This window comes from Mizuhopecten yessoensis, unplaced genomic scaffold (assembly GCF_002113885.1).
Source record: "Mizuhopecten yessoensis strain PY_sf001 unplaced genomic scaffold, ASM211388v2 scaffold10227, whole genome shotgun sequence".
NCBI classification, from domain to species: Eukaryota; Metazoa; Mollusca; class Bivalvia; order Pectinida; family Pectinidae; genus Mizuhopecten; species Mizuhopecten yessoensis.
The window spans coordinates 128,141-272,319 of record NW_018408441.1 but is presented as its reverse complement, the minus strand read 5'-3'; the positions used below and the strand labels follow the sequence as shown (position 1 = coordinate 272,319).

General features: G+C 35.9%; 6 protein-coding genes and 1 long non-coding RNA gene across 11 annotated transcripts; 4 read left to right on the top strand and 3 right to left on the bottom strand.

Annotated features, from left to right (window-relative positions):
• Positions 1-24,651: 24,651 nt before the first annotated feature.
• On the bottom strand, positions 24,652-41,016 carry LOC110459819 (probable ATP-dependent RNA helicase DDX28). 3 transcript variants are annotated; one of them, XM_021512270.1, is made up of 15 exons: positions 40,929-41,016; positions 40,562-40,651; positions 38,556-38,834; positions 37,961-38,077; positions 37,399-37,456; positions 35,533-35,678; positions 34,745-34,816; positions 34,213-34,294; positions 29,846-29,952; positions 29,284-29,415; positions 27,640-27,736; positions 27,119-27,270; positions 26,543-26,635; positions 25,276-25,428; positions 24,652-25,004 (listed from the first exon to the last, which is right to left on the bottom strand). In XM_021512270.1, the coding sequence occupies exons 2-15, from the start codon at positions 40,631-40,633 to the stop codon at positions 24,900-24,902; spliced, it is 1,665 nt and encodes a 554-aa protein (XP_021367945.1). In that variant the 5' UTR covers positions 40,634-40,651; positions 40,929-41,016; the 3' UTR covers positions 24,652-24,899. The 3 variants fall into 3 exon arrangements, with proteins under 3 accessions (XP_021367945.1, XP_021367944.1, XP_021367943.1); XM_021512269.1 differs by having other exon boundaries at positions 40,933-41,016; XM_021512268.1 differs by having other exon boundaries at positions 40,947-41,012.
• A 6-nt stretch (positions 41,017-41,022) lies between these two features.
• On the top strand, positions 41,023-51,734 carry LOC110459820 (BRCA1-A complex subunit BRE-like). The gene is made up of 11 exons (XM_021512271.1): positions 41,023-41,200; positions 42,627-42,703; positions 43,427-43,524; positions 43,744-43,935; positions 44,886-44,960; positions 45,402-45,502; positions 47,165-47,264; positions 47,668-47,738; positions 49,054-49,136; positions 50,117-50,267; positions 50,799-51,734. The coding sequence occupies exons 1-11, from the start codon at positions 41,079-41,081 to the stop codon at positions 50,860-50,862; spliced, it is 1,134 nt and encodes a 377-aa protein (XP_021367946.1). The 5' UTR covers positions 41,023-41,078; the 3' UTR covers positions 50,863-51,734.
• A 308-nt stretch (positions 51,735-52,042) lies between these two features.
• On the bottom strand, positions 52,043-63,870 carry LOC110459831 (GDP-D-glucose phosphorylase 1-like). Its single transcript, XM_021512284.1, has 11 exons — positions 63,771-63,870; positions 62,355-62,438; positions 62,050-62,166; positions 61,226-61,423; positions 60,482-60,568; positions 57,792-57,850; positions 56,781-56,883; positions 56,037-56,137; positions 55,733-55,878; positions 55,079-55,144; positions 52,043-54,807 (listed from the first exon to the last, which is right to left on the bottom strand). The coding sequence occupies exons 1-11, from the start codon at positions 63,789-63,791 to the stop codon at positions 54,671-54,673; spliced, it is 1,119 nt and encodes a 372-aa protein (XP_021367959.1). The 5' UTR covers positions 63,792-63,870; the 3' UTR covers positions 52,043-54,670.
• A 1,933-nt stretch (positions 63,871-65,803) lies between these two features.
• Positions 65,804-70,481, top strand: LOC110459838. The gene is made up of 2 exons (XM_021512295.1): positions 65,804-66,389; positions 70,099-70,481. Exons 1-2 carry the CDS (start codon positions 65,861-65,863, stop codon positions 70,380-70,382), a joined length of 813 nt encoding a protein of 270 aa, XP_021367970.1. The 5' UTR covers positions 65,804-65,860; the 3' UTR covers positions 70,383-70,481.
• Positions 70,482-76,391: 5,910 nt separating this feature from the next.
• Positions 76,392-90,725, bottom strand: LOC110459813 (AP-4 complex subunit mu-1-like). Its single transcript, XM_021512261.1, has 13 exons — positions 90,543-90,725; positions 87,435-87,520; positions 87,009-87,115; positions 86,473-86,569; positions 84,098-84,211; positions 83,516-83,587; positions 82,689-82,754; positions 82,181-82,301; positions 81,196-81,302; positions 79,833-79,924; positions 79,396-79,494; positions 77,277-77,400; positions 76,392-77,025 (listed from the first exon to the last, which is right to left on the bottom strand). The coding sequence occupies exons 1-13, from the start codon at positions 90,598-90,600 to the stop codon at positions 76,831-76,833; spliced, it is 1,338 nt and encodes a 445-aa protein (XP_021367936.1). The 5' UTR covers positions 90,601-90,725; the 3' UTR covers positions 76,392-76,830.
• Positions 90,726-90,750: 25 nt separating this feature from the next.
• On the top strand, positions 90,751-141,928 carry LOC110459812 (RAC-beta serine/threonine-protein kinase B-like). Of its 3 annotated transcripts, XR_002463933.1 has the most exons (12): positions 90,751-90,863; positions 99,992-100,079; positions 108,538-108,660; positions 110,108-110,316; positions 110,683-110,814; positions 111,634-111,699; positions 111,949-112,140; positions 112,987-113,115; positions 113,977-114,191; positions 114,821-114,908; positions 127,208-128,572; positions 128,640-129,182. XR_002463933.1 is itself a non-coding variant. In XM_021512260.1 (11 exons), exons 2-11 carry the CDS (start codon positions 100,022-100,024, stop codon positions 135,979-135,981), a joined length of 1,473 nt encoding a protein of 490 aa, XP_021367935.1. In that variant the 5' UTR covers positions 90,751-90,863; positions 99,992-100,021; the 3' UTR covers positions 135,982-141,928. The 3 variants fall into 3 exon arrangements, 2 of the variants coding, with proteins under 2 accessions (XP_021367935.1, XP_021367934.1); XM_021512260.1 differs by lacking the exons at positions 127,208-128,572; positions 128,640-129,182 and adding an exon at positions 135,721-141,928; XM_021512259.1 differs by having other exon boundaries at positions 127,208-129,182.
• On the top strand, positions 100,086-100,779 carry LOC110459814. Its single transcript, XR_002463934.1, has 3 exons — positions 100,086-100,252; positions 100,406-100,609; positions 100,715-100,779. It is a non-coding gene; the product is annotated as an uncharacterized LOC110459814 (long non-coding RNA).
• Positions 141,929-144,179: the final 2,251 nt, after the last annotated feature.

The window sequence follows — 144,179 nt, the reverse complement described above, 5'->3', positions numbered from 1 at the left end:
GTCATACACCAACACCGGCCTTGGGTAACTGATAATGTCATACACCAACAACGGCATGGGGTAACTGATACAATGTCCTACACCAACACCGGCCTGGAATACCTGATACAATGTCATACAACAAACACGGGCCTAGGGTAACTGATAAAATGTCATACAACAACACGGGCCTGGGGTAACTGATAAAATGTCATACAACAACACCGACCTGGGATAACTGATACAATAGTATACACCAACCTGAAATAACTGATACAAGGTCATACACCAACACCGGCCTGAAATAACTGATACAATGTTATACACCAACACCGCCCTGAAATAACTGATACAATGGCATACACCAACACCGGCCTGGGATACATGATACAATGTCATACAACAAACACGGCCCTGGGATAACTGATAAACAATGTCATACAGCAACACCGGTCTTAGGTAAATGATACAATGTCATACAATAACACCGGCCTTGGGTAACTGAGACAATGGCATACATCAACACCGGCCACGGGCATCTGATATTATGTCAAACACCAACACCGGCCTCATGACACTGACAAAATGTCATAAAACAACCCCGGCCTTTGGTAACTGACACTTTGTCATACACCAACTACTGCCTGGGGTAACTGACATGTTGTCAGGGGAACTGATAAAATGTCATACAACAACACCGGTCTTAGGTAAATGATATAATGTCCTACAACAACACGGGCCTTGGGAAACTGATACAATGTCGTACACCAACACCGGCCTGGGATACATGATACAATGTCATACAACAAACACGGCCCTGGGATAACTGATAAACAATGTCATACAACAACACCGGTCTTAGGTAATGATACAATGTCATACAACAACACCGACCGTGGGCAACTGATACAATGTCATACACCTGGGGTAACCGATACAATAGTATACACCAACACCGACCTGAACTAACTGATACAATGTCATACACTAACACCGGCCTTTTATACCTGATACAATGTCATACACCAACCCCGACCTGAAATAACTGATACACTGATACAATGTTATACACCAACACCGCCCTGAAATAACTGATACAATGGCATACACCAACACCGGCCTGGTATCACTGATATAATATCGTACAACAACACGGGCTTATGGTAAATGATACAATGTCATACAACAAACACGGCCCTGGGATAACTGATAAACAATGTCATCAATCAACACCGGACTTAGGTAAATGATACAATGTCAAACAACAACACGGGCTTATGGTGACTGATACAATGTCATACAACAACACGGGCTTATGGTAAATGATACAATGTCATACAATAACACCGGCCTTGGGTAACTGACACTTTGTCATACACCAACTACTGCCTGGGGTAACTGACATGTTGTCAGGGGAACTGATAAAATGTCATACAACAACACCGGTCTTAGGTAAATGATATAATGTCCTACAACAACACGGGCCTTGGGAAACTGATACAATGTCGTACACAAACAACGGCCTGGGATACCTGATAAACAATGTCATACAACAACACCGGTCTTAGGTAAATGATACAATGTCATACAACAACACCGGCCTTGGGTAACTGATACAATGTCATACATCAACACCGGCCACGGGGAACTGATATTATGTCAAACACCAACACCGGCCTGATGACACTGACAAAATGTCAAAAAACAACACCGGCCTTGGGTAACTGACACTTTGTCATACACCAACAAAGGTCTGGGATACCTGATACAATGTCATACAACAACACCGACCTGGGATAACTGATACAATAGTATACACCAACCTGAAATAACTGATACAATAGTATACACCAACACCGACCTGAAGTAACTGATACAATGTCATACACCAACACCGACCCGAAATAACTGATACAATGTCATACACCAACACCGACCTGAAATAACTGATACAATGTCATACACCAACACCGGCCTGGGATACCTGATACAATGTCATACAACAACACCGGCCTGGAATACCTGATACAATGTCATACACGAACACGGGCCTGGGGTAACTGATACAATGTCATACAACAACACCGGACTTAGGTAACTGACACTTTGTCATACACCAACTACTGCCTGGGGTAACTGACATGATGTCATACACCACCTATTGCCTGGGGTAACTGACATGATGTCATACACCAACACCGGCCTACCGGACTGGAGTAACTATTACAATGTCATTCACCAACACCTGTCTGGGGTTACTGACACATTGTCATACAAACATTCGACTATTTAAGACGATTTGTTATTGTCTAGAACGGACGTCAATTTATTAGATTCCTCGATATCTGGCGGACCGATTGAGTCAGGGAAACACTTGTCGATGAGCACGAAAAAATTACAAGTTCCGAAACCTATCGAGAGTCATCTATACTCCATCAACATTGTCTTTACCATGGTTTGTCATTTTACTCTTCATTTCCTTTTGGTTATATCACTGATTCGGAGAGGTGATATCGCTCATACGAAAGGTGATATCACCAATTCGAAACTAAATTAGTCATATCACCTATCTATATAAGTGTATCACGCATTCGTTTAGAATTGTTGGTATCGTCTCATATATACAAACGTCACTATAGATCAAAGAGGACAGTTTTTATAATGACCAAAATGTGGGGGTAAACCATCTGTCGGTGGGGTCAATGTAGAAACCAATGCTTTTGTTGCATCAGCGTTCACTGGAAGCGCAAACATATTTTGCTATTGATAAAATAGTGCTTTGCTTGTTAATAAAAACAAATGTTGCTTCATACAAATTTCAGAAGGCTGTCGTTTTTGAGGGCCTCTACCGTTATTTTGAGTTTCGATTGTTGATTACATTTTGTCAGTTTTATTTTTCTGATGTGTAACTACTGATACTCTTATCTTCATAGATTCGTGCGGCATAAATGGAACAAGTGGCGTACTCTTCCCAATTATAAAAATAGAGTGAAGTGAAAGCAAAATAGAGTGAAGTGAAAGTAAAAACTCACTTCAATATTAAACTCTATTGTAAAGTGAAAGCAACAATCACTAACTTCGATATTATACTCTGGTGCGTGGGGGATATACCAAAATACTGACTTCAGTATCAAACAGTGATATTAAAGTGCTACCAAACATTCATTAAATCATGCATTAAATTCTGATGTGAATGCTATATATCAGACGCTTGCGAAAAGGAATCATACGGCATTTTAAGTGTGATCGCTCCACCTATATGTATGCTTTATTGCCGAGACGCAATATTTCTTGGGGTGTCTGATAGCTTTAATCGCCCAACCAAACAAAGAAAGACAGTGATGATGTTTTAGTTTTTGGGAAAGCGTTTGAAATTGTATAATAAAAAGCGTAGCGATCTCGTTTTTATGTTGATGCGGTATTATGGAACGTAATTGATTACTAGATGACACGGGTGACAGGACCTGTAACTCTACATTACAGCACTTCACAGTAAGCTATCAATCAATGTATTCATAAGTAGGGGGAATGTGCAGACTTTATGAACAGGGAACTTGTCAACGACACGGAACAGTTTGTTTGGTTTGTTATCTATTTGGCGCAATGCTCAGTAAACGGTGTGCGGTGAACCACGTCGCCTGGGGATATAGTTCCGGTCGAATTCGCCTTTAATTGAAAACGATAGCGTGAAAAATAAGTGATTTTTCTATTCATCTAGAGATGCCACAAAACCTTTGTATGACAATATAGAAATCAAGAGACTGAATCTGCCCGACTTTCCCTGTGTGTCGATGTATCACCTCAATGTATGGCACACAAGCAACTCGCGGAGAACAGAGCAATGAAAACAGTTCAGCTCCATATTTTATTAGCCGCCGCAGGTGGTGAGATGGGTTAAAAAGCAAAACGTCCACCTCAAATGAAATATTTTATGCTATTGTAACTTTTTACAGATCTAGGATTCTTTTAATTTCTAGCTTTCAAATCGTGATTAATATTCCGACTATGAAGCAACCCGCATGTCGTAACAAGAGTTGACGATTATTATCAGCGATGTCGTAAAAACCAGCCCGCATCACAAACAATTACACACAATAAAATACCCTATGAAACAAAGAGCCATGCCTGATGTTGTTTGTAAGATGAATATATATGATATATCAGTTGTATAGCTTTGCCCGTGTAAATAGAAACACATTTCAAACTGACGTTTTGTTAATCTGAACTACCTCGCATTACTCATATCTGTAAAGGTTTCCTCTGCAGATGTCAGAATTTTCCGTTTTAAAACTGTTTATTTGTAATCAAATAGATTGACAATTATTAAAACCGTTTAAAAGAAAATTTGTCAATTTGTTTTGCGTTGAAAGGTAACTTGGGATATGCAATGCAGTAAATCACGTGTCAGTGTGACTGTTAAATTGTGTAATAAACGAGAAATAAATCTTTAATAATAATCGGATATATGACATCCATCAAATCTCGACGTGCATAAAGGTTGATTTCCCACTTGGACAATATAGAAACGTGAAAAGCATGCAGGACATTGCAGCTATTCCGCCGATATCATCGGTACATCTGTTGTCGCGATCACATACACAGATGTGCCTCCCCTAAATCAGAAGAGATGCTTTTTTGTGTTCATTTTTATTGCGAACAGAAAAAAGAACAAGAGGCACCCCTTTCATTAGACCGTCACTTTATTGGAAACAGATAGACAGGGCTATGACAATTAGGTACAGCCCGCCGGGACACTCGTCTCGGTGTTAAAACACCGGTACTACAACGCACTCTTCATAAATAATGTTCCGCTTAGGATTCAAAAGATTTTTTTCTAAGCACGATTGCTCATCAACGTTCGAATTTCTCTTTGAAATATCAAGTATGAATTTATTAAAATTTTACACCAACCAATATGCCAAATTTGCACTGAAATGAACGGTTGATTAGTCGTGGTACTTAGCGCTGATACGATCCGAGCATCCGCTGTCCCTAGTCTGAGGTACGCTTTGATCTTGCGAGCGTGACTCGGCCGTATTTAACGTAAGACTGGTGATTGATAATTTTAAATTACGTTACGTGAAAGTTTTAAACACCGACACGTTTGTAGTCGATACAGTGTTTCGCCAAAAAGAACCGCCAGGCTAAATGCGATTATTTACGGAACATTGAACTTGAACCCGAGTATCAAATATGACCAATAGACACTTGAAGTGTGGTTTAAAACTTATTAAATATGGCTAATTCTGCTATATCGTTAATTCGCCAGAACATAACAATACCTAGCTACTTTTAAGAAGGAGTGTATCATCAAAATAAAAACTCACTAAACGGAGGAAGTTTACATGAGACTTTAGACATTACCATATCTATTGTATCTATCTATATATCTTGTATCAATATTGATATCGTAAAATGCTATTCATATCGAACATATACATGTATATTTAAAAGTAGGTTATGATAAGGTAAATCTACCCGTTTCTTTAATACATAATAACTTACCAAATATACCTATATTTGAGTCAACAGAACCATTATAAAGATTTATAAATAATCGGATGTATATGTAGCACATTTATCTTTAGATCATACAATATTGAAATAACTCCATTGATATTTATTGCATTTGAAACCAGCGAAAGTCGGAACGTTTGCGTAACATTTCATCGAAAGACACGAACTAATCATTTCGNCCCCCAAAAAAAAAAAAAAAAAAAAAAGTGAATAATAAAAAGAAAACCCTATTCATTCTATTTATCGATATTTTAGTATTTCGATTTCGCAACGACAAACAACTTTTAAATTTATTTTTAAGGATATTTGTGTAATTCTATCCAAAACGTACCCACTGTTCAATACTACGGAAACTGTTGGGTTTTAACTAAGCTTCACAAAAACAAAACTACCACAAACTCTGTGCAATATCACCCAACTTACACCAGTTAAATAGTGATCGGATTATTTCCGGTTTTCCGACAATCGGATTATAATCGAAGTCCGTAACGTCACACAGCTTGACGTCAACAAACCATTGTTCTACGGGGTAAAACAGCGCGACTGTCGGACCGTGTGACGCCTACCGCCTTTATTAGTCTGACATGAAATCTAAGGTCTGACACAAACTGGAAAATGTTCTGCCAAAAACTTATCTCGATATTTGTAAATGTCCTATACTGTCAATCAGAGCTAAACAGATTGAAGACCAAATACCTATGACCTAATACTTCATTGCTCTCGGCAAATGCCAAGTTTGGCGGATTTCCTACGGACGTAATGAAGCTTCATTGGGTTTAAAGGAAAACCAAAGTATTCCCAATATCTTTTGTAACGCGTATATAGATTTCTAGTTGGAGACAGGCAAACCACTTGTGGTAAAGCTTAATATGTACATTGCCGCACGGTTAATGCGTGTCTGGCATACCTTAGCGCAAATTTCTATTGACAGTATTGAGATTTTATTTTGGACCGACAGTTCCTATGTTCTTCTCACTTCCGGAGGCAGAGATCGTTGGAGTCTGGCGTCAGATCAGAGACAAAGACAATCTAAATGGGACATTGTTACCTGTATCAATATGCAGGACCACAAGCCTTCAACGCGGATGAAATACCTGTATTAGTTCTACCTGTAAATAGCGGAATATCTGTCCAATCGATACCCGATACATTCCTAACAGTCACTAGACCTCTTGAAATGATACAGGTGTATCCGCCAACGGAAACGGTCACCTGAACCAATATAAATCACTAGCTGTAATTAATAGAAGCCATTAGTGACTTTATCAGGTGTAGGATTTTCCATAGACACCTATATGTATTGGACGCGTTCGACACGGTCGGCCCATTGTGGCGAGATAATCGAGTTGAAGAGTTGTGCTTGTGGGACCGACAGTTCCCAGTACGCAATTAGGACCATTTAACTGTAAACACAACCAGGACTGAAGAATTCTTATCGGCCAATACTTAATGGTTTGTTTAAATAAATGCACAAGAAAGTATAGCGCCCGTTTAACAATGGTATTCCTAGGAGACAATCAATAATGATACAATTTACGTACTCATTCCCAAGAGGTTCCAGTCAGGGTAATTTCGGTACAGATATCACGTAAATTCAGGCTATGTACCGTCAGGCAGTACCAGGTATTATCATGCAACTACCATCAGGTAACGGTGTCGTGTAAATAGAACATACTTTAACAGTACAGCGATGTAGATACCACACACTGACGTATAGCTCTATTGAAGGGAATATATAAAATACCCTGTTAGTACAACATCAGATACCCTGTTAGTACCATGTCATTACCCCGGTTAGTACCCTGTTAGTACAACGTCATATACCCTGTTAGTACCATGTCATTAACTCGGTTAGTACCCTGTTAGTACAACATCAGATACCCTGTTAGTACCATGTCATTACCCCGGTTAGTACCCTGTTAGTACAACGTCATATACCCTGTTAGTACCAAGTAAAGATACATGTTCCATAGAAATACCGTCAGATACCCAATCAGTACCACGTCAGATACCCTCTTAGTACCGTCAGAAACATGTACCATGTAAATACTGTAAGATGCTCTGTTGGTACCCGTCAGATAACTAGTTACAGTGTAGAGTACATCAGATACCCTGATAGTAGCCGGAAAGATACCCTATAATTTACCGTCAAATATCTTGTGTAAGTATAATGTCGGATACCTTATCAGTACCCGTCAGATATATAAATAATCTCAGATACCTTATCAGTACCCGTCAGATATATAAATAATCTCAAATACCTTGTTTGAACCCGTCAGATAGACTATTAATTTTGCAGCCGGACAGACCCAGTTCGTACCCATCGGGTACCACATGTATACCCCAGACACCCTGCTGGAATTAAGCAAGATACTCTTTAATCAGATATCTATTTTGTACTCAACAGATACACTGTCGGCACCGAATTAGATACATTATCAGTATCCGTCAGGTACCCTGTCAGTATCAAATCAGGTGCCTTATTAATTTCCGTCAGACACCCTGCCTGCACCACGTCAGATATCCTGATAGAACCCGTTAGATACCATGTCAGTTCCAGGTGAGACACCCTGTTAGTACCAGGTCAGAAACCCTGTTAGTACCAGGTCAGATACTCTGTTAGAACCAGGTCAGAAACCCTATTAGTACCAGGTCAGATACTATGTTAGAACCACGTCACATATTTTGTAAGTACAGGTGAGAAACCCGGTAATTACCGGGTCAGATACCCTGTCAGTACCACGTCAGATACTCTCTCAGTACCACGTCAGATACCCTGTCAGTACCACGTCAGATATTCTCTCAGTACCAGGCCAGATACCCTGTCAGTACCACGTCAGATACCCTGTTAGTACCACGTCAGATACCCTGCAAGTACCATGTCAGATACCCTGTCAGTACCACGTCAGATGACCTGTCAGTACCACGTCAGATACCCTGTCAGTACCAGGTCAGATACTCTCTCAGTACCAGGTCAGATACTCTCTCAGTACCACGTCAGATACCCTGTCAGTACTAGGTCAGATACCCTGTTAGTACCACGTCAGATACCCTGTCAGTACCACGTCAGATACCCTGTCAGTACCACGTCAGATACCCTGTCAGTACCAGGTCAGATACTCTCTCAGTACCACGTCAGATACCCTGTCATTACTAGGTCAGATACCCCGTTAGTACCAGGTCAGATACCCTGTTAGTACCACGTCAGATACCCTGTCAGTACCACGCTAGTTAATATAAGCATCATTTAGATACGTATACCCTGTTAGTAACCCCGCTCGACTATGCTGGCCGCTTGACACCTTATCTGACGCCCGTCTTGAGGTCGCGGGTTCCAACTACCGACAGATGCCGTTGTTTGAACAGTGGATGCTTCTAGTGACGCGAGTCGTATCCATTTTCCTCCTCAACTGGGATAACACCCCTTCATCTCCGAGGATCGATTGTCGATTCGCCAGGAAGCTCTAGTGAAATCATACAGTCAGATGTGGACATGTTTTATGACACATTATAATGTAAAGTGTCTGAAAAAATTCAAGCATCCTAATGCTTTCGGGAATCGAGAAATATCATTTTACTTCGTGTAAAAGTTTGTAAAGGAAATTGTTTTTATGCATACATCTAATAAAACAAGATATTGGAGCGCGTTTATTTTCTCGCTTTTCATGTTCTTTTGAACAATCATACTATAATGGAGAGGACTTTATGCCTTTCTTTCAGTTTTAAATTGCTCCCCCAAAAACATAATGTTGCAAGAAAAAAAAGATGTTTCCAAATCCATGGATTTTATGAAAAAAAATCGATTTTGCTAAAAAGATACAGATAAATAATAACACATTTCATGAAAACATATGTTGATATTTCTAGCATTATTATTTAGTACTTGAAAGAATTTACAAGTGTTAAAAGTTTTAACTTTGACTTGGGTTTTTTTGGATTTTTTTCCCCTAATATAAAATATATGCAAGATATAATTTTATTCAAAACCAAATGTGTTAAATATCGTTTGTAAATATTTTGTATTTTATCTATATGAAAATGTAACACTTTGTATTTTACTTCAACTTACAGAAAGTTACATTAATCTATAAATACAATGAATGTGTTGCATTTCTATATAAGGCAAATACAAAGTGTCAATTTGTAAATTAAGTATCGTGATAAAAGTAAGATACACAATGTTCCGTTGTTATACAAATAGAACAAATGTGTTGCAGTTTTATATAAAGAAAATACAAAGCGTCAATTTATTTATTCAGTAGTGGGATAAAAGTAACATACCCATTATTGCATTGTTATACAACAAAATTAAATAATGCACCTGCACTTAAACATTGTCCCCCAGCAATTTTTTTTAATAAATATGTATATACACATACATATATACATATCTTGACTGATTACTAATACCAATATTGACATGTTAAGTTTGCCAAGTCTCTTCTTCAGTAGTTTCCTTAGCTAACTATATAACACGTTACACTTAAGACTTGATTCGAAATCGGGTATTGGACATCTAAATGTATTTTTCAGAAGACCAAGGACTTGAACTTGGTTTCTTGGGGCCAGTCAGTCAGGTGGCCTAGCCAATAAAAAGCGTATCAAAACACGTGGATCTAGCGACACATGGCCGTTTTTTTCTAATTTTGCACCAAAAAACATTTCGTTTGGCACTTTCTCAAATTATCTACTCTTCACAAAAAAAAGGAAGAATTCTTTATCATTTGAAATTTGCATATATATCTTTAAATTATACTTTTTCTTAAAATGTTCTTGTTGGCTCATTTTCATATCTTGCTGCAATAGATATGTATCAGGCACAATCGGAGGTCTTATCGCCGAGGCACTTGTCGGCCATTGTGATTCGAACAATCGCACTGCCCCGATCATCAGACATACGACCGTACATCTGATGGGAGATGACATTCTGTAAATGGATAGTTTAATGGTTTAGATTGTATCCATACCTTTTAAAAAGGGACAACAAACATTTTTTGACCGACCGCCAAGAAGTGGCGCGTGAGAGACAGGTAGCACGCGACGATTACTCTCAGGTGAAGGATCACATTAGCTGGCTGATTTATGAGTGTTTTAATAATATCATAGAATTATCACGAATAAAGTTGCACCCGCGGCAATTAAATCGTAACTCTACAAGTTAATACAACAATGCAATAACGAATCGACATAAGAATACCTTCCGTGTGTCGTACACTTGGCCATGCCACGAGGCGATGAAAGGAAACTTCGTACCTGGTAATGTTTTGGACGATTAATATACATTAAGATATATCTGATATAACTTCATGGCTGACGGACCATGAAATTCGCCACAAATCAAAGTTGCTAATGCGACAGACTTTTCTATAGTGAAGAACTTGTTGTACTCAAGCTCAAGTAACACACGTTTCACGAACCGAACGGGATATATTTGAATATCTAACACGGTTAAACTTGTCAATGTTTAAAATATCAAGTTCTGTGCATTATAACATTATACACGCGGAGACCAACACGAATAATATAATATTTGCTGTCATGACAAATCCGTCTTCATTACAGAGGGCGAAAAGGGCGAAAGTTATACTGCAGCGAAAAATGTCCCGGTGTAAAGTATAGGGATAGTAGATGTATTTGTAAACGTTGTGATTTTTGTTATAGTATCTTATTGTACATAGGGGACGTCTTGAACACCATAGAATTACTTCGGCAAAAACAACCAATGCACCACCAGCATTACAAAAACAAAAACAGACACATGTAAACCTCCGAATTGTCAAGAGGATACATGTCCCCTGTATACCCCTTGTCAGGGCCCCATGTCATTTATACATACAACTATACAGTTGTTGTCCCATCATGGGACCCAAGTCACTCATACATACAATTATATAGTTGTTGTTCGACTGTGGGTCCCATGTCAATCATACATACAATTATATAGTTGTTGGCCCTCTGTTGGCCCACGTCACTCCTACACACAATTATATAGTTGTTGTCCCACTGTGGGCCCCAAGTCACTCATACATACAATGTGTGTTGTCTCTCTGTGGGCCCCATGACACTTATACATACAATTATATAGTTGTTGCTCATTGTGGGACCCAAGTCACTCATACATACAATTTGTGTTGTCTCACTGTGAGGTCCTATGATACTTATACATACAATTATATAGTTGTTGCTCATTGTGGGACCCATGTCACTCATACATACAATTATATAGTTGTTGTCCCACTGTTGGCCCCACGTCACTCCTACACACAATTATATAGTTGTTGTCCCACTATAGGCCATAGTCACTTATACATAAAATTATATCATTGTTGTTTCACTGCGGGTCCCATGACACTCATACATACAATTATATAGTTGTTGTCCCACTGTGGGCCCCATGTCACTCCTGCATACGATTATATAGTTGTTGTCCCATTATGGGCCCAAAGTCACTCATACATACAAGTATATAGTTTTTGTCCCACTGTGGGCCCAATGTCACTCATACATACAATTATAAAGTTGTTGTTCCAACGTGGGTTCCACGTCGCCCATACATACAATTATATAGTTGTTGTCCCACTGTGGGCCCCATGTCACTAATGCATACGATTATATAGTTGTTGTCCCATTATGGGCCCAAAGTCACTCATACATACAAGTATATAGTTGTTGTCCCACTTTTGGCCCCACGTCACTCCTACATATAATTATACAGTTGTTGTCCCACGATAGGCCCATGACACTCATACATACAATAACATAATAGTTGTCCCACTATGGGCCCCAAGTCACTCATACATACAATTTATGTTGTCTCATTGTGGGCCCCAAGTCCCTCAAACATACAATTATATAGCTGTTGTCCCACTGTGGGCCTCATGTCAATCATGCATACAATTATATAGTTGTTGTCTCTCTGTGGGCCCCATGTCACTCATACATACAATTTGTGTTGTCTCACTGTGAGGTCCCATGACACTTATACATACAATTATATAGTTGTTGCTCATTGTGGGCCCCATGTCACTCATACATACAATTATATAGTTGTTGTCCCACTGTGGGCCCCATGTCACTCATACATACAATTATATAGTTGTTGCTCATTGTGGGCCCCATGTCACTCATACATACAAGTATATAGTTGTTGTCCCACTGTTGGCCCAACGTCACTCATGCATACGATTATATAGTTGTTGTCCCATTATGGGCCCAAAGTCACTCATACATACAAGTATATAGTTGTTGTCCCACTGTTGGCCCCACATCACTCCTACATATAATTATACAGTTGTTGTCCCACGATAGGCCCATGACACTCATACATACAATAACATAATTGTTGTCCCACTATAGGCCCCAAGTCACTCATACATACAATTGATGTTGTCTCATTGTGGGCCCCAAGTCCCTCAAACATACAATTATATAGCTGTTGTACCACTGTGGGCCTCATGTCAATCATACATACAATTATATAGTTGTTGTCCCACTGTGGGCCTCTGGTCACTCATACATACAATTATATAGTTGTTGCTCATTGTGGGCCCCAAGTCACTCAAACATACAATTATATAGTTGTTGTCCCACTGTGGGCCTCTGGTCACTCATACATACAATTATATAGTTGTTGCTCATTGTGGGCCCCAAGTCACTCAAACATACAATTATATAGTTGTTGTCCCACTGTGGGCCTCATGTCAATCATACATACAATTATATAGTTATTGTCCAATTCAGGGTCTCATGTCAGTTGAACAAGAATTGCTTTGATTCAACTTCACACTTTAACTCAACTTTATTCATTTTACTTCAAATATGATTTGATTTAAACATATTTTATTTGTCATTCAGCAAAAAGGATTAGGCACAAGTTATCTCAACTTAGAAACGCCCTCTCCAATACATTTCATTATATTAATTACATGACATCAACAACAAATATATTTATAATATATATATATATATATATATATATATATATGAAGAACAAAGAAGAAAGGAAGGGAAAAGGGAAGAAGAAAAAATAAGAAAGAGAGATGATAGAATAATAATACTGACCTTAAAATCTGTAACTATTTTTAATGTATGTTTGGATTATATGGAAGATATTTTCATTGTCTTCATCTGACAAGTTTGGAGAACCGTACAGAATAACATTTAGAGAAATATTACAATAACGTGAGATATCATCAATCAAAATTTGTCTTTGTCTGATATACAGCATACAATCATTTTCACACTCATTTCCACATGCACACATTGGATCACCTATAATATTAACTCTATACAAATCATAAACTACTACATGAAGGACGCAATCTTGTATGTAAAACATTTAGTTTTCGATTTCCTACATGCAAAAATTAGGCAACAAGTAACCTTGGTTACGCTGAATCGATGATTTAAAAATGTTAACGGATGGCTGCTCTCTGACAGTATTTGGTAAATCTTCCATAGTCTTATAGAAGAAGGAATAAAGGATTGGAATGAACTAGACAGTCGGAAATTGGGAACAGTGTAGTTTTCAGTATTTCTCAAGTTGTAGCTCTTGCGTTCGCATACTTTAGGAGGAAGAATGTTAGTTAAATAAGAAGGTGTTTGTTTATTATGGCGTTTGTATATAAGGGAAAGTTTCTTAAGTTTTCTTCTTTCAGATAGAGGTTAAAGTTGGGATTCTTGATACAGTGATTGTTTACTAGAAAAAGCGGGTAGGCAAGTAATAATTCTTGCTGCTTCAAGCTGAACTTGTTCAGGTTTAGTTAACAACCATCCCCAACTTCACAGGCATGTTCCAACACAGGCAACACAAATACTTTATATATTCTTAACAAAGTTTTCCTACTCAACAAAAAAATAAACTTTCGTAGTACTGATACCTTTTTCATACATGATTTTTGAATTTCGGAAATATGTAAAGACCATTTTGCATCTGCACTAAATATTACGCCTAAATGTTTATATTTACATTTGCCCCCGCGCCGTCCCATTACAACAGTGTTAGAGGGCAAGTGTAATTATATAGGCTATAATTACAACTGCCAGAGGCCACTTGTAATTATATCAACAATAATTACATCCAGACAACCAGTTATTGTTTAAATGACTTTCAACACAACTCAGAGTCTCAGTACGAAAACAAATCTGTAAAGGAAGTATATTTCGTGAATTAGATATCAATAACACATCAGTTTTCTGTTGATTAAATTAAGTAAGCCAATCCCGTGACCATTTGTCAAGTTTTTCCAAATCTCTGTTTACACACATTTCAATATCAGCATAAGAAGACGAAGAATACATCAAAGAGGTATCATCAGCAAATAAGCGTGAAATACTATTTGAATTATCAACAATATCATTAATATAAACCAAAAATAACATCTATCATACCATAAGCATGCAATTTATGTAAAAGACCCCTCGGTTTTTCAAATATGAAAAAAAATGTTTCTCAACTTATGTAAATCACTCTTGTTGACAAGGATGATAGCTTGGGTATTATTGCGTAAGGAAACCTTAGTACCTTGGTAAAAGCCAAGTAGTCGGACATGCAGGTGACCGAATATCTGTTCACGTCCGATCGGGGAATCAAACCCCGGCCGTCTTGGTAAAAGCGCTATTCACTGCACCACCAGACACGTCCTTAGATATGGCCATGTTCTCCCGTGGACTCCACGCTACCTGTACAGGTATGCTGATCATCAGAGGCGATATCGATCTACACTGGTACTGTTGTTGACGTTAGCGTTCTGATCTTACGTTAGGCTTCGATTTGATGTCCGGGTACATATTTACAGTAGCAAGCCTGATCTCCACGCTAAAACTTGAGCTGCATAATTATGCAGGCGGTTTCTCGGAGACGCTGTTTGTTGGACGGATCGAAGCCATACGCTGTCCAAACTAACTGAGACGTTGACAAAGCGGTATTCAAAAGTTTCTGTTTTGTTCTTGATAGAAAACTTACAAGTGAAAGAATAGCCGTATCGTGAGATAATTACATCCTTTAACCGGGATGTGATCGGTGGACGACTTTCTCCAGACACACAGCGCGTGTAGGCTACGATAAAGCTCCGTAGAATGAGACGTTTATGTCTGTGAAACCTTGCAACTTATTAATAGTTGCCTCTATGGTAATGTTACGTTTATAATTAAAATGTCATCGTCTATGAAATATAGTTATGCGCTTCGGAGATTAAACAAAAAACGTAAATAACAGTATATACCTTCTAATAATCTTTCAATATATATTCCTGACTCTTGTATGCGCTGATTGTGTTCAATGTGACTTTAAAGCATTAGACTTTCCTGCTCACATCACTGAGTTTGTGTCGTATGTCCTAACTAAAATGTAAACTTTATTTATGTTACAACAATTATGAAACAAGTTATCTCAACTTATATTAATCACTCTTGTTGGCCCGGATGTTAGCGCAAGTTATGTCCTAACTCTACACAGTTATTACGATAAAAGGTGTGTGTGCAATTGTTAATGATTTACCATGTCTCCATGAAGTTCCTTGTGACAGCAAAAAGATATTATTTAGTTTGTTAAGCTGTCAAATCATAACGAAACACTCATTGTGAGTCACTTGGACCAGAACTGCATGTCTGTATTTCAGGTTTTCATTTGTTCAATATTAAAATGTTGCTATTAATTGATATGAAACGTGACGAAATGACAGAATACTTCAATATTTCTCGATTCTTATCTTAGACAATTTCTACTGCATGCCTTTACGACAGGAAGTAGACATCCGTGACGTAACGCCTGTCGCGTGCAGTACTTTAATCAACGGACCAATCAGCAGGCGGCCAACTGTTGCTCCTGACAGTTAGGTCTCGCATGAATGTGAGGACATTTGAGGCATGTTGAGAGCGACGATATTAAAATGTATGGAGTTGACATTTTGACAACTAGGCGGAGTTGTTTACCAATCATTTGAGCCCGAGAGTTAATCACCTATTGGCCGTGGGTGTTGAATAACGTTACTATTATGAGCGTGTTTACAGTGGAGTCCATTGATTGCGAATCGACAGTGAGGTCGCGGATAAAATAGAGAATTTGATATTGAATATTCAGGTTTAAGCTATTTTTTTTTCGTTGTGTTAGAGACTGTTCACATTTTAACACGAGAGAAATTCATCCGAGTCCAAATATGACCAGAAAAAACTACATTACGATTGCCTCAAACTCCGTCTCATTATTGCCTTGTATTGTGACGTCACTGTGCTATTACACACGCGACATAGAAACAATGTGGTTTTGTGCTGTTACAATGTGTACTAGTTTCAGCATCTGGTACAATTATGTGATACAATGTATTTCTGTCCAATCCGTATGCATCATTCCTACAATAATATATGTTTAAATAAAAATCAATGTTATGATCGATGGCGTTGTTACATAGCACAGTAGTTTTATAGTGCGGTAAAACTTGTGAGATTGAAATACAGTGCTAACTTATAGGATGCGGTAAAATGTATGCACGCTATCAATGGTTATTAAAAGGTATTTAATATAGCACGTGGAAAAACGCATATGGTGTCATTTAAATGTATATAACTTCAGTATGTGGTAAAATATGTATGATTAGCATGCGGTAAAATGTGTGTAATGATGTTTATTAAAATGTATACTAGTGTTAGCCTGCAGTTAAATGTGTGTGATGATGTAATTACAATGTATTATAGTTTTAGCATGCGGTAAAATGATTTCTGTATGTTCTTTTAAAACAACCAATAAGAGTTTCTATGTGACGTTTCGATGACTAGTACGATATGTACACTGTCACATTCATTAGACAAATGACCAGTGAAGCGTATGCACACAAAGGGGTAAAATGTGTACGATTTGTCCACAAAATCGATGTCGATTCGGCTACACTGTAAGGGTATGTACAATACATGTTGTTGTTATATACGTACGTAAATGACTCGATTCAGCTACGCTTTGTTTAATACTTGGTCATATATGTGCGAGAGTCTATGAGCCCCCTCATCTCGATTTAGAACTGGCCCAGTGCGGCGTATCTAGATGGCTTCCTTTATCTGCCGCTTGAACAGATTGCTTTCTCTGTCCAATACTTTGGAGTTTTCCAAGTCAATCACATGATTTTTCAGTGTGGTATGGTCTGTGATTGCTGATTTATTTAGCTTGGACTCCGACTGTTTCCTTTCTGATCTGGTGAATCTTTACGGTGTTCGCCAAGGCGGACCGCAAATCGCCTTCCAGTCTCTCCAATATACGATTCGTCGCAGTTTTTGCATTCGATTTTCTATACGACTTCTGCGACGTTTTCTATAGGTGTTTTATCCTTAGTCTAGTTTTATCCTTTATCCTAGTACACCCTTAGGATAAAACTGTATAGCACTTTGTCCCAGGTACGTTCTGGCCAAGTATAATTGCTCTGGGCATCCTGTTTATTCTGAAGAAGTTGTTAAAAGTTTTTTGCATATTTGACCCCTGTGACCTTGAAAGTAAGTCAATGTCATTTATTTAAGGACCATTTATAGCACTCCATCCCCGGTACCTACTGGCCAAATAGCATGGCCCTACATCCTCCAGTTCTTAAAAAGAAGTCGTTCAAAGAAAAAGTTGAAGGACAACAGACGACGGACGACACTTCAACTGGTAATTCGTGCCAGGTGAGCTGAAAACTAGTATAGGCGTCGTGATTGCATCGTATATTATCTGTAATGTGATATCTATATACGGGTAAATGTATATGCCGGAAGTAATCGTTAGGCTCATTCCGTCACAGATAGGAGCTTCCTAAATTATTTAACAGATTTGGACACCACTCGCGGTGGTACGTTTAGGTGTGGGTTAAAACAAATGAGCCTTACATCAGGTAGCACAGCATTTGTGCACAGGCAACTGACACCAAGCTTTACGTTACCTTTTCTCACCGCCAAAAACCTTCCATTTAGTCACAATACCCCTGGTTGGTATAAATAAATCATAACCCGCTAATCAAATTACTTTAATTTCCAAATGTTGAAAAGGGACGCTGCCAGCTGACGGAGTTCGACAGATATTAGTTACGTACGAGGTATTGTCGATTTGTTTACCCCAATGAATGGCCACTGTCGATCGTCGGTAATTAACCAGACAGAGGATACACCTGGTTCACATTCGAAAACCCCGCTGAATCAGGCACCTGTTATACTGCGCGTGCGCGTTTGTGGAGTTCCTGAGCATGCATTGTTCTATACTCAGAAGTGCCATATGGCACCAGGTCTGAGTTACAACGCGGTTTTCACAAACGTGTTAAATTTAATATGCAATTGTGTGGAAGTAATTTGACTGCTACAAACGTTGATTAGTATCCTAACATGTATACATGTTGGGAGGTTTTAATTAGATACATTATGTAGCCTGGTGAAAGCCAGTTACGTTTACCCGCCGGTGTAACGACAGCGTCAGACATAGTGCTAACTTTCATAATTGTGCATGTAGATATAATAAGAATCAAATTGTGCAAGACATAACATTTCATAATGTGTTTTTTTTGTAATTCGCCATTAATTTACATGACAAGATTGCAGTGTCTAAGGTTCTTCAGCCTTCCATATTCATCGGATGCTTGATAAAGCCGCGTGGCTTTGGATGGACAATGACTCCGCGGATAACTATGCATACTCGATGGACATTTTTGTGGCTTGTAATGAAGAAATGAATAATCAACAGTATTCACCAAATGACTTTGATCTCTTTATTCGTGCCAAACAGCAGTAAAAACTGTTTAATATTAAAATATATATACAAACATTACCCACACCTACGTACACTGCATCGACCTCTCGTCGACACGTGTTACCCAGTGACGTCATAGAGATGGTGTTTAATAGAATTCTTTAAACATTTAGACAGGGGCACGCGTTAGGGATTTCGTTTTAACCGCCTATATCCCCTTTCTAAACATACACCTCTTCCCCGTTTGTACTCTAAGATAGTCTAGTATTTCTTAGTTCACTTCCATATATTTTCGTGTAATACATTTAGGCTTACTTTATAAATGATAATTGTAATCATCTGAATATCTCCACAGAAGAATTTGTATTTCCATGCATAATGTTGACGTTACATGTATCAAAAGTTTGTTAATTTATTTATGTTCATTTAATTTCGAATTGTAAATATTTTAATCTGTAATGTGGCAGTAATGCTCTTACTTGCCTTCCATTCATGTTCTTGGGAGATAACACTAGATTTGTAACATGCTGTCAATGTATACTAATCGGAGTCGGAGTCAGGTGTGGAAGATGCGACAGCTGGTCCGTCCTCGGGTCCGCGAGTTAGAATACCCAGAACCACGCTTGCCAGCTGTGATCTTATGTACAAATACCCTTACACTGTCTGAATTTTCCGATTTATAATCCGATTTACTATATGCTTTAACCTTGCGAAATTCACAATTGAATTTTCTTATATTCAAACTGTCGAGAGTATGCGAGTCGTTACCACAGGGACACGTCACATTTAAACGAGCGTCACAATAAAGTAAAACCTCCATATGATGCGACTTGTCTCATTTGCCTCCACGCTTACCGACACATAGAATACCTTTATATGTTTCCCACAATTTATCGCCAAACCCCTTTACAACGTTAAAATGTATCTTGACAAATGGCGGTAGTATACCTGGCGCCCTTTTATGTTATATTTTCTTGTTTTCCGGTCTCATTCGATCTATTTAATTATTTTTATTGCAAAATGTGAAGAAAAAAACAAGCGATTTTAATCGAAGCATATACTTTTTTTGGAGAAATGTTCCGCAGAACTATTGTGTTTGATTTTTATAACTATCATAATAAAAGCGTACCTTACGCGTTTAGAATAAGGTGTCAGATCACATGTCATTACTGTTGATAAAATAAGTCACGTGACATGATGCGACAAGCGAAATAGATTAGATTAACGCAGTATGTACAAAGATTTCTGACATTTTCTTAGACAGCATGCAGGAATTAAACTGAACCCGAGCTCTCTTCTAATGAATCTGACTTCATATTTTAGTTTTTTATACCGGAGACGCGCAGAGCTATGTATTCGCCTGATGACTTTCGTAACTATCACTTCATTTAGATACTTTCGCGTATTTCTCTTAATCCAGGATTTCCTTAAAAACTATTAAGGATGTGTTTTTTCCATTTGTGTCTAATGAGGACAGGAGCGGAAGTTTGACATACTTAACGTTGCCTCACCTGTGATTTACTGGGCTACCTGATACAGTAATGACGGTTCTGTTACGACTCCAAAAGGGCACACACCACTAGATAATACGACCTGGAAAACATGTCCTCAGTAATGACGTGATCTCCAGTGTCCACATCATTAAAGTACGCGCCCCAATTAGTGGCACGCGCGACACAGTATAAATGTACTACATCTTACAATTGTAGAAAAAAATGCTTGGAATTTTCTTAAAATGAGTACAAGAGGCTCAAATGGCCTGTGTTACTCACCTGGATAATGGTATATATGGTTATGGGTTGGGGATCTGAACTTTTTTTTTACAGTTATGGTCCAGAAATTTAGTCCCTAGGGCCGGGACCATAACCCAGGGTCAATTCTAATATATGTCTGAGTTTATCTTTTTATGCCTATGAAATATATATATGGTTATGGGATGGGCTCCGGGTTTGAATCCCATTCTGGTTCCATTGTATTTTCACTCTCTTGTTACAGTGTACTTCCTCTTTTGCTATGTTGATTATTGTGACAGAGCATGTTTGTAGTAAGTGTTCTTGGCAAGGGCATATCCAAGCCTGGGACGAACAAGGGCATATCCAAGCCTGGGACAACAAGGGAATATCCAAGCCTGGGACAACAAGGGCATATCCAGGCCTGGGACAACAAGGGCATATCCAAGCCTGGCACAACAAGGGCATATCCAAGCCTGGGACAACAATGGCATATCCAAGCCTGGGACAATAAGGGCATATCCAAGCCTGGGACAACAAGGGCATATCCAAGCATTGGACAACAAGGGCATACCCAAGCCTGGGACAACAAGGGCATATCCAGGCCTGGGACAACAAGGGCATATCCAAGCCTGGGACAACAAGGGCATGTCCAAGCCTGGGACAACAAGGGCATATCCAAGCCTGGGACAACAATGGCATATCCAAGCCTGGGACAACAAGGGCAGATCCAAGCCAGGGACAACAAGGGCAGATCAAAGCCAGGGACAACAAGGGCAGATCCAAGCCAGGGACAACAAGGGCAGATCCAAGCCTGGGACAACAAGGGTATATCCAAGCCTGGGTTAGAAATAATGTTGTCTTCGTGGACAAAGGCTTGAGAAAAGGAGGGATGTGTTTAGCGTGACTGGGCAAGGTGACCGTCAGTGATCAGGTAGTTCAGTAGTTTAGAACTTGCATACCGAGGTCCTGGGTTCAATTCACAGTCTGGCTACAGAGCACGTTCCCTCTCCTGTTATACTGTCGTGACACCTTCCATTAAGTACAATATCTGATAAATGTGGTATATGGAAGTACATAAACGAGGTTATTTGCTTTTCTCTATATCTATTACAGCATTATAAAATCTCAAAAATAGTCACTTTCATGACATTTATCAGAGCTGAAGAAGTTAATGGCATTACATAGTGCCTTCATACAGGAGCTTGGAATAACAACACAAGAGAGGTGATCAAATAGACTTTTTGCTACTTAAATCAATCCATTAAAAGTAAGCTCAAACCTCTCATTTCGATGTTTCTCTGATTTTTAATCATGATCTGTGGTCTTCGTCCGAACAAGCCGATACTAAAAATCACTTACATTTAAATCGTATTCGTTTCTAGCATTACTTTGAGAGGAGAGGCAACCATAAATTCAAGTTTCTTTCAAAAGTGCTGTCTTTCCTTTCACAAATTCAAATCCTCAATCTAACTCAAAATGGTAGAACAATCTCTTATCTTTGTATTTGTAAAATTCAACTATTGTTTACAGATCATAACAGAGGGATGGACATGTTAAATATCCCATCTTGTCCATTTGTGTACAACTGAATTGACTGGTCAATTGTAGTCTCTGAATCACAATGGCTTGGTACCATGGATCAACAAAAGAGGGTTGATTGAACTCGATCCTATTTATTGCTCATAATGAATATTGTATAAAGGGAAATAACTCTGACATAAAGGTTTGCATCCCTCACCACAATACAAGGATAGATTCCTTTCATAGCAGTATGTTTTACTTCTTAATGAGACAGTAAGGACACCTTCTAATTGGTCAGTATTTAACCAAAGTACAAGGGGAAAGCTATTTAATTTTTTGGAAGCATTTTTTCCCCTTTACAACCGTGATCGATCACATTGAATTTCTAAACACAGAAAATCAGCTCTCTTTTTTTAAGTCCTTGAATGATTGTACATTTTAAACATATTTTCAATAAACCCTTTAAATCTAATTTTTCTACCCCTTGATAACTTTTAAACCCATTGTAAAACTTTATTTTTTCTACCCCCTGATCACTTTTAAACCCCAATGTAAAACTTTATTTTTTCTACCATTTGATCACTTTTAAACCCCATTGTAAACCTTTATTTTTCCATCACCTGATCACTTTTAAACCCCAATGTAAAACTTTATTTTTTCCACCACCTGATCACTTTTAAACCCCATTGTAAAACTTTATTTTTCTACCACCTGATCACTTTTAAATCCCATTGTAAAACTTTATTTTTCTACCACTTGATCACTTTTAAACCCCATTGTAAAACTTTATTTTTCTACCACTTGATCACTTTTAAATCCCATTGTAAAACTTTACTTTTCTACCACCTGATCACTTTTAAACCCCATTGTAAAACTTTATTTTTATCAACCTGCTGCTGATCTTTTTTTCATATTTATATGCAGCCTGGCATTTAAAACTGTCAAGAGGATTGAAATATAATGACAAGTGTTCTATTTCTCTACTTCCGGCACAAAGCTTCTGGGCGGGGGTACATACTATGATAAACCAAATAATGTGGCCGCAGATTTCTAGCATGAGTAGTCTCCCCTCCCATATCCTGTACTTTATGCAATGTAGGCAACACAACACATAACAAAAACACTCAATGGGAGTACTCAACTGTCTGTATTACAGCCTTCATACATTTATACAATAACTATTTTTATATTTTAAACAGGAGATGATTTTGGTTAATTATTTTTCATTGTAATTGAAGATATCAAGCGTGTGTCAAACTAGCACATGTGACTTGTCAGTTTTATAAGGTACATGTCAAAAGCCTGTTTTACAATTTATTGACAGTAACAGTCGTCTCTGTAACAGGCTTACACAACTTTTACCAGTTAAAATCATCATACTATTTACCAGTTACATTGATCATTGTTTTACACTTACAGACCTTGAACCAGTAACATTGATCATTGTGTTACACTTACAGAACTTGAACCAGTTACATTGATCATTGTGTTACACTTTCAAACCTTGAACCATTCACATTGATCATTGTGTTACACTAACAGAACTGAACCAGTTACATTGATCATTTTGTTACACTTTCAGACCTTGAACCATTCACATTGATCATTGTGTTACACTAACAGAACTGAACCGGTTACATTGATCATTTTGTTACACTTTCAAACCTTGAACCATTCACATTGATCATTGTGTTACACTAACAGAACTGAACCAGTTACATTGATCTTTGTCTTACAATTACAGAACTTGAACCAGTTACCATGATCGATGTGTTACACTTATAGAACTGAACCAGTTATATTGATCATTGTGTAACACTTACAGAACTGAATTAGTTACATTGATCATTGTGTTACATTTACAGAACTTGAAACATTCACTGCCATCACAGTTAAAGGTTTACAAAACTTTTACTAGTTACAAAACTGAACCAGTAACATTGATCATTGTGTTACACTTACAGAACTGAACCAGTTACATTGATCATTGTGTTACATTTACAGAACTTGAACCAGTTACATTGTTCATTGTGTTACACTTACAGAACTGAATTAGTTACATTGACCATTGTGTTACACTTACAGAACTGAACCATTCACATTGATCATTGTGTTACACTTACAAAACTGAACCAGTTACATTGATCAGTTTGTGACACTTACAGAACTGAACCAGTTACATTGACCTTTGTCTTACAATTACAGAACTTGAACCAGTTACCATGATCGATGTGTGACACTTATAGAACTGAACCAGTTATATTGATCATTGTTTTACACTACAGAACTTGAACCAGTTACATTGATCATTGTGTTACACTTACAGAACTGAATTAGTTACATTGATCATTGTGTTACACTTACAGAACTTGAACCATTCACTGCCATCACAGTTAAAGGTTTACAAAACTTTTACTAGTTATATTCAACACCCTCCTAAGAACATACATTAATCATTTTTCAGATGGCTTTCGGAATTTCTTCTGCACAATGCTTGTAATTTTTCTTTTAATGTTTGCGTTCACATTTTCAAGTTCTGCTGATTTTCTTGCTGCCGTCTACAACAACAGAAAATAACAGTCTCAAAATTGATACCGTATATAACCGACAGTAAGTACATTCTTTTACAATGCTATCTATCTTTTTGCTTACTGTCTCAAATTAACAGTATTTAGAACAAAAAGAGACTAATCTAGTCCCTTGATAATATCACAGAAAAATTAAAAAAAATCTCCTTCAATATCCTTCTGTAATACATTTGTATAAATACTTGTCTTTTTATGTTGATGAGGCCTAAGCAGCTGTCTCCTTCCTGAAGTCATTACCTACCTCAATATTCCAAATCAACTTGACGTCCCACTTTTGTGTGGCAAAGCTGACGACACGACCACCGTCCTTGGACCCTACACGTCCTACCCGCCCCGAACGGTGAATGTAGTCAGATACATATGAAGGCAGGTCAAAGTTAATCACCAGCTGTACCTGAAAGGTAAATTACATACATAGGTAATTAACTACATGTAGATGATGATTGCTTCATTATCACCTGAAAGGTAAATTACATAAATAGGTAATTAACTACAGGTAGATGATGATTGCTTCCTCACCTGAAAGGTAATTTACATACATAGGTAATTAACTACATGTAGATGATGATTGCTTCCTCACCTAAAAGGTAAATTACATACATAGGTAATTAACTACATGTAGATGATGATTGCCATCTCACCTGAAAGGTAAATTACATACATAGGTAATTAACTACATGTAGATGATGATTGCTTCCTCACCTGAAAGGTCATTTACATATATAGGTAATTAACTATGTGTAGACGATGATTGCTTCCTCACCTAAAAGGTAAATTACATACATAGGTAATTAACTATGTGTAGATGATGATTGCTTCATCACCTGAAAGGTAAATTACATACATAGGTAATTAACTACGTATAGATGATGATTGCTTCCTCACATGAAAGGTAAATTACATAAATAGGTAATTATCTACACGTAGATGATTATTGCTTCATCACCTAAAAGGTAATTTACATACATAGGTAATTATCTACATATAGATGATTATTGCTTTCTCACCTGAAAGGTAAATTACATACATAGGTAATTAACTACATGTAGATGATGATTGATTCCTCACCTGAAAGGTAAATTACATACATAGGTAACTATCTACATGTAGATGATGATTGCTTCATCACCTGAAAGGTAAATTACATATATAGGTAATTAACTACTGGCAGTGGATTATTAATTCATCACCTGAAAGGTAAATTACAATTTTACAAAATTGGGGAATAACTGCAGCAAAAAAATCTGGTATTCTTTATGCTAACAGGGAGCATGCACCTTTCAGTTTACAAAACAGATTTTAAATCTAGATATTCACCCATTCATCCTTTCTTATTGAGAAGTCTTCATGTATCCTGTTTCCCATACTGGGATAGGCAATCAAAATAGTATAGAGATAGATATCATAATTAATACAACACTGACTGTGAATAAAATAATACACACCCTGAACAAATATGTGATGTTGAAACAAATATCCTGACTGTGGATGTCATAATGATTACATACCCTGAGTGTGTCCAGACCTCGAGAACAGATGTCGGTACACACAAAAATATCAGCAGCTTCATTCTGGAAATTAGCAAATTTGCCGCTCCTCAGCTGAAACACAGACAAAAAACACTTCTGCACCATGCCCTTTTCCCAAGTCTCTACTACATCCATTCAGGATTTGTTCACAGATAAATTTGCAAATTATTGGAATTTTTTAGTGTTAAAACATATGTGTATTTTAATAGTGGTTGTTGAAACATCTGTGTATTTTAATGGTCATTGTTAAAACGTTTGTGTATTTTAATGGTGCTTGTTAAAACATTTGTGTATTTCAATGGTGCTTGTTAAAACTTTTGTATATTTTAATGGTGCTTGTTAAAACATTTGTGTATTTTAATGGTGCTTGTTAAAACATTTGTTTATTTTAATGGTGGTCGTTAAAACATTTGTGTATTTTAATGGTGGTTATTAAAACATTTTTGTATTTAAGAACTAGTAAATATGCCTTCATTATAGTAGCTTCAACATCATCTTTGACAAGTTAGACAAAATATTCCATAACAAACAACAAATTAAATTAGAAGTACTGACCTTGCGGTCCATTTGAGCATTGAGAACAATGTTGTGGATGCCATGCTCCTTCAGTAACTTGTGGACCCAGAAGCACGTGTCACTTTTGTTACAGAAAATCATGGTCGGAATGCTGTTAGCCAGACTTTCCTTTGCCAGCCTCAGTATCTCATCTGTCAGAATCAAATTGATAATGTGTATTTAAGGGTTATTCTGGAATCATTACAGGAAGTGTCGGACACAAATCACTAAATAGCTAACATACACATAAAGAATGTCTAACAAGTGATGATTATAATTTACTTGAAAGATATAAATCATGCCAAAAGATCACAAGTTTGAGATTTTATTTCTCCCAAAACTCTAATGTTTTCAGGCATTGTAACATTCATGCAATATGATGGTATTTTAATTCTGAAATTATCAGAAAAGTTAACAGCAAGCTGGGAGTGATGAAACATATAGTTATGGAAGATATCACTCTACAAAACCTAAACTATAAACCCTGAAATATATACATTACACGACTAGTGATGCCTTACCAGCCTTCTGTTCATGATGGAGGCGCATAAATGTATGAGGAACATGTGGTAACAGGCGATGTAGGCTCTCAGTCTTTATTCTTTGGAAAGATTCAATCTGAAATAAACAATCCAGCAAAAAAAATCAGACATAAAGATAGAGAAGTCTTTATTTATTTACGTATAAGTCTATACCAGCGCCTTAGAGTAACTTTGCAAATTAGATAAGGCAATATATTAATGTTATATATTATTATTACCAATTGGATACAGAAATGAAATAAAACACTTGAGGTCATTATTATAGCTCACAAGTACTTTCACCCATCTTGGGGCTCTTCAGGTGATTTTATTTTATTAACAGTACATTTTTAACTACATATTCAATTTCATTTTCTGTCTTTTTTTTCCAATTATATTTATAGTTTTGTATATATTTGTTTGAAATACAAATGTAAATTGCATCAAAAGTACTTGCAAGAAATTGTCTTCAAGTGTTTAATTTTATTTCAACATGTAGCTCTATAGTCACAAGAATGTTTCAATATTCATACCCACCAGATAAATATACATTACCCATAAAAAGGATCGGCATGTCAATAATAAAGTGTACTTCCAAGATATATATTAAGGTATTCACCTTTACCAACAAAATATATATAAATTACGTATCAAAATTAAGCCATTGGTCTTATTTTTAATGCTTTATATTATACTTCAATAAACATGGTCAACAGGGAAGGAATTGAGACTATGCCCAAGTTTTGGGTCCTAACTGCCATAGTCATACAGGATAATAGAGTCTATAGAGTCTAGTTGGACTAGAGTTACCTGCCCTTACTATGACACAGTCCTGACAGATGGATGTCCCGACTCTAGTTGGACTAGAGTTATCTGCCCTTACTATGACACAGTCCTGACAGATGGGAGTCAAGACTCTAGTTGGACTAGAGTTACCTGCCCTTACTATGACACAGTACTGACAGACAGGAGTCCCGACTCTAGTTGAACTAGAGTTACCTGCCCTTATTATGACACAGTCCTGACAGATGGGAGTTCAGACTCTAGTTGGACTAGAGTTACCTGCCCTTACTATGACACAGTCCTGACAGATGGGAGTCCCGACTCTAGTTGGACTAGAGTCACCTGCCCTTACTATGACACAGTCCTGAGAGATGGGAGTCCAGACTCTAGTTGGACTACAGTAACCTGCCCTTACTATGACACAGTCCTGAGAGATGGGAGTCCAGACTCTAGTTGGACTACAGCTACCTGCCCTTAATATGACACAGTCCTGACAGACAGGAGTCCCGACTCTAGTTGGACTAAAGCTACCTGCCTTTACTATGACACAGTCCTGACAGATGGGAGTCCCGACTCTAGTTGGACTAGAGTAACCTGCCCTTACTATGACACAGTCCTGAGAGATGGGAGTCCAGACTCTAGTTGGACTACAGTAACCTGCCCTTACTATGACACAGTCCTGACAGATGGAGTCCAGACTAGGCTAGAATCCCATTCTCTTAACTAAGTATGATCCAGAATGAAGGAGTCCTATGCGACAACATATCAGTCCTTACATCTCCATGATCTAAAAAGATTGCACTGTACAATTAGAGTTATCTACCCTTACCTCAACATGGGACCAGGGAAATCTCCACATACCTCAATAAAGTCCTCAAGGATGCTATCCAGACTGCGTGGCATGGTGGCACTGATCAGGAGCAACTGGGTCCCAGACATCACATACGGTTGGTCATCTGTTGTCAGAGCACTAGATGCACTGGGTACAATAATCTACAAATTACAGATATGAATACAGATATTTCACTGTCCCCCATAACCAAAGAAAGTTAAGGATTTTCCTGTAACCTTAATAAATGTTCACAGATCTCACACATCAATGTACTTCATCTGTTTATCAGGGTGGACATGCGGAGCAGCGGATAGTCCACTCACCTTCCACCAAGATGGCTTGGGTTGTTTCCCCTGATTGATTAGTCGTGAAAGGTATAAGGTCACCTGCCTAAATCATGATTAGTCGTGAAAGGTATTGGGTCACCTGACAAAATCATGATTAGTCGTGAAAGGTTTTGGGTCACCTGCAGAAATCATGATTAGTCGTGAAAGGTATTGGGTCACCTGCCTAAATCAAACAACATGGGTTGGAATTCATTTTTTCATAATTGTTGTAAAATATATACAAATAAATGTCCAATAGACATACCTGTAATTTCTGCATTATTTTCTTGATGACATCGCTGAAGCTGTCATCCAATAAAGTGTCTGCCTCATCAAGCACCAAATGCTGACACCTGGCACCCGTCAGCTTACCTGTAAATCAATCAACAGGTACAGACAACAGCTGTTAGAAAGTATCAACAAAACTTACTTGTAGCAGCCTACAGTAGTGAAGTGTCTGTTAGAGTCTGTCTGACTCAAATAACTATACATGTACATACAGAACAGCTTTGACAATACAGACACTGTCATTCCAAGCTAAAGTAGCTTGGCCTCTGAGACAGGATACTGGGACAATTTGGTATACAAAAATGGCTATTCTGACCCCTGAAACACTGGTTGGATAACCAGATTAGTGATTGCTGATGGATAATGTGACAACCAGATTATTGATGGCTGAAGTGAGGAACAACTGAAATAGTAGTGACTGGATAGAGGTACATGTGAAGTTTGATTAGGAGGCACGACAGTCTAGCGGTGGGACGCCAGACTCGTGACCAAAGGGTTGCGGGTTCTAGTCACGTCACGGCACTGTGTTGTATCTTTGAGCAAGATACTTTTCTCCGCTTGTTCCAGTCTACTCAGCTGTAAATAAGTATGTGGTTGGGCAGTGCTAGAATTGTTGAATGCTAGCTTTGAGCGCCGATATAGCAACCCCGGCTGTATGCTGCCCAGGAAGTTTAGAAAGATAATGGCTGGTTGCATTTAGGCCCTTTGACCACGGATAATAATTTGTAAACAGCTTTGAGACGACTTACGACCTAGGTTGTGATAAAGAGGTATATATAAGACCTCAAATTATTGAACCTCAATAGTGGGACAACTTGATGGGTGGTGCTGAAAAAATGTGGCTAGATAGTGAGACAACTTGATGGGTGGTGCTGAAATAATGTGGCTAGATAGTGGGACAACTACATGGGTGGTGCTGAAATAACGTGGCTAGATAGTGGGACAACTTCATGGGTGTTGCTAAGATAATGTGGCTAGATAGTGGGACAACTACATGGGTGGTGCTAAAATAATGTGGCTAGATAGTGAGACAACTTCATCAGTGTTGCTGAGATAATGTGGCTAGATAGTGAGACAACTTGATGGGGGGTGCTGAAATAATGAGGCTAGATAGTGGTACAACTTCATGGGTGTTGCTGAAATAATGAGGCTAGATAATGGGACAACTTGATGGGTGGTGCTTAATTAATGTGGCTAGATAGTGAGACAACTTCATGGGTGGTGCTAAATTAATGTGGATAGTTAGTGAGACAACTTCATCGGTGGTGCTAAATTCATGTGGCTAGATAGTGGGACAACTTGATGGGTGGTGCTGAAAAACTGTGGCTAGATAGTGAGACAACTTGATGGGTGTTGCTGAGATAATGTGGCTAGATAGTGAGACAACTTCATGGGTGGTTCTGAAATAATGTGGCTAGATAGTGGGACAACTACATGGGTGGTGCTAAAATAATGTGGCTAGATAGTGAGACAACTTCATGGGTGGTGCTAAATTAATGTGGATAGTTAGTGAGACAACTTCATCGGTGGTGCTAAATTCATGTGGCTAGATAGTGGGACAACTTGATGGCTGGTGCTGAAAAAATGTGGCTAGATAGTGAGACAACTTGATGGGTGGTGCTGAAATAATGTGGCTAGATAGTGAGATAACTTCATGGGTGGTGCTGAAATAATGAGGCTACATAGTGGGACAACTTCATGGGTGGTGCTGGAATAATGAGGCTAGATAGTGGGACAACTTTATGGGTGTTGCTGAAATAATGAGGCTAGATAATGGGACAACTTGATGGGTGGTGCTTAATTAATGTGGCTAGATAGTGAGACAACTTCATGGGTGGTGCTAAATTAATGTGGCTAGATAGGGGGACAACTTCATGGGTGGTGCTAAATTAATGTGGCTAGATAGTGGGACAACTTGATGGGGGGTGCTAAATTAATGTGGCTAGATAGTGAGACAATTTCATGGGTGTTGCTGAAATAATGTGGCTAGATAGTGAGACAACTTCATGGGTGGTGCTAAATTAATGTGGCTAGATAAGATAGTGGGACAACTTCATGGGTGTTGCTGAGATAATGTGGCTAGATAGTGAGACAACTTCATGGGTGTTGCTGGAATAATGAGGCTAGATAGTGGGACAACTTGATGGGTGGTGCAAAATTAATGTGGCTAGATAGTGAGACAACTTCATGGGTGGTGCTGAAATAATGAGGCTACATAGTGGGACAACTTCATGGGTGGTGCTGAGATAATGAGGCTAGATAGTGGGACAACTTGATGAGTGGTGCTGAGATAATGAGGCTAGATAGTGGGACAACTTGATGAGTGGTACTGAGATAATGTGGCTAGATAGTGGGACAACGACATGGGTGGTCCTGATAGTGGGACAACTTCATGGGTGGTGCTGAAATAAGGTGGCTAGATAGTGGGACAACTTCATGGGAGGTGCTGAAATAATGAGGCTACATAGTGGGACAACTTCATGGGTGGTGCTAAATTAATGTGGATAGTTAGTGAGACAACTTCATCGGTGGTGCTAAATTAATGTGGCTAGATAGTGGGACAACTTGATGGGTGGTGCTGAAATAATGAGGCTAGATAGTGGGACAACTTCATGGGTGTTGCTGAAATAATGTGGCTAGATAGTGGGACAACTACATTGGTGGTGCTGAAATAATGAGGCTAGATAGTGGGACAACTTGATGGGTGGTGCTGAGATAATGTGGCTAGATAGTGGGACAACTTCATGGGTGTTGCTGAGATAATGTGGCTAGATAGTGAGACAACTTCATGGGTGGTTCTGAAATAATGTGGCTAGATAGTGGGACAACTTCATGGGTGTTGCTGAGATAATGTGGCTAGATAGTGGGACAACTTCATGGGTGTTGCTGAGATAATGTGGCTAGATAGTGGGACAACTTCATGGGTGTTGCTGAGATAATGTGGCTAGATAGTGAGACAACTTCATGGGTGGTGCTGAGATAATGTGGCTATATAGTGAGACAACTTCATTGGTGTTGCTGAGATAATGAGGCTAGATAGTGGGACAACTTCATGGGTGTTGCTGAGATAATGAGGCTAGATAGTGGGAAAACTTCATGGGTGGTGCTGAGATAATGTGGCTAGATAGTGAGACAACTTCATGTGTGTTGCTGGAATAATGAGGCTAGATAGTGGGACAACTTTATGGGTGTTGCTGAAATAATGAGGCTAGATAATGGGACAACTTGATGGGTGGTGCTTAATTAATGTGGCTAGATAGTGAGACAACTTCATGGGTGTTGCTGAAATAATGTGGCTAGATAGTGGGACAACTTCATGGGTGGTGCTAAAGTAATGTGGCCAGATAGTGTGACAACTTCATGGGTGGTGCTGAAATAATGAGGCTACATAGTGGGACAACTGCATGGGTGGTGCTGAAATAATGTGGCTAGATAGTGAGACAACTTCATGGGTGGTGCTGAAATAATGTGGCTAGATAGTGAGACAACTTCATGGGGGGTGCTAAATTAATGTGGCTAGATAGTGGGACAACTTGATGGGTGGTGCTGAAATAATGAGGCTAGATAGTGGGACAACTTCATGGGTGCTGCTGAAATAATGTGGCTAGATAGTGGGACACTTACATCTGTGTTGCTGAGAAAATGAGGCTAGATAGTGGGACAACTTCATGGGTGGTGCTGAGATAATGAGGCTAGATATTGGGACAACATCATGGGTGGTGCTGAGATATTGTGGCTAGATAGTGGGACAACTTTATGGGTGTTGCTGAGATAATGTGGCTAGATAGTGAGACAACTATATGGGTGTTGCTGAGATATTGTGGCTAGATAGTGAGACAACTTTATGGGTGTTGCTGAGATAATGTGGCTAGATAGTGGGACAACTACATATGTGTTGCTGAGATAATGAGGCTAGATAGTGAGACAACTTCATGGTTGTTGCTGAGATAATGTGGCTAGATAGTGGGACAACTACATATGTGTTGCTGAGATAATGAGGCTAGATAGTTAAATAATCACATTAGTGGTGGCATGAAAGTGTTACAACCTGGTTAGATGACTGGATAGTTTGGCAAATGGTTTATATTAGTTATGGCTGGTTAATGGGACAACAAGATTAGTGGAAGCTGGATTAATGTGACTGGATAGTGGGACAACCATATTAGTTGTGGCTGGCTTAATATGGCTGGAATCAGCGGAACATTAGGATTAGTGGAGGCTGAAATAAAGACACTGGACTGAATCACAATAGTATTATATAATTTATGGTGTACAAATAAGTCTCATAATTGTTGTTTGCTTAGCCTATGATTTCCAGAAATTATTAACGTTCTGAAAACATACCTGAGTAGAAGAATTTCAGCAGTGTCATTGGAGTAGACACAACAATGTCTATGGTTTCTTTTCCGAAAAATCTGATGTTTTGCTGGAGTAAAAAAATGAAACACATGTTAAGGATATAGATGTTGGAAACTGGATAATATCACATACAAGTATCACAAGTTTGTACTTTTTTTGTCACATTCTTTTTTCATGTATTTTCAGTAACATTGACCTTTACCTTAACATTAGAAATATTTTTAAACCCCTATTGCACATCTACACACCAAAGCGTATCACTATGTTAAAAAAGAAAACTCTTTGGATTCTGAGATAATATCCAGAAAACAAAAGTAACGTGTGGAGGAACAGACACTGTGATTACTGAAGGGTACCCGTACTTGTGACCTCTGAAAATATTCTGTTCTAAACAACAGCATACCAATCCATTTCTGTAAGACATATATACAGTATTCGCAGAGACAGCTTAAGACACATGTAAGATAATATTTATTACTGGGGTATAAAAGTCAATAATTAACAGTGTGTCACTTACTGTAGGGATTCCTTTCCCTGATAGCAGCTGCAACTTGATACCACAGGATTTTGTGAACTTATTTGCAACTTCCTACGAAACACAAAACAAATATTCACTGACCGAGTGAACTGAGTGAAAATTCAAATAATTTATAAACAGAGACTAAAAATTTTATCTCTTTTTTGTTGAATTGAAAAAACATTATGGAAGTCTCACTCCATTCTTGACAGCTTTATAGCCATTGTAATGTGTGAAAAAGCATTGTAAAAGTTGATATAAAGCATAATATTGATCCATGAAAGAAAGATAATTATCTGCCTATCGACCTATTCAGTTTTTCCTGGCATGTTACTGGAAACACATAATTTTTGTTTTGGCCTTACCATGTATCATTTGGTATTTATTAATGACAACTTCGTTTTACAGCATTAGCGGTTCTTGTTGTTATGTTGTCACTTCAAAAAACTCAACTGATTTGGAAAACTGTAATAGGTTGCTAATGTAGCTAACAGTATCTCCTCTTAGCCATTCTGAACTCTGTCATACATTTATTTTAGTGGTTTTTTTTACCTTGGAACCTTTCAGACAAAATATATTGTTAAAAGGTTTTAAGTCAAATAATTCTGTTTTGGGGTTATCTATTTAATAATCAAAGGTTAATAATAAGGTAGACTACCATCATTGTCTCTTTTAACACAACTTTGTAAGACTGGCTCTGTCAAAGAAAGTAATAGATGACTTCACTTGAAATCTAACAATATTTTTTCCTAACTACTGCTGTTTCTGGTGATATGTAAGAGACTCACTGCGACCTGGGTAGCCAGTTCCTGAGAGGGCAATATAATGATGGCTCGGGGTGAGTTTGGTGGAGTATCCTCAGCTGTCTCATTAGCCTGCATGCGCCACAACAACTCCATGATAGGTAGCAGGTAGGCCAATGTTTTACCACTCCCTACAACAGCAGTTTGTTAGACACGATTACTTAGTCTTAAAACAGTAGGTAGGCCAATGTTTTACCACTCCCTACAACAGCAGTTTGTTAGACACAATTCCTTACTCTTAAAACAGTAGGTAGGCTAATGTTTTACCACTCCCTACAACAGCAGTTTGTTAAACACGATTCCTTACTCTTAAAACAGTAGGTAGGCCAATGTTTTACCACTCCCTACAACAGCAGTTTGTTAGACACAATTCCTTACTCTTAAAACAGTAGGAAGGCCAATGTTTTACCACTCCCTACAACAGCAGTTTGTGAGACACGATTACTTAGTCGTAAAACAGTAGGTAGGCCAATGTTTTACCCCTCCCTACAACAGCAGTTTGTTAGACACAATTCCTTACTCTTAAAACAGTAGGTAGGCTAATGTTTTACCACTCCCTACAACAGCAGTTTGTGAGACACGATTACTTAGTCGTAAAACAGTAGGTAGGCCAATGTTTTACCACTCCCTACAACAGCAGTTTGTTAAACATGATTACTTAGTCTTAAAACAGTAGGTAGGCTAGCCACTCGCACTTACAAAAATGGAAACAATATGTCAAACAACAAATGCTTCATTTTCCTGTGTAAATTGCTCCAAAGACTTGAGGACTTTGTCCTGAATCAATATCTTTTTTGACTTATTAAGAAATAATGTAGAAATACTTCATATGTTCTATCAAAGGGGAGACAATTGTTCATTTTCACAACGAAGTATTTAAAAAGAAATTGTTTGGAATGTAACAACTGTCCACAGACAATGACTTGAATATATAAGTACAGTTTTCCCCCATATACCATTAGAAATGTTTCCGCTACTACCCTGGTATACTTAACCCCATTGATATTGCCATCTGCCAAACATTTTCAAATACACTCATAACAGCAAGAATCCTTGTCCTTATGATCACACAAAAAAAGGAAAAAATGTACTGTTTTGTTACAAACTTTATATTTATAGCAATTTATTTACAGAATTGAGGGTTATTAAATTTTCACAACACATTGTCAACAAAATAAAGATTACTCCTCCTGACTAGATCACTATATTAGAAACCATGCTTAATTTTCTAATCGCAAACAAATTTCATGGCAGTGTCACCTAAAACCCCTTTTTCCAAGTGCCTACACCAGGAGTCGAACCCAGGACTACAGACTACTAGCCTGGTGCTGTACTGATAGAATGAACTAAAGGAAAATTCCTTCCAGCTGAGTTAGTTAGTAATATAACAATCTACCAGATCGATTCCCATTGGTATATATACTCCCTGTGAATTGAAAGAACTTGTCCTCTAGTCTTCAAGACTATAACCATGCTTGTGAGAGCTAGGTTAAGGAGATTACCGTACACAGTATCAAGGACCCTTATTGGTAGCAGAAGTCACTCCTCCCCCCACCCCCAACAGCCTTTGTTAAGAACATGCTCCTCTTTCATTGAAAGAACCTGTGTCTTCCAGAATACAACAATGCTTGTGAAAGCAACATTTAGGAGATTACCATACATACAGGTGCCATTAATGTAGAGCGGTGACGTTCCCAAGTGTCTCCGCTAGAAGTCAAATCTCGAACCATAGATTACTACTCCAGTGCTTTGCTGATTTAATTACCACCTAGCTTTTTAGTCAGTAATTAGAGGCTAGATGGTTCAACACTGTGACACATGTACCAAATTTTGAGATAAAATGAAACTTACCTGTTTCTGCAGCACAGATCACATTCTGTCCTTGTAGAACAGCACTGAATGTACGCCTCTGAAGAAAACAAAATCGGTAGTAATCATACAGTAAATATGTAAAAAAAAGTCTTTGGTCAACAGCAAGAAGAGTCCTCAAAAAACTTATATCTGTTCATTTATTCTGAAAAATAAATTTTCATTTAATCATTTACGTATATCAGGCCATCACTTTACTTGTATTAAAAGGACTTGTCGTCATAGCCTACTGTGTGTTTTATTACATGGTATTAATTTCATTGAACACATCTTTACAAACCAGTGAAGTAATAGCATGTATCCAAAGGATGTTCTCTACACAAACACATTATCATTTCTTTGCATTTATGTATGTGTGCTTGTAAAATGTACCTGTATTTGTGTGAAATGTACCTGTATTAATGTGTTCTTGTAAAATATGCATGCATTTATGTGTGTTTATAAATTGTACCTTAATATGAATTTAACATGTGTGTTTGTAAAATATACCTATATAATGTTATTTACATATATACTTATGTGTGTTTATATTAATATAGTATACCTGTATCTTGGTGGGATATTCAAAGTTTAGTTCCTCAATCTGCTCCAATAATTTTTCATTCAGGTCAAAATCTTCAAATGTCCGCACTGTCTCATTAATTGTTTGCAGCGCTGGATTCTGTAATCAATACCACATGCTTAGTACAGCAATCAGTGAAAAGCTTAGAATGAATTAATATACCACAAGAGCTATTCAACTTTGATTAAAAAAGCTCAATTTTATCAACATCTTCATACATTTACAGGATTAAATTGTACCATTATCATAGTAAGATTCAGAACAATATATCAGGATCTCTTATGTTGAATTTATTAACAGTTTACCTACTTAATGACATTTCTGTTCATTGCACTGATTTGGTAATAGGATATTGAGCCTGACGTTAGAGTCATTATAAATCATACATGTACATCTTCACTTGACAGTCTACACTGGTACAGTTAACTCAATCACCCCAGAAGACACATTTGAACTCCTCCAATTCAAAGGTTGGAATAGTTCATTATGATATTTCAGGGGTGAATGAGATAAATCTAATGGCTGATTTTAAATGGCTATATGTCCCAACAATTTACATGATTGTGTTCCTCATTACCTTGCTGTTTGCTTTGATTGTAAAATGATCCCCTATGGACTTGTAGTTGCTCCAGCCATGGGAAGCCAACTTGCTGGGGTTGAATTCACTGTAAGTCTGTCCTTGGTGATGGTTGTACTGAACACGTTTACAGCTGATCACCAGGGCAGACCTCTTATTTGTCATGTTAATTTTGGCCTGTATGGCTTTCTTTCTCAGAATGTTTCTCTCCTTCTTTTGAAACTGTACCTTTAGTTTATGAGGAGTCGTTATTCTTGGTACTTCCACATTTGTCCTTGTCTAAAATGTACACATTTCATTAGCTTCATGTGTCGCTTTGTTGTAACAATGTGCACTTTGCAAAAATAAAAAACAAAAGCAGTACATGATAGTAGCCCATTCTATAAATATATCTGAAATGAAAAGTATTTTTTTATAATTATAATCATATTTCAAAAAGAATTTGAAAACCATGAATTCACTGTCAGTTATGACAAGCTTCTTGAGGATGAATGTACCAAAACACAATCAAACTTAGCATTCTATATTTTAACTGTCATGTTGGTTTATGTGTCCACTGCCCAGGCCCCTGTCCAAAATTATTTTTGTAGTGCTAATACAATGATAATAATAATAATGATTTTATTTAGGGAAAAGACACAGTAACACATCAATATGGTAAAGCATTCATAACAAATTAAACTTACATGAATAGATTTTAATTGAGCTTCTATCAGATACTAAATATACAATATTTGATTTAGCTCCCTATCTAGCTAATCTAAGCCACTATACAGCGCTTTACAGTACATAGATATACAATTTTTACAATCAATACAATTAGCATATACATTAATCAATAAAATTTTGAGGAATTGACAGGAGCTGCCTTATCAGGCGTTAACTACTAGTCATATGCCACCTGGCTAATATCTCCCTATGTGTGTATGCTTGCATGTGTGCTGGAAATGTATTGTGTTCCGTTTGAAGTGGGACCGTGCCTCCAACGGTATCATTTATAGTGCCACCTCACTTGAATGCTACAGCACAGATACCGCAATATCCACCCCCACACAATTTCTTATTCCACCTGGGTTGTTGGATTTATGTGAGCTGGAGAAAAACACTTTCTCTGAATATTCCATGTGTACGACGACTTCGGGATCGCACCACTGCCGTCTGCATGGAAGGCTGGAGTGTTAACCACACAACCAATCGCCCCATTAAAATTAACATATCTATAAAAAATTAAGTACTGTAAGATAGCATCATGGTTTTGATGATATCATATTACATCACAATTCGATTGTTGAAACTCTTGAAAGTTACACAACAACATGTACCTTCATATATCTCCATTACTAGCCGTTACCTACGATGACCCATACAATTTTATTCAGATCAACCAATCGAACATTTTACTCATTGGACCGATATCTTCACTGGATACTTAAAACAGTGATGAGTTATTTACTTACTGTGGCAGATTTTAATTGTACGTAGAGTGATGGTCGCCTTCTACCTTCACGCCAGAGTGAATTTCCCTTTAGCTCAGTGGTTAAAGCTAGGACTAGAAAGTCAGGGATCGCAGGTTTGATACCGGTAGAAGCACACTACTCCCTTACCTGTTACACTTACCATTGATAAATATACTGATAAGGTAATACTAGTATGTCAACTGCGATAACGTAGCTTCTGTCGACGGGCAGAGGAGGCTGGGTATTAATATTAGCACTAGTCAATTATAAGCATCTAACAATCAACTCTTGAGGTTTTAGAGACATACATGTAGTGGTACAGTCACCCTTTAGGGCAAGTTTCCTCTGGCCTTGACATCAGACTCGGGTATTTATCTGTCAAAATATCAAAGTTGGGTGTCGGGGCCAGAGGAAAGTCAGGAAACTCAGGCTAAGTCATCCTTGAGCTTCAAATAATTGTATAACTATTAAAAAATATTATATAGTACCGATAAACCTGCATTAAAACTCGTGGGTTATGGTAAACTGTACAAGATGTGGTATACATACTGCAAATTGTCTACACAAGACGGAAACCAGCTGGGACCGAATAGTGCTGTTCAACGTCACCAGGGTAGACATTTTGGCTCCTTTCAGGGACTATTCAAAACAAATACAAAAATAAAACATATGAACCAACCACTAGTTTAATCTTGCTGCTGTAATTTTTTAGGGGAGTGAAAATCCAATGAATTTAGCCCCAATTAACACTTTTAAAACCTGACACGTGAAAAATGTCAAATGTGGCAATGTAATGAATGTCAGGTCCTTCACTCCTTGTGGCTGTTCTTTCAACTATTCAAAAAAATCTCGAAACAGTTCTTTCAAAAAAACAGTTAAAATGGTAATTAAATCAGAAGTGATCTAATGTCCGAACCTACAAACAATAACGTGCCAGATAATTGAGGTTAACGTTCATGGATTGTCAGATGTCTTCACGTTGTTCATGGAGGCTGACATGACACCGGAAATAGATTTGTTTGTAATCCGGGTTAAAGAGACGCTCTGACAACATCAACTTGAGAAGATGGGAACAGAATATATTGGAAAAATTGCCCCTTGTTTTACACATTTGATAGATACGGTGATCAGAAATGGGAAGATTGGAATATGCGGTGCACATGTGCGCATATCGGACATCAGAACTGGGTATGCTAAAATGTTTGCTAGATATGTACAGCAGTAGGCCTACTACAGTCTACAGTGCTGTTTTGGAATGACTCACTGCATAAAAAATGATTATTTGTGATAGTTTATCTCAATTAAAAATAAATCTCTACGGAAACTACTGATTTGAAATTCGTAAATTTTATTTGTAAGCTGACGACAAGACTAAAAATGGATGCAAGTGTATTAAAGAGAAGGGAGACAACTCGTACTGATTGATGACATTTCAACCATAAACAAAAATATTATAAACTTTATTTAGTTTACAACAATTACGAAACATGTTATTTCAACTTATGTAAATCACTCTTGTTGGCCTGGATGTTATATTAGCATGCGATGGGTCTTAAAGAAGGAGGAAACAAGAGAACCCAGAGAAAACCCATGTTGTCAGGCAGGTGACTTCATACCTTTATGTTTGATCGAGGAATCAATCCCCAGCTGCTTTGGTGAAAGGCCAGTGTGTTTTTCGCTGTGCCACCTGACCACCATCATCAGATAGTGGGTAGATCAAATCACCGTACGAATCATCCGTCATCTGTTTGTCCTTATAAAAGTTTTGTTATAGCTATTTCTCAAAATGGACTCTGCAGATCTTTTCAAATTTCTTATGTAGATTCCCCTTTGTCCATAGTTCTGCATTTTTGGACTGATCAGAAAAACAAGATGGCAACCAGGCAGCTACCTTGGATTTTTTAAATTTCAAATTTGTTTATTGCTATTTCATAATTGAAAAACAGCCTCACTTTGAAATGACACTCAAAACCCAATGGTATGGAAATTTTAATTAAAAGTGACTGCAAGATACATTTTCTGTTGATAAGATTATGAATCCAACAGATTAGTGAACAGAAGAGAATTAAGGGAAAAGATCAAACTTACATAGAATTAGATCTTATGAAAGTCTTACGTTGGCACCATGATCCCTGAAGAATCTCTTGTTTATAAACAATTTTTATCTACACTGTAACTTGTAAGTATACGGTAATACCGGTATTGCAAAAACACTTATGTTAAAAAGATATGGTCCCTATCACTACTAGTATGGGAAAGAAAGATTAACCACAACAAAAGAGCTAAATATGTATTGTTTTCAGAAATTTTACACTAACCTGTCAAATTATTAATAGATCTACCATAAAGCAAATTAAAATTGAAATATCACTTGTAAAATGTGTGTAAGTTGTAAGTTATAAAAGCACAGATTATCTCCCTTTAGTGATTGATTGAAGTGATTTTTGTATTGATTTTGGGAAAATAAAGCTGAAATTATCAATTAAAATTCACTCTAAAAATAGTTATAGATACAAATATATAACATATGTTATGTACATGGTTGATTGCATAAACATAAGGTAAAAATGCCTGTTAATAACAATTTGGTAGTAGTTTTGATATTCCATTGTAGGTCACTAAGTACTTCAAAGAAGCCCAATGGTGACAGATTTCAGGTGCTACTTCCCTTTGCAGGCCAGACACTACAATGTAAGTGTTAAATTATTGCCTACAATATAAGTGTTACATTATTGTCTACAATGTCAGGGTTACATTATTATCTGTGATGTAAGTGTTACATTATTGTCTGTAATGTAAGTGTTACATTATTGTCTATAATGTAAGTGTTACATTATTGTCTATAATGTAAGTGTTACATTATTGTCTACATTACTCTACAATGTAAGTGTTACATTATTGTCTACAACAAAATAGCATTCAATAATGTTTACTACCAAGGTAATCCTAGAGATTGCAATGGGTGTCTGATGTTTCTACTTGTACTATGTATCTGTATATATGATCTATATAGAATGAATGGTGTTTTGGTACACTATGTGTGTAAGCTTTTGTTATCATTATATGTGAAAGTGGTGGTTACTCTAATGTCTGGTAATGGCACATATTTCATAAATAGTAGAGTGGTGTTTCATCGGTCTGTCTAGTGTAATCAGAATTGGAACATGTCTAGTGTAATCAGAATTGGAACATGTCTAGTGTAATCAGAATTGGAACATGTCTAGTGTAATCAGAATTGGAACATGTCTAGTGTAATCAGAATTGGAACATGTCTAGTGTAATCAGAATTGGAACATGCCTAGTGTAATCAGAATTGGAACATGTCAGAAATTTGTATCCAGTTGAGTCATTGGTAACACCTTCACCTTACACTGTATATATGTTTTTACTGGTACCATGTTTTCTATTTTTAAGGGGATGTAATTTTCGACTGTAACTATCCCCAGGACCCTCCAGATTTTATCTTTTCAACAGATGACAATGACTTTTGTCCCTATGAGGAGGATGTCAAGGTTCGTTTTTCTTTTATTCATCATGATAAGTAATTTCCTGATGGTATATTAATTCTAAGATAGCTGTACTTGTTGCATTTACACTTTTTTCAATAAAATGAAAATAATATTGTAAAACACTCATATAATATATGTCACTATATTTTTTATAGCATGTAATCTTAATATATATGGAATGACTTGATGAATCAAATTGGACATTATGTTTATCCCTACCAGAGTTTGGTGAACTGGGACTACAATGACCCCAGTAGTCTACTGAATGTCCTGAATGAGTTGTTGGTCTTGTACCGTGAACACCATCAGCGCCGGATAGAGGCCCACTCTCGCCTTCAGTTTGAGTACTCCTCTCTTATTGACCAAGCCAACCTAGCACCAGAAGACATTGAGATATTCGTACACAAAGCTGAGGTGGGTGTCTTTTTCTATATGACTGTAGTGAAGGGATGTTTATGGTATATCAGTGTCTTGTGTAAAATGTTTCTTATATGTCCCCCAACAGATGGCAGAGTGCCACATACCAAAAGTAGGTCACAGTGATCTAAACTTTGACCCTGTCTCATTAAAACAGATTGTCTACGGCATATCACTTAACCCTTAACATGCATTTATTGGGATGAGTCCATTATGGTTTACAGTAGTGAAAGGGTTAAGGATCCCTGTCCCACTGCACTGTGGGTTTCCTATGTACAGTAACCTCCCCTTAATTTCTGCTTGGATATAACTGTAGCACAGTTTGACCAGGACACTTCCTTTGACCAGGAAGCTCAATCGGTAATACAATAGCGATAGTATAATATTCTTAAATCCTAGGTTTGAGTCCCAGTCAAGCCCGCCCAATTTTTACACTTAGAACCCTGTTGGCGATTATATTTTGTTTATTTCATCTGTATTATTTTTCATTTATATCCCGCAAGGTATGGTTTTCTTTTCAGAAATGATTTACTAAAGCTATATTAATGCCAGAAAAACCTGTTTCTAGTACAAGTTACAGATTTTGGCAGTGGTTTGAGGATCCTAGCCCCTAATTTTCTATAATTTCCCAGCTGCATTTTACTAAAGCTTAACTTATCTCCCTCTTGTAGAGATGGAGGCCATTGTCTGATATGAGATTGGATGACAGCAGTAACATTGTTCCCCAATTTTGATGTTGCTTATTTGTTATTTTAAGACTATCAATTTCCCTACATCAATTGCCCTTTTGAATTTGTTTCATCAATGTTTGTTTTTTTTGGAAACTACATTCTTTAGTGTATATTTCTTGAAATTGACTAAAGGTGTCATTGCCTTCAAAGCTTGGTACGCCGATGCAGTGGACTAATCTTGTTGTGTAGATTAATAACATTTTGAATTACTTTCAGGCCAAGGTTGGTCCAGTCGTGTTTCTGGTCAAAATGTCAGTAGATTTTACAAAGATCCCAGCTTACCTAACCAAGGTGAGTCCATGTAATTAGTGTTTAATCCTTATAATCAATTATCAAATCCAAACAACTATTCAGATCAGGTAATTAACATTCATCATTAATAATGATGAATTTTAAGAAAAAAGATCTGGTAAATTTATAGGAACCCGATCCTGGTATTGAAGTTTATATTAGTAGTAAGTAACTTGAGAGGGGATGAAGATTAAAACATAAGCTCTCTTTTGACATTTTGGTCATGTGATAACTGTAAGTAAATCATAATTCATAACTTCAGAAAGACACCTAGTTTCAACAGCTTGTGCTTTTTCGTTCTTCAGAACTGACAAATTAATTACCAAATATGACAGAAATTGTACTTCTTTGTACACCGAAAAGTACAGAAACACATGTGCAATGAGAGATCAGATTTTTAATTAGATAAAGAATGGTGTTGATATACACTGTTTGTTACAGGACAATCCTGGAGAGGACTCAGCCGTTTTACTAGTCAACTTCCCCTCCCCCAACACTTCACGGATAAGTCCCCAACTGTACCTCTCACCTAGAGTAGAAAAGTAAGTAACCCTCCTACCACAACTTACCTCTCACCTAGAGTAGAAAAGTAAGTAACCCTCCTACTACAACTGTTCCTCTCACCTAGAGTAGAAAAGTAAGTAACCCTCCTACTACAACTTACCTCGTATCTCAAGTAGAAATGTAGGCAACCTCCCCCTCCCAGAACTTACCTCTCACTATTGTTAAAATGTAGGTCACCCTACTCCACATAAATTTGTACTTAAAAGAGGGAAACAAGTAATCCTTCTTCTGAAACTTACCTCGCACCTTCAGTAGAAAAGTTACCAGGGGTAAGTACCTACCCACTTCACAGCGCAGAAAGTCTCAATGCACCTCACACCTTTAGTAGAAAGGTTACCAGGGGTAAGTACCTACCCACTACACAGCAGAAAGTCTCAATGCACCTCGCACCTTCAGTAGAAAAGTTATCAGGGGTAAGTACCTACCCACTACACAGCAGGAAGTCTCAATGCACCTCGCACCTTCAGTAGAAAAGTTAGCAGGGGTAAGTACCTACCCACTACACAGCAGGAAGACTCAATGCACCTCGCACCTTCAGTAGAAAAGTTATCAGGGGTAAGTACCTACCCACTACACAGCAGGAAGTCTCAATGCACCTCGCACCTTCAGGAGAAAAGTTACCAGGGGTAAGTACCTACCCACTTCACAGCAGGAAGTCTCAATGCACCTCGCACCTTCAGTACAAAAGTTACCAGGGGTTAATACCTACCCACTACACAGCAGAAAGCCTCAATACACCTCACACCTTCAGTAAAAAAGTTATCAGGGGTAAGTACCTACCCACTACACAGCAGAAAGTCTCAATGCACCTCGCACCTTCAGTAGAAAAGTTACCAGTGGTAAGTACCTACCCACTACACAGCAGGAAGTCTCAATGCACCTCGCACCTTCAGTACAAAAGTTACCAGGGGTAAATACCTACCCACTACACAGCAGAAAGCCTCAATACACCTCACACCTTCAGTAAAAAAGTTACCAGGGGTTAGTACCTACCCACTACACAGCAAAAAGTCTCAATACACCACGCACCTTCAGTAAACAAGTTACCAGTGGTAAGTTCCTACCCTGCTCCCCTTCCAATTTCACAGATTAAACTGTCAATGCACCTCTCACCTAAAGTAGGAAAATACCCTCCCCAAACACGCAGAGTAGAAAAGTAAGTCCTCCTCCAAAACATTGATAATTAACCCACCCACAGCCTAAAGTGTACCCGTCTCCTGAAATAAAAAAAATAACAGTACAATCAACACCCGACGCCAAACATCTGTCCATTTCATTTGTTCATTAGGGTTTCTTTTTTATAACCCAAATAACATCATTACCAGTAATGGGGGTTATATAGTAATTGCTTTGTCAGTGCGTCTGTACAGGGTGTGCATTCATCCATAGTAGTTATAAGTATGTTAATATCAAGTTCTATAGCTGATTTGTTTTTGGGGATCATCCGTCAAGGTTAAAGGGTCAAAGATCAAGGGCAAAGTGGGGGAGTTAGGGGGAATGGTTGTGGTGAGGGGTATACCATAATCTATGTGAGGTAAAGATGGGACAAAAAAACAGGAAATATCCCTATCACGAACCACTACTTATAATTTCTGATGTAGTCAATAAACCATAAATACGATTGTACCTGTGTTTCCCAGTGCCCTTGGAGGGTCGGCTAACCTGAGGATTCCTCCCTATCCCAGTGGTGGCTGTCTGCTGGATTATGTTCCAAATGTCTGTGAACTTTTACAGAACAAGGTAAAATTTCTGATAATAGGAAAACAAGACAAGGTTTCAGGTTGAAGGAAACTTCAATAAAACCAGATAGTTTTAAATTGATGGGAACCTTTATAAACCAAGATAAAGATTCTGGTTATCAGGGACTCATTTTATTCACATGGATTCATATAAATGAATAACTTTTGTTGGAGATTGATTGATTGGTAATACTTATCCATGATTCATCGTCTGATCACTTATCTTTTCAGAATTTAGAAAATCTACAAGTATGAACATAAACACAAACATTCTCGATGTGGTGTTGACTGAAAATGTCCAAAATCATTTTTATCCTTACACATGTACGTGTATTACATGTTATTGTCACTTAATACATATCAGTCTAAATTATGTAATTACAGTCTGTGTTATATATACTTAGGTGGACCAGATATCAAATGTTCACGAGAAGAAGAAAGAGTACATAGCTGCCTTTCTCAGTACCTTTGGCAGGTGAGCATTACTGACTTCAGTATTGATGATATTTCAAATTTCAGTGTTTTCATTTATCAATCTTTTAAGAAACGTGAGAAAAGAAAAACATGCAAAAGTTGATTGTTTTTATAATAAAACTTCTTCATATCAGTTGCATAACTGTATATAGCAGAATTATGACTACCCAATGAAAACATATAGAGAAAAAACCATTCTGATTAAACCCAGATCTTTTATTACACTGTACATAGTATTTGCGTAAAATAAAACAGTCAAAACCAGTCAAACAGAACACCACAAGGACTAAAACATTTGTTCAGATACACAGTTTGCAGATACCAGGTCAAATACTTGTTGAAGTTCTTAACTTTCACAGGTTTCTGATTATTCAGGATTTAGTTAAAACTGGTTACACAAATTTCTTATATCTACCTGGTATGTTTTTTCACTTTCGATAAATTTCTATTGGCTTGAAGTATGATAAACTTCAATTGGCTAGAAGTATGATAAACTTCTATTGGCTAGAAGTATAATAATTTCTATTGGCTAGAAGTATCATAAACTTCTATTGGCTAGGAGTATGATAAATTTCTGTTGGCTAGAAGTATGATAATCTTCTATTGGCTAGTAGTATGATAGATTTCTATTGGCTAGAAGTATAATAATTTCTATTGGCTAGAAGTATAATAATTTCTATTGGCTAGAAGGATGATAAATTTCTGGTGGCTAGAAGTATGATAAATTTATATCGGCTAGAAGTATGATAAAATTCTATTGGCTAGAAGTATAATAATTTCTATTGGCTAGAAGTATCATAAACTTCTATTGGCTAGAAGTATAATAAATTTTTATTGGCTAGAAGTATGATTCATTTCTATTGGCTAGAAGTATAATAATTTCTATTGGCTAGAAGTATAATAAATTATTATTGGATAGAAGTATGATAAACTTCAATTGGCTAGAAGTATGATAATCTTCTATTGGCTAGAAGTATCATAAACTTCTATTGGCTAGAAGGATGATAAATTTCTGGTGGCTAGAAGTATGATAAATTTATATCGGCTAGAAGTATGATAAACCTCTATTGGCTAAAAGTATGATAAACTTCTATAGGCTAGATGTATGATAAATTTCTATTGGCTAGAAGTATGATAAACTTCTATTGGCTAAAAGTATGATAAACTTCTATTGGCTAGAAGTATGATAAATTTCTGTTGGCTAGAAGTATGATAAACTTTAGTTGACTGGAGATGTACAAAACACCTACTGCTATACAGATTTTCATGTATGTTGCTATATTCTTGTCAAGTGTTTAATTCATACATATTTTCAGATCAGTGTTGGAATATGACGCAGAAGTATTTACTAGGATTTCATTTCTTTTTGAATGGAATGATTTCTTCTTCATACTTTATGGTAAGTTCAGCACAACTCATGTTAAAAATGTAAAATATGTTAGCCCCTTGTTTGATAACGATTGTTAGCCATAATGATTGTTAATTAAAGACAATGGAGCTATGATATAATAACTCATGACACTTGTCATGCCCTCGCCATTTTGGTATATGTGATGACCATAGAAAAAATGGTAGAGAGTGTGGATATTAGTGTTTTGAAGTACAGAAATGGATGGCATCAAAGCAGTGTTATGTCATTTCACTAATAAAACAGGAAAACAATACAAGTCAGGTATAAGAATAACTTTGATAGAGTTAACGTTTCATGGTCTCCAAGTCAAGGCTAAGGTCACTGTTACTATTAATAGAAAAGTAAACTGATTCACTTTGTAGTGCTTTTGATCAAATTTTATTCACCAATTTTTTTATGAGAATACATGTGTCTTGCCATCCTGGGATGAAGTTTCATGTTTCAGAATGCGATATGCCGAGGTCTTGGCAATGGTCACCATTAGATTTAAAAGTAAAAAAAAAAATATATTAGATTTTGCCACGCTGTAGTGACTATATTTCACAAACTTCACAAAAATGAATGCAAGGAAGATGTATTAATTTTCTGACTGAATTAAAGAAGTGTGATGATACATTGTACCTTAACCCTTTCACCACTGTAAACCATAATGGACTCATCCATATCAATGTATGGTAAAGTCTACTAAAGTTACATAGGGGTGAAAGGGTTAACAATAGTTCAGATTTCAGGGTGCCATGGTTAGAGTTGATATTACTAATCTATATAAGGATGTTACCAATGAAACTAATTTTAGATGGGTGTGGGGGCATTCATAGCCAGTTTGAGAAATTTTAAGTCATGTACCTATCCAAGCTTACTAGTGGTTCAACAGAACAACATTATAGACTGACTTTGTGCTCACTGTTACAATAACAGTATATGTACATAATTACTGACTCTCAGATAATGTATTGTTCTGTTTGCAGTGGAGCTGCCCTCATTCTTCCCCCAGGAGCCTCCCATCTTTACTTTCCAGTCAATCTACCACGAGTCCAAAGGCAAGCCATACACCGAGACGTACAATGACTACCCATACAGCCCTCGCTGGACTGCAAACAAAATGGCAGAGAAAGCAAGGTAAGCCTAGTGTTTCTTGATATTAAAACTATCTAACCGTAAGTGAAAAAAATCATCACCCCTGTGAGATAGATATGGGGGAGTTTCTATGAAGAAATGTTAACATTTCCTGTGGAGACAGGTGCATAAAAACAATATTCTTTCCAAATAGGTTCTTGGTTAATTTGTATGGTTTCTAGAAAAACTACTACAGTGTATATTTGTTGATTTCATTCACAATGTCATGGTTGGTGGTTTTTTTTACCAAAATCCTGGTTAAGCGACGAGACAAAATGAACCATTCATCATGTAGGTAGTGTATTGAAGGTAGGAAGTTATCTACTCTAGGGAGAAGAATTTAGTCTCAAACCTCAGCAAACCCCCAGTTCTGACCTAAGTTCTAAACCCTTGGTTAGAATCTCCCTATCCCCCACACCTAAATGTGATAGACTCTAGAAGTCACCATTACTTTGGTTAAATTTGAATACTTTCCTGTCAAACATACGTAATGATTTATGTTTTAAATGAAATAACTTTTACTTTGTTTTGCAGGGAATACATCCTATGTAGTATTGGAACGTTCCAGAAATCCTCAGTCCACAGTGGTTCTCTATAGACCAACACGTGCTCAACTAAGTGACAAAATATGCGTGCTCAACTTATTGACAGTATATTTTTTCTATCATCATCATGATGTCAAGTATGAAAACCATTGTTTTGCTGCTTTCCTATTTGGACCTGTATACTAAAAGGACATTGTGTTGTTTCAATATGCCATTTTTTGTGACAAGTAGCTCTTTCGGGAAAAGTGCATTCTTCATGAAATGAAAATGTTCATAGAAAGTCAGTTCAGATACTGTATAGTATTACCTACAGAGATAAGCAATTTGTTATTTCAGTCCTTTTTTTCTGCTTTACACATATATTTATGTACCTCAAGAATGTGGAAAGCTTGCTTCATTGTATTCTGTAATCATTAAAGTTATGTTATTAAGAAATCTTATATTTTCTTTATCATCTGTATATAGCAAGGAAAAACATTGCATTCAATCTTCCTCCTGACAAATTGTTTATCATAAAATGAACAAAAGTCCATAATACTGTACAGAGTGGAACAGAGGACCCAATTTTAGCATGTGAAGCTCCATCATCCAGGGAGGTCACTAGTAAAAAAAATAGTTTTGTTAACTGTAGGTCACAAGAATATATGAGATCTCCCATGGAGGACAATATGATGTGCAGTGAGGGCCATAATTGTACACAGGGAGGTACAAGTGAGCAAAGGGCCATAATTGTATGTACACAGGGAGGTACAAACCCAATTTCAGTATGCAATACTCGGCCACACCAAGAGATATCGAGGTTCCCCAAAGAGTGATGGTTGGTAATCATACCTCGTGTCTTTATACAATTTGAAAAGTAACTAACGAGAGTTAAATAAACATGATAACCAACCGTCAGAAGTTTGGGGATCGTTTTCTCCCACAACATTCAGATACTATATATATCTAGAAAACCATGTTTCTCTGAGGAATGAATCTGTACATTATTACTGTTTCTGAATGGGCAATCAATGGCTATGAACTATGACGTCACAATGGAAGATGACATCACAAAGCATTGTTACTTGATGTCATAATTAAAAGAAAGATGGTTGAAATCATCCAGGTTGTTACCAACTAGTGGGTAACCAAAATAGTTTAACATCTCCTGGCGTGTTTATACAATGAGTCGGGAGTGAGGAAACCTATATTTTAATAGTGGTTGTGGGAGAAATTGGCATACACAACTTTGTAATGGAGTACATTAAAGATATGCATGCTCTAGAAAGAGTCGATCCATAACTATAGTAGTTGCAAAAGAAACCCGTTACTGTTTACAACTGAAGTGAGCAATGTTTTAATTGACTGCTTTTTCTATAAACAAGGAAAAAGAAAGGCAATGAAATCTTCAGCTTTTACAAAATGTCTTCATTTAACGCTTTTCACATAGAAATACAAATTATTATACATGTACAAATAAATGTATACAGGTGTAAATAGACTTTTTATACCAAACATTTTTTTCAAGAATTGCAATAAAATATCATCACAAGTTGTTACTGGTGCTACAAAATTAGAAATATTGATAAAATATATAAATATATGAAGAAAATGGTCGGCACACGCTGAGCATCCATCACCGTCACAAAATAACTTGGTTCCATGAAATGTTTTATCAAAACACCCCAGATTACCTCTTTGGTCTTTTTCTATAATCATTAGACATCCTGATAAGCTTCACAGAAAGATAGTTAAAAGGTCAGATAATACAACTGTTACAGAGATTCCTTGTTTTAAAAAAAGCAGGTGCCGTCTGCCACTAACATATATGTTAGAACTCTCTCCCTTTATGTATACAAAACAATAAATTTATTTCTTACATGAAGATTTATCTACGATCCAATGACCCACATGCTGCCCCAGCTACATAACTACTGTGCCTTGGGTAGCTAGTACACAAGGTGATGTGACAAAGTCTTTTCTTACCTAATTATAAAATCATTTAATCTCTTCCGAACATTAGCATCACCCAACTCATCTTCGCTAGCCAAGGGTTCGCTTCGTATACACTCCACTTACCCTTGGCAGATATAGCCGTGTTTACGAGCCTTCAAATTATCGCGCGATGGCAATCGCTCGCATCCAATGAAATAACGTCTTACATATAGCGCTGTTGAAAAGGGTAAATAGTAATGGCGGCGCCCAGTGAGGAGTGTATACGAAGCGAACCCTTGGCTTGCGAAGATGCACCCAACTACATTAAGTCTTTTTAATATCCACAGTAAACTATAGTAAAAGTAACAATGTTATGTCCTCACTAACACTGAATTAGTTAGTGAATAATTACATAAATACACGAAATAGTGCTGTCTTTCTGGTACGATATGACTAACAGGAGGTTCATCAACCTGACCTGCAGATGATCTGTTCTTTACTTATATTATGCTGAATGTGGTACATACGTATACAAAATATGAGTAAAATAAATACCAATTGAGAACGGGTAAAATTCTTCACACATTTACATCTATAGTACTTTTATTTGTTAATAGACAAAAGTATGACATTTCTAAACCTGGCTCTGTGTCCCTGTCTTCACTTCCTGTGATATTTGGTCCCTACATTCCTCTCGGTCTACACTGGGAGCCGTCCCTCCTATACTAATCTCGCTATATTCTTTGAAGACCCTATTCACTCTATCTTCTTTGGTCTATTTTATATCCCTGCAAAAGTGCTTTTATCTGAACATAAAATATGCGACCTCTTATCTTTACTGTAAATATATGAACATTAAGATACTGTTTTCCTTGTTTTTTGTCCTTTTATAAGGCTTCATTTAAAAATATATCATTAAAAAATATTATTATAAATAAACATTGAAAATATTCACATTAAACACCACTATCATATCAGCAAGGCTGTGCCAAGCTAAACAAAAAAATTTGGGATGAGTTTCATAAATCTTACATGAAATGAAAACAAAGTGGAGGTTATTTTATCACAATACAAGGAATGTAAGCCAAATTCATGAATACATTTTTTAACCACCATCAAATCCTTAACATAATTATTTTGATGCGATGTCTATTACCTTTAACTTAAGGTGTAACACTGCATCAGTTATAATCACCAAGAAGAGTTCCACTCAGAGTTTTACTTGTAGTAGTCTCCCCTCTATATAGGAGATAAAGCAACCAAAATGATTTTTTTTAGGTTAGAGTCACTTCCCCTGTCAGATTTTGCATATGCTTTGCAGCCCATAGATTGGACACTAATTTCATTGCTGGTAGTTCCTGTATTGCAACATCGGTAAAGTGTAGGCTTTGCAATGGAAAGGTCACGAGTTTAATTCTTACACTTTTCTTGTTTTTCTTGAGAGGTGTACCAGTATTTCTTTGTTAATAGTATTTCCAATTAAAATTTTCTCAAGTGCATAAATTCTCATTACAGACTTGAGATGGTCATGGTAGGCAAATGGAACAGATTCAGTTTGAATGGAAAGGAATTTTACTTAAATATATATGTGTCAGCTATGATTGCACAAATTGAATAAGTATTTACAACAGATATGTTTTACAATATTTCCTACTAGCATTCTCCATAAATTCACACCGTACAATCGTCCCCATCTAAATTTCCCACAGGCTTTGGACCTTACATAGATAATTCAGTGACATAAAATAACAATGCAGTAAACTCTTGTCTATACTGGACTGTATGATCAGGACTTTTGTCTACAATTGCCAAAACATTTGGTCCCATCAATGTCTATTAAGTAAATCCAAATCCTCTGCAACAAAGGCAAAGTATGTGTTCTCAAGGTGTCCAGTGTAAATAGAGTGTAGTACACTGTGTATGTAAAATTCTAGTTATCAGCCGTCATTAACTGGAGCTACAGGTGGGCTTGTACAACTGTAGAACATTGTCCTTCACTGTCTGGTACTCTGCCTCGTCTAGCTGAGCTGACCTAATGGTATCATTGACGGTCTCCTCTGTAAGCCCCTCATACATCTCAGCAACTAAAACAGCAGTCGAAAAGTTATCTCGGGACTTTGTTACAAGGTATCGCTAATCAGTACTTAATTAATCCCCCCACTGATTCAAATTAGGAATAATATATTGTCTGGATACACTCTTAAATATTTTCCTTTTTTTTCAGTTACTTTAATCACCTTTAGACTTAAACAAATCTATTCCAAATTTTCTCTTTGCACAAGGTGTGTTTGTAAGGTTTGCCCATGTTAAAGAGTTATCTCTGCAGTGTTTGAGAGATTTTTCTGAGGTACCTACTTTTGATAGGTAGGTGTCCTGCCAGCTCCACCACTGCCACATTAAAACATGCCTCTTCCTTCACACCTGGATAATGGTATCTTACTTGTTAAACATACACACTTTTACATTGGATAATGATACTTAATTTACATCATCAGTCATCTGGACTTAATCTTAAAGTAAATTTTGGAATAAACATATAAAAAAATAATCTATATACAGTAATCCCCCTTTACCTTCCACCTGGATATAAGTGTAGCACAGTTGGGTCAGGACATTTCCATTGACCAATTTGTTAGAATGATAGTATGACAATCTGATAACTAGGGTTCAAATCCTGGTCTACCCCAGCAGAAATTTTACATTCAGAACACTTTTGTTGATTCTGTTTTGTTTATCTCATCTTTATTGTTTCTCATTAATGTCCCACAAGGTATGGCTTTCTTTTCAGAAATGATTTATCAAAGCTGTAACAAGTCATACCAGAAAAAAAAATGAACACTTATTATAAGTTATTGGCAGTGGAAAGGGGATCATTATGTGGGACATATTTTTGTATTCCTCTTTTTTTCAACCTTCTTTTAAATCAAAATGCACCACGATTTATGGAAATGAAAAAAGCCTTTCAGTAATAAGCGTAAAACATCACCCGTAAAGTGATAGTTTGTGTACCTATAAACTTTTTCCTTGGCCACAAAAACAGCCTGATAGTCCTGTTCCGACTGGTCCTGTCTTCCCCAAACACTGTACCACGTGTCATAAACAGGTTGTGGGCTATCTCAGATCTCTGCATGTAATCTGCCACCAGGTATACCACCCTAAAATAAAAGTAACTAAGGTTAACAACGTAAACAAGAGCTATGTAAAGTCAGGCTTTCTGTATTCCTCTATCATTGACCTGTGTATATATGTCTAAAGGAACTGACCTGGAGATTGCTTCTCTCATTTATCTGTGTGTACGGATGAAAGCATTTACCTGGAGACATCCTCTACTGTTGATCCATGTAACTGGAACACAAATCCCTTGGTGGGCATGACCTCTAACTCGTACAGGATTCCCTTCAGGTGTTTCACAGGCTGTCAACATAACAATGTTTAACTGGTAGTTATAACAATCTCTATTGTGTCGGTTTAGCAATGAAAGGTCCCTAACGCCCAGTTCTAACTCATTTGGCAGAAAGATCCTGTTAGCTTATGCCTTAGTACAGTATTCATCATTATCTGTTTTGTCACAAACCTTTTCCTTAAACGACTTCCTCTAAGGAACCCTACAGCCTAGGAGGATACTATTTGACATACAGCTTGAAGAGGTGAGGGGATGCCAACAATATCAACATGACCGACATTTTTACCAACAATCCAGCTTAAATTTCCAGGTAAGCCATACATGCCCGAAATGCCAAGTGGATGGCATGTATACAACCTTATGTGGAGAGAAATTTCAATGCATGTTTTGGGTACAATTTCGAATATGTTGATTTATGGAAATATCATTGCAAATCTGCTCAATAGTTTAATAATTGTCATACATACAAATCCAATTTGAAAGAATGCCTCATTAAGTGCAACAATTCACCTTGGTATAATATCAGAACAATCCTAGAAAGCACTCGTATAATGTGTTTTCATGAATTTTCTCTTAAGCATGTATAAAGAAACAACGTGCAAATTTATGTTTATATCACAAACTCCACATCTAACAACATAGACAATGACTTACACAGGATTCCACAAACAGTTCTTGTTCTAGATAGTAGGCGTGGAGGTGTTGATGATTGACGGATGCAAAGGCACAGAGACTGTTGAACCCAATACGGAAGCCCCTGGAGTTATAAAAATGATACCAATATACTTAAACAGGTTTAATGTTCTTCCAAATACAAAACTAAACAATTGCAAGTATTTTCTTAAATCAGATGTCAAAACAGTTATTTCAAATATACAGTGTACCAGGTAACTTTCACCCAGTCAAATATCTGCCCTTTGCCGATAAAATCACTGTTCGCCCTGTGTATATTTTACCCTTAACATGTAATTACTATATATTGTATATTGTGTCCTTTAATTTTGTGTCATGACAAATTTGCTATCGTTGGGGTGGGCGAAAAAAAGGCAATAGTTAAATTACGGCGAAAATTTTCCGATATCCTGAAGTGCCATGAACTGCCAAAGGTGCATATGGAACCAATGCACACAGACTTACTGACGCATTCAAAGTATCTTTAACATACAACACCTGGAGCTTCCAGGTTTGTCCTCTTTGGTAGAACATATGATTACTATTTTAATTACCAGTATGGGCTGACAAAGACAATTTGAAGTAAATCATATGCCCTGTTGTTTGTGTCCAGATGCGATAGCTTTTTTCTCTGGTGTCTTGTTACAGGAGAGCTTAAACACATCACTCTATAGAGATCCAGACCTCAATCAAAAGACTTTCTGGTCTCCAAAATAGGTCATTGTGCCTACAGAGGCTCCGAAAAGAATAGGCCAGTCTTGACTCCCTTACAGCTGAACGAGCTCCTTATGACTTGTCTTATGATCAAAAAGTTACTGTTTGCAACGAATGGTACTCTTCACAAAGTCTGGGTGCTACCAGTACCTTAATTGCAAGCACCCTCCCCGTTCCTACGACATTTGCCAAAGTGAGGACGGGGCTTATTTGGGAGTTGGGTCTTATTCGTGGTCATATATGGTACATGTACTTACAACACACTAGACTGGTACTTACTGATGTCTACTAAGGAGAAGTGTCTCTATAGCCAGTTGTATAGAATACTCTGTCAACATCTGAAAAAAAGCCAGGACAAAAGTGTTCAGAAATTATAATTGTATATTATGTGATCATCTCTTACACTGTTTGCAATGTCAATATAAAGTTTTGGTGTTAGATTCCACTTTGTCTCCTATCATATTGCAAGAGAGAAGCAAAACATTGTGTAGTCTCCCATCACACTATCACATTGAGGTGGTATAATTGGAAAGCCAGTACACAATGCCAAATACAGAATGTTTCGTGAAAATTGGCAAATGTGTTAAGTGAAATTCTAATGCTTCATTTAAAAGGTAAACTTTGATTGTGAGACTTTAATTGACGAAAGAGAGAGAGATATACGAAATTAAAGATACCATGTGTTATAATAATGGAAGAAGAAAAGAAATTTTACAGAACTTGTTTCCCTTACTAAGACACTTAATATATCAGTTAATCATACACATCATTGGAAACCACATCATTGACAACTTGGTCTTTCAAGTTGATTATTCTTATACACCTACAGTGTTTTTCCTGGTGATTGTCTATGGGTTTACCGTTCAGTTTGAACACTAACATACACACTGTGTTAAAGTCGGATGGCGTGGTGGATAACACACTTGTCTTTTACCATAGCAGCCAGGGTTTGATTCCCGGATTTGGCGTAAAAAGACATGGGGTCACCTGTCTGACCATGAGGGTTTTCTCTAGGTACTACAGTTTCCTCCCACATGAAGACCCCCACCACACTCTAACATCCAGGCCAACAAGAGTTATATAATATAAGTTGATTAACTTGTTTCATAATTGTTGTAAAATAAATAAAGTTAATATTTTACACTGTATTTGAGTACATGAACCCAGGTAGGTTTCATTCTAGTCTGCCAATGCCAACTAGCTTCAATACAAATACCAGGCATCTACTGTTAGTGAAGTCCTTTCACATTATAAACTTCAAAATACCTCATACACTAGTCAATCATTATCTTGCTTTAATAAAAAAATCTTTAGTTCCAGGAAAATTTCTTTCATTCTAGATGAGTATCAATTGCATGTGTAACCTAGGGTCTGTGCAAGGTGATATATAGTATTACCATATAACACCAAAAGCCTGGTGTTTATTATAGATAAACCTGGGGTCTGAGTAAGTACACAAAATGTCTTACAGCGTACCTGGCCATGGCCATACTCTAAGGGAGTTAACAAACATTCTCTTTTGAGAAAATCCATTCCCAAATGGGACATTCAATCTTCAAGTCATTCTCAATTTTTTTCCAGTATAAGCATATATACTTTTAGCCCATGATAATGCATTTATTGTGGTACTGGTAGGTGTTATAAAGTAGTATATAGATGATAATGAATTTATTGTGGTACCGGTATGTGTTATAAAGTAGTATATAGATGATAATGAATTTATTATGGTACTGGTAGGTGTTATAAAGTAGTATATAGATGAGATGATAATGAATTTATTGCGGTACTGGTAGGTGTTATAAAGTAGTATATAGATGAGATGATAATGAATTTATTGCGGTACTGGTAGGTGTTATAAAGTAGTATATAGATGAGATGATAATGAATTTATTGCGGTACTGGTAGGTGTTATAAAGTAGTATATAGATGAGATGATAATGAATTTATTGCGGTACTGGTAGGTGTTATAAAGTAGTATATAGATGAGATGATAATGAATTTATTGCGGTACTGGTAGGTGTTATAAAGTAGTATATAGATGAGATGATAATGAATTTATTGCGGTACTGGTAGGTGTTATAAAGTAGTATATAAATGAGATGATAATGAATTTATTGTGGTACTGGTTGGTGTTATAAAGTAGTATATAGATAATAATGAATTTATGTGGTACTGGTAGGTGTTATAAAGTAGTATATAGATGAGAGGATAATAAATTTATTGTGGTACTGGTTGGTGTTATAAAGTAGTATATAGATGATAATGCATTTATTGTGGTACTGGTAGGTTTTATAAAGTAGTATATAGATGATAATGAATTTATTATGGTACTGGTAGGTGTTATAAAGTAGTATATAGATTAGATGATAATGAATTTATTGTGGTACTGGTTGGTGTTATAAAGTAGTATATAGATAATAATGAATTTATGTGGTACTGGTAGGTGTTATAAAGTAGTATATAGATGATAATAAATTTATTGTGGTACTGGTTGGTGTTATTAAGTAGTATATAGATGAGAGGATAATGAATTTATTGTGGTACTGGTTGGTGTTATAAAGTAGTATATAGATAATAATGAATTTATGTGGTACTGGTAGGTGTTATAAAGTAGTATATAGATGAGATGATAATGAATTTATTGCGGTACTGGTAGGTGTTATAAAGTAGTATATAGATGAGATGATAATGAATTTATTGCGGTACTGGTAGGTGTTATAAAGTAGTATATAGATTAGATGATAATGAATTTATTGTGGTACTGGTAGGGGTTATAAAGTAGTATATAGATGATAATGAATTTATTGTGGTACCGGTAGTTGTTATAAAGTAGTATATAGATGATAATAAATTTATTGTGGTACTGGTTGGTGTTATAAAGTAGTATATAGATGATAATGAATTTATTGTGGTACTGGTAGGTGTTATAAAGTAGAATATAGATGATAATGATGTTTACTGGGGATTACCTGGGGTCTGAATGAGTACACATCTGGTACTAACAGGACATGGCCATACTCCAAGGGACTGACATTAATGATAACCAGGTTCTGTGGCTAAAAAACAAAGATATTATATATAGATAACAATAACCCAAAGCATGATTAATATAAAAATACACAGACATGGTTTATCATATCAATATTTCAAGAATTGGACCTAGCATCATGCATAGAATTAAAATTAAATCAACACATTACAATAATTATACATGTATTCCTATAGAAGACTTGACAAGCATATAATTACATATATATATACTTATATCACATGCTCAAGCTTCTCTAAAGTGTAATACATTTATGATATGCAACATGTGTAATAACATTGTTATATCACAAGTAATAATGGGGCGACATCAATTATTAGGGTCGAAGGTAGAATATTATTTTCTGTTCCTTTTTGTAGATTATTTTTTGACAAACTCGTCATTTGAAGTGGGTCATGCCACTCTGTGATAAAAAAAGATGTGTTCCTATTTAAAGTATGAATACAATTAAGCTAGCTGGAGATTGTTGCATAAAAAATATGTGAAATGTTAACGTGTCTTAGATCCTCTAGAACATGCTCATGTAAAATACCAATTACACCCCGACTTTCACCTATTTGTTTCCTTGGGTACTACATTTGTACTACCTGTACCTGGTATCACACTCTATTCTATACCTACTTATATTTCCAGTGTATCATACACTGTTTTCCCCTGTACGTACCTCTTCATCCTTTGTACCGTTACACATTGCCTCTTCCACCTTGGGTGTGTCTGGAGGACTTTTGGTCTTTTTGTCCAAGAGGAACAACACTTCATTAGACTTGATGCGAGAGAAGTTGAAGAGGTTTTCGTCAAATGGTTGATTCACAGTTATGATTTCCTGAGGCTTCCTTCTTTCAGTGGCTCTTTTTACATTAAGCTACAAATGATCATATCAGGAAACATGTTATTAGACAGTCAATGTATGAAAATAACATCATTTTTCAAATAATGATTTTAAAGGGAGATAACTGTTATGAGGAAATACAAATATTACGATTTTCAAGGCTACTAAACTGATTTTAGTTCCAACAATGGGTTATTCCCACTAAAACTATGGTCATACTTTTCCCTCCTTTGTTTCATAACAGTCACCCAAACATTTTAAGAACAAATTTATAAATCTAGAGTGTTTTCTTGTCACAGTTGTGACTCAATCAGCTCCCAAAGGAACAGATGTCTGGAAATGCGCGAATCAAAAATATTTATAAGTTAACAATTGTTTTGGAATGTATTATTGACGGGCAGTTGGAATAAAAATCCTCCCCTGTGGTGAGGGTATACCAGAGAATCTCAACTACTGAGGTGATATCTTTAAGCAAGCCTAGGATAAGGTAATACAAATATCAACCCTCTGGTTGAGATATTTCTCTATCATACCCGGCCCTCACAGTGACAGTACCGCAGTAGAATTTATAAGTCACAGCCCTCACGGTGGCAGTACCGCAGTACAGTTTGTAAGTCACCAGTATCCTAAGTGGTTCAGCTCAAAGTAAGAACAATTACCTGTGCTACATATTTTTTCTCCCCTGGAATGATTTTGGTTTCCACCTTATCAAGGTGATACCTGAAGAATCCATCCTTCATACACTTATCCCACTTTCCTCTCAGCAATTTGTCAAACTGCAAATCAATCAAAATAGCACAAGGTCAGTTTCGATTTTAATATTACAGTAATATTTTAACAGGACAAAAATTTAGTCAAACACTACCAAGATAGATACAGATAAGAATTAAAGAAGACCACAATGATTTATGCACCGGTAAGTAAATTGTGGACCTATACTGACCACTAAATAATGAATACCCACCTCACTGAGATCATACTCCTTGTCATCCCAGTGTTTAGTCCCAGTAGTCAAGTCCTCATCACTGTAATGGAAAGGCTCCACATCCTGAGAGGAGAAACAAAAATAATATTGATGTCCGATATCTATACATATTCATCTTATAGAAATACATTGTGTAAAGATGAGCTATATTCCAGCAACCTGTTTCTTATTATAACCTGATCAACTAACTGCCTTAATGAGTCTATCAAACACCACAAACAACTGTGCACACCTGTCCCAAATGAATGCTCAGATGTGCTAGTGTAACAGAAGATGTCAAATGTAAAGGGTCCAGACTGGGATTGAAACCTAAAGACCTCGACACTCTAAGGCTATCTGGTTTTGGGTAGTCCTGTCCCACTTAATCCTGCTTGACACTCTAAGGCTATCTGGTTTTGGGTAGTCCTGTCCCACTTAATACTGCTCTCCTTTTTCTTTCTCCACCCAGCAGCTACTCCCTTGTTTTGATCATGTTTGAAGTAGTCGCTGTTGACATATCTATTGGTGCAGCGGCAGAAATAGCTTCTGATGACAAGACATTTTTTTTTTATATTTTTTATCGCCAGACCTATAATGGAGGAGAGACAAATTTTCCAACATGGCGGTCAATTCAGATTTCAATTACCCTTGCTACGTTAACTTGATAATTTAACGACATTATAGGCAGAACTTCAAGTTATTTAGGATATCAACAGAAATAGTTCATATTATAAACCTATTTATGAATGCGGACCAATGTTCTGTCAATTAATTCTAAAATCACCCCGGAGTAATTCACTAATGGGCTTGCTCCATTACAAGGCATATGGGATCGATTTAATACCCGGCCGGGTACTAGGGCCTAGGGACATGTAAGATTCTTGCAATTTGCAACCCCTTTTTCTGGTATCCCCTAACCAAGCATTCACACTGTACTTGAAACAATGATTTGTCTGACACGGCGCCACTGCAACAGGAGAAGAAAATGCACTAATTTAGAAAAGTGCACACCAAACCGTGTCAAACCCCAATGGGACCCTATGTGGGACTTTCTGACTATCTCAATCCAATAAAATAATATATAAATAAATTAAAAAAAAAAAGCGGTGGTCAGTCGTTTCGGACTAGGCCAAAGGCATCTGCGTCTGGTATGTAAATGCGTACAGATATGAAATAGCCGTCCTTCATGATCCTTTTTGTGTTTGTCTACATTTGTGTGATGTTTTGCTGTTGTTATAATGTGCCGAATATCTTTTATCTAAATACCGAAGCGTCTTTTACGCATGGATACCAAAACCTCTCTGTGCCGAAATGCCATCATGTATCGGCACACATAATCACAGCACTCTGTGCTACACCAAAGCCAAATAACACTTGAATTACACGTTTGGATGTTGAAATGAATTGCCACTTTACCTGGAATACGCCTGTTTGCATACTAATTGGTTGACAGGACAGTGCACGTGTACATTTGTCTCTCACTCGGCAAAACAAAACATGTCAAATCTGAGTCTGACTTGCGTTTGCAGCTATTTGTGTCTAAATCACCTAAAAGGAGACGATTCTAGTCCGGAATCAGAATTATTACTTTTTTAACATGCATTTTTAAGACAGTTCTTTTCTAAGCGTCTCTATCTAAATCTTTCCTTAGTTATTAATCTGCTTTTTTAGTAAAATGCCCGAGTGAAATTAATCATCAATATGTTAATTATGATTTAGTTTATTTATTGAATGAATTTTCTTAAGGAAAAAGATTATCCTAGTTTGGTTTCTAGCAAATAAATATACAACTAAACTTTTATCGGAATAAAACTTGAATTTTTCAACATAAACTGATTTTCTTAATATAAACAAATAGAAATGTTAATTATGCAATCTGTGAGTGGGAAGGATATGATCATCTTTCTGTAGAGTAGTTCATATATTCACAAATAAAATCAAGTGCTATTTATATGAAATTAGTGCATAAAAAAATCAGCATGAACACTTTCATAGATATAACCACGGACTTAGATAGGTAATCTAAGTCCGTGATAGATCTTTCTAAAATCTAAAAAGAAAGTTTCTTGTCTTGAACGCATTAAAATGGGAGTTTATACTTTGTGTGTGTGTGCAAACGTACACTATACAAAAATGTATAATTAATAAAACCTTCTTTAACTGTAACATATGTGCCCTGAGTATGGACCACTGACCATACAGGAACAAACGTCTCTGTCATGGTTCGCTGACCTATTTAATTGATGCGATATCAATTTAGTATATATATATATTCCACATGGCATGGGGGATGGGTTGTGACTTGGGCAGTAAAATAGAACTAATACACAGCTGGAATCACCGGTCAAGAAATAAAAATATCCAATTCAGATGGCTCAGGTGAACCTTGTTACAACTGATATAACCTAAAGGATAAAATATTGATGTGCTCATGAGGTTACAGTGCGCACACCAAACGGAGCTTGGGAGGTGTCGCAGGATAGAAACAGTATATCATAGCACGGATTTAGATTATGTAAGTCTGATAGACTCAGTTAACTAACGGTTTCACCGCTCACGACAACGCTATCGTTATTGCTATCACTTGCCAATGTATATCAATCATGAAGTCTAATGGACACCCTCTTGCTATTGTGTGTAGTCCTGTGCCGCCCCTGCGTTTCACATCCATCGTCATATTTTATCGATTCTGACCAGGAATAACGATTACAAGATTTGTAACAATGTACAAGATATGTCAGTGCCGCCGGATACTATTTTGGCTCGAATGTACATTGTAATATAAATTCTTTTACCAAACTGAGACAGTCTTACACAGAGATGAAACCAACAGCCAAAGCTACCAATAGAGACCAGAAATAACTTTAGTTACGCCAACGAAGGGACAGAAAAAGCTAGGCAAATATAGACACAGAACCATCAACTTTTGTGACTTTGTTTTAAAACAAGTAGTATTAGACTTGTAATTCCTTTCCTCTAAGATAGATTAAATCTTGTATTGGAGGGTATCGTAGAGGAGCGGAATTGACAGTCTAATTTTAATCATATATACAAGCTCGTATATATATATATATATGCAACGGTGAGCAGTAATGGTTTATTTTAGCTGTGATGTCTGATATGACATGTGATGGAATTCTTCAGAAACACTAGCTATGAACTAGTGAAAAGGACATTGTTATTTTAGGTTAGTAAATAAATATCAAGATGTGTGCCAGACAATGCAAAATATATTACTGGTGCCGAGACTAATATATGGACAACCATTGATAGTTTATTATTTGAACCACGGAATTAGATTAGATGCTATCTAAGTCCGTGTTTGAACAAAGGTCTAAAGCATTTTTACCATGAACTCGTAGTTCACTTTGATAACATGACGTCACAGTTAGCGTTTGTATCATGACGTCCGGCATTTGTACCAATGTAATCATTGACGTCATAATAGCTCCGCGCGAATTACCTACACAGTGGTTGTCAAGGGAGAACTGTATAATTCTGCAATCATGTCGCATACATGTATGAACCCACAGCAAACTATGGAAGTAACGATGGCGGCGAAACAGTTGTTCAATGAACATTCCTACACATGCAGACAAGAGCCCATGGAGTGCACGACGCCCAAGCCAAACACACATCTATCCTTCCCCATCGTGATACATGTGAATGAACGTGAGGGCGTGGACCCTAGCACGGGCTATCCCCCACGGACCTTCTACGTACCCTGTCATCGAGGCGAACTGCTATACCCTCACTGGCTTCACGGTTTGCTGGACCGCGACCTCCGGTTCTACACCACCTTAGATCAGGACACGGCTCATGCGGCTAGCGTGTTCCGAGAAGGACAGTTGTTGATTCAGAAGCTGAGGTCCATCTCAGCGACGCTTTCGTGGGATCGAAAGAACCCGGTGGGTCTAAAACTCACATTGGCTGAAAACCATGGCAATTGTCGTCTGCCACAGAGACGGCGACAGAAGGGTCTCCTGGCTGACTGTGTGTTATTGGATAACAAATGCGATTGTGTAGCGATCCAAGGTATGTTTGGACAAATGGTACCGTGACCAAGATATGGATTATGTTGCAAATAACTTTACAAAAATATGCTGTTGATCTGCAAAGGGTGGTTCTTCGTAGGTATATTGTGCGTACATGCGTCCACCAAAGCACAGGATAAAATATTAGAAAATGTTAAAAGCTTGGTGAAAATATCTTCTTTATAATCACTCAATGTATTGCCATACAGACTTCCGGAATCTTTCCGCGGTCTGTTTCTGCAATACTGTCAAGGCACTGCTGATAACTGCTGTTTGTTGCATATAGAAATAACTAAAGCAAATTAATATACAAGTCTGCAAAATTTTCGAGCTGACAGTGTTCAGTATTTGGGATATTTGCTTAAACCTTGAATTGACGATACCGATAGATGTGCAGTACCACGAAATTAGAGTGGAAGATTATATTAATACATTCCAAGTTCGTAGCAGTACTTTTTGAAAACGTAATAGAGTGACATTCGACCAAAAAGAACACCATCTAATTAAATATTAATTGTTTATAGAACTATCTTCGAACATTGTAACTAAATTAATCAAAACTACCCAAAAGGAACACATTGCTTGAACTAATTCCGACCTACCAAGGTAATGGAATTCGAAGGTCTGAAACAGTGTTAGCTTACAAAGGTTTCTCCGCAAATACCATTTTTCAGTATTTTTACTTGGTGATACTGCACAAACTATATTTTTATTATGTAAATCCAATGTCGTCACCTAATCTTACATGTATACATATTTAAAACAATATTATTATCGACATCCAAGTGTTTTTAAGTTGATTGAATTATTTTCATGTCAAAATGTCAAAACTTTAAGAAACTTGGTAAATATTTATTGCACGCAAATGCCAAAAGAAAAGCCCTTTTGAGCCAGTTAAATTTATATGTTTAATGTGAAAAAGGAATTATCCTCCACCATCTTGAATATTGTACTTTATTATGAACCATGTGTAATGTAACTGTATAACCTATATGCTGTATTGCATTTGGTAAATAAAAAACTTGAACTTGTATATTACTGAGACACAAGACAAGACATCGCGTAGCGGCCACATTGCCGGGGTTGACGATTAATAATGGGAGTTCCCATATCTCCTTATCTTGCGGGACTCGACCATGCTTTGAGAAATATGTCAGAACACAGACAAACATTTTAATTACCAGAATTGTAGGACCAAGCAATGAGCTAACCACTTCAGATGAGGGAACAGCTAATGTTTTGAACGATTATTTTGTGAGCGTCTTTGTAGAAAATGGAAACATTGAATAACCTTACTTTCGAATAGGAATTGCCAATCACCCCTCTCTGACATCAATGTGACAAAGGAAAATGTTGAAAAGCCAATCAAGAGGCTAAACCCTAACAAATTAGCTGGTTCAGACGGCTTACAACCTAAAATTTTCTTTGAAACATCTAACCAGATCTCTGAACCACTCAGAATCTTCTTCAACAAATCTATCCAGGAAGCTGAACTACCATCAGAATGGAAGATGTCTGTCCAATACACAAAAAGGCTCGACCAAACAAGCGGAAAAGTATCGGCCAATTAGTTTGACCTCTGTTCCCAGAGACAAATCTGAATCAAATGGAGCGTTATCGAGAGTACAGATTGTGACAAGCGGGGTCCCCCAGGGAAGTGTTATCGGACCGATTTTGTTTCTTATTTATGTTAATGAATAAAGCTATTTGCAGATGATGCAAAAGTATACTCAAGTATATCTACACCACTGGATAGGTAAGAGCTACAAATTAACATCAACAAAGTGTATGAATGGACCGAGAGGTGGACTATGAAAAGTTAATTAGCCATCTGGATACGCCGCAGTGGGCTAGTTCTAAATCGAGATGAGGGGCTCAAAGACTCTCGCACGTCTATGACCAAGTATGAAACAAAGCGTAGCTGAATCGAGTCATTTCGGTTCATACAGCGTGGCCGAATCGACATCGATTTTGTGGACAACTCGTACACATTTTACACCTTTGCGTGCATACGCTTCACTGGTCATTTGTCTGATGAAGGTGACAGTGTACATATCGTAAAAGAAAATCTCATTGGTTGTGTAAAAAGAACTTTTCATAATCCATAAAGGACTGAGAGGTGGCTCATGAAATTAAATTTACAGAAATGCAAACACATAATACATCCAGCAATAGCCAGTACGAACTTCACAAACGAACGAGTCACAACCATGATTGTAAAAACAGACAAGGAGAGAGACCTTGGAGTGACATTCGACAAACAACTCAAATTCAGCGAGAAGGTGTCTGCAGCCGTCTTCAAAGGAAACAGGATGTTAGGAATTATTTTTAGAACAGTTACATCTCTTAATCAATCAAAATTCCTATATTTCCTATTATTATACAAATCACTTGTCAGACCTCATAATGAGTACTGCTCCATAATATGGTCACCTCTCCTGAAGAAAGATTTACGATCACTGGAAAACATACAACGACGGGCAACTATAAAAGGTTAATTACATTGCAAGACTTACCTTACCCAGATCGACTAAAACGACTAGGATTGCCTACACTTGAATACAGAAGGCTGATATGATTCAAGTGTATTATTATGAATGGTGTGGACGATGCAGACAAGTCCAAATTATTTACCGAATCCACCTTTCCGGCATCTTGAGGTCACCAGAGAAAGCTCTATAAGAAACAATGCCGCTTAAACACCACCAAGAACAATTTCAGCAATCGTGTAGTTACCAACTGGAACAATTTATCAGCTGAAGTGGTTAACGCCGAAATTTTAAATAGTTTTTAAAATAGGCTAAACGTGCACGGGAAAAATCATGCACACAAGTTTTGTCCGTGCTTTTAATTTGATATGTGTATATATACTAATGTGACTGTTAGACTTAACTAGTCGAGACGTCCTGATATAACTTAATGTCATATGTTATTCATTACAAGCCACAGGCTTTGCATTTACCTACAAGATACCTATACTATGATAACTCTTAGTAATGGGACTTATGACGTTCGGGACTCGCATATACAAATCCTACAAAAACACGGAAGATAGGACAATTGCATGTACATTTCTACAACTGTGTACACGCCAACCCTAGTATTCACAATAGGTATGCAAGATATAATGAAAATCATAAATTGCACAAATTCAAAGGAAATAGACACATCTACAATATTGCATACACAGAACACGCGTCTACTTACCTGATAAAGATCCCAGTTCTCATCAATAAAACTTTCGAACATAAAACGTTTTCTTCGGGACCTATTCATTTTAACCGGTATAGACTCCGAACACTGAGAAATTATCGACTAACCTTTATGAGGGAAATGCATCATTGTCATCAATTACCGGAAAACCGTTCGTTTCCATGGGAGCAAACATATACACAGTTGTCGTGCACGTGATACATGTGTATCTTGTCATCAGATCTTAATAGTTAGCAGTTGATATACCCACGGACTTAGATTATCTAAGTCCTATACCGTAAACTTTACAGTGATCGCAAATTCCTGTGCTATTTACGGTTGCAACCGCGTTCCTGTTAATTTTCAATTGTGACCAGTTCTTGTTAAAATTGTGACCAGTTTCTGTGTTGTTTACGGTTGTCGCCACGTTCATGCGTAATTTGAAGTCCTTGGTTACATTCATGTTGTCACAGACAGTTTCTCTGTTAAGTGTTTATGGTATTCTATTATAATTGCAGGCAAGATGTTCTCGCTGATTATCGGGATGCCGTTTCCTGGAGACGTGATCCGTGATGTGGATGATCCGGGAATGAAGATAGATGTTGGGATGTTTTTCAGGGCACTTGATTGTGCTCCCACCGTCCGAGTCAAATGGTCCATATCACTCACACGTAGAGACATCCCGGCGCACGTGCTTGATGTTATTCGTGAACGGGAAGAGGAATTCGATGATTTCGATGATGACGACTCGACACTGGATGGTGACGAGTCCGATGAAGAAATGGAAGATGTAGAATTATAGCTAATCATTGATTAGCATCTTTGTTAAACATCCCCCGAAAAATACAAAACGAGAAGAATATTTCATTACAATACACATGCAATATAAGAGAAAACAACATAAAATGTAGTCTAATGTTTGATATCTTCGTCTTGGTTGTATTCAATGTTGTTTTTTCGTTTATTTGACCGTAAATGTGTAAAAATAATAAATAATTTCATAGAACTTTGTTGTAATGAAATGTGCGTCTCTGTCCCAGAGATGCTCCTCGCCAAAACCAGAGACGTAAAAAACTATGGGGCGCCGTTTTGGTATTTATTCAGAAAATGTGATATCATTAAATCGATTTTATAATATCATTAATTATTTTGTGATTTCATAAAATCTAATTTATGATATCATAAATTATTTTGTAATATTATTCAATTATAGCCTTTGGCTTCGGTCGATACCTGGATTTATCAACCCAAGAAAAGATATATTAACCGAGGACGCAGTCCGAATGTATAAATATATCTTTTCTCGGATCGATAAATCCAGGTATCGACCGAAGTTAAAGCTACAATTGTTTTATAATTTTCAAAACAGTGATGTAAGCAATCTGACAACAAAAATCGGAAGCGTGACAGTGCATTTTTTGGAGACACGTCATAATTCTATTCTTAGAAACACCAAGTCCTTCAACAAAAATCATGCGCTCCAAGTCAATATCGGTTTTTATCGGTGGACACGTGATGCACTCCTGGCAAATCACTTGTTGGGAATAATATGAAAAAATAATAACACTAATTATTTTATGATATCATAAAATCGATTTTATGATATCACAAATTCTTTTAATGATATCACAATTTCCATTTTATGATATCATTAAATCGAGCGATTTAATGATATTAAATCAAATTAATGATATCATAAATTCGAATATATGATATCATTAAAAGAAGTTATATCATTAATTTGATTCAATGATATCATTAAATTGCCCGATTTAATGATATCTTTAATTCGAATTTGTGATATCAAAAAATATATTTTTCTAAGGACTGCTCCCTCAGAAAGCGGATGTGGAATTAAAGAACGGTAATTCTGTTTGGATTGCCATTGGTGCCAATTTGACGAAGATGGATGGAATGGTAGCCAATGCTCTAAGAGCATTGGACAATGAAATTGAAGATGAGTTTAGGCCTAACGTTAGCGGTCTATATCGGAGAACCGTAGATCTGTTCAGACGAAAACGGGGTATGATCTATCAATATATTCGTTCTACATTATTCAGTACTTCTCGTCTCGGCAGCTCGGATCAGCACACCATTTAAGATAGACTATACATCTTTGTTGTCCATAGACTAGAACTGAGATGTGAAGAACTCATTATTTCGTGCTAACAGTTTCTTATTTTATGATATCATTAATTCAAATTCATGACATCATTAAATCAGGCTATTTTATGATATCATGAATTTGAATTTGTGATATCATTAAATCGATTTTTATGATATCATTAAATACGTCTATTTTATGATATCATAAAATGAATTTATGATATCATAAAATCGATTTAATGATATCACATTTTGTGAATAAATACCAAAACGGCGCCCCATAAAAAACGATCGTTGATACGTCATCGGATGACCCAGACAACAGTGGTTAGCGGTATTCTTGAGACAATTCCCAGAGTTTGGATACATTATGAGTACTCCCTTTGCACCATTGGCCATTTGATTGTATTACCTTCAGGGTTGGGGATGACGTTATACAAACTAGAACACTGACAGGTCAGTAAGGGCCCCGTCTTGTTGCAATATATCCCCCATAATCATCAAGAAGCGATCTGCCCATATAGCTGAGCTTGAAGTTTGACATTTGGACTTCAAAAAGAATTACAAGGAAGCAAATATACATTTTACATGTATTATGATGTGAGTCTAGTTTCCTTCCACCTCCATATTTGCTGGGCTAACAGAAATGTAAATACCAGTGCAACACTCATTTGTTAGCTTTGATTTGTTTTATTTCACCTTATGAACCTCCTCCATCAAGAGCCAGGGTCAAAGTCAGAGATCAACTTTGTCTTTGACCTTGGGACCCAAATGACCTTGACCATTAACCCAGTGACCCTGATCTTTGGGCAGTTGACTTATTCTTTAATTCAGACCAACTTTACTTCTTAACATCATAACAAAATGTTCATCAGTGAAAAATACAAAACTTGACCTTGACCCTTTGGACACTGTGACCTGGACCTAAGGTCAGTTGACTCTGTGTTAAGTTCTGAACAACATGGCTTCAAAATGTCATAAAAAAATGTTCATCAGGGAAAAGGTACCAAATTTAACCTTGACCTTTGACCCAGTGACCTTGACCTTTGGTCAATTGACTCCTTTTTTAATTCTGAGCAACATTGCTTCAAAGTGTCATAGCGAAATGTTCAACAGTGAAAGGATACAAAATTTAACCTTGACCCCTGACCCGATGACCTTGACCTTTGGTCAGTTGACTCCTTGTTAAATTCTGATCAACTTTGCTTCATAATGTCATAACAAAATGTTCATCAGGGAAAAGGTACCAAATTTAACCTTGACCTTTGACCCAGTGACCTTGACCTTGGTCAATTGACTCCTTTTTTAATTCTGAGCAACATTGCTTCAAAGTGTCATAGCGAAATGTTCACCAGTGAAAGGATACAAAATTTAACCTTGACCCCTGACCCGATGACCTTGACCTTTGGTCAGTTGACTCCTTGTTAAATTCTGATCAACTTTGCTTCATAATGTCATAACAAAATGTTCATCAGGGAAAAGGTACCAAATTTAACCTTGACCTTTGACCCAGTGACCTTGACCTTGGTCAATTGACTCCTTTTTTAATTCTGAGCAACATTGCTTCAAAGTGTCATAGCGAAATGTTCACCAGTGAAAAGATACAAAATTTAACCTTGACCCCTGACCCGATGACCTTGACCTTTGGTCAGTTGACTCCTTGTTGAATTCTGATCAACTTTGCTTCATAATGTCATAACAAAATGTTCATCAGTGAAAAAATGTCAAATTTGACCTTGACCTTTGAACCTCATGACCTTGACCTTGACTTTTTACCTCAATGTGTATTTTTGTGAACTGAACATCTTGGCCAAGTTTCATGTACATCTGTCGATAGATACCAAAGTTATCAGCCAGGAACAAAATTTGTGGACGGACAGACAGACAGAGTGATTACTATAGGGCACCCGTATCTCCGATACGGGGCCCTAATAAAGTCTTCTCATGAAGAACTATAATGCCGAGCTATTCCTGTTCATATGTAGAGAGAATGTTCATGTCATATCCCTAGGACTTACAATGGGCCACAATAAAAGGGACACATTAAGTAAAGCTATACCAATTCACGTCACTTAATTGTGTATTGGGTCCACTGCATCTGGTTGGGTGGGGCCAAACATTGGGAAATTTGTTTGCCTCTTTACATTAATTTCTTCTGAAGAACACTTTCAGTGTCAGAGCTTCTCTCTTTTATACGTAAAAAGTCTAGGCATGAAGAATACTGGTACCAGTTGTTCGTAACAATTCCCATGGATCCTCAAAGGGGGTCACAATAGGGGTCCATTAGTTATAACAGTTACACATGGAAAATGACATAACTGTTGATTTTTTTGGTCACATTACCCTTGGCAATGTCTTTTTATGACTTATCTACAACTATTTAAAAAAATCCCTACTTAATTTATGACCGAAATTCTTAGAAAATGGAGTCAAGATTGTTAAATGCAAATTAAAATTTATTCTAAATGAGGACCTAAATCCCTAAGGACAAGAGAGCAGCGGAAATTATGGCGAAATCACAGCAAAATTGAATATTAAGCTTATCTGACAGATGCTAAAATATCTGTCAGTGGCACAACTTTTTTTCCTAACTTCTTAAATCACACAAACAACTCTCTCCTCCACAGATGACACTTATTCCAGCAGGATAAGAAATCTTCTACAAAACCTTTAAATGTTTTGGTAAAATATCAGGTCTTTTTTTACACTAGTGACAAAAAAGTTAATTTGATATTTATTACCATAGACTAGTTGGAAGCTTAAATGGGTCAAAACAAATTCAGTCTAGTTGATATATACCGGTGAAGAAAGAGTTCTTCAGTTGATTTGAATACTTAAGTAGATTTGAATCGCACAAAATCCCTCGAGATGTAAATAGAAGCATAAATCATTGATCAGAAGAGTTCTTACTTCAATTGATCAAACAATAGTAGTTTATGTATTAAATTCAATTAATAGCACCAAATCTAAATTATCTGATTATTTCTATTTCTATGTGTTGTAAGTAGTGATACATAAATCCTAGATCTGCAGCTAGGCAGTTATACATACACAAATGATACCCCAGTCAAGGGCTGCCATGTTACTGGTAACCTTCTTAGTAGATGGTGTTGTAAATCGTCAAAAAGTATATAATTTAGGGATTCCTGGCGGACCTGCAAAAGTCTATGCAAGCCGTGCAAGTTTTTGTCAAGGCTCGCCTGAAAACAGCATCTGATTATTAGGTCCGACCTTATTTCATAAACGAACAACAGTGGTCACACCGGTTGAACTGTTTGGTTCGCGATAAACGAAAGTGGCCCAGATTCCTTTTGATAAAATCTATTTGTATTGTCTATTGTTTGCTCTAGCTACATGGGTAGGAACCCTCACAAGCTATATATATAACACTATTTACTGACTTGTGTAACTTGTATGAAGTTTTTTACATATTTGACTCTTCTGAACATAAACGTGGTTCATGAGTATCACTCATTTGAACAAATGTGATAGCTCTCTACTAATAGAAGCTACATAAGCCAAATAAAAATGTATCATGACTCTAGGTCTTATGTTTCTAAAGATGAAGTTTTTGAAAGTTTTAACACATCTGATAAAGGACATTGAAAACAGGTCATGGTCGTTCATTATCAACAAACAAAACAATTTGTCAAACATTTTATTGCACAAGTTGAAATAATTGTATTTCTGATTTGTTTTACACAAACAACATACACACACACACACACACTCATAATGTCACAATACTTACATTCTACATGTCTTGTGGAACTACACTTTGGTATTTATTCATTGAATATTCAATTAACAGAATTTCACTGGCTATACCTTATTTTATCAGGGTTACAAAGTCCGAGACAAAATACTCAATCTACTAGCAGTAAAAATAGGTGCATGATGTCTACAATATTAACATTATAAGACAAAGATGCTGGCCAACTTTTTTAGCAGAGAGAAAAACTTTAAGATCTGATTTAAAAATTAGCCTTTAAAAGTTCTTTTGGAATTACTCTGGAAGTTAAGGAGAAGTATGCCTGTGAAATCTGTAGCTAACTTGAGTAATCACCAAAAAGTAGTTCTAAGAGAAAGTGGAACAGACAGTGAAAGAGCAGATTAACTGAAAAGACGGTGGCAAATAAGGAACAGCTTGTACAGACTGTATAGGTAGCAGAGTACAGTAGAAATGGCTTGACCCTAAAAATAAAGGGCATGTCTCGGATAAACATGGATAACAGATTCATCCTGCACAACACACCTACAAATATATATATATTTATAAACTACATTTTGAATACGTTTTTTTTAGAAGAATGAATATTTTTTTCAAAAAGTGATTTCCCCAGATTTGGGACTTGTGAAAACCATGGTTACCACATCAAAAAATGCAAAAAAACATGATTTTTAACCCACGCAAGTAGTATTTTTTTCTTAAAACCTGTCTTAAATTAAATATCACCTACTCAGTCACAGATACTTACATTTTAGCATAGGTTGTCAAACTAGATTTTTCACAATATTTACACATGTGCCGTATACAAAAATAGACTACATGAAAATCTAGCTTTTGTTGTGTAGACACAGATTCGTAAATGGCCAAAAATGTAGTCTCAAGCCAAATTCGATTTTTTTTTATTAAATGTGAAGCCCACATAGTCCAATTCATCATGTATATGCCAATTTTAGAGCTGATTTTTTTTTTTTAACTTCAGATACATGTAATATTACAGGGGTTATTTATTGTACAAAAATATCACCGTACGCTACTGTACACTGCTACCATACCCTATCATTAACACCCAGATATCTGATGCAAAGTCATTCTCATATTATCCTTTTGTCAACTTGCAATCCAATGGTACGCAAGTACCTTTGTTGAAATGTCTTCAAGAAAATAAAATCATCTATTTTAAACAAAATGATATGATTTAGTTTGATAGGAGTAATATGGCATTAACATTTTTAAGAGGATACACAGTATTCTATTCTGATAACATCATTTCACACATGACAAGTCAGCTAAAATGCAATCCATAGACAGACTCATTACTGATAAACAGCACAATTAACTCAACCCCAATACAATGGGGGCAGTGGGACATGATTAAGCACTAGTATAAGTTAATGCATTAGTAATTGATTTAATTTCAAATTTTAACCAGGTAGGAATCACTGACAGTCATACACCTGACCCAGCGGTGGGGAGTGTTGTTGGGGTCTTGTACAGGAATGTGCAGGAACCTTACTTTCAGTCCAGAACAAGTATATTTAGATATTTCAAACTCCACAACCATTGGCCCTAGTTCTTGTTTGTTCAGTTTCCCATTGCCTTGATTGATCACCTGGAAAAGGAGAAACACATATTAAGAAACCCTAAAATCAATATTTTTTTTAAATTTTATTTTTAATTTTATTTTTGCAAATGCAGAGAAACAAACTGAAATAAGCTATAGGTTAATATGAATCTAGCATAAATTTCTAAATACTATAAACAAGATACACTGTACACAGAATTTTATGTTAGTTTCATTAAAGAGACCTAGCATGTAAAACAAAGAAAATTGCTACATGTTGATAGTTACGGGTATCTTACCCGAAATCGAGCCATTACTTCAGTCTGTCCTGGAAGTTTCTTTATTTTCCAAATAATATTCTTGTTGTCAATCTTTTGTCTCAGTTCTGCCATCTGCCCTGGGCCGTCTAGGTGTTGTGAAACACTGCATTTATATTCATAGAAAAGGTTAGATCATCAACGCCAAAGGTTAACAAAAGTAAAAGTCAAGGTCTCCAATGCTAAACTTAAAAGTCAAATACATTACAATGCAAATCAAAATGAAAATCAATAGTATAAAATTCACATGTATGCTGGCATTTACAAATTATTTATTGCACCATTGAAGTCATACAATAGCAACAATGACAAATACAGAAACTGATCTGGGGATTCAAGAAGCAATCAGGGTTTCTTGTTTCTCAATGGGAAAAGTGTGAGAAATGCACATCTTATAATGATTTGGTCATGGAACCCTAAAATGGTAACTTGTTCATTTGATTTAAAAAGTGGACACTTGTGTCTACAAGTTGTAACAAAGTCTGACTGAAAATGAGGAGTAGAGCAATGCCAAACATTACCTACTGTATTAACATTCTGTTATCTTGATCTTAGGCTCAGGATCATGATAAAGAACTTGTTTGAGGTATCAAGTACTAAGCATGGTGTTCAGTTTCACCCCTATCTGATAGAAAAAGAGGACGGTAGAACTATGGCAATCATTTTCTATATATAATAAGAGAGACCTCAATCTTTCTGCCCTGAAACACAAACTCTTTCCAAGAATCAAGGATATTGGTAGTAGAATGATGACAACCCAATTTTAAGGTATAAGCATATACTGACAGACATGAGCAATGCTGTCTATATATCATCCATTTTCATGGATAGAGCAAAATAAGAGGCCCAATGGGCCTGCATCACTCACCTGGTATTAATCTCACACTTGTAATCTTAAAAGTGGACTAAAATACAGCTACAGGCAGAATATCAGTGTTTGATTCATAAGAACCTATAAAAAGATTTAAACATATGACGCCTGTGACCTTGAATGTCGAACAAGGACATCAGGTTAAAAGTGGATCAAGGTCATTCATTTGAACAAACTTGGTAGTCCTTCATCCCAGCATGCTACAGGCCTAATTTCAGTACCCTGGGCCTTTTGGTTATTGAGAAGTTGTTTGAAGATTTTAAAACATTTGACCCCTGTGACCTTGAAAGCTGGTCAAGGTCATTCATTTGAACAAACTTGGTAGCCCTTCATCCCAGCATGCTACAGGCCCAATATCAGTACCCTGGGCCTTTTGGTTATTGAGAAGAAGTTGTTTGAAGATTTTAAGACATTTGACCCCTGTGACCTTGAAAGTGGGTCAAGGTCATTCATTTGAACAAACTTGGTAGCCCTTCATCCCAGCATGCTACAGGCCCAATATCAGTACCCTGGGCCTTTTGGTTATTGAGAAGAAGTTGTTTGAAGATTTTAAGACATTTGACCCCTGTGACCTTGAAAGTGGGTCAAGGTCATTTATTTGAACAAACTTGGTAGCCCTTCATCCCAGCATGCTACAGGCCCAATATCAGTACCCTGGGCCATTTGGTTATTGAGAAGAAGTTGTTTGAAGATTTTAAAGACATCTGACACCAGTGACCTTGAAAGTGGGTCAAGGTCATTCATTTGAACAAACTTGGTAGCCCTTCATCCCAGCATGCTACAGGCCCAATATCAGTACCCTGGGCCTTTTGGTTATTGAGAAGAAGTTGTTTGAAGATTTTAACATATTTGACCCCTGTGACCTTGAAAGTGGGTCAAGGTCATTTATTTGAACAAACTTTGTAGGCCTTCATCCCAGCATGCTACAGGCCTAATATCAGTACCCTGGGCCTTTTGGTTATTGAGGAGAAGCTGTTTAAAGTAAAAAGTTGACGCCGGACAGAGGGACGACGGACGCCGCACCATAACATAAGCTCACTTGCCCTTCCGGCAGGTTAGCTAAAAATGGACAAGATTTTTTTTCTTCTAAAGCATCAGTGCCTGACTTGATCTGCCAATGAGCTCTATATCACCCAAACACTTGGTCACAAATTTTTTGCATTACATCTAGCGAAAACCTAAACGAGATTAAATCTGGATTACAAAATGTAATTACATAGATAGACTGACCTGGTAGTGTTATGAGGTACTGGTATACGCACACAGACATTTACTGCCTGTGTGTTCACTGGGGATTCACTCTTCAATCGCACGGTCAGGAGCATGTCTCTGAAAAAGAAAAGTACCAGAAGGCAAGTGCCTGGGTCAATGGCAATGTATGAAGAAATAAAGAACACTTGCTAGGAACTTCTTCAAAAATTGTTAGTGCTAAGAACCTTTTTGAAATGTATGCTAGGGCATGTCTCTAGTGTCACCATCAAAATCTTTTTCTTGCACACAGTAATCGTGATATGGTATGAAATTTGATCAGAAAGTTTCTTATATATAAATTTCCTTTATCTACAAAGTGATTCCTGGTCTACTGCAGTTAACTTTTGAAAATGTATCGCTGTACATTTAACCATCCATAATAAGCCCAAGTTACATCACTATCTACTTATACCTACTGACTGCTGTCTGTGTTGTCCACAAATGGTGAGATCCTGAATGGTGGACTGAGGGCACCTTCTCCTGACACACTGTATGTCATCAAGGAAAGCTAAAACAGACCGGATGTATAACTACCATAAATGTAAGAGAGATATTTGTCTAGAACAAGCATTAGATTACTTAAGACATTAAGTAAATTGTATTGATTTTTAAGGACAAGTAGTAACACTAATACCTGGTAGCTTTATTTCTATATTGTCAGGAGACAAAAATAGTATACTAGTTATTTGTGATTTTGTATGACAAATAATTTAAAATGATTCATACAAACTCATTTAAATTATGCACTTTCTTTTTATTTGTGCAGTGAAAAATTACATTATTAAGATCTTGGAAAAAATATTTCCTTATTAAGATATGCAACATCAAATACGATATCTAGCAAAACACATGGCAATATCTATTTTTCTACAGATCAATATCAAAGGTGATGTTATTTACTGTATTATAACTAAGCTTAATCAATCTCCAATATGACGTATGCAATCAGTTTTGAAACACAGATACCTAGATTTTCACTGACCTCTCCCACAGACGGCTGTATCTTTCAACACCCTAGATTTTTACTGACCTCTCCCACAGACGGCTGTTTTTTTAACACCCTAGATTTTTACTGACCTCTCCCACAGGCGGCTGTTTTTTTAACACCCTAGATTTTTACTGACGTCTCCCACAGACGGCTGTTTTTTTAACACCCTAGATTTTTACTGACCTCTCCCACAGACGACTGTATCTTTAACACCCTAGATTTTTACTGACCTCTCCCACAGACGGCTGTTTTTTTAACACCCTAGATTTTTACTGACCTCTCCCACAGGCGGCTGTTTTTTTAACACCCTAGATTTTTACTGACCTCTCCCACAGACGACTGTATCTTTAACACCCTAGATTTTTACTGACCTCTCCCACAGACGGCTGTATCTTTAACACCCTTGATTTTTACTGACCTCTCCCGCAGACGGCTGTTTTTTTAACACACTAGATTTTTACTGACGTCTCCCACAAACGGCTGTATTTTTAACACCCTAGATTTTTACTGACCTCTCCCACAGACGGCTGTATCTTTAACACCCTTGATTTTTACTGACCTCTCCAACAGACGGCTGTATCTTTAACACCCTTGATTTTTACTGACCTCTCCCACAGACGGCTGTTTTTTTAACACCCTAGATTTTTACTGACCTCTCCCACAGACGGCTGTATCTTTAACACCCTTGATTTTTACTGACCTCTCCCACAAACGACTGTATCTTTAACACCCTTGTTTTTTCTGACCTCTCCCAGACGGCTGTATCTTTAACACCCTTGATTTTTACTGACCTCTCCCACAGACGGCTGTATCTTTAACACCCTTGACTTCTCAAACTCCTCCAGTTTAACTTTCTGATGAAATGAACAGTGGTCCAGTTGTACTTGGTCACCATAGGCTGGAAAGTTCAGGGGAAAAAAGGAACATGACCAAATACATTCAAGAGGTTCAATGTGTCTATAAATTGTACATTTATACTGGTAGCTTCTAATAGCATATGTACAAGTAGGAATATTTATAACATGATTAGGTTCCATTTTGATTTGGAAGGTTGTGGCTATACTGATGAGAACATGAAATTTGGTTTAAAATCGAGACCGAGTGTAAATATTTGATAGAGTAAATGAACAGAAACGGCAGATAAGGACGTTTTTCGTTATTCAAGTGGCCATAACTCCACCAAATAAAGTCCACTAAAAGTGGTCATCGAACTTGGCTGAGCCCTTAAGGCATTTAACCCTGTTACCAAGTTTGAAGAAAATCGCTAACATCTGTTGCAGTGATTGCACGGAAATGGCAGATAATGATGTTTTTCGTTATTCAAGGGCCCACAACTCCGCCAAATAAAGTCCGCTGAAAGTGATCATCAAATTTGGCCGAGTCCTTAAGGCATTTAACCCTGTTACCAAGTTTGAAGAAAAATGATTGACATTTGTTGCAGTTATTGCACGGAAACGAATCATGACAGACAGACAGACGGACAAACCCAAATTAATATCCCCCATTTCGATGAAAGCGGGGGATGAAAAGAAAACTTCAAGGGGAGGGCCCTTTGTTATCATACTAATATCACTTGTGATATAATGATACTAGTGAAATATATTTTCTTAAGGACAGAAACATGAATTCGGATGCTGTATAAACCAGGTATTCATTAATTTGCAAAATGCAAATAGAATATAAAAGTTACAAAGAGCATTTAAGACATTCAGTAGAATAAGGTACATGGCAACATATAACTCTTGTCATGAAAAGCCATTGTAAATTAAGTGTCACCTTTGAGAGCCCCTGCCTTGATGGCAAGATCCTCGTTGAGACCAATTTTAATTTCTGGACTGTCAGAAAGGAAATTCTTCATGTTGATGCTACCATTGGCCTCAAGGCGGGAAACTGTGCCCTGTAGGGTGTGAATGCATCAAAATGACCTAATTAATATAGTTATGGTGATATTGAACTTTGACCTGTCTATGCCCAAAATACACTCATTAAAAACAATATGGATTTTGGTGATGGAATTGAATATAGAAACGTATGGAATGTGATCCATCACCCTGATAATAGTGAGTTGGTTCTTTGACCTTTCTCATTTTCCATAATGCCACAATTCTCTCTTCTAAATCTGAATAATGCAGGGCTTAATGATTTATTTTCATTATGCAATTTTGTAAATAAAATGAAATTACGGAAAAGAAATTATTTTATTATTAATGGACAGGTGGACGGACAACACAACACATTGTTTTCCCTTAATTTATATGGTCAATTTCTAGATAATGTTACTTACATCACTATTGATTACAGCTGTTAATCTTTCAATCACGTCAACAAAGACCTCATTCTTCTTGTGTTCCTGGAGAAGAAGTATTTGTTGCATATTGATTATTAATTAGTACACATGCTCATTATATATTATTGGCAAAATAAAAATAAAAGAAGAAAAGAATATGTATTATTTTTTGGCATGGTGTGATAAAGCATATAAACTCATCTACTGTATATTATTATTAAAGTATTTCCGAAGAACACAGTGAAATAATAATTGATGTTTATGTTGGATGGCACTGAACATAACACACTACTGGGAATAAACACTATGAGAACCTGAACAGTAGCAATTGACCTCAATTTGCTCATCTTAAATTATTTTGTTGTTTCTTTGACTTCATATGAGTGATTAAGTGTTACATTGGAGTGATGGTATCTTCCTTTATGCATGTAACTAACAATGATTGGCATGTTTGGAATATCAACAGTTAGGATGAGTTACAATGTATTTTTCCTTTGAAACAGCATGTTTTTGCAAGTGGGAATGAGTAATGCATTATTCAAAACATTGACACAATTCTTAATAATGTCAATAACATTGAATGTTAATTAATCGGTAGTAAATTTTCCTTAAAATGTCTTCACAATTAAACAGGTATAGAGGACAGGAAGTTACTGTAAGAAAACATGTCCTTTGTATAGATGAAGTTGTACAGAGGAATAATTACATTTGCATTAGAGATATGGTCACTTAATACTGTGGTTCAATTATTCCTGTTTGACAATAACAAGGAAGATCTATTATAACACTTTGGTATGAGGATTCAGTTTTTCAGAGAAACTCACCGAGTCAGCAGAGGAGGATACCAATGGTTTGCTGGAGGCTGATCCTGGGGTTACTTTCATCTCAATACCAAACTAGAATGACAGTGGCAAGACGTAAATACTAGTATATATTGTCTTCATGCCAAGAATGATATCAAAGAGAAATAGAATGTATTAATTTGGTAAACCCTCCTGGGCTCAAACTTTCAAAGTAAACCTATCAAAAGTTAATTATCCTGTAAACCTACCTAGGCCAAGTCCTTCAATGCCTGGCCAGTTACATGACTAGAAAATTTGTTGACTTAAGAAGCATTATTGTCTTTTTTAGGATGATACATCACATATATTTCAATTATACTTGAGGATCTGTTTTATTGTATTTTTTCTCTCTTGAATTTACCAGGTGAATCAACCAGTGCACTTTAAAATTAAAAGTATGACTTTCTTGCACATTTCTCAGAATATTAACATCCGGCAGATATAGCCACAACATTGTGAAATATTACTACAAACTACATTACATGTATACAGTAAGCAGTAACAGGCCACTAGCAATTTAGCATATGTTGTAACTGATCAAGTGTTTAGAAAAGTGCTACATACCATTCGCGACCCGAGGTCACTGGTTGGTTCCCGAGTCGATTTGATGATTACTGGATCAGACTGGATGTAAGGTCGCAACTTTTCTGTTGTAGCCAACTGGACATAGCCATAATCCTGAAAAACAATGTACAAAATATCTACAAATTATATAAAAGATTAATTTTCTGTTCTCTATGGAACATTTTATGGGTTTGAAATCTTAAAATAACGGAATAAGTAAGAAACAGTGATCTCATTCTGTAATATAAAGGGTTATACATGTGATATTATCAATATATAAGAAAATTAAAAAAGATCAAATATTTTCTCTTACAATATTGTGTAGCAATAAAACTGAACTTGTATTGTTTGGTTCTGTTTGTAGCTTAATGGCAGTTGAATGCCACTTCACAAAGATGTTTTGGTGCATAAACAAACGTAGCCATCTATCATACAGACACAAATAAACAACGTTTTCTGTTACGTTTTTAGCTCATGATTGTGAAGTTATAAATATACGAAAGTCTAGATCTCCATCGACTGCTGAGTAGCGAGTAACCTATACAATTCTGGCTCCAAACGTTCTGTCGGTGTGGCAAGAAATACTTTCCCAGTCTATTGATATGCTGCCGCATTAAACTTTATCATGTTTGTTTCCTCTTTGCACAGTTAACCTGTACAAGCAGTTTTAGAAAATAACACAATTTTTAATGATGTATGTATAGCACATTCACCAACGAAGCATTACATCCAGGTCTCGAGGTCTGATGCTCTATAGTTCTAGTGTAGTCTATAGGTTGAACAAATATCTGTTCAGTGGAACCCACTTATTATGATATCGGTTATTATGATATACTTAGTATGATATTTTCCCAATGTACCAATTTTTTCCTTCTTTAACTACAGGTAAGCAAATAAAAATTGTTTATTATGATATGGTCAAAGGTGGGACCCTGCTTATCATGATATAAATAACAATGAAAGAATTATTTCATTTATTACTTTATCAGTTTGTATTTATATTTTTTCCTTGTTTCCACATCAATCTATGTCTGATTAATATAGGGGATCTCATTTCCGGTTCAGACAACATAAAAGCGATCGAAAACAGCTTGATTGGTTATTATAATAAATTGGTCATTATAATAAGCGGGTTCCACTGTATATATGGAAACCAAAGAGCACAACTGTACTTATGAACTATTCTCTGAATAATTGAATTGGTACACCTCATGTCATGACCCCTTATAGTTATAGTCTTTATTATCAATGATGAAGTGAGTGATCTATGTTGTATGTATGGAGCCTGGTGAAACGGCTTCATTATCAATGATGAAGTGAGTGATCTATGTTGCATGTATGGAGCCTGGTGAGTCGTCTTTATTATCAATGATGAAGTGAGTGATCTATGTTGCATGTATGGAGCCTGGTGAGTCGTCTTTATTATCAATGATGAAGTGAGTGATCCATGTTGTATGTTTGGAGCGTGGTGAGACATCTTTATTATCAATGATGAAGTGAGTGATCTATGTTGTATGTATGGAGCCTAGTGAGACGTCTTTATTATCAATGATGAAGTTCGTGATCTATGTTGTATGTATAGAGCCAGGTGAGACGTCTTTATTATCAATGATGAAGTTAGTGATCTATGTTGTATGTATAGAGCCAGGTGAGACGTCTTTATTATCAATGATGAAGTTAGTGATCTATGTTGTATGTATAGAGCCAGGTGAGACGTCTTTATTATCAATGATGAAGTTAGTGATCTATGTTGTATGTATGGAGCCTGGTGAAACGTCTTCATTATCAATGATGAAGTGAGTGATCTATGTTGTATGTATGGAGCCTGGTGAAACGTCTTCATTATCAATGATGAAGTGAGTGATCTATGTTGTATGTATGGAGCCTGGTGAAACGGCTTCATTATCAATGATGAAGTGAGTGATCTATGTTGTATGTATGGAGCCTAGTGAGACGTCTTTATTATCAATGATGAAGTGAGATATCTATGTAGTAGTATGGAGCCTGGTGAGACGTCTTTATTATCAATGATGAAGTTAGTGATCTATGTTGTATGTATAGAGCCAGGTGAGACGTCTTTATTATCAATGATGAAGTGAGTGATCTATGTTGTATGTATGAAGCCTGGTGAGACGTCTTTATTATCAATGATGAAGTGAGATATCTATGTAGTAGTATGGAGCCTGGTGAGACGTCTTTATTATCAATGATGAAGTGAGTAATTTATGTTGCATGTATGGAGCCTGGTGAGACGTCTTTATTATCAATGATGAAGTGAGTGATCCATGTTGTATGTTTGGAGCCTGGTGAGACATCTTTATTATCAATGATGAAGTGAGTGATCTATGTTGTATGTATGGAGCCTAGTGTCTCACCAATATTTCATCCAGTACTTCAAATACAAGCAGGCTATTCACTCTTATGGACTCTTCATTGACAACTCCACAAAAGTCTTTGCATGTTTGGTAGATTCTGTCACAAAATTAAAAGCAAACAAAGTTAACAGGTTTTAAAATATGGGACAAGGAAACCTTTAAAATTTACTGCAACAAAACATAATTATGAAGACTTTTTTGCTTGTAAAAAATAATTCTTTCATAATTATTAAAGGACTGATATTATTACTCCCCAAAAAATATTATTGAAAAAGTCTATTATACAACAAAACCATTAAAATAACATGTCTATTCCTTCAGTTTATTTTACATTACCTGGTATACTGTTAAAATAGACATTGATAATGCAAGTTTTGATAATATTTTTTATGACAATGTTTATAGGCCTAGGTTAAACACTAGTTCACTGGGAGAGAAATTAATTTCTCTAAAGCCAACTTTATTCATTAAATAGAAAATATAAGATGAACCTTTTGTCCTTATCATTATAATCCTTGATAAAAAACAATGTTTACCTGCTTAGGATCTCGATGACGAAGATTGGAGACACATCAGCCTGAGAGGTGGCTACAAAGTACATACTGTTCCTTTTCACATAGTAAAAGGTGGTTCCATTCTCCTTCTGAAAAGAGGAAGGACTTTAACAGTTACAGTCATAGTTGAATATACCTGATAGCTATTTTTATTATTGACATGAGAAAGCGAAATTATCACATAGTCAAAAATTTTGAAGATTCAAATTTCTCTATGTGTCAAATGTGTCAAATTTTAAATATTCAAATTTCAACATTTCCCCTTAAATAACACTACTAATATTCTATTCATAGATTAAGCTTTTTTGGGTTGAATTTTTCGTTGTTTCAAAGTATAATCATGGTTTAAGTTTCCTAAAAAAAGAGGGTTCAATAAAGATAGCATAGAATATATTCTATCATACTTACAAAGTGAGGAGGAAGCTGACTGGATCTAACTTCCCGTAGTTTCTGAACAAACACATCTTTTGATGTTCCTTCACAATCAAATCTGTCTTGATAGAGTTAAGGAAATGGAACTATTACATTAACAAAGATAATGTCAGTACACTTTAATACTAGAAATATTAGGATGAACTGCCCCATTTCATAAACAAGGATGAACATAACACATTTGATTACTTGAAATATTACATTTTCATTTGTTCATCCAACAACATAAATTCATATATTAACTTTTTTCACAGCATGGCATGAATTAAGGTATCTTTTTGGATGCATCCCATTTGGATGCAGAGCTTGTCATAACAAATTCAACTAGGCAACTTTTTGAAATTTTAAACCTAGAATGGAAAATATCTGGAATTCTACAATAAGCAATTCCCAAGTCTAGATAAACCAGTGCTGTGAAACTACAGCAATACCTAATTCTCACTGAATACCTTCTTATGTCCTAGCAATTGCTTTATTCCTCCTATTTATCGAATTATTTCTTTTAATAGAACTACAGACAGCAGATTTTCAGTGGCCTCTGAAACTATGCTGTATATGGCAGCGGGATTGCAGTTAGCTCACACTCAATCTCTGCTTTATGAACACTGCAAACTGAAATATACTGCAGCAGGATTTGAGCAATAGCAGCCATTAAATCCTTGATGTATAATACATCTGCTTTTCAAAATTCAAAACTTGATGATAACTAGGGGTTAACATAATGGCCACTGGGTGGATAGTTTGAGAAGATATGAACCAGTATATGTTTGTGACAAAATTATGGATACATTTAAAGAAGAACTCAAGAAGAGTGTTAATCAGTACACTCTCATAGCACATTTGGAAGTAAGTGTCACTGTGTGATAAGATTGATACACTTCATATTAAATTAATATTTCATTAATTTTAATTCTGTTTCCTGCTGTTTTTGAAAATACTGTAATTTTTATGGTATTGTTCATTGAGATCCTGCTGATGGGTTCTTGAAATTGGTAAATCCAGTTATATTGGTGTGGTGGGGGTTCCTAAAAATATACCTCCATCATATATAAAAACTTTTTTTTTCAACATTTGATGTTATGTTTTGAAGCCTCGATCTTAATATCCTCCACTATGGGTTGAACCTTGGACCTCTTGTTAACAAGTCTGATGCACTACTCATTGAGCTGAAGAGAAATATTTTCCTTAGTCCAGCAAGCAGGAATACTAGCTGGTATTTTTATCAAGGTGACATGGTAGCTGAGGCTTCCTCTTCTGGCTCTGATAGCTTTAATATAGTTGGTGTAGGCTGGAGTCAACTTGTTAATAAATGTTGTTGTGGAGCAGCAATAATTCCAACTTGTCCCAGAGGTGTTTTGGAATGATGATCATAATGTCTAGTTCCTAACGTTTGAAGTCACCTACTAGGAATTTTGCTGCAAATCTCTGTTCCCACTCAAATTGTTCAATGTTGGTCCCAAGCTGAGGCAGCATATTACAGTGTTGGGTGGACGTACAGGCATGGAGGTTCTTTCCAGGACACTTAGACTACAGAGTTTGATGCTCTTGCTGATGTATCGTTGGTGTGTCCATTTTCTTTAATTTTCATTTTTTTTTTTACCATTATCAAATTTTACCATTTATACAGCAACAGATATTAAATACAGATGAATATGAAGAGGACTTTGGGAGAATTATCCAAATCCAAAACCGACATTTAACTTCTCTTATAACTAGACGATCTAGCGAAAGTTGTATACCGAAATAACAACACTTTCCCCTTTGTTAGTAACGTAACTTACAATTGAAGTGCAGTAGATAACAGTTATACATTTGCATTTGTCTATCTATCTATATGTTATACTCCACAGAGAACAAAATGGCTTTAATGCGGAGGGGGTTAATGGATTAATGGATTTCTTTTCTGGCTTATGTGCATTTGGGACTAGAAAAACAATTCTTATCGATTACTGTGTCCGGTTAAAACGGCCTCACTGCAGTAACGGCCCTAGTAAAAACGGCCCCACCCTATATATAGTATAGAACTGCAAGTACTACAAGTGCATAATACAAATACATAACTTGATATTAGTTAATAAAGTTACATGTGCTTTCAAGAAATAAAGATATATACAGATAAAAATATTATAATTATGATTGATAGTTAACCCTCCCCAGTCTCAAATACCTAAGTTGCAATGGCAGTGTTTTCTACCTCAGCATTCAATTTAAGTATTTAGAGAATTTTTTTCTTTTATTAAATAGCATTCAGAAAAAAGTTATAATAATAACCAATAATAATTTAGATATGGGATGAGGGTCTTTGTTGTTTTAACAGAGTACCTCGGAGTGACTCAATTAAAACTACAATTAGCGGGATTGCATGGTCAGAGGGTGTAATAAATTAACGGATGTATAGCATAATGTTCACATATCATTTGAATTTGTACGAGACTTCCAACCACGAGATCAGCATTGACGAAATAACGAAAATCCGCCAAAGCGAAATAACACCAAAGCTAAATATTGAAAAGACGAAAAATGATATAACGAAAAGATGAAAAAACGACAACGATATATAGCAAAGAACGAAATAAAAAAAAAACCATAATGATGAAAAGACAAAAATGAATGTTTGTGTTTTATTTTTTACTTCTTTGAGAATGTTTTATAAATAGTATTGATTTTTTGGGTGAGAATTTTCGAGTTGGGGAGGGGAGATGGGGTAGGTAGCGGGATGGTGGTGACTGAGGACTCCGGACGACCAAGACCAATCAATTATTTTCAGCTTGGACGGTGTTCATATACGTCCCGTTGTACTAAGCAATTTATTTAAATTTATGTCATACACGTACTTACATTATTCTTAACCTTACTTCACACGATTTTTAAAATAAGTAGGGCCGTTTTTACAGTGAGACCGTTTTGACCTAGATTCATCGATTACACAGTAATCAGTACAATATTTATGATGCAGTATGTAAGGGCCACACTGGCATTGGGGCTCGAAGTCATGAATTTGATTAAAGTGAAAGTTACAGAGACCACTCGCGGACTCCAGTGGCCGAACTGGTGAAGGGTCGATAATCCGGTTTAAAAGGATACATGATTTGGCTGCAAGAACTGTGTTGTGACAAGATACAATAAAAATATCCGAGATCATATTAGAACCGTGTAAGAAAAATCAATTCCATTTCACAAACTAAGGAACCAGTCCTAGCTAAATCTCAACACGTTATCTTCCATCGCCTGCAACGTAACTGAATCGGTGGTTTTGTGTGCATCCGGGGATTTCCCATTTTTAAATCACGTTTCAAGCGAGAGTTGTGAACGGTGCTTGAATAATGCGAGCAACAGTGGTACGGCTGGCAATGGGAACACAACAAAATACTGAGTTTTGAAGGCTTGATCGAAGTTAATAAGCAGGTAACAAAATTTTGATTTGTTTATTTAAGTACAGAATATATCATGTATCCCATTATTTGTCTTGATTTTCAGATATCAGTAGTTGGTTTACACATCTTCCTGTCAGACAGACCCCAGACCGATCGCGAGTTCACGTCGAATTTCATTCAGAAAATGTGTCCTTATTTTTAGGTCACAGATTGTATAATGTTTACGCTGTCGAATCAACTTAGTAAACAAACGACCACAGTTGTTATTGTCAAGATATCGTAAGTTTTTGAATTTATATAGATTTACACAAGGAGCAATATGTTTTAATGGTGCGAAAATGGGGGTCCAATTGTTGACCTCGTTTAAAGTTGACAATGTAATATAAATTGGCTGAAGAATTTGTGGTATTTTAATCCTGTTATTACTCATTATGCTTAAAATTCAGGGCGTTTGGAATGCCATTGTATCTTAGATCTAATTCGTTGCATTTCAACAAATGTTAATTGTTATCCAAGAACTATATATATGTCCTATTATGATGTATGCATGTTATAGATAAAAGGATAAAAAGATGGCCATGTGTTGTTATATTGACTAACTAAATGTAACATTAACTAAGATTTAATTTCAGCCACTAGATCTATTTGTACGATTGAATCAGTGCTGCCTTTAGTATGAAAATGATTTATCAGATATTTTTTTGCAAATCAATGAAATCATTCTGTAACCCCTCTGGATCCACCACTGAATAATACATTAATAATCAGTATGTATTAGTGTATGTGTCCCAATAATTCACTTTTTTAAATAAATTAACTTTCTTTTAGTTTAGTTATTTAAATGCATATTTCAGTACCAAAATTGTTAGCAACAACAGTTAACCTTACAGTGGTCAAACACTGCAAAATAATATTCTGCAAATCAGAATGCTGTGTCAGTATATAAGTAAGTCATGCTTTTGGATTGGATTAATGCAACCAATTTCAGATTACTGCACCAAACATGTAATGTTACTTGAGACTCAATGAATTTTTAAATGCATAAGTGGGACTCATCTAAATTCTCCCGTCAGAAATCTTTATCAAATGAACCACATTTGGCTTCTTAAGTGATTCATGCTTTATTGACATGGGTTCAATTTACACAGAAATGTGTTTTTCAGAGGTACAGTAAAACAATATGAGTATACATGTAAACAGTAGGATATTTTTTTCATTCCGACATTCACTGGTATGTATATATCAGTTTAGAGGTTATAATTACTTAATTACATTGAGGCTTCCTGGTCAGCACTAGTGTAACCAACAAAGTATGGTTATTGTTACTGAAATATCTCACAAAGTTATAGTAATGCAATGAAAAACATCAAACTTTGGTTTTAATATCTATATAAAATTGTGTTGTAGATCCATTAATGCTGTCACTGGAGTATCATGCATTCATAATCTTAGTAACTCGTATATTTATATATATATATAAACAATAGCTTTGTTAAATTGCTTCAAAGTGTACACATAATTCACAGCCTTGTTATTTATTACAAGACTTATCTGATTCGTTTTGTCTTATCACATGCTGCAAGGGCAAGGTCACACTTCAGTACAATACACAAATATATAAAGTTGATGTATATATATATACAACATGTACTGGTAGCTGGTGTATATATATATACACACTAAATATGCATGTCAACAAGCTGGTACACTACATACATGTACTTCTTGTCAATAAGCTGTAATCAACAACCTAAATGTTAAGAGGTGTTTCTATCATATTACCTACTAAGTAAATTATATGGGCAATATTTAGATACTCCTGTTTAGTATGATTTAAAATGGTTCAGAGCAGTCTGTGCTTTCAACGTAAATATATGAAGCAGTGTTTTCTTTTATTGAAGTAATTTGGATGGGAAAATGGACATAATGAGACTATATAATAGCCCCTAAGCTTTGTGACTATATACATGTATAATGTGTCATTATCCTGGATCAAGAAAAAGGTAATTGCAATTCAATGGTTTCAATATCTATTTTTTGGCACAACCAAAGTATTACATGTTTTGAAATAGAAAAAAATCAAAACCAATTATCAGTGCATCAGAAAAGTCTTTTAGTGTATGTTTAAATGTTTTGAGTCTAATAAACAGACAATAGTTTTCAGTATGACATTAATTCTGGTCATCTTAAATATTCTGAAGGTCATCTATATATTATGGCTTTTGAGGGTTTGAGAGGGTGGGGGTGGAGGGGGGCATTTTTCTCAATTTGGTCCTATTTCCAATGGAAAATTGTGGTATATTATCCTTTTTTTTGGTGTGTTTTTTTTCTAACATTCATCTTGTATTCAAATGGAAGTGCAACACCTAATATCTAAAAGAATAATATATGGGTTTTTGTGTTGTTGTTGCTTTATTGGTCTTTTGTTACGATACTTTGTAAACATTTAATTTTGGTCATGCATTCCCATTTTGGTATTACCATTTTCCTAGTTCTACCTGTGGTGATCACCAAGCCCAAGCTCGCTTCAACTGCACTTAAAAGTTGTGCATTAAAATGTATGTTTTATGTTAATACTTCAGACTAGGGTGAAGAAGAGGTCTGAACAATGATGCCAAAACTATTGTCTGACTACCATTGTGTGTACAACAAATTAATACACCATGGTCAGTACAAGTTGGCTAGAATAATTAATTATAGCCTATAATTACAGGTGATGGCTATTGAGAGGATTACACTTGTACATGTATGTACATTCTGTCAGGCCTGTGTTGTAATATGCATTTCATCAAGACTTATGATAATCTTTTATTAATATAAGATACCAGGTAAAGTAAAAAATTAATTCAAAAACTGCAAACAGAAGTATCAAATTTGATATTTTATATTCTGAAATCATGGGTTAAAACTTAACAAATCCTTGTTAGTTGGGGGTTTAACCATTGATCAAATACAATATCTGAGCAGCTCAGCTTCATGTTTACATGATCCTATTTATAGCTATAATGCTGGTCAATGCCCAGGCGACTGGAGCTCAGCATTATAGTAAACATGTTTTTGTCGAGTTCTCTTCTAGACTGGTACGTCTGTATTAATCACTACTTAGGGGCTTCGTTTTCAGTACATGTTTTTTTACATCTGGTCTATAGTGAGTTTTTTTATACATTGATTTCAAATTTTACTTCTTCATGGGGGGGGGGGGGGGGGGGGGGGACCTAGACATTCAGTGAGCGATTAATAAGAAATCATTAATTAACCATTACGTATCGCATATACAAAAAAATGTATTTATTAGTAAGTATGTAATAAAAACACTGTATTATACATCACATGTGTGATATGAAATGTTGTAATTCATGTTTTTATATGAATAGTTCACTGCTGTTTTGTATAGCATGCATGACCAGGGTTGTTGTATACATATTTGTCTGTTGATGATCAGCACAGTTTGATTCTGTGATGAAAAGTGATGTAATTTATTCTACTCACCACATCATTTTGCTTTTTGTTTTCCACTCTGGTTTTTCACAAAGCAAATCGAACATTTACAGGATACTACAGTTAAATAATCATATGTGTATACAAAACAGTTATAAGTATATCCAAAACTGTCTTCCCAGAAACTCCTCATCTGATGTGCTGATATATATTACCATAATATATTCAGTATTCTGTCAGTACATATAAATTGACTGCAGATATAAACTTGACATGGATTTTGACATATTTTCATTAGGACATTGTAATTAAACAGTCAGAAAAAGAGTTGCACCTTTTCTCTGGAGTCTGCAATAATATCATTAAGTTGACATCGTATAAAGAAGCAATTTACAATTTGTACTAATTACTATGGCCATCAGAGGAAAGGATTTGTTACAATGATTCAATGTCTGGATAAAATTAATATTAATTGAACTTGCAAGGGACTCAAATACAAGATCAGGTGAAAGGTACCATAAAGTTCAAATATATTTTCACCTTTAGCAGTGTTGGGGAGTGTTTGTTTCAAGTTTGTCATTACAATACATATGTTTGTTTTCAATGTTAAACATATTGCATTACATTTTACAGAATTATTGTTGTTATAAAAATCTTTGTTTTTGAAAATAAAATGAAGACCACAGACTCCCAGAGTAACTAGATTGAACTCTGACGTTTAATCTTCCAGATCTGCTGACCTTTCACTTAATCAGTATATATACTTTATTGAAATAAAATACAGCCAAGGGAGGTAACTGTAGACAAGAAAAACCTCCTTTATCTTTCTACCAGCGTATATAAATACTCAAAGTTAAAAAAATAACTCAAAAGTAGAAGTGTTCTTTGCAGTAATAAATTGTGCAGTGGTACTTGTAGAATAGAGACCAGAATTAAAAGAATGGAAACATGAAATTTCATAATTATTTTATTTGAATGTGAACAAAGATTTGATAGAAATGAATTGATAGAAAACACTGTAAGTAAGATTTTTGTGATGATTATTTTGTGTGGTATAAAGGCCTGGTCAGTAAGATATACTGTCTGTTTATATATATATATATATATGAAACTCAATAAGGACTCACTGATGGTTTGCCTGTTGTTGGGTGGTAATTGTTGTGGCCACAAGTTATTGATTGAGTTGCCATCCAGCCGTAGGACTGTCAATATGGAGGATATATAATCTGTCCTGCCCACACATCACAAGAAGAGCAGTTTCTTTGGTCATCTCTTACTACTGTAGTAACATGTATGTAGGTATTGCCATGTCTTCTGTCAATTCTGATTTTCATCACATGATAACTTATTGGAATGACAAGTTGTCTCTTTTCTAGGACGTCATCATGTGTATTTTTCTAAATGGTATGACTGATTTGTCTAAGAAATATCATCACTTATTTATGAAAATCTTGGTAGCTTAATTTATTAATACTTTCATGTAGATACCCAACTTTATACAAAACATTCTGATAATTCAGTTGCAATATAAATGTAGGTTTGGTTCATACACCATCTAAATGCAATACATTTAGGTAATTTGATTTAAGTTAGGTATTTTAAAAGTAATTCCCACTGGACAAGAACTAGGAATTAATGATGTCATCCAGCTGCCTGATGAATAGCAATGTAAGTCAATTATCCATGGTAATTACATTCCCATATTATAGAGTCTATGCTCAGGAATATTTGTTAAGCCTTTATTATTTTTGGGGTTTTATGTCCTCACAACAGCTATAAGGTCAAGTAAAGACAATGTCCAAATGATGAGATCACGTTAAATAATACCATCTCTAGATCTCTAAATTGTCATTAACTGGACACAGTAGTACTAATGTCACTCCATCCACCTGATCATATTATATGAATCATTTGGAGGTGCCTAGGGAAACACCAATTAAAAGGAAGAATATAACAGGAGATATAAGAAAAGATAGAGGTCCCAATTATGGGGATGGCAGATTGATGTTGGGTTTTCCATAGTCCTCTAGCTAATAAATAGGAAAAAACCACCTGATTCTGCAAGGGTCGCCATCCACTTATAGGTTGTCTCGTGTGCTCATTCAGTCGGATATAGCAGGTCTATTCTTTCTCTGAGTATATATATATGCTCATTCAGTGGGATATAGCAGGTCTATTCTTTCTCTGAGTATATATATATGCTCATTCAGTAGGATATAGCAGGTCTATTCTTTCTCTGAGTATATATATGCACAGGTAATTATGTGTCTCAGGAGTACTGCAATTGGTCTTGATCTCTGAGGAGTACGTATACCTGGTTCTATGGGCTGGTGTCTAATATGTGTTTGTGCATGATTGATTTATGTGTTGGTTTATGATTGGTTCATTTGATGTTTTTTTTTACTGGTTCATGTACATGTGCTGGTTTATGTATATTATGATTGGTTAATTATGTGGTAATCTGTGATTGGTTTAGATGTTGGTCTATGATTGGTTCATATGTTGGTTATGATTGGTTTGATTATGTGTTTGTCTGTGATTGGTTTAGATGCATGTTGGTCTATGATTGGTTCATGTGTTGGTTTATAATTGGTTTAATTATGCATAATATAAGTCTGTGATTGGTTCATGCATTGGTCTATGATTGGTTTAATTATGTGTAAGTCTGTGATTGGTTCATGTGTTGGTTTATGATTGGTTCATGTGTTGGTCTATGATTGATTGTAATGTGTTGGTTTATGATTGGTTAATGTGTTTGTTTATGATTGGTTCATGTGTTGGTTTATGATTGGTTCATGTGTTGGTTAATGATTGGTTCATGTGTTGGTTTATGACTGATTATAATGTGTTGGTTTATGATTGGTTAATGTGTTGGTTTATGATTGGTTCATGTGTTGGTTTATGACTGGTTATAATGTGTTGGTTTATGATTGGTTCATTTGTTGGTTTATGATTGGTTCATGTGTTGGTCTATGATTGGTTGTAACGTGTTGGTTTATGATTGGTTTATGATTGGTTCATGTGTTGGTTTATGATTGGTTCATGTGTTGGTTTATGATTGGTTAATGTGTTGGTTTATGATGGTTTATAATGTGTTGGTTTATGATTGGTTCATTTGTTGTGTTATGATTGGTTCATGTGTTGTGTTGATTTATGATTGGTTCATGTGTTGGTTTATGATTGGTTCATGTGTTGGTTAATGATTGGTTCATGTGTTGGTTTATGACTGATTATAATGTGTTGGTTTATGATTGGTTAATGTGTTGGTTTATGATTGGTTCATGTGTTGGTTTATGACTGGTTATAATGTGTTGGTTTATGATTGGTTCATTTGTTGGTTTATGATTGGTTCATGTGTTGTGTTGATTTCTGACTGGTTTAATTTTGTGTTGAACTTAGTCTTTGTACATGCACAATCTGTTTAAAACTGTCTGCTGAATGTTTTGTCCTGTTCACATATTTTTATTATGATTTTAAATGTGCTTTAAATGTTTTCTGTTTAAATTCATTTAATGTCTTTTTGGTGGTTTTTTAGCTTTAATTTCTGAATGCTTTATATGCGCTTTTAAATTATTGCTCATTATCAGAGGACTTGTTAGGTAGGGGATGCCCATGCCAATCACCTGTCCTCTGATTATTTGTGCTGAGGTGCCCTGATACGCACTGCCTTGTTTATATTTTTGTATTATATAAGAAATCAGGATCTTAACAGGCTCATTTGTATTTTACAAATATTTAAATTTTTGATCATTATCTAAAATTGTAACTGAACATATTTTACTCAGTCACATTTAAATATCTTAATCAAACATTATCTCATAGTGTTATGTTTTAATGAATATCTGATTATAGTTCAATATGGTCTAGCTATCATCATACATGTACATTTTTTGTATGTGCTGTTTTGTGAGCTTGAGCTTGTTCTTCTTTCTGCATGGTTGTATACTTTTATTTCAATATTGTTGTGCTTTTGTTTTCTTAATGCATGTTTTGTTACATTATGCCCACTGTAATATTTTATATATTATAATATTGTATATGTTCTATCATAAGAATAGCTCTTCAGAGCTTATGTTTCAAGTTTAATATTTTACCGTTACACAAGACAACAAATAACATTTCTTGTATCTTGTATCTTGTGATGGGTTTAGGTGTTGGTCTATGATGTATATATATACTACAGTACTATACCCAATTACCCCTATTAGACCAGTGTACATGTACTACATGTGCATTAATGTATCTATATATATCTTGTCAATGTGTATAAATGATGATGATTGAGAAACACGTGCTTCTGTCTACAAGTGATAGTTTGTGTGTAATGTCTGTTTGATGTAGATGTAACAAAAAAAATGAGAAATGAAAAAATCTATTTAAATATCTTGACCATCTGTCCAGTAACATCAGATTTGTGCCTAACAAATCAAAACCTGTCATATTTCAGTGAGTTTGCCAAGTTATTAATACATTTAAATGTGACAGAAATATAAGACATGTTGACAAACTGTGAAACCTTTTGACAGTAAAATATACAGTTTGTACATGTTGTACGTTGTATACCAAAAACAAGATGGGAATCCCTGATCAAATCAGCTATGGTTTAGCCAGGGCCTTGACTATCATGGTTTGTGTTACTAGCTGGTACACAAGTACATGTACTTGTATAACATTAAAATATATACTATATATATATAGGTTGTACACACATTTAGACTGGTTATGATCTAACTTTATAGTGCTGAGTAATCTTAAGTATAGACATCTGAGGTCACAACTTGATTACATTTAGACACATGTAAATGATAATCTTTGGTACATATTCATTTTGAGTGCAGCTTACTGAACCATAAACATGTAGTTATAACTGGAATTAATAGGAGATTTGATAAGTGTCAGAGAATTATTATAAGGTACTTTCAATCCTAAAATTGATAAAAGAAAAAGTTTAGATAGATTCAATATTTCTTTCCTTGGTCTCTCACCATGATTATAAACTATAATATTCATATGCACATGATTTGTATATATATATATAGACCGAGTCACGCTCATTGCTTTGAACATCTGTCTGAAATTGGTACATCATCATCAGTGTTTGATGATCATGATAATTCAATATTAGTGTCTGATATCCATTAACCAAATCCTTTGTAAAGTTTAACTCACATTAGCTTTGTATTTGTTCTAGATGTATCTGCTGTATCTGTAATGATATGTTGATACATCTATTAGGTGTCTGATTGTAAAATATACAGAGAAGCAGTTGTACATGTAGTCCAAGAGTTACATATCTTATATACTATAGAGTACTACACAGGATTAAATTATTGTACTGATATTTTAGGTACAGTCATCTACCGAGTTTATTGTGCTCTACTGTCAATTAGCACACTGACTCTTTCCTGAATTGATTTAATGTACCTTGGAAAACATGCACTTTTTAGAAAGAAATACACTTCAAACAAATTGGAAATTAAATACTGTGAAAGGTGCTATATATGATGAGAATAAAGCTACACTGTGTTTTGAAATATCCAATACATGTAAAAATACAGTTGTTCAGGAGAAAAAAAATGTACTCTCTTTCTCTGATTTTTAAGTGTAATGATTATTTAAAATCAGCAGTGCATGCGAAGGTGATGATGAGTTAGACGCTGTCTTAAGGTGTTTTGAGAGTTTGAGCTAACCTGATAAAGAAGTTTTATTTGATTGTTTCAGATCTGCCTTTGTTGGTTGTGAGAGGCAGAGATGTCTGCCCAAGACAACCCTGTGCCTGTCATAAAGGAAGGATTCCTCTGGAAACGAGGTAAGATAAATCAGCATTGTAGCAGTTAAGATTTAGCAGTGTAACAGTGGGATAACTCTGAAAATGAAATAAGGTCTACCAGTGTAACAGTGGGATAATTATATCTATGGCAATGAGGTAAGGTTTAGCAGCGTTACAGTGAGATAACTACATAACTATGGCAATGAGGTAAGGTGTAACAGTGGGATAATTATATCTATGGCAATGAGGTAAGGTTTAGAAGTGTAACAGTGAGATAATATAACTACATAACTATGGGAATGAGGTAAGGTTTAGAAGTGTAACAGTGAGATAATATAACTACATAACTATGGCAGTGATGTAAGGTTTAGCAGCGTTACAGTGAGATAACTACATAACTATGGCAATGAGGTAAGGTTTAGCAGTGTAACAGTGAGATAATATAACTACATAACTATGGCAATGAGGTAAGGTTTAGCAGACTGTAACAGTGGGATAATTATATCTATGGCAATGAGGTAAGGTTTAGCAGTGTAACAGTGAGATAACTACATAATTATGGCAATGAGGTAAGGTGTAACAGTGGGATAACTATGGCAATGAGGTAAGGTGTAACATTGGGATAACTATGGCAATGAGGTAAGGTGTAACAGTGGGAGAACTATGGCAATGAGGTAAGGTTTAGCAGTGTAACAGTGGGATAACTATGGCAATGAGGTAAGGTTTAGCAGTGTAACAGTGAGATAACTACATAATTATGGCAATGAGGTAAGGTGCAACAGTGGGATAACTATGGCAATGAGGTAAGGTTTAGCAGTGTAACAGTAGGTTAACTATAACTATGGCAATGCGGTAAGGTTTAGCAGTGTAACAATGGGATAACTATGGCAATGGGGTAAGGTTTAGCTGTGTAACAGTGGGATAACTATGGCAATGAGGTAAGGTTTAGTAGTGTAACAGTGGGATAACTATGGCCATGAGGTACATGTAAGGTATAACAGTGGGATAAATATTACAATGAGGTAAGGTTTAGCAGTGTAGCAGTGGGATAACTATGGCAATGAGGTAAGGTTTAGCAGTGCAACAGTGGGATAATTATAACTATGGCAATAAGGTAAGGTATAAGCAGTGAAACAGTGGGATAACTATGGCAATGAGGTAAGGTATAACAGTGTAACAGTGGGAGAACTATGGCAATGAGGTAAGGTATAACAGTGTAACAGTGGGATAACTATGACAATGAGGTAAGGTTTAGCAGTGTAACAGTGGGATAATTATAACTATGGCAATGATGTAAGGTTTAGCAGTGAAACAGTGGGATAACTATAGCAATGAGGTAAGGTTTAGCAGTATAACAGTGATGTGGCCGTGGGGTCCTTTTGGAGATGTGGTAAGGTTTAACAGTGCAACAGTGGGATAACTATGGAAATGAGGTATAAGGTTTAGCTAACAGTGGGATCAATATGGAAACGAGAAGGTAAGTAGTTCAAAAGCGGGTAACTCTGGAGGTAAGGGTTTAGCAGTATGGCCATGGGATATTAAACTATGGAAATGAGGTAAGGTTTAATAGCACGGCTATGACACATAGGATTATGTTAAGCATTGTAAAGGAGCAATTCCTATGGAAACAAGGTACATGTATATGTAGGATGGAAGTATATATTAAAGGAGGGAATCCAGGTACATTGTATGCATTAAATATAATGTTCCAAATTTCTTTCCTCAATATGAGATTAAAGGTATGTAAAGAACATCATGAATCAAGAGAAGTAAGTTATGTGAATTTGGAAATGTACTGAATTACAAATCAACTCAAATATATATAATGATATATAGGACATTACATGATTGTTACTCACAGTAATGATTCCAAACTTAAATGTTCTCTTTTACAAAAATCAAAACTCAGCAGCTGATTTAAAATTTACATCAATGACATATACAGATAATGGCTAGAGCAGTGGGGTAGTGTTGTTCATTTATTGATTGTTCAGAAATCCTCAGAAACGTAATGACGTCGTTAGACAAGCTCATTCTGTGTCATTAGAGGACTTGTAGCTATGTAGTTTAACCCCTGCAGAGAAACTGCAGTGTTGTTGTACATGCAGGTGAACATAATCTGTAAATGTGCTCGGGTCAGAAACCTGCTTTTGTGTATTTGTATTAACAGTGTTGTTTGGGTCTACAAGTATACATGTACTTGTATAAATTAATATACTTACATAGCTGTGATTCACTATATGACACTGAAATAAACAATATTGATCACATGACTTGGTCTATGTGCATGGACAGTAGTACGGCAGAGCATTGGTCAGAGACCTGTGTTTGTGTACATAGAAAGTGTGCAGTGATTGCAGCTTGAACCTGAAACCTATGTTTGTATACAGAGTGTATATGAGGAGTTTAGGTCAAAGACCTGTATTTGTGTACAATGTGTGCATAATAATGTCTGCTCTGGTCAGAGACCTTTATATGTGTAGAGAGTGTACATAATAATGTCTGCTCTGGTCAGAGACCTTTATATGTGTAGAGAGTGTACATAATAATGTCTGCTCTGGTCAGAGACCTTTATATGTGTAGAGAGTGTACATAATAATGTCTGCTCTGGTCAGAGACCTTTATATGTGTAGAGAGTGTACATAATAATGTCTGCTCTGGTCAGAGACCTTTATATGTGTAGAGAGTGTACATAATAATGTCTGCTCTGGTCAGAGACCTTTATATGTGTAGAGAGTGTACATAATAATGTCTGCTCTGGTCAGAGACCTTTATATGTGTAGAGAGTGTACATAATAATGTCTGCTCTGGTCAGAGACCTTTATATGTGTAGAGAGTGTACATAATAATGTCTGCTCTGGTCAGAGACCTTTATATGTGTAGAGAGTGTACATAATAATGTCTGCTCTGGTCAGAGACCTTTATATGTGTAGAGAGTGTACATAATAATGTCTGCTCTGGTCAGAGACCTTTATATGTGTAGAGAGTGTACATAATAATGTCTGCTCTGGTCAGAGACCTTTATATGTGTAGAGAGTGTACATAATAATGTCTGCTCTGGTCAGAGACCTTTATATGTGTAGAGAGTGTACATAATAATGTCTGCTCTGGTCAGAGACCTTTATATGTGTAGAGAGTGTACATAATAATGTCTGCTCTGGTCAGAGACCTTTATATGTGTAGAGAGTGTACATAATAATGTCTGCTCTGGTCAGAGACCTTTATATGTGTAGAGAGTGTACATAATAATGTCTGCTCTGGTCAGAGACCTTTATATGTGTAGAGAGTGTACATAATAATGTCTGCTCTGGTCAGAGACCTTTATATGTGTAGAGAGTGTACATAATAATGTCTGCTCTGGTCAGAGACCTTTATATGTGTAGAGAGTGTACATAATAATGTTTGCTCTGGTCAGAGACCTTTTTATGTGTACAGTGTGCTTAAAATGTCTGCTCTGGTCAGAGACCTTTATATATGTGTAGAGAGTGTACATAATAATGTTTGCTCTGGTCAGAGACCTTTTTATGTGTACAGTGTGCTTAAAATGTCTGCTCTGGTCAGAGACCTTTATATATGTGTAGAGAGTGTACATAATAATGTCTGCTCTGGTCAGAGACCTTTATATGTGTAGAGAGTGTACATAATAATGTCAGTTTTGGTCAAAGACCTGTATTTGTGTACAATATTTACATAATGTCAACTATGATCAGAGGCATGTGTACCATGTTTACATAATGTAAGCTTAAGTCAAATTTTTATTTATGAGTGTTTTTCTTCCCCTTACAGTTATACTATAATGTATCATACATATGTCAAACCTTGAACATTGATAAATATATACATCTACAGTAGAGAGTCAATTATTGAGGATAACTTAGCAATTGTTTTGATAGCCACTTCAATTGTATATGTTTATCAGGAAGGGCTTTAAACTTGGAAGATAATTTATATCTTTGTATCATAGTGTAGTAGTTAATAATGTGGATAATGTTCTACAAATCTGAAGATGTGTATACAATGTATGTACATATATATTATGTAGATAATTTGAAAATTCTGTCACATGATCATTCAAGTGTTTTATTTATTTTATGGATATTCATGATCACTATGCAAAGTAAATGATTTTCTATCGCCATAAACAAGCAGAACAAATTAATCCTGAGTGCCTTCATGTAACTACAAGGCCTTGGAAATTTACCCTGCTAGATCGAGTTACGATGTTAATTATATAAGTCACAGCCATTGAACAAGCCCGGATTAATTTGAAACGCTGAGAGGCATATTGTGTTATAACTTTGATGGAAGGAAGCCCTTGGAATATAAGATTACCAAGTTTTAAATATCAAATCAGTCCACAAAAAATACAGATTCACTATGAACATTTCTGTTCGGTCTTGTTTTAAAGATGTTTTTTTTATACCTATACATTATGAATGTCTTTTTAGCAATACTGTAAACATAACATGCTATTTATATGTCAGAAAAGTTCATTACTTAATGAAGAAATGTAATGTCATTATTACAAATGTCCTTGTAGAAGTTCCAAATTATTAACTGAATTTTACAAAATTTTGCTGTATTGTTAGGACCCCAATATATACCTCTGCCAAAAACATGTGAATTAAGGCATTTATTTCATTGGCATTATAACAAAAGCAATAATAAACCATTTCTGATCAGAAATTTGAACCTTGCAGGAATTTCAAGTAATAATGATAAAAATAAAAAATTACAACCATTAAAATATTTTGATACATGTAGTAAAAATGCAACAGGGCCAAATCAGGATTTGAAACCTAGATCTCTAATATATATGTTCTAACATAATTCAGTCACAGTGAACCAACTCATGTTTATATTAGCTGCCTGATCAGCTAAAGCTCCTTGACCTATAGTCCCTCCATAGCTACAGTGCTATGTTTAAAACAAAAATAACTACAATTTAATTGTATAGTGTTTTGCATTTTCCCCTCCCCCTGTCTCCCCATAGTTGTGATTTGATAAAAGTACAACACAGGAAAGTAAGTTAAATGGCCAGAGCATGTCAAAGGAAGTGTGCTGACAGAAAGCCCTGGTGCCAGGAAGGGAGTGTCTCCCCTGTCCGTATAGACATCTTAAGATGTTGTGTTTGTAGCTAGCCAGCTCACACCTACTAGTAACCATGTCCTCTATTTCCTACTTCACCTTTGTTGTGCTATTTAACAACGTTACAATCCACAACAGATGTATCCTCAACACTTTCATGTGGCTTTAAGGATTCTTATCATTTCCTCTCTAAGGATGGTCAAAATATAATGATACCACACTGCTTATATAATAACAGCCAACGTATAAACAGGTTGCAAAGTTTGTTACAGAACCGTAATGTTACTGTTTATGTTTTATCATTACTTCCTTTATGTGAGAGAATGTATGAATAAATGGTATTTAGTCTGCAGTCAACATTGTGTTGTGAATTAAGTTCATGATCAAATGGTTCTTTATTAATTTTATGGTGGGGCTTATAGTGTTACTCATGTCTACCCCATCCTTTTCCATCATGATCATCAGGTCTCGTATGTATTCAATGTTATCACTCCAGAGACTCCATTTCTTCACAGATTTTGTTCAAAGTTTTTTTAGTAAGGTTCAAATGTGACTAAGGGGTGAATGGGTAAAGTTGCGTCTGTATTTTAGGGTTCCAAGGTCTAGACAAAGGTCATTTTAAGTCTTGATAGGAATTTGTCGAGTAAGTCAGTGACATTAACTGAGTAAGGACAAGGTCAACATTACTTTTAAACAGTGACACCAATTTGTATGGGAGCAAGCCAGGGTCATTTATATCTTACAAGTATTTTGTAGTTGATGTTATTTTCTGATAATCGATAAATGTCATATAGAGTAGTATTGTAGACCCTGTACGTGATATGTCTGTAACATGTACATATAATGGACATACATACGCTGTGTACACATGTTTATAAGATACTCTAGGCCTTTACCTAATTTATTTACATATTAAAAATGAAGCTTCACGCCTGCAATAAGGGATTCAGAAAAGAATGTACAGGTATCATATATATTTCTCCTGTATTAAACCCATGCCAGGGGACCAACACATTAACTCTGACTCAAGGTAGGGGTGGGCCTATTGCATGACAATGAAATAACATTTAAGTTAGCCTATGGGCGTATATATGATCAGGAATGATCTTATTGTAAGATAAGTCTGATAAATACTTGCTATAACCCACTACATGTTGAGCTGTTGACAGAGTTGTTGATTTTCTTTTGTGCCCTATTTGGTGACAAGAAAGCGATCAAAATCAATCTGCTGCCTGTGCACCTACTGCAACATATTGGGATCTCTAAATATTTCATCTTTTCTCCCTTACTAGGAATACCTTTACAATGTAGGTTTCCTAACACCTTACTATAAGGTTATGGGGTCTCCCCTTGACAGAGAAAATTTACCCATAGTCTTAAAGATTCATTGATACTTACACCCTCTGCTTGTTCAGTTTAAATTGTTGACATAAAGGAATGGTTAGCCTGCAGCAAAGGTCCATATATATGTATGTGTGACCTGAGGTGGAATGTCATTCTGTTGTACTTACATATATATATGTATGTCCAATTTGACATTTCAGTGAGATGGCACGTTCAGGTGGCCCTTGAATATATAGTATGGCCCATGCCCAATAACCTGGACACCATCTTCATGTATGGCTTTAACTATAATAGTTGTTGCAAGGAAACAAAACCCTGAACAGACATGTCTTTGTTAAGTTTTAAGGGTATAATGAAAACATATACATATATACACCAAAGTTTTGAATAAAAACATTCAGGTTATAGGAAACATTTAAGTTCTGCTGTTAAAACGAAGAATTGTATTGTCTGGGCAGGAAACATACATACATGTACCGGGTTTATACTAAAGGGATTACTTTGTTATACTGTAACCCATCTTTTGCTGCATATACCACACACAGGTGGTTGTTTCCAGTTGATATCTTTTGAAGGAAGTATCAGATTATGATTGAACTTGGCTGATATATTTACTACTCAATCATATTGCTGAAGTTTGATATTTGGCCAAATTTGTGTATATTCTAATGATCAAGTTTGGTACATGTATATTTAAAATTTGAAGGAATTTTCACTCTTTTACAATATTTAATTAGCATACTTTCTACTGATCATGGAGTTCCTTTTTTCATATTCAGTCCATGTCAAATTTATAAAACAGATGTGATCTGTTTGGCAAATATCTTTGGAAAAAATTATCTGATTTCAATGATACTTTCCAAATTTACTTTCTATCAAAGTTATATATAGTGCTGCCTCAATTTTTATACTTTTCTAAATTCACATATATTTAATGAGCTGCTTGAGGCTTTTGCAAACTTACAGTAACCAGATTGAATTTTTATTATGGAAATTATATGTGATTCAAAATAAACTTTCCTGGTACATTGTACATTGCAAACACCTAAAACCTGTCATTTAGATATTTGATACCTGGCAAAATGTAGTCACATTGAAAAAGGCTTAGTCAGTTAGAGGATTGGCTAATTATAATGGTTTCAAAATGATGTATCCGTGTTTTGACGGAATTGTGGTTTCAAAATGATGTATTTTGAAGGGATTGTCAGATTTTTATGAAGCCTGCTTGGTATAGTTTCTACCTAAGTCCCTTACTGAAATTTGATTCCTGGTCAGATTGGAAAGTACTTAACAACTGCTTCGATGTGATCAATAATGCAACAGGAAATACCTTGTACATAATTATATATATATACTGGTTCAAATTTTCATAAAAAAAAATGCAGTCGTCATCAGCTATCATTATAAAGGTATCTCTTTTATATAATGTAGGAGTAATAATTTTATGTACATTGTAAATAATCCAGGACCTGATCAAGCCATGTCTTGATCACATTACATGTATTAGTAAATACTGAAATATGAGGAGGATTTAATTATTGAAAGCCTGTTACACAGCATAAACATGTTTACCTGTACAGGTGGAAAAATCACCTGTATCTGCAAAAACAGGTAAACTTACACACCTATTTATAGACAGACACATCAAGAATGTTCAGTAGTTTTCAAGGAATTCGAATAAATGCATATATCAACTGGTCACACTGTTTAACCAATCAATTTAATCATGTCCTTGGATATACCCTTGGAAAATTTGAGAGAAAAAATGTAAATCGACTCATTTTCTAAGTAAATGCATAAATTCACACAAAACATTTTGGAGAGAGATTCTTATGCCCAATCCTATATACTTTTTTTTTTTCTACAAAAAAAATACTTCAGTACTTACTTAATAATCAAACTTCTCATTTTTTAAATGTTTTGAATTAAGCACATATTTTAAGTCCCTATGAGATGAACCTTGTTTAAATACAATTTTATTTGAAGGTCATTATACTATTCGATGTCTGTTATCTGTATGTTTTTATTGTTTTGTTTACCATAAATTTCTGGTTTCTGTCCATAGGAGAACACATTAAGAACTGGCGGAAGCGATACTTTATCCTGCGTGAGGATGGATCCTTCCTTGGCTTCAGGACAAAGCCAGAACATGGACTCAATGACCCACTCAATGACTTCACAGTCAAAGGTACAGCTACAAGAAATTCTTGGTAGAGAAGGTGTTTCTAAGTTGAGATTACTTGTATCCGATCCTTTTTGTTGTATGACAATCATTAGGTTCCAGTAAGATTGTTAAAAAATTAAAGAACCATACAAATCTTTTCTTTTTTTTTGGAACATTAAAGAATCACATATTTGGCACATACAAAAATGTACACGTAGTGGCAAAATTGGGATTCTTTGTTCCAGAAAAAGATGGTATCAATCTAAAGATGACAACATCAACTATTTACAGACAAACAGTCACATTTTGCTAGTAACTACTGATTTCATCACAGGACTCTTAACACTAGACCACCACCACATAACCCTTAACACTAGACCACCACCACATAACTCTTAACACTAGACCACCATCACAACTCTTAACACTAGACCACAACCACATAACTCTTAACACTAGACCACAACCACATTACTCTTAACACTAGACCACCACCACATAACTCTTAACACTAGACCACCACCACATAACTCTTTACACTTGACCACCGCCACATAACTCTTAACACTTGACCACCACCATCATAACTCTCAACACTAGACCACCACAATGCACATAACTCTTAACACTAGACCACCACCACATAACTCTTAACACTAGACCATCACCTCATAACTCTAAACACTAGACTACCATCACAACTCTTAACACTAGGCCACCACCACATGACTCTTAACACTAGACCACCACCACATAACTCTTAACACTAGACCACCATCACAACTCTCAACACTAGACCACCACCACCACATAACTCTTAACACTTGACCACCACCACATAACTCTTAACACTAGACCACCACCATATAACTCTAAACACTAGACCACCATCACAACTCTTAACACTAGACCACCATCACAACTCTTAACACTAGACCACCACCACATAACTCTTAACACTAGACCACCACCACCACATATAACTCTCAACACTAGACCACCACCAGCACATATAACTCTCAACACTAGACCACCACCACATAACACTTATTAACACTAGCTATAGACCACCTTCAAATAACTTTCAACACTAGACAACCATCACATGAAAAATATAACTCTTAACACAAAATTCAACCACCATCTGATCACATACATTTTAACACAAGACCACCACCACATAACCCTTAATACTAAACCACCATCACATGACTCTTTAACACAAAACCACATGGAATGTCTGTCACAAATGATCATCATATTGGCACTTACAAGATACAGAATGTTCATTGCAAATATTGACAGGAAATAAACACCAGTTCGATGCTCACCAACCAATTGAACGGAGTTATACTAATTTTCTAAATGTTCTATACCAATCAAAAGTACACATTTATTCTGAAAATAAAATAATGTTTCCTCCATGAACACACTGTTAAATCAAATATCTACACTTACTATTTGGTTACAGACTGTCAGCTTATGCCCCAGGAGAAGCCCCGTCCTAACACATTTATAATCCGCGGCCTGCAATGGACAACGGTAGTGGAGCGCATGTTCTGTGTGGAGAGTGCTGACGAGCGTCAAGAGTGGATGGAAGCAATCCGCTCCATTGCTGCAAACATGAAAGGCACAGATGACGGAGGAGCATCTGTCTTTGATAAATCAAAAAAGAAAGTGGTAGGGTTATTAATCTCATTCGTAATAAAGTGCGTTTAACAATCTTAATTGAACTTTCACAAGCAATCCAGCGTAAGCAATTGAAGCTTTCCTGATAGACCATCCATTCTGCCAATATAATTTGTTCAGAGATATTTATGAGATGATATTCTTCAAACATGTTTAGCTGCGTCTTATAATGTTTTCACTTTGTAAGAATGTAACATCTGGAACATTCTGATCTATTACTTTTTCGATAACGCTGCACCTGTGTTGTAATCACCTTCTTTTAAATGATGATAGAATGGAGTATAAAGTTGAAGTCTACAGGTGTTGGTGTCGTTGAGAACTATATGACAACTCTAAATACCTTGTGCTCTACTTCAGACCTTGGATGACTTTGACTTCCTCAAAGTGTTGGGTAAGGGAACGTTTGGCAAGGTAATTCTGTGTAAGGAGAAGGCCAACAGCCAGCTGTATGCTATCAAAATCCTCAAGAAACAAGTTATTATTCAGAAGGTAGGTATCACAATCTTCTTATATAAATTTCAACATTGAAATCAATCTGTTAGCAAATTGTAAAATGTTTGTTTTATAACAACCCTGTTATAAGTTTTATAACAACCCTGTTATAAGTTTTGTAACAACCCTGTTATAAGTTTTATAACAACCCTGTTATAAGTTTTGTAACAACCCTGTTTTAAGTTTTATAACAACCCTGTTATAAATTTTATAACAACCCTGTTATAAGTTTTATAACACCTGTACAATAATTTCTATAATGAAGACACATTTAATAAGACAAAGTCATTGTTACTGGATGTACTCTTCCATTGTATCAACTATGACATCACAACTACATTGTATGACAACATTATGGCCTCACAGATGACCAATTGCATTGTGATGTCACATTAGAAAGTAGCACTGAGTCAAAATGTTGATATAATGGATTTCAAGACAGTCTGAGCGTCAAGGATGTTTTTTGTGAATATTTGCAACAGATTTTGGATATGTGATCAACAGAATTACCTTTATAATTAGTGTCCATATGAGATGCTCCCTATAGCTACATACTGCTTAACTTGTTTCCTATAACACATATGAAACTGGAAAATCATGTTATATCCTCTATTTAGTCCAATAATCATTATACAACCAAGGATGCAGCCACAAACTTAAACATCACAAAAAAACTATTTTGAGCATTGTATTTAAAATCAACACATAAGAAAAGGTGTTATTTTATCACTATATTTAACGTGGAGGATGAGTATGAGATTTTTATCCTACTGTGTAATACTCCTTGTTTTATTTTGCATTTTATTTTGTTCTCAGGATGAAGTGGCACATACTTTGACCGAGAACAGGGTCCTACAAACCACCAAGCATCCATTTTTAACGGTAAGTTGGGGTTGGTTATTCATACTCTCTTCACTCTCATGTCTTTAGAAGTATTAACTCATAAAATGTATCATTGTCATCAGATTTTTTTTTAGTTTGTTTACCATAAGAGTATACGTATCACTATACTGTTTTAGAAAGGTGGGTTTGGGGATCCACTGTGTTTTCATCAGATTAAATTTTTCAACTTATATCAGTAAGTTTCATTTTGATAATGATATTTAATTTTGTTACCATTGTCTTTTGCAGCAACTCAAGTATTCATTCCAGACACCTGACCGACTGTGTTTTGTGATGGAGTATGTGAATGGAGGAGAGTTGTTTTTCCATCTGTCCAGGGAACGAGTTTTCACAGAAGACAGAACACGGTTTTATGGAGCAGAAATAATCTCTGCATTAGGATATCTTCATGAAAATAATATAGTCTACAGAGATCTGAAGGTTTGTGTGAGATTCTGTTACTATAGCGAGACTGATATACTGATACACAATGACACATAAAATCAGAACTAAAGGTCGCTGTCAATATTAATTCTATAAGTTCACTGAGAGGCAATTTTTAACTCACCAGACTGAAAGAGTCAAATGGCCTTATGTTATGGCACCAAAGTCATCACCATCTATCGTCAACTTATCCTTTAAAATATTCCTACGGTAGTCCAGATCTTTCGTCAACTTATCCTTTGTAATATTCCTATGGTAGTCTAGAATGTCTCAGATGATTTCGACTAAGATTGGCCAGGACTATCTCTAAACCAAAGCCATTGCAGTTTTGTTTACCACAAGACACAAATTATAATGGACCAATATGATGACATCATAAATGATGTCAAACGTGATTTCCCTTTGGAAATTTGCAGATCTTATCTATAATTTTACATGTCTAAGTATAGAGCATATGAGAAAAGAATCTCAGACATGTTGCCTCTAAGTATGACTTTTACGAAACCTGCTGGAGATTTATAGAGGTCCTATGTACTAGAAATAAGTTTGAGATTCTTTTAGGTACTACTTACACCAAACATATAGTCATCTGAGGATATTCTTATTTAAAATTGTTCAAAGTTCTATTTCTAAAGCCGAAATCATTAAATATTCTGATGTCAGAATTCCATAATGTTGAATTATATCCTGTGCAGGGAACAGGAAAAAATATCTCATTCACCCCTGAAGACACATTTGAACTCTTCCAGTTAAAAGGTTGGAATAGTTCATTATGAAATTTCAGGGGTGATCGAGTTAAGACAGATTTCTTACTGATTCTTTTGTCTTATTACTATCTTCCAGTTAGAAAATTTATTACTAGACAAAGATGGACATATCAAAATTGCTGACTTTGGTCTATGTAAAGAAGAGATGTTTTTTGGTGCCAGCACAAAGACGTTTTGTGGAACTCCAGAGTACCTGGCACCAGAGGTAAGTAGTTTACACTGTCTATAGAAATAGTTGGTGGAGTACCTAGAACTACTAGTTAAAAGTTAATGACACGACTGATGCCTACATCCTCATAGGTCGGATCATAATCATGTGGAGGTCGGTGATTTGTGATATGAAATGGAGTGACTATATTAGAAACAGCTGGTCAATATTTCTTATATGACATCACTTAAATCGCCCATCTTAATGCGCTATTCCAAATGCAGGATTTGTGATGATTTTATTATGATCCATCTTATTTATTTCAAAAACAACAGAATTTCATATATATTATAGCAGTTGAGGACTTCTGTTACGGTGAATATGTGATTGTATGGACCTGAAAATTCATATTGACCTTGACTGTATCAGTTAATATGTCCTTTTTCGGTTAATACAACCACATGTTCACCTCAACAAAAGTCCATAATTGGTCAATATTTCACACACCAGGGTTTGTCCAGGGTACTACATCATCAGAGGTAAATATTAGATAAACCAACTTTTTCCTTCATCGTTGGTTGACTCATAATCATGAGTGAGGTGGTCATTTGGTGAATGTATAGTTTATGGATTGAAAAGAAATATTGTCTTCATCTTCATGTCTGTCAATATCGCATTTTCAGGTAAATATAGCCACATATTTTCCTCTAGAAAAGTCTATAATTGATAAATGTTTTTGTACATTAGAGTACCAAGTACCGAGATACCAGGTAAATATTTCCTACACGATATAGATCTACAAGCATGTATACAGATCTCAGTATAACTTATAAAACACAGAGATAAATATTTCCAAGCATGTACTCCAGTAAAATATATATGATTTGTCTTATCCCATCATCCATTTGTGGCTCATAGGTGCTTGAGGACAACGACTATGGCCGAGCAGTAGACTGGTGGGGAACAGGTGTGGTTATGTACGAGATGATGTGTGGACGTTTACCATTTTACAATCGTGATCATGACATTTTGTTTGAACTGATTCTTGTGGAGGATGTGCGATTCCCAAAGACATTAACACAAGCTGCCACATCTCTACTCGGAGGATTATTAATAAAAAATCCAAAGAAGAGGTAGGTGTGGGAGGAATTTAGAAATGCTGGATTTTTGCCTGTGTTTACTTATAGACTAAACGTGGAACAGGTGTCCATTGATAGTTCAGGCAGAACTACTATCCAGCTAAATCTGATAGTCATTACAAACTGCCATTCTATACAAAAATGTTGATTGCTTGTGGCAGCATCTTGAATCGTATGATTTTTTATGTAAAATTAATAAAAGCGTCTCTGATATGTATGTGGAGAACTCAACCGAGAATATTTCAACTGCGGTATGAATAACACTGAAACCATCACTAGATATGGTACAGGAAGTTATATGGTTATATTGTTGTGGTTGGTTCAATGGCAAATTTGTCAGCTATTCCAGCTGAGCTCTATCATAAACTAACTGGGATAATGAATGATGCATATTATTTCTCAGTATTTCTTATGATTAAGGGCCAATTAAGTCATTTGTACTCGTATAAAAAATGTAAATAATTTTCAAAGAAATATCGTCATTTTTTGTAGATTTTTATAATTTGTTTATTTGTTAAGCTGAAATAATTTCTAATGGACATGGGTAGTGTTTGAAGAGTCATTTCTCACCTGTATATGTCTAAGAGTGTGGATGGATTGTCTATATAAACTCTCCTTTTCAGACTTGGTGGTGGAGAAGCTGATGTAAAGGAAATCACAGACCATCCATTTTTTGCGCCAGTTAAATGGGATAAACTGATCGAAAAAGGGGTAAGCACTGTGTACTATTATAATCATCTCCAGTATCTACCTCATGTTACAGTATCTCCCATCCCTTCCTTATTCCCTCGCTTGTACTACCAATGGGGAATATGAAATATGTTTCTTAGTTCGTCAGTCAGGGTGTCACTTTGTCTGAGGCATATTTCATACTCTACACAATGGCCAAATTTTATAGATGGGGTTAACTCTTGGGACGGCAGAATGTCGGATATTTAAATCCGGTTTTCTGACCAACTACATACAGAGCTGTAGCTCTTTACTCAAAGTGCGTCAGTTTGTTGATAGACATATTTTGAATAATATGCCGCATACAGTTGCCAAACTTTGTACTTCTTTGTCACAAACTGCAAATAGGTTTTGTGCCTCGATACATACAGAGTTATTGCTCTTTGTTCATATTTGATGCAAGTGTTTTTATAGTATCTGCCATCCTTATCTCATATCACAGTATCTCATGTTAGTGTATCTCATATCACAGTATCTCATGTTAGTGTATCTCATGTTACAGTATCTGCCATCCTTATCTCATATCACGGTATCTCATGTTAGTGTATCTCATATCACGGTATCTCATGTTAGTGTATCTCATATCACAGTATCTCATGTTAGTGTATCTCATGTTACAGTATCTGCCATCCTTATCTCATATCACAGTGTCTCATGTTAGTGTATCTCATGTTACAGTATCTGCCATACCTATCACATGTTACAGTATCTGCCATACCTATCACATGTTGCAGTATCTGCCATACCTATCACATGTTACAGTATCTGCCATACCTATCACATGTTACAGTAGAAAATGGGCTGTTTTGAACAAGGATTTGAAATGAAATAATGGTTAACTTAAAATTTTCCAGTATTTTGTGCTATTATTATTTTTGACAGAGATAAAATACATGGGCTACATTCGCGTATCCCGGTTGAAACGGTACGTGTGGCGCAGAAAATTTCCACTATAAGCTAACACACTTGGGCCAATCTATAAGCAGAGCTAAAAATGCAGTTTCGGAGAATAAAAAACAATGTCTCAAGGATATTATGCCCTTCTCTCATGCGTCCACTGAATTACATAACGTATCTTAAAAACTACATGTGGCTTGACATTGTTTTAGAAAGAAATAACGCAAACTGGCAATAGTCAGCATTTTAGTTTCGGCCAGGTACGTCTGGACACGTGCCAAATTTTCCTGAGGTCGGCCTCAGTTCAGATCTGTACCTGTCATTTTCTTTACAGGTTCAACTGTTTCAACCGGATACGCGAATGTTCCCTTATTTTATCCCCTAATGTAAAAGTGAAAGTAATCTTGCACTCTGAAGAAAAGCAATGCATTTTGAAAAACTAACTTCATACTTACCATTGCAATAGTTCATGTGTATTTTCTAATCTGAGACTAATTCCTATTTAATTTTAAATGGATATAAAGGTTCAGTTTGTTTTGGAACATATATTCCAGGCCTGATATCATATTCTTGGTTCATTTGGTCGATTCATTGCATTTTGATAAGAAACAAATATAGAATGTGATTGTTCCTCCCTGTCAGATTTTTTCCCGATAATATTACTATAAATTAGTACTGTGTATCTGTATAAATACTATAAAATACCTTAGGTACTTCAATAGGTTGTAGTCTCACTATAAATACATGTACTTTATAACAGATACTTAGTACTTCTGTATATCTTATGTTATACATACTAGAAGTTAATACTCTATAACAAATTGTTCAGTATGTTATTTTCGCTTGTAATTTTATTATTGTTATGTTAAATTGAACTCGTACTATAATTCAGTTCTATTACAGCTTATTTTCATGCAGTGTAACTTTCACATTATTTGGATAAATGCAAAATTTTGCATTGTTGAAATGGTGACTTCAGAAATGACTTACAGTGTACATGTTTGTACTATTACTTGATAAGAAATGTTCAACTTGAATTTTAAATTTTAGGTTCACGTTATTGCAAAATTTGTACTGCTGTGAAAACTTCCCTGTGTACAATGTTAACTAGTGTTGGACCTCTTTAGTTGTATGTTAACAGTCAACTTTATGTATTTACTACACGTTTGTTCACCTCTCGTCTCCTTTATGATTAAGTTTCCTGTTTTCAAAATCTTTGATATACATTTGTATCGGTGTGTTATTTGTGTATCTTCCATGAGTATTTTCAGGTGGTGGGTAATTCTCCCTTTTAATTATAACGTCAGGTCTTTGTAGATTTTGAAACTCCCAAATTTGAACATATAATAGAATGAGTTGAGATTGTCCATCAGCTGCAGTGCCATCTTTGTTGTGGCCTTTATTAAGAAAACCCATTACAGAGCAGGTGTTATTGTGTGCAGAATGTGAACAAGTGCTAGTTATAAACTTGTGTAATACACATAATATAATTGACACTCCTTGTTCAAACTGTCACATTATCATCATGTCCATTTTGGCCCCGTGACATACAAATGTAAATATTCAAGCCATGCCATACAATAGTTGTTATGACTGGAATTGATCCAACAGACACAATTACAAAAAATCTGTAAAATTTCACATATATTCTTGTACTCTTATTATTTGCAAGAATTCAACATATTGTTCTCCAGAAGTTCAAGAAAACATTTTTAATAAAATTTTATATATCATGCATCATGAAATGATGGTTGATTGGAGGTTTAAAGTATCAGTTCTGCATCATGATCTTACTGATAATTCCTAGCTATATACTATAAGTATATTCTGTTGCCATCATGTAAATCATGCACATTATAAGCTTGTGCCGTTGGATTGCATTGTTATAGAAATATGTACCGTGCCGTCATCATGTTTCTCCATTTCAGCTTGGAGGTCACTTGAGCTTACGATACATTATCCCAGGCACCAATATCCAACCACACTATATATATATTCCATGATGGTGCTTCCTCTTTCCTAACCGGAATGTTACCATTATAATGTATGGGGAAGTCCCGTTGTAGTCTCCAGTCTAGATTGGAATGACAGCATGTTTAGATATACCTGCCCCAGTCTGGGCTTCCTCGACAAAGAATGGCAGATAGATACAGGAAAAGCATCTTTAAAAAAAATCTGTTTGTCTATAGTAGCAAACTGTAGAGTAGGATTATCTTCTCCCTACCAAGTTAGAATTGCCTCCCTTTTTTTAGAGGTGTAGTGTGGAATGATGACCTCCCTTTGCCTTAGCTTTACTTATATAAAAAAATGAAAATGTTAATCTTTCTTAGAATTTTTATCACAGAGTTTAAGTCAAATAATAACATACTTGATATCATGTATAGTGGAATTTTCAATACTAATTGGAAAAGATTTTGTACATACACACACATATGATATTCTCTGATCTTTTGATCATGAAGAGGATAAAACACAAATTAATTGAAATATCAATTGTATGAAAACCTTGGCCTAGTTCCCCCCAAAAAATAATGACACAATGAAATTAATCACTGTTTCAGTTATAGAAGAACTTTATATAGGGATATTTTATACTTACCAATTAAAATTAAAAACATTAGTTTACATTTTCAAACCAATATACATTTTGTGTATGGCATGATTTTTTTCCCTGAATCTTTTCAGTTTAGATAAAATTTCTTGCATGATTGCATGGTTAACGTGTTCTTTTTTGTGATTTTATTTTATTTTATTTTTTCATTTTGGTCCTTAACTTCATCATTATACATAGTATTGTAAGTCTGATCAGTGGACTTGTTGCTAGTTATGTACAAGTTTATAATTTCATAAAGTTTTAGAATATATTGTGTATATATAAGCTCACTCATCAAGTCTAACCTGCTGTTTTATAGTCTGCTGTTTTTAGCTACACTCTCTTGAGAGATGATTTTTGTGTCGCCTACGACGGATGTCGTAAAGACACATAGGCGTTGCTTTTCCGACGGCGTCGTCAACAATGTTAAGGTTTTGCATTTAGCTCTGTTTCTGACAAAGCTACACCAACAAAACCTCGATCATAGATGTAGCATGGGTAGTGGAGCCTACTGCACTAAAAACTTTTCATTGATTTCTGCATTTTTTTGGTAAAAACCTCAAATTTATATATGTATCATGGGATGTATAGCTGAATGCATTACACTCTTTACTAGCATTTTAACGATTTCTGTATTTTTTTGCTAAAAAGCTTCAAATTTCTGGACTTAGAAAAAAAACCTCAACGTTAAGGTTTTGCGTTTAGCCCTGTTTCTGACAAAGTTACACCTCAAATTTCTGGACTTGGAAAAAACCTCAACATTAAGGTTTTAGCGTTTAGCTCTTGCATATTAGGCTCTTTTTGACAAAGTATAAGAGCTAGACCAACCAAACCTCAATCATAAATGTATCATGGGTAGTAGAGCCTACTACTCTATAAACATTTCATGGATTTCTGCACTTTTTCGGCTAAAAACCTGAAATTTCTGGACTTTTAAAAAAATCAATGTTATGATTTTGCGTTAAGGTCCGTTTCCTTATGTACTATGTCAAATGTTTATTATATAGACAAAGCGGGACAGGCGACACATTAATAATTACGCGTAATTCTTGTTATCTTAAGTGGCAATTTTTTGTGTGTATGAAACAGCCAGGGTTAAATTTTGATCATCTTAACTTAGCAATTGCATTTGTGTAATCAAAAGAATCAATTTATTAGCATTTTTTTGTAATTGATGAATGATATTAATATTTTGAAAATGTTTTGTATTGATCATTTCAAATATTTTGGATATGTTCCTAAATTTGTATGTACAGTTACATATATATATGTAGCTACAGACCAACACCAGACAGTGCAGTTGACCAATTTTAACAATGCCCCTTTATCAGACATGTACCAAAGGCTTTCTTTATCTTTTTCACTTTGTCCACATCTCATCATCACAAATATAGAGCTTTGCCTGCTCTCTCCCTCCCCTACACCTTCTCCACCCTGCTCTCTCCCTCCCCTACACCTTCTCCACTGTGGACATATTGAGTACTCATCAGCCCTTTTTGTAATATTTCCACATTTCATTATGCAATATCAGTTTATTAGTTCAGTTTAATGACTCAACCTTCTAACAAACACCTACTCACTTACTTGCTCTTATTAATACTAAAAGGGAACAAGGTCTACTCTTCCATGACGTTTGAGTGGTTGCAGTTTCATACAGCTTATTATGATCTGCATGTCATGGTATGGCATTGCAAAATCATTCATGTGTTTGTGTCTGGACTATGTGTTGATTATGACATGGCTTGACCCATAACATCACAACTGGCTTAAAACGTAATATGCACGCATCACTGATTTGTTACATACCACTTAAAGGTTCATACCTGTAAGGTCAAGGTCAAATACCACTTTAAGGTTTCCTCCATACCCAGACATCAAGGTCACATGTACCACATAAAGGTTCCTACAGTACACACCTATCAAGGTCACATAACACTTAAAGGTTCCTACAGTACACAAATGTCAAGGTCACATACCTTTTAAAGGTTCCTACAGTACACAAATGTAAAGGTCACATACCTTTTAAAGGTTCCTACAGTACACAAATGTCAAGGTCACATACCACTTAAAGGTTCCTACAGTACACAAATGTCAAGGTCACATACCACTGAAAGATTCCTACTTCAGCTGGCAAGGGCATGTACAACCTAAAGGTTTGATCCTTATCCCAAAAGTGAAAATAATGCACCTCTTAAATATTCCTCCCTCTAAGGTTAAGGTCAAATACCACTTAGTTTCCTACCCCTAATGTCAAGATCACATACCACTTAAATGATCCTATCATATAGCGCTGAAAGTTCCTACCCCAAAAGTCAGGGTCATCATATTTCACTGAAGTTCCTACCCCAAAAGTCAGGGTCATCTTGTTTCACTGAAGTTCCTACCCCAAAAGTCAGGGTCATCGTGTTTCACTTAGGTTCCTACCCCAAAAGTCAGGGTCATCATGTTTCACTTAAGTTCCTACCCCATAAGACAAGGTCACCTATCTACTTCTTAAATGTTCCTCGCTCAAAAGTCGAGATCAGGTACCAGTTAAATGTTCCTACAACAAACATCCAGCTCACTTACCACTTAAATGTACTTCGCCCAAACGTCAAGGTCACATACCACTTATATCTTCCTACCACTGATGTCAGGGTACTGACCTTAAAGGTTACTACCCCTGATGTCAGAGTTATGTTCGACAGGAAGGACGTGACCTACCTCTATCAGCGATGTCACATGTAGATGTCAAATGTACTGTTTTCCTTGTTTGGTATATTGATATATATACCAATGTAAAAAAGGGTCGAGAAAGTTCTAATATTCTATTATGGCCCTTTCCCGAGGAAACTGTTCTCTTATAATGTACGTTGTCTGGGGATAGGTATAGTGCCCGAGCGGTGTGTATTATCATTTGATAATGTTTTGCTATGTGTCTTATCTGACTTTTAGTTCTTTTCAGTAACATATATATTTCATTCTTATTCTGTCCCGGCATGCAATATACTCATGTTTTTTTTAACTTTTTTCTATTCCATTTTTTACTGATACATCAAAAGAATTTTTGAGTAATATTATAAAGGCATTCAATCTTATTACATTAGTCAGCTGCTTGACACTGATCTACATGTTGTTGTATCAGTGGGAATGAAATTTCTAAAAAAAAATACGACAATGGTTTTAATAATGCTGAAAGCCACTGAGATTATTATAAGATGTAACATTTTAAATTTCAAAATTGTCGTTGGCATATTCTATAATTTAAAAAAAAAAAGTAATAAAAAAGTAATAAGATACAAAGATGTGTCTGTCTGTCCGACGGTTATTTATCACTGTTTGTCTGTCAGTAACTTTATCACAGTTTGCCTGTCAGTAACTTTATCACAGTTTGTCTGACAGTAACTTTATCGCAACTTGCCTGACAGCAGCTTATTCACTGTTTGTCTTACAGTAACTTTATCACAGTTTGTCTGACAGTAACTTTGTCGAAATTTGCCTGACAGTAGCTTATTCACTGTTTGTCTGACGTTAATTTATCACTGTTTGTCTGATAGTAATTTTATCACAGTTTGTCAGTAGTTTTATCACTGTTTGTCTGACAGTAACTTTATCACTGTTTGTCTGACAGTAACTTTATCACTGTGTGTCTGCTAGTAATCTATCACTACTTGTCTGACAGTTATATATCACAGTTTGTCTTACAGTAACTTTATCACTGTTTGTCTGACGTTAGTCTATCACTATTAGACTGTCAGTAGCTTTATCGGAGTTTGTCTGACAGTAATAACTTAATCACTGTGTGTCTGACGGTAATTTATCATTATTTGTCTGACGGTTATATCACCGTTTGTCTTACAGTAACTTTATCACTGTTTGTCTGATGGTAGTCTATCACTATTAGACTGTCAGTAGCTTTATCAGAGTTTGTCTGACGGTTATATATCACCGTTTGTCTTACAATAACTTAATATATCACTGTTTGTCTGATAGTCATTTTTTGTCTGACAGTAACGTTATCACCATTTGTCAGTTCTATCACTGTTTGTCTGACAGTATCTTTATAACAGTTTGTCTGACAGTAACTTATTCACTGTGTGTCTGATGGTAATTTATCACTGTTTGTCTGACAGTAACTTTATAACAGTTTGTCTGACAGTAACTTATTCACTGTGTGTCTGATGGTAATTTATCACTGTTTGTCTGACGGTAATTTATCACTATTTGTCTGACGGTAATTTATCACTTTCTGTCTGATGGTAATTTATCACTTTTTGCCTGACAGTAACGTTATCACCATTTGTCAGTTCTATCACTGTTTGTCTGACAGTAACTTTATTACTGTTTGTTTGACAGTAACTTTATCATTGATTGTCTGACAGTAACTTTATCACCATTTGTATGACAATAGTTCTATCATCGGTTGTCTGACAGTAACTTATTCACTGTTTGTCTGACAGTAGTTCTATCATTGTTTGTCTGACAGTAGTTCTATCATTGTTTGTCTGACAGTAGTTCTATCATTGTTTGTCTGACAGTAGTTCTATCATCGTTTGTCTGATAGTAGTTCTATCATTGTTTGTCTGACAGGAACTTTATCACCATTTGTCTGACAATAATTCTATCATCGTTTGTCTGATAGTAGTTCTATCATTGTTTGTCTGACAGTAACTTTGTCGAAATTTGCCTGACAGTAGCTTATTCACTGTTTGTCTTACAGTAACTTTATCACCATTTGTCTGACAATAATTCTATCATCGTTTGTCTGAGAGTAACTTTATCACCATTTGTATGACAATAGTTCTATCATCGGTTGTCTGACAGTAACTTATTCACTGTTTGTCTGACAGTAGTTCTATCATTATTTGTCTTACAGTAACTTTGTCACCATTTGTCTGACAGTAGTTCTATCATAGTTTGTCTGACAGTAACTTTATCAACATTTGTCTGACAATAGTTCTATCATCGTTTGTCTGAGAGTAACTTTATCACCATTTGTCTGACAATAGTTCTATCATCGGTTGTCTGACAGTAACTTATTCACTGTTTGTCTGACAGTATCTTTATAACAGTTTGTCTGACAGTAACTTTATCAACATTTGTCTGACAATAGTTCTATCATCGGTTGTCTGACAGTAACTTTATCAACATTTGTCTGACAATAGTTCTATCATCGGTTGTCTGACAGTAACTTTATCAACATTTGTCTGACAATAGTTCTATCATCGGTTGTCTGACAGTAACTTATTCACTGTTTGTCTGACAGTAGTTCTATCATAGTTTGTCTGACAGTAACTTTATCGCCATTTGTCTGACAGTAGTTCTATCACTGTTTGTCTGACAGTCACTTTATCACCGTTTGTCTGACAGTAACTTTATTACTGTTTGTTTGACAGCTGTAGTTATATCACTAACCTTACCTCTGTGTTTTACTGCTCTTTGGTTTAGAAACATTTCCAGGTTATAGTAACTTCAGGTTTAGAAACATTGAGTCCGTGAGATTATGCTACTCTCTGGTTTACTAACATTCACTTTTTGCGGTCTCACTGCCCTCTATCTTAGTAACATGTTATTATCTGAGGTATATATACTACCCTTTGGTTTAGTAACATTAACTCTGTGAGGTATATATACTTCCCTTTGGTTTAGTAACATTAACTCTGTGAGGGATATATTACCCTTTGGTTTAGTAACATTAACTCTGGGAGGGATATATTACCGTTTGGTTTAGTAACATTAACTCTGTGAGGTACATATTACCCTTTGGTTCAGTAACATTAACTCTGTGAGGTATATACTATCCTTTGGTTTAGTAACATTAACTCTGTGGGGTATATACTACCCTTTGGTTTAGTAACATTAACTATGTGAGGAATATACTACCCTTTGGTTTAGTAACATTAGCTCTGTGAGGTATATACTACCCTTTGGTTTAGTAACATAAACTCTGTGAGGTATATATTACCCTTTGGTTTAGTAACATTAACTCTGGGAGGGATATATTACCGTTTGGTTTAGTAACATTAACTCTGTGAGGCATATATTACCCTTTGGTTTAGTAACATTAAGTCTGTGAGGTATATATTACCCTTTGGTTTAGTAACATTAACTCTGTGAGGCATATATTACCCTTTGGTTTAGTAACATTAACTCTGGGAGGGATATATTACCGTTTGGTTTAGTAACATTAACTCTGTGAGGTATATATACTTCCCTTTGGTTTAGTAACATTAACTCTGTGAGGGATATATTACCCTTTGGTTTAGTAACATTAAGTCTGTGAGGTATATATTACCCTTTGGTTTATTAACATTAACTCTGTGAGGTATATACTACTCTTTGGTTTAGTAACATTAACTCTGTGAGGTATATCCTACCCTTTGGTTTAGTAACATTAACTCTGGGAGGGATATATTACCGTTTGGTTTAGTAACATTAACTCTGTGAGGGATATATTACCCTTTGGTTTAGTAACATTAACTCTGGGAGGTATATACTACCCTTTGGTTTAGTAACATCAACTCTGTGAGGTATATATTACCCTTTGGTTTATTAACATTAACTCTGTGAGGTATATACTACTCTTTGGTTTAGTAACATTAACTCTGTGAGGTATATCCTACCCTTTGGTTTAGTAACATTAACTCTGGGAGGGATATATTACCGTTTGGTTTAGTAACATTAACTCTGTGAGGCATATATTACCCTTTGGTTTAGTAACATTAACTCTGGGAGGGATATATTACCGTTTGGTTTAGTAACATTAACTCTGTGAGGCATATATTACCCTTTGGTTTAGTAACATTAAGTCTGTGAGGTATATATTACCCTTTGGTTTATTAACATTAACTCTGTGAGGTATATACTACTCTTTGGTTTAGTAACATTAACTCTGTGAGGTATATATTACCCTTTGGTTTACTAAGATTAACTCTAGCTGCCCTCTGTTTTAGTAACATTAACTTTATTAGGGTATGCATGTATATTACATTTGTTTTAGTAACATTAACTATGCGAGGTCTCACTGCCCTCTGGCTTAGTGTAACATTAACTCAGTGAGATTATATACTGCCTTATGGTTCAGTAACATTAACTCTGCAGTGCCTGAAAAAAAAAATTTGGGCAAGTAAAAATTTAAGATTACTGGCCCAAATGATATAGTGCAAGCCAAATCCGGGCGGAACTAAATCGGCTTGGAAAACTCAATTAAGTGGTTCACAGTTCATGACAACGATGTCTACTCACGGTTCATGTAATATAGATCCCATATCTATGCCATAGACACAAATATATAGTATATTAAGGAATAGAACACTCAAAAAACATGTCCATGTCGTTGTAGCATTCTCTGACCTACTTCTAAAACATGGCTCCTGGGTTAGTACAAAATAGCAGGGGGAATTTCAAACAGAACAAAACGATATGGAGTTTGTTTGTATTCCGCTTGTTAAACATCACATGTATTCCATTTTTATATTAACCAGAAAATCATGCCAAATGTTGTCTGCTTCACTTTTAAAATTACGATAATATGAATTTTAGCAGGAGTGTAGGGCAGTCGCCCAGACGTTTTATTTTGGGCCAGTAATTACTTGTCTTTGGACAACTTCTGGTCGCCCTGACACGAAAGTGGTCGCCTCAGGCGAGTGGGCGACCGTCCATTTCAGGCACTGACTCTGTAAGGTTAAATACTACCATTTGGTTTAGTAACATTAGCTCTATGATGTAATATACTACCATCTGGTTTAGTAACATTAAATCAGTGAGGTTATATACTGCCCTTTGGTTTAGTAACATTAACTCTGTGAGGTCTAACTACCCTTTGTTTTAGTAACATTAACTCTATGAGGTCTTACTACCCTTTGTTTTAGTAACATTAACTCTGTGAGGTCGTACTACTCTCTGGTTTAGTAACATTAACTTTATGAGGTCTTACTACCCTTTGTTTTAGTAACATTAACTCTATGAGGTCTTTCTACCCTTTGTTTTACTAACATTAACTCTATGCAATGTTATACTTCCCTCTTAATTTAGTAACATTATTTCTGTGAGGTTATATACTGCCCTTTGGTTTAATAACATTAACTCTGTGAAGTCGTAATACTCTCTGGTTTAGTAACATTAACTCTATGAGGTCTTAATACCCTTTGGTTTACTAACATTAACTCTATGAGGTCTTACTACCCTTTGGTTTAGTAACATTAACTCTATGCAATGTTATACTTCCCTCTGGTTTATTAAAATTATTTCTGTGAGGTTATTTACTACTGTTTGGTTTAGTAACATTAACTCTGTGAGGTTTTTCTACCCTATCATTTAGTTACATTAACTCTGTGAGGTTATCGTACCCTATAAATATACTTAGCAACAGTGAATATATTAACACTATATGTAAAATATCCACTTTTATATTATTTATAATTGCACAAATGTGTTCAACATAAACCAGGGAAGCTTAAACAAATTTCAATACAATATGGTCTGGGTGTGTTTCTCAATAGCACAATCGCACAATTAATCATTTGTTTTTCCTTAAAACTCTAACAAATGTTCCTGAAATTGAGTCCCTATAGTGAAAACAGAAGTGTGTGCTTGCTAGTCAGTCTCCTTTGGTTTCCACAAACCCTTGAGCTTACCTCTGTACTAACTGTTGCCCCAGACCTAGTGTTTTGCCACACACCCAGGTAGCCCTGGCTGCTGTGCTTGATGGCTGGGGCCACTGGTTGGTATGGAGGGGTTCTGGGGCCTAAGACTTACTGTGGAGATGTATGGTGCTGTCTCTCTCTAATGTGTATGTCCTCCTCTCTGTCAGATTCCACCGCCCTTCAAGCCTCAGGTGACCTCCGAGACTGACACGCGCTATTTTGATGATGTCTTCACTGGAGAGTCTGTGAGCCTGACTCCGCCCAACAAGCAAGGGCCTGGGGAGTTCCAGTTCGGAAACTTCAACCTGGCTAATGGAGGCCATCCCCTGGAGAGCATTGACGAGGAGATGCCTGAGGCCCTGCCCTACTTTGAGAAGTTCTCCTACCATGGTAGTAAGGTGTCGCTGGCCCACAGCCACGCCTCCAGTTGTATGAGCTTTGAGACAACATGGAGCACATGACCTCACAGACACTCACATATATAGGACCCATAGGGTCATGTGACTCCCGACTGTGTGGCATGTCAGCACAAGAGATCTGCTAGTTGATGGTGCCATCCACTGCTTTCAGGTCACGTGGTCAAGTTACTTTTTGATCATATGATTTACAGACAAATTTGCCACATGAACCAAGGACATTGATGTGGGTTCACATGCTCTGTACCAGTTGATCCATATTGTTGTAACTATTGGATTCTTTTGTAACAGACGAAGGCCATTGTATAATGATTATATAATGTGTAAATTGATTTTAAACGAGGTGTCAAATTTGTCCTTCTGTCACACAGATATTACATATTATCTGTCGACAACAGCACACAAATGATTGTCCATTGATGAACACACTGATGTATGTAACTTGTCAATCATGACCTGCAATGACCTGTTATTGTTGCGTGCTCGTTAACAGGAGGTAGTGGACATAGAGTAGAAGTGCTACTAGGGAAGTTGTGTACAGTTCTTAATGTTGGCAGGGTAATAAATCATTGTCTTAGAAAATCAACGTTCACAGTCTAGAATTATACAAATAACCGATATGTTGCACATTTTGTCAAAATTCCTAGAAATATTTCTACATGGATGTATTGCAGGATACTTTTATAGCACTAGGTTTGACACTTATGCATATATTTCTTCACCTCAAAAAAATCTTCCAAGTTTGTTTGTTTTTCATTTGTATATGTTTTCCTCATGTGACTTGACAAGAGGTTAAATGAGGTAAGAGATATAAAAGTTGGTTTTGTTTGCACCCTCAAAAATTGGAAACCTAAATGACATGGGATAAACCTAGGGGTGCCAAGCTTTATATAGTTGGTGGGATTTGTGAGAGGTCAAATGATTTGTCTTCAGAGAGGAAATAGATCCTGGATATTTTTGTAGGTCGACACTTATCAAGAGAAGGTGTCTTTGTAGGTCAACACTTATCATGAGAAGGTGTCTTTGTAGGTCAACACTTATCAAGAGAAGGTGTCTTTGTATGCCAACACTTATCAAGAGAAGGTGTCTTTGTAGGTCAACACTTATCAAGAGAAGGTGTTTTTGTAGGTCAACACTTATCAAGAGAGGGGTGTCTTTGTAGGTCAACACTTATCACGTGAAGGTGTCTTTGTAGGTCAACACTTATCAAGAGAAGGTGTCTTTGTAGGTCAACACTTATCAAGAGTCTTTGACCGCTATCTGGTGGTATAGCTGAAATTTTCACACAAAAAAATGGTTTATCAACAAATTGCTCTTTACTATCTAATTATAACAAACAATGAAATCACTGGAGTTCTTTTCTGAAACTATTGAGGGTTTGACATTTTTTTTTTTAATTCAGCCTGTCAAAGTTGTCCTTTTTAAAGATATATCTTAACAAATATGATGTAAATGTGTAGTTGCTGGTCATGTGGTTGTGTTTGATATTGCAGCTGTTCGTTAATTTTTAATTGATTGGATACGCAGCTTGCTATCATTTATCAGAATGAGTTTAAATATCATGGGAACAGTAATCTGAACTTGCTGTTATAAGCTATTGAAATTGTATTGTACTTGTTTATATTTTTATTCTTAAGTAATGCTAATTAATTGAGATTATAACTCACCTGTAAATCATCCAATTTCTTGGTCACCTAATTTATACACAGTAATGACATGGAGTGAAAGTAGAGGCACATTCAAGACAGAAGATTTGAGTGAGAGTATTTTATATTGATTGGTTATATAGCCAATCTAATGAAAGTTTTGTTTTCCTTGATAAATCATGATCAGTAGTATGTAAATATACAAGGTACTAGAGGTCAATGTTGACAGGCTAGTATGCTGAACAGATCACGAGAGCTATGTAACTGTTAGTGTTAGTGTATGTAGCTGTGTGTAATTTACATTGTCTGACAAAAACTCATTTCTGCAATGTGATGGAAAGAGATTTTCTGTTATTATGTCACATGAACATCTGATGTGTCTTAACATTTTCTCCAGGTTGGTAAGTATGGATTATGAGAAGTTCTTTTTACACAACCATTTTTTTTTTGTTATTTTTTTTATATATATATTTTTACATCGCACATCTATGACCAAGTGTTAACAAAGCTGGCTGAATTGAGTCATTTCGGTACATATATAACAACTATTGTACATATGTTTCTAGCGTAGCCTAAATCGACATCGATTTTATGGACAACTCGTACACATTTTACACCTTTGTGTGCATATGCTTCATTGGTCATTTGTCTGATGAACATGACAGTGTACATATCGAACAAGTCATCGAAACATCACATAGAAAATGGTATTGGTTGTGTAAAAAGAACTTCTCATAAAACATATGATGTGGATCACAAGAAAATAAACCTTCAAGAAATTATTTAATTTGACAATGGAAATTTCATCAGCCAATCACAATTTACCCTGTTTCTTTTTCTTTTTTTTTCTTTTTTTTTCTTTTTTTGTTGTTATCTAAAGCTTAAATTGGTAATTTAAAAAAACTTAAGAAATTCAAGAAATAAAGTTTGTTTAAAGGAATTGATAAAAAAAAATCTAATTAATGTAAAGGTCACCCAGACATGACCTTGTATAGGTCACTGTCAGGTGTTAATGTGATAAGGTAAAAGAATATGTTTTAATCAGACAAGTGTTCGAGTTCATAAATGCTGGGCACTGAATCATGGTCCGAGATCTATCGAGGCAAGTATTGGTGTACTAATGTAGATTTTAGATTGTTTTTCAATTTAGTATTGTAAGTATTTTTGAAATTTCCTGTGAAAATTAAGTGTATAGACGTTATGTGATTGCCTGAGACGGCCTGTTGTATGTCTGGTATTTCTGTGATTTTTCTGAACATGTGATAGTTGTATTTTTGATATTTCTGATTGTTTTATTTGTATCATCTAATTAAAAAACAGTATGTATAGCTGTTTATCGGGCAAAACCCATTTAAACACATTATTAACTTCATTTTGAAATAGCAATGTAAACTGTATGTAATGTACATACATGTATATTATGTGAAAACAGTTTTACGTTATGTAAGATGTGAGATTCCATATGGCTTCGGAACATGTCATTGTCACTTTTGCCTGTTTTTTAATTGAGTGGGTTTTTAAAAATTATTTTTAAACAATTCTATTATTCAATATTATGAAACGTTAACAAAAGATGATTCTGTTATTTTATTTAGAAAAAACAATCACCTGTCTTATACCCCAAACAGATCAAACATGGCAAATAACAGATATCAGGATATTAAAACATCAACCAGTTATTGACACTTAGTAGTCTGCATAGCTACACGAATAAATCTTTTAACCTTATCCCCCCTCCCCCCACCCCATACTGTGTGGAGCAATATAGCTATTTACAAACTTACTCTTAAAATCTCATTGTTTTATGTGTATAAATGATTTAATGATAGCCAGGTTGAACATCCAGACACTTTTTACCCCTAAATGATAAAAAACTATTAAAAATGTATGAAGTTTTTATGATTATGTAGTTCATGAGTGTGCCAAGGTTTGGGTAAGGTCTTGCCTAAAGGGAAGGTTTACCAGGTACTTGTTCACATAATTGTATGCCAGGCATCATTATACAGGGTGTGGTAATCTGAATATTTGTCATCAAACAGAAATATTACCAAACTCTGCAATCCCGAGATTACAGATTTACAGTCCGTGGTACTTTGGCTGGAGAAAGAGAAAAATTAAAATCCTTGCATTAATTTTGTAATGCATTTATAGAAAACCATCCTGAATAAAAATTATGTTGATTTGATAAATTAAATTTGTTGAATTTTCAAATGTTTTGAAATATAATTTTAAATAAATTAGGCCAAATAAAGCATAGTCCAGGAATTGTCAATCTACATTTATTATCTTTTAAAAAAAATCAGGTTGTTCGCATAGGCTGAAAGTCACTACCTCAAAATCAGTTTGAATGTACTGATATCTTCATATTTTGGACTTTATATCTGCTGTTTAATGTTTTTGTTTTAATATTTTATAATTGTTTTATTTCAATTATAGAATTTAGCAAAATTAAATCACGGTTGTTGAAAGCTTCTGGAAGTGCAGTTAAGGAGCATAAAACCCCCTACATTTATTGTTACGACCTGTTTAGTAGATATATGTACATCATTTGATGTGATATTATCCCCAAAAAACATAATGACAGGTAATCTCTCGTGAAAAAACAAACACTGTTTTTCATAAGCAAAAACATTTGTGGACTGTTGCCATCATTGCTGATGCTGTGTAGAACATTAAAGGGAGGTAACTCTGTTTAGTTTAAAACATTTCAGGCAAATATTTGAGATAATTATTATTTTGATCAGAGTTTGTATTAGGTATCAGAATTCTTAATTAAATCAGCTATACCGTATACAGTTGTCCCACTAGCCATCTAAAATATAATTCATAGAACTAAAATATAATTCATAGAACTATAAGAAGAACAATAGACCATTATGTTGAGATTTGACCCAACAACTATGTGTTTAGCACAGTATGAATGTCAAAAGCCAGTTTTATATGGATAGTAATACTTTATTTGTTGAAGTGTGGAATATGTTATGTTTGCTCATTGAATGTTTCATTTTAAAACTATTGTACTGAAGTACAAGTCAAAATATATTACTGTTTATGAGAATTTATATATATATATGTAATCATGGTATGATAATGATTTGTTATAGTTTGTTTGAAATCCTTGACACAGTTTTCTTTGATAGTTGATTTGTCAGGATTTTAATACCACAGACTGTAGGGTTCACATACTCTAATAATGTTCCTTATAAATTGAGAGTCCGGAATTCTTACTACAATTGTAGTCTATAAGGAACCTAGCCAGGAATAGTGCTGATTGCTTGTTGGGGCCACAAGCCTTTAGGGCCTGGAGCTCGAGCCAAACACTATATTCTCTGTAGAGCAGAAAGTGAGGAGAGTTCAGGACTATATATATATATTGTATTTTGTGTACAGGTCAGAAGAAAGGGAGGGGTCAGAACTAAATATACATTGTCTGTAAGGATACTAGAGGCCTCAAGGGTCAAAACAGTCTATAGAGTTCTGTAATGCCTATAGGTCAGATAGGGGGTGGGGGCAGGGTTAAGATCGAGTCTAAGGACACGGGTCAGAGCTCTAACACATGAACTGCAAGGGTCAAAATCAGGACTCTATCGGTAATACTTCAGTTTGTAGAGGTACAGGAGATAAGACTCCATACTACAGTCAGTGTTAACCCGAGTGCCTCTGGCTCCAAACACCACACTTTTGACATTTTGACAGATGTCTGGTGTCAAAATGCTAGAAGGCCAGTTTTGGGGCTAGAGAAAACTTGGCCTATCTCTTTGTGTGTGGGAGGAAAGTACATGTATATCACCTGTAGGGGTCACAATCACTTTTATCCTGGATTGACCAATTCTGTGATTAACAGAACATCCTCTACGAAGTAATTAATGAGTGTATGAAGTTATGTAAATACATGGTGATACTCTTCTTGTGTAATATTAAGAGGTTAGTTACCATGCTAGATCAATAAAAAAAATCATGTACTGTATAGGAGTATTTTTGTTTTACATCACTGTGAACAGCAATGTTCAATGCAGCCTGTTCATAGACTCCTACATTACAAAAAATCATAACTCATTATTTCTATTACTTCAAAATTAAAGATCATTGCTGTGGTTTGTGCTCAGCAAATATGGGGGATATATATGCCACGGTCAAATACATGGCCGGGACCTTGTTGGCCTGTCAGTGTTCTGTCATACAGCTTATATTTACAACCCAATCACAACAACTAGACATTGGATTTCGTTGTCAAACAGGTTTATTGTTTCTCTGACAAGGACTTTTTGGTTTTACAGCCGATTACATCCCAGATGTACTATTTCTTAAAACCAAGTATCAACTGAAAACTTCTATTTGCAAGTTAAAGGTTAATGAAAATATATATTAAGTGTTATACTGGTAAATACAAAAATTAAGATAGTATTGTCACAATTGAAAAACCAAGACTCACCATGGAGCTAGTTACATATACATTGATATCACAAATCTTTCAAATAACAATAAAATCGTAATAAGCTGTTTACTCAAAACATACTCAACACACTATTTAGAGTGTCGGAGTAAAACTTTCAGATATTGGGACAATAATTACAGTTTATCAGTGATCAGGTGCCTCATCAATACATGACCTCTTTGAGTTAATTATAAAAGTAAAGGTTTTGTCTATCATTTGCTTTCTTAGGATGTTAATCAAACATCACATTTTATACCGGATTCAGTGGTGTTGTTGCTCATCATTAATTCTAGTTTCATTTGCTTTCTTAGTACAGACAACTTTTGTTGTTAAAGAAACACTTTCAGTTCTCTGTCCTATATGGGTGATCCAGGTTTTGCTGTACTGTAAATTAAAACAATAAATCATTAGAATATAAGAAAGATCCCAAACTAGAACATTTTCAGAGAAAAAACTAAGGTATACAGAAAGTATTCTGCAAAACATTAAAGCAGTGCTGTATGATTTTTCCATATTTTTTTTTATTTTTTTACACATTTGTTTACAGAAATGTCATGAAAAGTTTCACAGTGTTACATATTGCTAGATTCTTCTTCACTGATCTGTAAAATAATTTTATGATAAAGCATTTCATATTATGATGAATACAAATACATACATATTGTTGACTTAACAGCATCCTGCAGCACAGTATAATCACTGTCCTTAAGTACATTGTATAGGTTTCACTACCTTATAATCACATTTTCTCTGTCCTCAATAAACTCTGGGATTATATATGTATATGACATGGACACGTTTGTCGCTATTCTGCCGGAACATTTGGTAGTAAAAATGATATATTATTGGACACTATAGCATGTGCTAGTTTTCTTTGTAAGTGCTTTTAATATGACAGAAGCATATGGTTAGTGAGAGATAGTGTGGGACGTTATATAACACGTACAAATTTTGTCAATCATGACTTAAACATCAAGGTGATTAGCTCACCTGGTCCAATCTGAGGACCAATGAGCTTAAGCCATGATGCATTTGCTGTCGGCCATCATTCCTTTAAAACACTACTAGTTCTAGCTAAGTGGATCCTTTTGCCATAGAGACATAATTAAGGTTTTAGAAACGGGGGGTGTGCCCCCACCCCACCTATGGGTAAAGAGGTGGGGGCCAATGAGGGATACTTGGGTAGATCTTAAGCCTTTTCCTTAAAACAGATAAGAGGATTTGAACCAAATTTCATCTCAAAAACCCTTCAGCCAAGTGACACAATGCGTATACTTAATTGCTTCGAAAAGTTTTACTAGAGTTGTACAGTTATCAGTTGGTGTGGAGGAAGGGGGACTCTACGGAAGAAGTTTTAATACAGTTTTACCCATTAAAAATTATCCTGATCCCCACTACCAAATCAAACAAATCTGCCCCACTCCTGGCGACTAGTACCTAAGACATTAATGGTAGAGATCCCTTCTTTTTAAGAATTTAAACAATTATCAGCTTAATTTTCTTTTTTAAATCACTCATACTATCACGACTGGCGCAGGGGGCTGGCCCCATCCCTGGGGGAGTGTAGCTGGCCTTAGGGCTGAGCATCGTCATATACCCACAGTCAATTGTGCTACATGTACACATACTAGAGATATTAGACGATGGGGGCTGAGGGGTAATGCTCAAAATGGGAATCTTGGGTTGGTTTTAGATCCTATTAAGCCTTCTGCTCTTGATCAGACGATTATATTTCAGCCGAATTTGGTATGAAATATCCTTAAGATAAATAAAACACATTTTGTTTGAAATACTCTTGGGAAAGGGAAATAAAATGTCAAAAAAAAAAGACGGGTTTGTTCCACTTGGTACTAAAAGGCAGTCCCCAAAATGGAGAGAACATTTTTCTGTAATTGTTGAACTTCAAAGTAAGCAATACAGGTCCACTGGGCCTCTTTAGGTACCTGGTAAGTACACTATTAGTGTATCTCTCGGTGCTTGTAATATGATAAAACCATATGGTGATATCACAAGACCTTATACAAGCCACTGAATAATCTTAACAGTACAAAATTGTTGTTGACGGCAAACAGATATAGATACGTTTTGCTGTCCTACAAAGACGGGTTTCCTATATAAAGATATGTTTCAGTGTTCAATCAATGCCCAGCACTGTGACCTCAATGTTTGTTCTCTCTTCCTAGATCGCCCCTCCCTGGAAGCCAGATGTGAAGAGTAGCTGTGACACAAAGTACATCCCAGACGAGTTTGCACGGGAGCCAATGTCTCTGACCCCGCCCCACCACAGACAGAGTGAGCTGTCACAAAGCTCACGACAACTGCTGTCCATACAGGAGGAAGGCGAGATGCCATACTTTGAACAGTTCTCCTACCATGGCACGAGTAGCCGCAGCTTCGGCAGCTACCTTAGCCAGTCTGTGTCAGGCACTGACGAAACGTTTTGATGTACCGTGAACACATCCAATTCAATGTTATCAAAGCGTTAAAGCTGAACAGTGTTTTAAATCTGAAAGAGAATGTATCCTTCCTTCCTTTGACCTGAATTTCAAATATCATTAATTGGTCTGATTTCAAATATGAAAATTTACCAGCATTACTAGTAGTGATAGTGATTTTTGCTGGTTGAAAACAGTATATATTTTCCTCAGAAAGCTTTTAATTGCCCTTACCCTTAATATCTTACTTTTTAGGTATTTTATACTCACATACCACTTATCAAAAGGACTGTGAACTATATATACAGCGATGACAAACTTAATGTCTTTCGAAAGGAACAGAAATGACATTGCCATTGTCTGCAGTTTACTTTTTAATAATGATGAGATCATTATTTTGGTTAGGTTTATCAATTAATTTGAACTTGTTAAATGTATCATAAAATGGAATGAAACATTTACCCAGTAGGCCACTACACAGATATAAGGGCAACTAATAGGTTAACTACGGGCTTCCCAGTGAACTTACAGCTGCAGTAGGGAATTCACCATAAATTAATAGGTAAAGTAGGGATAACCCTGTTATCTAATTTGTTCAGTAGAGATAGTTCTTGATTCAATATGGATGTGTCCCTGTGATTATTGGTTCATGAAGGTTGGGATATCTCATCTAAATATTTGATTCAATAGGGATGATCCAGGTGTGCAAAGTAATGATTCAGAGATATCCCATGATGAAATAGGGCTATCACAGTATTCTAAAGGGTTCAGTAGGGTTCAATATCCCAGGATGCAATAGAGCCGTCACAGTAGATAAGCTCAGAAGGGATATCACAATATGTACGATAATGGATTCAGTAGGGATATCCCAGGATGCAATAGAGCTGTCTCAGTAGATGGGCTCAGAAGGGATATCACAATATGTACAATGATGGGTTTAGTAGGGATATCCCAGGATGCAATAGAGCTGTCTCAGTAGATAGGCTCAGAAGGGATATCACAATATGTACGATAATGGATTCAGTAGGGATATCCCAGGATGCAATAGAGCCGTCTCAGTAGATAGGCTCAGAAGGGATATCACAATATGTACAATGATGGGTTTAGTAGGGATATCCCATGATGCAATAGGGCCGTCTCAGTAAAGTATATAGATTCAGTAGGGATTTCACAGTATACTTATGGATTCAGTAGGGAAATCCCATGATGCAATAGTAATGGGTTTAGTATAGCTCTATCTCAGCAAATTTTTCAATTCAGTAATGATATTCTTGTTAAGTAATGGGTTTATTAGGAATATCCTGGTATTAGAATAGCGTCAGAAAACGTATTCCTGTAAAATGTTTGTAAAAATGAACATTTCTGTACAGGAATTAACTCAGTAGCTGATTATTGGGCCGGTTGATCTATTGAGTGCTTGTAGAATTCTAAGTAAGTGCTAAAGAGTGAGTGTTACAAAGTAAGATAGGGGTTATACTTGTGTATAGCTGTGTAATCCTTAGTTTGTTAATGCTTACAGAGGGTTACTTTTATGTGTGATATTTACAAGTATAGGTCTCGTTATACTGATCCTCCAGTCAGTTGGCCCATTCAACTAAAATATTACTTAAGTCTTGGACATAAATAAGGCTACAACAAGAACTACAACCCTTGTAGTACAAGTAGAAGCCGTCCTAGTGTCCCATTTGTTTTAGGGGATGGGTTAAACGATACAGCTCTCTGAGTGAAACATGAATCGTTGTTCATTGTTATCATCAGCATACCAAAGACAACAGTGTTTTGTTTTTTTATATTATAGGAGTTTTGTCTTGTGTCCATTGTCTGTGTAAACTGCTTATTTTGATAGATTTTAAAGAAAAACTGAGGTGCCTTTTTTGTCATTTTTTCATCATATGCCAAAATGACGATATCCTTTAAGGTATATCGGTTTAGGTTTACAATGTACAAGGTTTAAGGTTTGTTAAGGTATTTCTCCTAAATCTGGTCTCATTTCAAGGTGTATACTATAATTCCCTATTAATCATTGATAATTATGATATAGGTAAGTTTTATAGAGCTTTTAATCAAATCAAGTCATTAACATTTGAAATTAATGTTCCAAATTGCTTTAATTGAATGATATTTTGATGATAATTTACATATATAATCAAACTTATTTTTAATGATTTAACTGTTTAAGAATTACAAAATATTGCATATGTACAGTGAAACACTGTTACTCGGCTCTCTCCAAAATCCAGCAAAAAATTAATATGAAATGAGTAATCCTGTTCGATTAAATTGTATGACTTGATATTCCCGTCCAGACAAAAGAGGTTTCACTGTATATCAATATTATTTAGTTAGTATACAAACAGGTATATGCAAGTAGTTCAAGCAACAATTTGAGAACTTTTAGCTTGAAAGGTTGTATGACATAACGGACTATCAAGATGGGAAGTAGGATTTTTTTGTCGAAGGGCGTTGAACATTGATTGGTCTGACAATGTTAATACTTATTGTTTCTGGGGTGGGAAACTGGACGGCTGTTGATATTACCATTGTTGTACTAAGTATGCATATATTATGCTCGTGGTCGTTGATGCCTTTTTTACCTAGTGATAATATAATGTTCCAGTACGCTGTGTGCTCTGCACACGCATGTCTCCATGTTTGACTGTGGGTTCCCATACACCTTATTACAGTTCCACAATACTTTGTAATTTATTGTAAATGACTATATTGTAGTGGAGTTATCAGTCGGTATGTCTGTGTATATACTTGTAAATCTAATGATACATTTATGACAAGTGATTATCGGTAATTGAGAAAATGTTGTTTGTTTCAAATGAGAAGGGACAAATTACAAATACGATTGTTTTTAATGGTATTCGGTGGAGTGAAATGCTGGCATTTCAAATTAACCTATTTTATCCTATCAATAAGTGACATATGTAGTTATCAGTTATTTTCATACCCCTCCTTTCTCCCTGTCATAAATTTTAAGGAACCAAACTTAATAACTTGCTTTTAAGAGTTTCAAGAATTTCAAGTTCTTTGTTTCAAGTGTATTACCAAATAATATGAAAAAAGGTTAACCACTAGACTGTCTACTATCCTCAGTGTGCTAGATAAACACCCATAAAATGGTTGTTAATTTTAAATAATTTGCCATCACACACACAGGATTCCCTGTTTCCATGTGAAGTTAGAAGTAGTCAATCATAAGTATGTGGCTGGCTTTTGCTACTATTGTGCTAACATGTCACCGTTTCCACTGGTGTACAGGCCTAGGACACGGGACCTGTCTCCTAACAATATGTTATCAACTCAACACGGGCTCCTGTAAAGTTCAGTGTTATATTATTATATTAAACAGAAGAAAGAGACATTCAGATATGTTTGTACTGTTATCTACAACTTTAAAAACGTCATGGTATTTTATTCTCCTTAATTTTATTTTAATTTGTACCGGTAAGTAAACTGTTTTACAAAAAAATAAATCTTTAATACAATACTTACATAGGTGCTTTGGTTTTTACTGTCATATCACTGTATAGCCCATTAGCCTTATTGAAGACAAATATTATAATGTTAATATCAATCTCTAAGACTGCTACATGTTCCATCTTTAGAACAAGAAAATGTTTTGAGAGTATGGACAAGTCCAGGGGGCCATCACAAAATTACTGACTCAAAGTAGCAGATTGGCATACAGGACAATTAAATATCTTTTTAGCGTTTTACTGAATTCCATATAGATATAGGCAGGTCTGTTTCTATGAGTTTGTTTATGTTCGGATAATAACATTGTCAAAATGACAAGGTATGATGCACTTATAATTATTAGAGAAAATTCATTCATAGTTTTCTTCACAAAGTGTTCAACTTTAAACTTCCTATCAATGGATCAATATATACATATATACCGGTATACTGAATTACTCGATTCCTAATGATTATTAATATTGTTTATCTATGCTTGATTTGGATTCAAATTTCAAAACAGTGTTAAGTTGATGCCTGGTATTGGTGTATTAAAAGTATTTTTGTTAACAGAATAGTTCAAAATCTTTTTGAAATCAACATCTTGAAGACCACTTTTACTGAAATATAGGGCATCATCATTCATGGAACTAGATATGAGAAACATAGTTTGGATATGATGTATATATATTTTTAGTCCCTAAAACTACCTGATCTTTGTGTAATGTCTTAATTGATTATTGTTGGTTTTACCCGGTTATAGTTGACCAACAATCAGAATCGGAGAGCTGCACATTTATATACTGTGTAAACCCGGTGATGCCTGTCTGTGTTGACCGAGCTTGTTCCATCCTCTGCATATGCTAATGTGTACATACTCTTTACACTCATGCCAAGCTACTAAAATGTGGCATATCATCATTAATGTAAACATTGCCTATCATTACGGCTGCACAATTATGACCACACCCAACATTTAATCCACAGCTCCAGATGTTTTCTCGTTTAACATGGAACAGGCAGGTCTAAGAAATAATTTGTTTTCACTGAATTTCAGTTTTCTATTTATTTTATTTTTAGACCCGATTTATGTATGATAACTCATTCTTGTATTTAGATAAATCCTAAGAGGTACGAATTCCACCCTGAGAGGTTTTACATAAGTTTGGCAGCTGGAACTGATGTTTCGCTCCATGTCATTACCCAGGCTCTGATCCAACCTCCATAGACAGTTATTCTTGCCTGTGTTTCTGACCTGACCAGCCATCTATTACTACCTTGTGCTTTTGTACTGTTGTTACACTACCTCAATCACTTAGGTAAATCTAAATGATGAGAGGATGGTGGTTGGTTGAACAGATTTTTGTTCCACTTCCCCATACATTTTTTATTTAATAAATAATCAACATATGTGCATGTATTTATATTGGAATATTTAACGAGGGTGAGAAAATGTTTGAAAAACATTTATCAAAGCAAAGGCTGCAAATCGTTTTTCCAACTTCTTTAAATTCTGAGTTATATATAACACCATAATATACAAACGTATGTTGGTGATTATATCAATTTTTCATCACGTCTAAATGTAATGAAATGTGCATTCATGTCTACCTCAGTGCCTGTAAAGCTATGTGACTTCGAGATTCAAATTATTTGGCTTTGCAAACATCTATCACATGATGCTATTTACATCATACCAACAAGCTATGTGCAACTGGTATGGTAGATTCTGGAAGCTGCAGCCATTGGTCCTTCTCTATGTGTTAATTGTTTATGTATGCACATGTACATGAACAGATGTATCCTCTTTAGCTCCAAAAAGTAAACTCTTCCAAGGCTAGTGACAAATAGCTAGTTTGTTTACATTTAAAATAAAGGTGAGGCTTTGGAAAGCAATGCATATGCATGATATAAATGGACAAAAAAAGAAGAAAAATATACATGCATTTCTAATGGCAAATTTCCCATGTTTACTAACAAATATAAAGTCTGGTTACACTGTCGATGTGGTAGAATTTACTTTAAATTATATTAAAGACTTCTTTCCTTTAAAAGCAGACAAAGACCCCCCAATGTGTCCTGCTATCTTAGTTCTCCATTTAATGCAGTATTAAAAAGGGACTGTTTAGTCATGTGAAACCATATACCCTGGGTCACAGCCTCATGTCCGGTGTTCCATCCAAACAACTCCCAGAATACTCTATAATTATTGTAAGAAGTAGTTGTTATGGCTTCGATGTTTGTGGTGACTGACACAGTAAGTATTTGTGATGGTGTCTCTCCTTTTAAATTTATGATTTGTCGTTCCAAAGATAAAGTACACATTTTTGTCAGTTAAATTATAAGTACAGTTGTTTCATGAAAAATTGGGCTATCTCCAGTAATATTAGATGTTGACTTGGATACATTATCCTATGAAAATAACATGGAGTCAGCATGGACAATCCATGGAAAGCATTGTGTATAAAATAAAGTTTTTTATGTAGTTTTATTAAAAGAGTTGTTATTCTTATCTAGGGATTGAAGATTGACAGGGGTGTAGGATTAAGGGACACTCCTACCGAGGATGGAATATCCCTATTCTACACCATTGGGCATGAAAGAGTATTTTTCTCTCATTTCAACCACCAGAGTAAGCCCAGAAACCATGAAAATGCGTTTGGACTGGCCAATTTGAAAATATCAATTTTTCGCCTGAGCTTTTTAGACGAAAACAAATCAACCAGCCAGATTAAGGTAATAGGATTGTGTCACCATTTCTCAGTAGAATTTCTCCAAATTTTGTAGTTATATTGCATTGCTTTGAAGTAAGGAACATTTTCTGCTACAAAAAAAATATAGGTTGTCAGAATTTTAAGGATTTTAAATGGAAATTTATGTAAATAGGAGTGAGTTTTAAGACACAATTTTTTGCAAAATAATGTCAATAAAAATGATACTGACATAGATTAGTATAGCATTAATGTATATCAATTTAATAAATGCTGAAATTGTGTAAAATAGATTATCTATAAACGATTAAAAATTGACATTTTATAATAAAACCATATACACATAGTAATTGCATGTAAGAGTTATCTGTCTTGAAAAACTTCACAGTAGTGAAATAGGTAGCCGGTTTCCTGAAGTACAGAAAAATGGACACATGTGACTCATTGATAAAAAACAACTGAATTAATGCCAAGATTGCTTTGAAATACTTTAATATTGAGAGAACACACTGTTACGTCAATTACAAACATACAATATTCATCAGTTTAATATTTAAACATTAGAATATGCGGAAATTGTGATACTGTCTCTCTACAAAGGATTTTCAACTAGGGATGAACTTCCTATTGCCGTTTATCAATACACTATATACTATGACCTTAGGCATATCCCTTATTTGCAAACAATGTTTGCACAGAAAAATTAATCACATCTTTCTAACGTGTACGGTAAATATATCGTAAAAGGTTTTTAATATCATCACGTCGCCTTTTCCGCATTGCGGCATCGGAGAGTTCTCAATTCGTGACGTCACGTCATTGTAGTATAGAGCCATTGTGACGTCACGTCACGTGAAATGGGGTGTAAGTACACTGGACTAATAGAATCTTACATGGGTAGTTCCAAATTTACTCTGATGAAAAGATCATAGGTTCGAACCGCTCTGGTTGCAACTATTGTTTTCCCAGCGTCAACTTGCGCTTTGATACCCCTATTGTTTCAGTGAACCCATTTGTTCGAAGTGGTATCAACATACTGGCAAGTAATCTTGTGAAAGATCAGCGACCTCTCTTGAAGGGGCATTGGTTTTTCCGACACGCCATGCCCTAAGCTCTGGCTAGAGGCACTAATGTGCTCGGTAATAGACATGGTCTAAATTATTTGGATCGAATCCATTGGTGCATTTTTGGAACGAATTATAAAACTCAAGAGAGCATGAGTTTGGAAGATTTTAATACCCGAAAAAATACCCATACATTTCCAAAACCATATCAAATTGTTATGATAAAGCAGATCTCAACAAATATATTATTTCTATCAGTTCTAGTAGTAAAACGATGGCAGTAGATCTAAATTCTGTGAGTCGAAATCGGTGTCAATACATCACGGATAAGTAGCCAAAGTCGAAAAGAAGGGATATAACTCGTGTAAGGTATAACTAATACCGACATGATAAAGGACATACAAAGCCTCACCGCATTAATTCACCAACACCAACGTTATGTGTATGAAGCAATTTTCTAATGGTCTGTCGGGCGGATTCAAGTTCTTATGCGGATTTCGGAAAGCTTGGGTTTTTAGCCTGATTCGGTTGACGTGAGGTTCCAAAAAGGAAACAATTTTCATACTTTATGATGCAACATTTTTAGCTCACCTGGCCCGAAGGGCCAAGTGAGCTTATGGCATGGTGCGGCGTCCGTCCGGCGTCAACTTTTCACTTTAAACAACTTCTTCTCAATAACCAAGAGGCCCTGGCTGATGATATTTGGCCAGTAGCATGCTGGGATGAAGGGCTACCAAGTTTGTTCAAATGAATGACCTTGACCCACTTTCAATGTCACAGGGGTCAAATGTCTTAAAATCTTCAAACAACTTCTTCTCAATAACCAAAAGGCCCATGGTACTGATATTGGACCTGTAGCATGCTGGGATGAAGGGGTACCAAGTTTGTTTAAATGAATGACCTTGACCCACTATCAGGTCACAGGAGTCAAATATCTTAAAATCTTCAAACAACTTCTTCTCAATAA

What these genes read in the sequence shown, in the direction of transcription:
- LOC110459819 (XM_021512268.1), bottom strand. Translation starts at nt 40,970, where the DNA reads ATGAACGTTAACCTCAATTATCTG. An exon ending in TCTTGTGTAGACAATTTGCA is followed by an intron (nt 38,835 to 40,561) that starts GTATGTATACCA and finishes TGTACATTTTAG; the next exon opens with ACAAGGACAAATGTGGAAGT. An exon ending in GCTGAAATTCTTCTACTCAG is followed by an intron (nt 29,953 to 34,212) that starts GTATGTTTTCAG and finishes ATTGATTTACAG; the next exon opens with GTAAGCTGACGGGTGCCAGG.
- LOC110459820 (XM_021512271.1), top strand. Translation starts at nt 41,079, where the DNA reads ATGGGAACAGAATATATTGGAAAAATTGCCCCTTGTTTTACACATTTG. An exon ending in CCTATGAGGAGGATGTCAAG is followed by an intron (nt 43,525 to 43,743) that starts GTTCGTTTTTCT and finishes TATCCCTACCAG; the next exon opens with AGTTTGGTGAACTGGGACTA. An exon ending in CTCTCACCTAGAGTAGAAAA is followed by an intron (nt 45,503 to 47,164) that starts GTAAGTAACCCT and finishes TGTGTTTCCCAG; the next exon opens with TGCCCTTGGAGGGTCGGCTA.
- LOC110459831 (XM_021512284.1), bottom strand. Translation starts at nt 63,791, where the DNA reads ATGCAAACAGGCGTATTCCAG. An exon ending in AGAAAAAATATGTAGCACAG is followed by an intron (nt 61,424 to 62,049) that starts GTAATTGTTCTT and finishes GATCATTTGTAG; the next exon opens with CTTAATGTAAAAAGAGCCAC. An exon ending in GCCAAGGAAAAAGTTTATAG is followed by an intron (nt 55,145 to 55,732) that starts GTACACAAACTA and finishes ACCATTATCCAG; the next exon opens with GTGTGAAGGAAGAGGCATGT.
- LOC110459838 (XM_021512295.1), top strand. Translation starts at nt 65,861, where the DNA reads ATGTCGCATACATGTATGAACCCACAGCAAACTATGGAAGTAACGATG. An exon ending in CGATTGTGTAGCGATCCAAG is followed by an intron (nt 66,390 to 70,098) that starts GTATGTTTGGAC and finishes TTATAATTGCAG; the next exon opens with GCAAGATGTTCTCGCTGATT.
- LOC110459813 (XM_021512261.1), bottom strand. Translation starts at nt 90,600, where the DNA reads ATGATCTCGGATATTTTTATTGTATCTTGTCACAACACAGTTCTTGCA. An exon ending in GTGACCTCGGGTCGCGAATG is followed by an intron (nt 83,588 to 84,097) that starts GTATGTAGCACT and finishes CTGTCATTCTAG; the next exon opens with TTTGGTATTGAGATGAAAGT. An exon ending in TATCCTCCTCTGCTGACTCG is followed by an intron (nt 82,755 to 83,515) that starts GTGAGTTTCTCT and finishes CTTCTTCTCCAG; the next exon opens with GAACACAAGAAGAATGAGGT.
- LOC110459812 (XM_021512259.1), top strand. Translation starts at nt 100,022, where the DNA reads ATGTCTGCCCAAGACAACCCTGTGCCTGTCATAAAGGAAGGATTCCTC. An exon ending in AGGATTCCTCTGGAAACGAG is followed by an intron (nt 100,080 to 108,537) that starts GTAAGATAAATC and finishes TTCTGTCCATAG; the next exon opens with GAGAACACATTAAGAACTGG. An exon ending in TAGTCTACAGAGATCTGAAG is followed by an intron (nt 112,141 to 112,986) that starts GTTTGTGTGAGA and finishes ACTATCTTCCAG; the next exon opens with TTAGAAAATTTATTACTAGA.